At 41.6% G+C, this 102,947-nt stretch overlaps 4 protein-coding genes, 1 long non-coding RNA gene and 1 other non-coding gene across 9 annotated transcripts; 4 read left to right on the top strand and 2 right to left on the bottom strand.

Moving 5' to 3' along the window:
* Positions 1-11,486: 11,486 nt before the first annotated feature.
* Positions 11,487-38,744, top strand: RFX8 (regulatory factor X8). Its single transcript, XM_065677708.1, has 15 exons — positions 11,487-11,536; positions 14,911-15,034; positions 17,852-17,913; positions 19,408-19,494; positions 22,721-22,783; positions 24,312-24,369; positions 25,380-25,517; positions 25,596-25,673; positions 26,197-26,310; positions 26,945-27,095; positions 28,525-28,583; positions 31,972-32,128; positions 33,658-33,752; positions 34,926-35,040; positions 38,485-38,744. The coding sequence occupies exons 1-15, from the start codon at positions 11,487-11,489 to the stop codon at positions 38,742-38,744; spliced, it is 1,611 nt and encodes a 536-aa protein (XP_065533780.1).
* A 5,068-nt stretch (positions 38,745-43,812) lies between these two features.
* Positions 43,813-62,863, top strand: CREG2 (cellular repressor of E1A stimulated genes 2). Its single transcript, XM_065677710.1, has 4 exons — positions 43,813-44,289; positions 46,422-46,591; positions 57,573-57,686; positions 59,257-62,863. The coding sequence occupies exons 1-4, from the start codon at positions 43,882-43,884 to the stop codon at positions 59,402-59,404; spliced, it is 840 nt and encodes a 279-aa protein (XP_065533782.1). The 5' UTR covers positions 43,813-43,881; the 3' UTR covers positions 59,405-62,863.
* On the bottom strand, positions 58,853-65,277 carry LOC136013601 (uncharacterized). 3 transcript variants are annotated; one of them, XR_010612292.1, is made up of 4 exons: positions 65,019-65,277; positions 63,682-64,092; positions 60,941-61,002; positions 58,853-59,526 (listed from the first exon to the last, which is right to left on the bottom strand). It is a non-coding gene; the product is annotated as an uncharacterized LOC136013601 (long non-coding RNA). The 3 variants fall into 3 exon arrangements; XR_010612293.1 differs by having other exon boundaries at positions 63,682-64,003; XR_010612291.1 differs by lacking the exon at positions 63,682-64,092.
* Positions 65,278-65,356: 79 nt separating this feature from the next.
* Positions 65,357-88,940, top strand: RNF149 (ring finger protein 149). Its single transcript, XM_065677711.1, has 8 exons — positions 65,357-66,017; positions 72,970-73,220; positions 76,143-76,211; positions 79,048-79,130; positions 79,600-79,696; positions 82,383-82,578; positions 82,948-85,031; positions 88,321-88,940. The coding sequence occupies exons 1-7, from the start codon at positions 65,555-65,557 to the stop codon at positions 83,004-83,006; spliced, it is 1,218 nt and encodes a 405-aa protein (XP_065533783.1). The 5' UTR covers positions 65,357-65,554; the 3' UTR covers positions 83,007-85,031; positions 88,321-88,940.
* Positions 85,317-85,432, top strand: LOC136014213 (small nucleolar RNA SNORD89). The gene has a single exon (XR_010612556.1). It is a non-coding gene; the product is annotated as a small nucleolar RNA SNORD89 (small nucleolar RNA).
* Positions 88,941-89,682: 742 nt separating the features above from the next.
* CNOT11 (CCR4-NOT transcription complex subunit 11) lies at positions 89,683-102,559 on the bottom strand. 2 transcript variants are annotated; one of them, XM_065677706.1, is made up of 7 exons: positions 102,021-102,557; positions 101,532-101,696; positions 97,525-97,677; positions 96,364-96,566; positions 95,410-95,612; positions 92,658-92,754; positions 89,683-90,028 (listed from the first exon to the last, which is right to left on the bottom strand). In XM_065677706.1, exons 1-7 carry the CDS (start codon positions 102,445-102,447, stop codon positions 89,831-89,833), a joined length of 1,446 nt encoding a protein of 481 aa, XP_065533778.1. In that variant the 5' UTR covers positions 102,448-102,557; the 3' UTR covers positions 89,683-89,830. The 2 variants fall into 2 exon arrangements, with proteins under 2 accessions (XP_065533778.1, XP_065533779.1); XM_065677707.1 differs by lacking the exon at positions 89,683-90,028 and adding an exon at positions 91,107-91,572 and having other exon boundaries at positions 102,021-102,559.
* Positions 102,560-102,947: the final 388 nt, after the last annotated feature.

The following is a 102,947-nucleotide window of genomic DNA, read 5'->3' as shown; positions in this document are numbered from 1 at the left end:
TGGGCTTTCAATATGTAGCAAAGGAATAGAGCTCAGCATAATATTTGATCAAAGAAAAAATACTTTATGCTCCTTGATTTTGTATTTGTATTCTGTATTTTTCCTCCACAGTCTCAAAAGACAATCTGTGCTTCACAACATATTTCATGGCTGAGAGGGACTATATTTTATTCAAATCACTCCTGTACTTCCATTGAAAAGAGGTCTTGACAGACAGAAGTAAACATTATCCCATCACCAAAGCTCTTTAGTAAAGCTTAGATTCTGTTGATGAAGAAGGATTGTCAGGAAATATAGGACTCAAGTCTTCCAGTCTTAAGCCACCGCCACTGGATGGGCCCGGTCTCCTCCAGCACAGCAGGGGTTACCAGGCTTCTTCACTACTTAGCACAGATTAGGAAAACAACCTAAGACTAAAGAAACCAGTTGAGGAATGAATGCCCTGGCGGTAAGATACTGAAGGTCAAATTCTGAGCCTAGTCTATAGCTCCATTGTGCTTGGATATCAAAGCAGATAGCTGAAGTATGCATGAGTATGCATTCATTCATTAATAAAGGGTTACTGTAGTACATTTTCTCCTGATCCCTTTTTCTCCTCAGCTCAGTACTTTCACCCCTGATTGTGTCCCCAGAAAGGTTACCTGATGTAGAATGATAAAGCCACACGTAGATAATGATGGTGAGGCTTTCCAAAGAGCTCAGTTTTCATGTGGCTTATACACCAAACAAACCAAGTTTTGCTGAGACCTCACCCAGAACCCCTGGCTAAACCCAGCAGCTAAGGGTTACTGAGTTCTGTGTAAGAGCAAAAGGACAAGCGCCTGATTAAAAATACCAGGGCAAGTCCCAGTTGTTTCAGACTATCAGAAGTTAGTGTAAGCAGCTGTGACTAAAAGCTGCATTGTCTTTGCAGGATGACCAGTAGCACCACTGATGAGGCAAGTACTGAGACTGGCCACAGCATAGGCACTTTATCCTGTGCTTCAGTGGCATATGAACCATTGCTTTTGGGGAAATGCACAAATAGGTTGTTTTTCTCAGAGTGCAAAGCTTGTGGTCAAACCACACTGAGTTGAAAATGTAAAAATCTCACAAGCCTGAAAATACTTTTCACTGTCACATGTAGAATCAGCAACAGTATTTATGAAGGCTGAACAGTCAACGTCTGATGTTGTGTGTGCTAGTTATTTCTGCCCCTGAACAAAACCTCCCAGGTTTTGTTTGGTTCAGGCATCTCTGCTAAAGTTTAGAGCATGTCTTTTACATCTGTGCCAAGCTGCAGAAAAGTTTTTCTACTTTAAGAGCTCAAGCAGACTTTCCTGGTTTTAACCAAACCTGGATATTGCACCTAATACACAATGCCACCTCTCTATTTATCCAGATATTTTTAATTTATTGGAAACAGCCATCCACATTATTAGGTGTTTTGTAATTAAAACACAAAAGAACAGGATTAACTGGCAGAACATGAGTGGTTAGTGGCTACCTACCCAACAAAGACAGACAGGGCAAAATACCACCTTTAATAATGCTACTAATAATGAAAAATTACTTTAAAATTTAACCATGTACATAATCTGTCCCAACCTTTTATCAAAGGGCTAAGGATTTTTAGCTTGCACTAATTGTTAACAAATTTGGCTTCAGAAGACTGAAAAGCTTTGTCAAATGATCGTTCATTCTTTCAAACTAGCAGAGAGTGAATACGAGCCCCTCTGTCATTAACATGTTCATGCATCCCTTATTTGAAGTTCTTCCTAATTCCTTTGATTTCTCCCTGAAGGTGATAATCCACTCTAATTTAAGAGTCATGTCTTATTGCATTCATTTTTGCATGAGCAGGAAGAAAACTGAATTGATCCATCAAACCTGTGCAGAGCAACACTCAGCATGGTAAATCTTGATTAAATCTCATTTTCAAAGTAGAATTTGGCCCAAAGAAAGTTAGCATTACAATAATAATTAATCACAGCTTTAAAAAAAACAATTTGTCTTTTTACGTAGTTCTGAAGCTGTGCTAAATTGCTCACCTGAAGTAAGAGCTGCAGATGTGGCTTTGTTTTTTGCCTGTTAAAATACGACATAATTCCAGCCATTGCCTGTACACTTTTAACTCAGTTAAGGATATGAGGTACAAGGAATAACACTACAAGACTTTGCCAGTGGCTTCTGGTGTGTTTTAATGTGATGTTTCAGTGTCTCGATTGATCAGGGTAGCCCACTGTTGCTCAGGAGAACTCTTACTGGAGGCTCTTGGTTCTTGAGGCCCAGACAGGCTTCAGCAGTCTGGGAAAGTAGGCTTCATCTTGATATGGTTTTGTTGTATTACACTGCTTGTGGGCTAGGCACCGTTCATGATGGAGGGCAGCTGAAGGAAGCCTCAATAAGAGAAGGAGGGGGGAAGAAAACAAGGGGATGCTGATACATCCCTCCACATCTCGTTCCAGCAGAGTCAGGTTATGGCTGGAGGTCCTTCCCATGCATTTTACATGGGTAAGTATTAGCTGTATGGAAAACAGCGTCTGCATTTTAGGTATGAAATGGGTGTTGCATAGGTAAGTAATCCCACAGTAAGGTTGGCTTTGTGTATTATTTATGTATTTTTACTTGGTCAAGCTACATTTCTACATAGACTGTGGCCATAATTGTGACAGCAAACTGCCATTAAGATGCAAACTCTATAAAGAAGATGTTCCATAATTTCTAGAATTTGTTCAGAAATAGATGGTATTTGTGATCTATTTGTGCATCTTTGTGTGTAGATCAGTACAACACTTACTGCAGTTTGTGCAGAACTTTCTTAACTACTTGAATCCTTAAATACACTAATGCATATAAATGGTGTGAGTGATAAAATAACTCCAGGATAATTTCTACAAAGTGTTTGAAATCTGTTTTGTAGCTGAGAAATAAGAATATTAGAAAAAGACAAGATGACAGCTGCAGAAGCATTATAAAATATGCCATAAGATGATCTGAAGATTATTTAGGACCTGATGAGTTTCATCCAAGGGTCCTGAGGGAACTGGCAGATGAAATAGCTAAGCTACTATCCATCCTATTTCAGAAGCTGTGGCAGTCCAGTGAAGTTCCCACTGACTGGAAAAGGGGAAACATAAACCCCATTTTTAAAAAGGGGAAGGAAAAAAAAAGGCCTGGGAACTACAGGCCAGTCAGTCTCACTGGGTGCCTGGCAAGACTGTGGAGCAGATCCTCCTGGAAACTATGCTAAGATACATGGGAAATAGGAGGTGATTGGTGACAGCCAATATGGCTTCACTATGGGCAGATAGTGCCTGACAAATCTGGTGGCCTTCTATGATGGGGCTACAGCATAAGGGAAGACCAGCTGACACCATCTACCTGGACTTGTACAAAGCATTTGAAACTGTCCTGCATGACATCCTTGTCTCTAAACTGGAGAGGCACAGATTTGATAAATGGACCACTGGGAGGACAAGGAATTGGTTGGATGGTCACACTCACAGAGTTGCAGTCAGCAGCTCGATGTTCAAGTAGAGACCAGTGATGAGAGGTGTTCTTCAGGTGTACGCACTGTTCAACATCTTCATTGCTGACATGGACAGTGGGATTGAGTGCACCCTCAGCAAGTTTGCCAATGACACCAAGCTGTGTGGTCTGGTTGATATGCTGGAGGGAAGGAATGCCATGCAGAGGGACCTCGACACGCTTGTGAGGTGGGCTGATGACAACTTTATGAAGTTCAACAAAGGCCAAGTACAAGGTCCTACATCTGGGTACCTCTGTACCTTAAAAGTGAAAAAATCTTTAAATGTTCACTCAGTTTTCTTTTTTATACAGCACATTTGGAAAAAGAATTTTTTTTTTGTACATCAGGTTAGGATATAGTTGCAATTTTAAGCTTGTTAAAATTGACAAAGGATGACGAAGAGGCATGACTGTGCCCTAAAAGATTTTTATAATCAGTTCTAAAAGTTCCAAAATTTTAAAAGTTTTAAATTCAGAAACTAAATTATTTTGTATGGATAGAAGTTTACAACATTTCTTTCTTCTGGAAAAGGTAAATTACAGCAAGTAACGAGAGCAAATACTCGACCACAAGTATAGTTGTACAAAAACTTATTATGGCAAAACACAAAAAAAAAATCATCAGTGGTACGCTTTTGTTCTTGAACGTTTATCTCCACATTTTTATTTCCGCAAACATGTTATTTTCTCAGATGAGAAAAGCTACCTTTTGGGGAAACTGTAAGCATTACTGCAGGTCTGAAACACACTTCAAGGCTGACCCTCTGTCACGTGCATGAGCAATACAGTAGACCGAGACATTTTGAAGAGCCATCTCACATTTCCAGAAAGATTTTATCATCCTCATCGCATCCTCATATCCAAGCTTTTATCCATTTTTCACATCCTCTGGAAGTTACTAAGCCTGGTCTGAACTCAAATGCAGCAGTAGAAAGTATATTTTCTTTTATAAACAAATTCTGGTAAATTGCAGAAACTTTTTAAATACCATTTCTGTCAAGGCTGAGCTTCAAAGGAAAATTAACTTCAACTGCTGCAGGATAATAACTTTATAATTTTTCATTTTAAAAGTTAACAAATTTATTAAAAAAATAATCCAAGGATACATTGAACATACTAAACAACAAAGCACTGTGAATTGCCTGTCTGAGGGCAGTAGGAGTGCCTTCGCGAGAAAAAGATCAGGTACATTCTCTAAAACACCTCTTTAAATGAAGTTTTGTCTATTATTTTGCCCATGGTTCTATCTCCTGTGGTGGGAGGATGATCACAGTACCACTGGCTGCAGCTGCAATAAGGCTGCAAGAGCAGAGTGACTGTTCATTAAAGCCGCTTGGTTCCACGTTTCAGATTTTAACATTCGTCAGTAATGTCATTCAAAAGTAAAGAGCAAAACCCATCTCCATACTCTGAAGTGCAGAGGCACTGTGCTCTTCAGGTGGACTCCTGCTTAGTAACTAAGCAACCACATCCTGCATCCCTAACTCACGTGCACTGATCTTACCAGAGGACTTTCTTTGGCAGATTTTACCTCAAATCACCTGTAGACCTGCAGTGCATGTCTGAAATGTGCTTGTTATAAAACTGTAAATTAATTACTTCAGTGAATAATTGCAGGTCTGCAGATCATCTCATTTATGAATTTTGTAATCCAGATTGAATTTTTCAGCTGGGGATGTGTCTTCTGCAATAAGCCAAGTAATATTAACTGATGCCTCATACATATTTTGATCTATATTGGTAAAGTTTTTTAAACTGACAAATAGAATGTGAAAGTTAATTGTCCCACTGACTACAATATTGCCCAGTTTTGTTTTGCTTTATCCCCAAGGATCATAACATTTAATTTGAATAAGCAATCAAAACAAAGTCAATAGAAAATCCTTAACTGCCTTTTGGTGACCTGACATTTGAATTAAACATTTGCTTCCCATGAGTAAGTCACAAGGGAATTCTCACAGGCAAGTATTATGTTAGTAAAGCTCGCATGATCACATATTCATAGAAAATAAATATGAAAGGTTACAACCACAGTTAAATAGAAGTTACCTTTTGAATGCAAATGAATATTTAGAGTACCTATTCACCCAACTCTGGTCGTTACTCATGCAAAACTCCAACAGTACCAACCAGAGAGTCAGACCCATGTTACAAATAGCACACAGGTGAAATAAAATGTTCACAGTGGTGGTAATGTTTAATGTAAGCCATCTGAGGAACGCTTAGTAGTGAGGAATGTGTTTGTAAGTGTCAGGAATGATGGAGTGTGGTTCAAAATCAGGATCACAAACCAGGACCATAAGTCAAGGATGCTGACTGGTCCAGAAACCCATCATGGCTGCTCATACCCCAGCCTCTCCCGCCCAAGCACTTTCATGCCAATGCAAGGCCTTAGGGTCAGAGTATAAATGCACAAGCTGCTCAAAGAGGGATTTTGTTTCACAAACAAATGTTTCACAAAGGTCAATTTATTCCAGTGGAAAAAGAGAATAGAAGTTAATATAGAAGACATCTTCTCATCCCAATAAACCGTATCAGTATAATCTAATTTGCTAAATTGAGAAAAACACTCTCATTCTATCAGAGCAATTGTTCCCAACCTTTATTCAGATTCAAGTGTGCTCCTTGCTTCAGATCCAACACAATACCTATATCTACTCTAGCTTCATCAACTGGCCTAAGAAAAATGTACTATTTCTCCATATAAGTTTGTCATGGCTACATCTTTACACAGCAGTGCTACTGCTAGCAATGTAAATGAACATCCTGCTGTTTTAAGCAAAAGTCAAACATAGACAAGTCACAAGTGCTTCAGAGGCAATTAAAGAGACCGTGCAGCAGTCATGGAATAAACTAGGTTACCAGGGATATCTGGAGGTTGTCTAGTCCACCTCCCTCCTCAGAGTGGGGTCCTGGTGGATCTGAGCAACTTGGATTGGTCCTGGGACATTCAGGCTTCTTTGTTCCTACAGTGGTTATTTGACAATGCTTAAGTCTGTTAGGGTGCTTTTTCTCTTGAATTTATTGGCAGTCTCAGACACAAGCATTAAATATCAATTATGTAACTGTAAGCAAGGCATAAACCATGCTATATCCTGCTATATTTTCTAGTCTGAAGGATAAAATGAGAGTTGTAACAGAATAATAGGAATACAGGGCTTGCAAATATTAAATTTGCTAGCAGTTATACAGCTGTATACAGTTTTAACCATATCACCACTGACACCACATGCACACAATGTTTCTTTGATATGCCACTTTGGTCTAAGACATTCAAAAGGCAGGAAGATAAAACTACACCAGTCATGTAATCCATGCTTTGCCTTCAAAGAACTATTGAGGCAGGATTTTTATTTGTTATAATAAAAGTAATTCTCAGAGATTAACTGTTAACTCCATCGTCATTTATGTCAAACATATTATGCTGAGGCTTTCAACAAATACTTTCAGGAAAATTATTGCTTCATCTAACTAAGGGAAACACTTTTACCTGTTGTTTTCAACTGAAATACAAAAATCTCTTTTCACAGTAAAGTCTGTGTTTATTCTGGTGGAGGAGGGAGATGTTTTCTCTCTTTTCAAAACTCGTGTAGCTGCACTTGAACATATTTCAAAGCTACCCTTAATGCCATTCCTTCCTTCAAAACTAATTGATTCACTGAGTAAACATTCCTGATGCACAAACGCAGTCAAGGGCTGTCTGCATGTGTCTGCAAATCAGGCACAGGAGCTAATGGCAGAGCTCCTGTTTGAGCCAGTAGCCTCTGAGATAGATTGAGCTTTTTCTGTATGACTCACCACTGCTTTTATTGTAAAGAAAACAGTATTTTGTTTCTGTTCAAATTTTGTAACACACAAACCATCGTCACCATTTCAGAGTTTATAACACAACTGTTAATAATAGATTGCCCTATTCAATAGAGAGCTAACTCCAGTATACATCCATGATGCAGAAAACAGAACAAAAAGCACAAAAGGAATGAATGGGCGAAGCACAATAAAATGCTATTTAAACTTTGAGGAGCAAACACAGCATCTTCTGCCAAGCAGAAATGAAGCAGTTGCTTTCTCCTGCAAGCATTACCTCAGCCACTTCTGGACAGATAGGCTTTTATCTCTATCTCCAACTTCATGAGTCACCATATAAATTGTTTGGCTGCCCTGAGCAGGTCTAAAGAGGGAGAAATATAAAGAGCTGGTGTCATCAGCACATGGTGGAAACCGCAGTCCTCAGCTCCACAGTCATCCTTCCAGGGGCATTGCATATACAGGGAGCACAGAGGTCCACCAGTATAGCCCTGTGGGAAATATTCACACTTGTGGACCCTCAGGATAAGAGGGACAAAGCTCCTCAGATAGAACCTGCTAGCAGTAAAGGCAGGACCAAAAGCAGTCAAAGAGCAAGGAGACACCTGGAAATGCTGCCATGGTACCCTCATTCCTCATCCTGGTCAAAAGCAGATTAATAGCCAACACTGCCCTGGGCAACATCTAGGATTAATGTTGTACTGACTGAGTCTTACGTGTTTCAGTTACTGTACAGAAGAGATGTCCACCAGTCTACCCACCAGATACTCCAAAACCAGGCGATTTGAGAAGGTGTAAGTACTAGAGCCATTGTCAGTGATTGTCCCCCTATCTCAAGTCATCAGACCCTAAGACTTTCTAATGGCTTCACATCTTTCAAGAGATCTTAATCATGCAATGATTGCATTGTTTGAATCAGTTCATTCTAGTCCCAACACATCCCAATTTACATACTATTTTGCGTTTCCCAGCTCTGTCATTAATGTTTAATGCCTTAATTCAGTCATCAATCCCCACTCAGCAAAACAATTCAGCTAAGCACATATTTAAAGTTAAGCACGTTCTTAAATGCTTTGCTGAAATGAAGCAGTCACACACATGCTGACATGCTTTGCTGAACTGGGTTTTCATGCACTAAAGAGTTCACTTGCCATAGGCACATAGGAGAGGAGCCTTCCTCTTCTGTATGTGCATTCATGTTAAAGTGAGTGGCTTGTGAAGGACACAGAGTTTTCTATAATGTCAAAGCATTATATTCAAGAAGGTGGTTTCAGCCCTGTTTTGGTTTAGCTGCTGCTCAAGATGTCAGGACACAACCAGATACAATCTTTTGTATTTTCTGAATTCTGCCAAAGGATTTATTTTAAGCCCAAGTTCGAAAGATAGCTATGACTCTGAAGATCTCTGTTCACAGTAAACTGAGCAGTTCAAGGTAACGCCTGTTCAGTGGCATTATTCAGATCTCGAAGGAAGGAAAAATAAGTAAATCTTTGCACAGATGTCATTTCATCCCTGGTAGGTCAACCAGTAGACATAAACAACAAGCAAACAGAAAAAACACCCCAAACCCCAAAAACCCCAACAAAATGTACTGATTGATATCTCAAAGCAGGATATTTACCTTTGTCCACTGGGACTTTGACTACATATTGGAAATTTGATAGTACGTTGTTCCAGGGCCTTGGTTTGGTGGGTGGCAAGGAGGGATATGGGTTTTCTTTTTACTTTTTGACCTCTTTTACCCATTTCCTTCTACATGAGAATAAATGAAAGAAGTATCATAAGAGGCCTTTTTAACTCCAAGGGAGCATACAATTTATTACAGTCACATATTTTCATTGCTGCTGGAAGTGGTGGAAGCAGCAGTGGATTCCCTTGCTTTCATTACTGTTTTATGCATATTTTAGGGTAAGTGCTTAAAAATCTTATAAAGCATTTATTTTAAGTATTTTAAGTATCTGAGAGATGTTAGCACTTTACTGTTCCTTTACAAGACCTCAGTCACCAGCAAGAGCTCTTATGTGGTCTATTTACCTCACAAGGTATCCAAATCTTCTCTTGAGCATGGTGGAAGAGCAACGTGGGGTAGCGGGACACAGTAATCTGAAGAGTCAATTTTGTGCAAAACACACTAATTGCAACACTTTTAAGATGCCTGTTACCTCAACTTTGATTTAAATCTGTCCTAGTTATGGGTGAAAGTCAGAGGAAAGGAGGTTCTTTAGCACACCTTTTAATCAGTACAACCATACTTCTAATTTTAGGTCAAAATTTTGTTCAGCCAAGCTCATGTTCGTTAAATACTCTTTCATTTTATGCCAGGAGGAGATCCATGACAGCAATAAAGAGCTTTACAATTTTCAATTTCTGCAAGGGTAATGACTTTACTACAGCATACATCCACCCAGTCCTATCTGACTGGATTAATCTGAAGAAGCAGTTGTCAGGTTTTCAATCGGATTCTACTAGCAGCCTAGTATTTAAAATCAGGGCTGCCCTTCCCTCCCATCCCTTAAAAGTGTTAGATTTATTTGAAAGGATAAAGAGACATTTTCTGACAAACCCTAATCAAACAACAGTGGTGTCAAGAGTTGAACAGCACACAGGTCCATCTGTCTTGTTATTCGGAGCTGGAAACTGGGCACGAGAAATTCTGTGACCTACTTCAACCCATGGACAATAATTGGACAGTTTCTTTGAGCAGCATTTGCTTCTTCTCATAGAAACTTTTCTGACTCTTAGGAGCTGCACAGGGACTTTCTGATCTGCACAACCCCCCTTGCTTCAGACCGTCAGCAGAGAAGTAGTCCATTTATCATGTTTAAGTTTTAGGTAAGTTGTAGATGTAAACTTCTCTGGGCAGCCTGTGCCAGCCCCTCACCACCCTCACAGTGAAGAACTTCTTCCTTGTATCTGATCTAAATCTCCCCTCTGTCAGTTTAAAGCCATTCCCCCTTGTCCTGTTGCTACATGCCCTTGTAAAATGCCCCTTTCCAGATGCAGTGCTGAGACACTAGGAAAATTGACCGGCTGCAACAACCATGGCAAAAACACCCAAGTCTCGTGGTTGCTGCAGTATCACTGCTGCTGGTTCTTACAACAGCTAGTGTAAAGTAACCTGAGAAAGCTTTCACTCTCTAATATTTGCAGGAGTAGTTGCAGCGTAAGCTGAATATCTCACAGAGAAGGTCAGTAGGCTGTGGACATAGAAAATCCAGACCAAAAACTGAGGGAAGCTTCCACAGTAGGTTGTTAAGCACAGTTACTGATGACAGACTGTACTGGTTACAGTGTGCATACTAACCTGTGTTTTGGGCAGACAACATTTCCAAGGCTTTGGTTCAGGGGCCTGTGAGTGAACAGCATCTTCCCATGGGCCTCTCAACTCAGCATGATGCTTTACAGATTAAAAGCAACATGTATTATACATGATATCTGTGCTCACTGCTCCTCAGAAGCAAGCTACATTGAGGGAGTACAAAACCAGCATCCTCCCACCACCAATATCCCTTTCCTAGTTCCTTTCAAGACCCCTTTAATGTTGCTGTCTATTGACACGCTGGTCGTGCTGTCATAAGAGGGCAAGGAAGCCAGCCTGTGTCATACCTGGGCTTCCAGCAGCTAATTACCATGAGGAAGCCACGGGAGTTTCTGCGAAGCTGAGCTCTGATGTAACCCAATGCCATCCACTAGGAAGCTTTTAGACGCTCCAGCCATACATAATTTATTTCCACCAGTCACATGGCTGTAAAGCTCATTTTGCACAATGGGTACTTGCAATGGAAAAGTGCTTACAGGGTTTCAGCGGAGCAGACAGTCCTTTCATCTGCCTATATCAAAGAGAAATTAAACAATTATGGGAGTTCACAGCATTCTGGTAGAAAACTCTGAAAACAATGTTTTGAAGGCATGCAAGGTCTATTAAGACAGCACTCACACACGTTTAGGCCTCTTTCCAGCGTCTCTGCACCTCCTGGTTTACGTATAATTCATCTCCCACCTGCAGTTCCTATACAACTCATGTCCGGGTGCAGAGCACCCCGGGCCTGGGCCCCGGGCAGGCGGGGCAGCGGGTGGCGGCTGGGTGGGGAATGGGCCACCCACTGCCCCAACGGCCGGCTGGTACCCAACGGCCCTGCCCTGCCTGGCCCTGCGTGGCCACCACCATGATGTCCCAGGGCAGCCCCACTTCCCTCCTGCATCTCTCCATCATCCACTGGTGCGTGAGGCCACCTTGGTGCGGCTGGCGGAACTGGTGGGGAACCATGGACGGGACAGGAAGGGGAGCCCTGGGAGCTGGGGGAGCTCATGTGTGTCCCCACCATGCCCGGGGGCTCACAGGACCTGCCCGGTGGGCTTGCTACAGGAAGGGGAGGAGTCCCACTTCTAACCCCTATCACCATTTCATAGGACAAGTCTGGTTTGCTGCAAAGGCTCCATCATCACGGTGGTGCATGAACGGTGCCACAAAAGCAGGGAAAAGTCCCTGGAAGTCCATCTCCTAATACAAGTCTCATTGATGTGGAGGGAGGTTTACATGGGGCAAACGAGATTTTTGTCTCAGCCCACCCACTGATGTGCATCTGGCCCCTGAGCTGCCACCCACTTGATGTGATGCTGCAGTGCAGCTGGCTATGGCTGCCCCTACTGGACCACTGGTGGGACCACCCCTGGCTGGACCACTGCTGGCCGGTGTGCTTTGACAGTGCACCACAGGTCGCTGTGATGCTGCACAGCCAGAGGTATGCCGGCTTCCAGTGATGCTGTGTGTCTGATGTCCTCCAAGGTTATGTTTCCTTGAGGTGAAGGTAATGGTTGAACTCCTCAGTGGGTTACTTGCTGGGGTGGAGTAAGGTTATCACCATCGTTTTCTTGAGCTTTGAGATGTGTGTCATCTGACATGTGACAGCCGAAGGGAAACCAGGGTTACCTTCCTCCTTTCCCCAGGGAGGAGTGAGTCCAGCTAGTAAACAGTGTTGAAGCTTTGTGTGAAACAGTAACTAAACATACACATGAACTTTTAACTTGACAGCAAGAGATCTATCTTTTTATTCCCCCTCTCAGTAATATCTGGGCAAGTGGGAGTTAAGTCTGTGCTTTTGCTGGGATATAGATACCACTACTCCCATTTTGAAAGGACTAAAGGAAGAGACTCAGCCAAGGCCATCCAGTAAGTTTGAGACACTGCATAAAACTGAATTATATCAATCCTTGCAAGGACGAACTGATTTTTTTCTTTTATTTTCCTTCTTTTTTAATCACAACAACTTTCTGAATCACCTTTTCATGTTCTGAAAATTTCTGAATACTCAGTTTCATTTTAGGGTTGGTGCATTAACAGTAGCAGACCAGATTTTGGTCCAGGAATGGTTTTAACAGCAGATTTTCAAGTCTGGCTGCCAAGGGTTCAAACCCCAAAAACCTGGAGTCCATGTGAGGTCCTAGAACTGACCAGATAACAAACCTCACAGAGAGTGTAGATAGGAGGTAGTGGATAAATGGAGGAGGTCTCAAGGTAGTAGATAAATGGAGGAGGTCTTTCCCCATGTGCTTTTCTTAACCTCCGTCTTCCTCCCTTACCACTCTCTCCTTTTGATTTTGTTGTCTTTACTAACAGTTTTGTTTCGATGCATGCCATAAACAACTCAGGTTTTGAGAACCTCGGGGCTAATAAGCAAGAAGATGAGCACTGTGCTTCTTTCTGTGTGGATTTTTTTCCTGATAGACAGTATTTTTGTATCATTTGTCAGCACTAAGAATGTATTATTTGAAAAACAATGGCAGTTTAACAGGCAATATATCAATAAAATGAATTTCCCAAATATTTTGTCACTAAATAGTTAAGTGCTGAGGTTAAATTATTGGCAGAAACCAGTTACTGAAGCATGAATTAATTTCTTCTGCACTTCAAATGACTCTTGTGGTATTATATTAAGGATGACTTTGGACTTAGGTTTAATCTCCTCTGGGACTGCTCAATTACGGAGGGTTTCGAGATGGTTGCTGTAGAAGAAACAAGCATTTCTGCCTGCTGAGAGGCAGAGCTTAGTCAGGACTCTTATCTAGAGTAAATTTTATTTACACTCCAGCCGCGTGACGGGAAATACCCCATTAGGGCAGCTGATCCCCTCTCCTTAGTGCAGGTTCTTGCTCATGCCTACCTGTGGATCCTTTGCTGATGGCTGGTGGTGGTGAAGAGCTAGCAGGAGCCCAGCCCAGCTCAGCCCCAGCGCTTGGCAGCACCAGCCTCTTGGGCTGGTGGGTGAGAAGATGGGCTCTGAGGAGGTAAAAGTGAAGCATTTGGGGCCTTTTGCTGGGGGAGGCAGTCAGCCTTCCTCCCTGGAGAAAGGGAAGGAGGAGTGAATAAAAGGTGAGCTAGACATCATCAGGCTGCACAGTGACCGCCTTCTTTTTCAGTCTGTTCTAGCAAGCCAGTTTGCTGGAGACCTTATCCACTATCTATTGCCAATACAGCTAATAGAGAGATAAACACTGGGTCACGTGAAATCAGGCTACTAATAAAAGAGAGGATGCTGATTTAAAATCCAGCTGGCTTATCTCACCTGGTGATCATGAAAAGTCTGCTTTCCCAACCGACTCGATTGTCAGTAAAGACACAGTGAGTAACTGGCACTGTGCTGCACTAGCATTCAGCTGATCATTTAATGAAATAGGCATAAATCATTTGGTATAACAAAAGCAGAGTCAGAATAAGAAAACACTGTCAGACGATCAGCATGTCAAGCTTTGGAAATTAATCTCTCTGCGTCTTTGCTCCAGCTTTGCTCAGGTATTTGTACTGCAGAAGGCTATTATCTTCTGACATCGAAACCATTGGCATTATCTCATAATTAAAAGTCTTTTTTCTTTTTCCTGGTGAAGGTATTAACTCAGGCTAGTAAGTAACTAAGTTTACATCTTGCTCACCTTATTCACATAAGTAGTTGCATTTACTTGACTATGGCCATTCTAGTAAGTCGCATGAGTAAGGGATTTGGCCATAGGATGAGTATTTAAGCACCTAAACCAGTTTCAATCCTGGCAGTTCTGTTACACAGTAACTAAAATTAAATTTCTGTTCTCTTATTAAACTTGTGATAAAAGCAGTCAGGCTGTATGAGAACAGAATGTGGTCCTTCATAGTTTGTGCACTCTCAGTCCCAAAACACCATATTGCACATTTTAGATGGAAAAATGGTCGTATTATTAGCTTTGGTATAGTGGAGACCTTTCTGATTAGAAGATCAGAGTTACATCCTTTGATATAACAACAGTTATCATATGACGGATGCCGATACTTTCTGTTTTGGTGTTAATGTTATGATATTCGCTAAATTGGGATTTTTTATTAAATATTATGAGATATAGTTACTTCCTTAGCAGAGCATCACATGATCTCGCTTACACTTTGGAAACAAGGAAAGTAGAAATTAATAAGTAAAAGAAATTCCCCTTGCAATTATATACAAATATATATTCATATGTGATTAATTTAAGATATACTTTAATATGTGATTTAAATATGAGCTACTAAAATCTCAAGCCAATAATTCTTTCTTCTGACATAAACCAATTGCTGTTTTTATTTTAAAGGATAGCTGATAACTTCTATTTGTGTGAAGGAAGCACCATACCCCGTTGGCTACTATATGAATTGTATGTGGAAAGCTGCAGTCCGTATTTCAAGTGTCAAGTAAATTCAGCCACCTTTGGAAAGGTACAGAGTAGATAGGATGTATAAGATAAGAAGCAGAGATACCTAAACATGAAATCCTACTATTAAATATACACACTAGATAAGAAAAGATATTAAGTAGCAGAGAAGAATTAAGTATTATGTTTGTGTCTTTTCTAATGTATTTCTAGTAAGCCTTCATGTAGATGCAGTTATACTAAAGAGCATTACCTGTGATGGAGCTTATTTTCTTCAAGGGACTGGTGTATGTTACACTAGCAAAGCTTTCTTTTGCCAATATATTTTAGCAAGCTTTACCAGGGTAAACAGTGCAAAGATAATAAATTTGTCCTTAGGAACTGAATCTCCTGCCCTTAAAAGACCCCTTTAGTTGTTACATAATTTCATACTTTCCATTTTAAGCATACTTGGAGAGATTTTACTCAAACACACCCTAAAAAAGTCGTTATAGAATCATCCAAGCAAAGCAAATGCAGATATAAAACCCAATCTCCTTTAAACAGTTCCACTCTTCTAATACATGGAGGTTGATACAACCTACAGGGTAATTACTACTGAGAAATCCCAATTGCAATGAACCCTCATAGCTATTCAACTTTATTTAACAAATTAAGGAAGACAGAATGCCTTGTGATTATTTGTTGCTCAAGTCTTTTTGTTCAGAATTTCCTATTTTTACCACTATTAGCGCTCAATAGCATATAAATAATAGTACTAGGGATTGTTTTAATACAAACCCAAAATAATTTGAGCAAAACTTGAACCTGAAATGGATTTCATTTGTGTGGATAACCTCATTTTAGGAATCATTTCTCTCAGTTCAGTTGAATCTAATTTTTTAACTTAAGGTAAGTTAAATCACTCTTACTTAAGATTTGAGTGAGTGATCTAGTGTGATTAATTACCATAGCTTAATAGATGATCACCCACAAGCCAAGCCCATGAGTAGTATTTGCCTGGCTCGTTGTAGATATCTGCCATGAAGCTAGTTACCTTAAAATCTCTTGGTAGCCAGTGGAGAGAAATAAGTAGTTACATAAGATCCCTCTCATCCCTCTCAATCAGTCATCTCAGGCAGCTCAGATGCTGTACAGATGGACTCAATGATCTTAAAGGTCTTTTGCAATGTAAATGATTCTATGAGTCTAAATGTGCCTCAAACTGCCTGTTTTTCTCCATCGACTACGAAGTCTGCAATGACTAGCTTAGACATCTCTACCTCGTAGCTACGTAGGTAAAATTAATCCCATCCTGTGTGTACACTTTCAGGTGCTCCAGCATGATTGAGTTACCACCTATAAACTAAGCCTTCTTGTGGTTTAAGTGAATACATTTTACTTTAAAGTTGTGACAGGCATGGATGAAGCATGAGTCTGGTCACGCAGGAGAGCTTAGTTGATGAGCCATAGCTGCTATAGGTTGGTGCTTGAAACTGTTTGCTCACAGGTTTAACTGACCCAGTGCATTGCGGTAAAAGTTAACGCATACCAAGTGAGCAAGCTGGGGTGCAGCTCCCCAGTGGCTTGGAATGGTTTGTCCTTCCACAGCAGGAGGTGGGACTGTGCAGCAAGAGGCTGAGGAGGGCAGGAACTGCAGCAGCCCTGGTTTAAACTAAATAGACACATGTAATCGGTTACCACAGCCTAGCTAATGGTCTGAGCTATTAATAATTCATCAAGCTGTAGTAACATGACTGCATTACATGCGTGTGGACTGTAAGGACTTTTGCAGCCAAGTCCCATGTGAATCAAAGCATGGTGATTTAAGACACAAGTAATCTCATCCTAACTATCCCTGTGTCCAAATGCACCACTGTCTCTGTAGAAGAGGCAGTGGGAAGAAGTGTGTGTCTCATGCCACAGGAGCCCCGGTTTCATAGGCTGCCCTTTTAGGAAAATGGGATTATGCTAAAACAGTAGCTTGAGCAAGGGAGCAGCTGGGGCAGAGTGCCTGCAGAAATGTGCAGAGAACAGGACCGCTCCAACACTGTTAAAACTGGAGGTCCATGTTAGTGTGAGTTAGGGAAATGTGTCCTTTAGCAGGCCTTTGGACCAGCACAATGCATTTTGCACAGAGTACAAGCTTTGTGCTGCTGTGTGGAGACTATCCTCACTCCTTGCTATCATGGATTACTCAATCCACTGTCCCTGCTATATAGGGAATGTTAGCTCCAGCTGCACTGCATTAGTCTTTGTCTTCACAGGACAGTTCATGCAGAATAATCATAGTGAAGTGGATTATTACCCTGACAGTATCTTATTACTGTGTAGGACCTAACCTTGACAGATGCTGCTTGACCTCAGTTCACATTTACCACCACGGTGGTCAAAAGGTTGCTTTGCAGCTTGATGATTCAGGTCCTTTTCAAATAGATAAGTCAGGCCCTATCCTGCAGATACTCCTTGCAAGAGTGAGTGAGTGAGTAAGTGTCTGAGTCCCTTGTCTGAGTAAGTCCTGCTCAAATGAGTAAGGGTTGTAAAGTATTGGAGAATCACGGCACCTTCAAGTTCCCTTAAGTGATACATCCTATCTCACTGCGGGTGGTCTCCTGGTGTGTGCACTGACTGTATTTCAGTGCAAGGTAAACCAGACTAGTCTAAAAAAATTCCTACCTGAGGGAGGTAATCCCTTAAATTGCTTAGCTTTCAATCCACAAAAGCCTGATTGAGTTCAGTTCCACAGCTACCATTTGAGAGGTATGCAAGAACAGGTATCGGCCTGCAAATGATGGAAAGCAAAAGAAGTGATTAAGGAGAAAAAAAACATGTAGCAGATATGCTTTTGCAGTTTAGAATGAATTTACCAAGTCACCTCTAATTTTCTGTTTGGTTCTTTCAGCTTATTCGGTTAGTTTTCCCTGGGCTGGGGACAAGAAGGTTGGGCACAAGAGGGAGTACCAGGTATTGCTTTTGTATCCTTTGTTTAAGAATGTTATTTAGAACTGTTCTAATAAAAACTAAAAATAGCTGAATTTTCAGCTCCAGCACTAATATAGCAGCTGAACTGCTGATTGCAAGTCTGTAATATATTGCAGGATCCAGAGTGATTCCTGATGTCACCACGTACATTAAAATAGTTAATTCGATGAAAACCACCACTTTGGGGCTGCTGTGGTGGGGTATGGATTCCAAACCAGACTGGTTTTTAAAATACTAGTGCTCCAATTTGTACTGGCTATTGCAGCATGGCTTGCGTGAGGCATCTGCGAGACATCGCAACCTTACTCAGTGCTCTTGAGACACTGGGTCAGGAAAGCCTGGCTCTGGGATGCACGGTGGTGTCAGCCATGATTAATGTCTGTGTTGTGCTTTTCATCCTCGCACGTATCTGTGGAGTGACCCAGTGTGAACTGGTGGTCAGAGGACATGCTGTAAACAGTTTCAAAACGTTGGAATCAGACCACCTCAGATCTTCCTCCTAGATGCCCTTTCTCTTCCCTTCCCTCTTCTTCGAGAGCACAGAGAGTTCTATAGTCTTTCGTTGGTTCAATGTCCAAATTTACAATCACACTCTGAACACCCAGAGAGGAAAAAGGGATATTTCCAGAGCATTGAGACACAGTAATTTTACAAGCATTTTGAATAGCTGTCAAGCACTGGCTTTGAGAATGACATGCCCTTACTTGATCTGCGACTTTTCTCCACTAGTCTGGACTTGCTATCAGCTTGATCCAGCGAGATCCTTTATTTTGGGAGTGCCTCACCGCAGACACTCCCAGGCTTCTCCCTGTAGCTGGCAGGATTTGGGAGGGTGCGTGATAGCCCCCAGCCTCTTCCCATCAGCAGAAGGTTACCCTCTGCTGGCTGCTGATATTCCAAAAGCACTGCACCGCTCTCCTGCCTTCCCAGTGACCCAGCCTGGGAAGAGCCAGCTTGCAGCAGCACTTCAGTAGCAGGGGTGGTGATAAGGCTGCTTACTGAGGTTGGGATAAAGCTTAGAGAAGGTCTGGTGAGTTCCTTGGGTTTTAGTGTGCCATGACCACTGGTGGCCACCCAGTCCCTAAGGTACCACGAATGGCTGCGGAACAACTGCACTAAATCCTCTAACTTCCATGGGGATACAGGGACCTCTGTCAGCTGAGGCTCTGGTCCCTGACTTCACTACTTCTCCTGTACAAACCTGCTGCACCCTATTCACTGGCCTAAGTTTTTTTGATTAGAAAAAAGCTATCATTCCAGGGCAAATCCTATTAAAAAGAGTTTGTACAGAGTTTGTGCAATTATCTTCTGCTGGAGAAAATAACTTTCCAACAGAATTTAAAAAACAAATGTGGGGTTTTTTACTTGGTCTTTTGCTGTTTAAATAGAAATCTCGTTTGCTTTCAAAGGAGGAGTATGAATTATTTGCTGACTTGTTGAAAATCATATGGTTGCCAGTTCATTTTTTTTTTCCAGGTATCATTATGATGGAATAGCTATCAAGAAGGACTCTTCCTTTTATGCGAGTTATTGCACTCTTCTGTCTGAAAAAAGTTATCACAGGTTTGCCTTCTAAGATGTTTTAACATAAAATGTCACATGACAGTCTGTGTATTGTCTGTATATAAAGGTCTTTAAATCACCTCTTGTAAGGGAACAACAGTGAGAAAATCTGTAAGATGAGTATAAATTGATTGCAAAAATCAGAAGTCTAAAAATAACTGATGAATGTAAGATACTTTGGTGGACTAAAGTGTAGACGTGAGCGTGGTCCAGTTGTGGGCAGGCGACGAGGAGTTCTCATAGGCAAGCTCATGGTTGAGATAAGAAAACCACAGGCTCGCGTTTCTCCACAGAAAAATGGAAAGGAAATGCTGACATCCTGTAAAGTTTTACACTCCTTTTAAGTGCACAGGAGAATTAAAATAGGTGCGGCCTATGCCTTAAACTTTGGACACCCAGCTCATATCCTTACTCTCTTATAGACTTGCACATTAATATGTATATGGATAAATTCTGTGCTTTGTTTTCCATTCTTTAATATGGAGATATAGCACTTTTCTATAACATGAATTTTAGAGAGATACAAGTCAGCCTACTAAGCACCCAAACATTCTAGTGATAATGAAACCACTTCAGTGTCTGTGATATATTATAGTCAGTTAGTTGAATGCATGCTCTACAAGAGGATGGAAAAATTATACCAATAGGTTTATTGCCTTTCTCCATGGGTTTTACGGCAGATTAATGTTGCAGAAGCCCATAGAGTGACAATGGTAAAGAACGGGACAGGCAGAGGATCAGGTTCTGCAGATGATCAAGTGGCAGTCAGTTGTTGTGAGACCAAACAAATTATTCATAGGCAACTCAAGGCTGGTTCCCCATAAGACCTTTACTGAAGTGATATCCCTTGCAGCCCATGCACCCAGCAGAACCAAGACAGGCCTAAGATTTGACATCCGTAATGAAGAAAGTTCTTGGCCACTGTTCTAAGAACATTGCGGGTCCTTGGCTGTGTCTCTGCTGACCTTTCGTCTTTAGAGAAAGAAAGGTGTTTTCCTGCAGCGTCACTGGGAAACAGCAATCTTGCTTGTGAGTAGCAGGAAAGCTGCTAGTTGTGGTCATACATGAGATGAGAACAATTTCAAATTTTATTTTTCCTAGAAACATGAGGAAAAATTACAAAATTTAGGAGGAACCAAAGAAGCGATGTTGGCTAAATCCAGGCCACGTGGAGAAACAAGGACTTTACCCACTGCTGGGAGTCAGAAGCACTACATAATGCCAGCATAGCTTGTGTCCTTAGCATTCCTCATGGAATGGAGCCATGCTCTCTCATGGACAGGGGAACATGCTATGGTCCATGGTTAACTGTAGGGGAGCCACTGCTCGGGCTGCAGACCTCTCCCCTCCACCAGCTGCCAGAGGTGACTGCCCAGATGCCTAGTCCTAAAAAGCTAGATTTCATTTGGTCAAAACAAGGAAAAGGAGGTGTATTCCAGGGAAAGGGCTAACACTTATACAGCATCTAGTCAGCTTGACATAGTTTCTTGGGATAACTTTTCTGATTAAATGTATATATATATATATATATATATCATATTCAGACAAAGATAATTTTTCTAGTTGCAATAGAAAAGTCTCTGAACTACAAAATTATCTTGTGTGATGCTTCCTTCATTTAAAACAGTTATAAAAAGTCACTAAGCTGTTGTGTGAAGCTAGACAGCTGAAATTAGAACAGCTTCCACTTTAACTGCAGACACACTTCCCTGTCCCAAGCCAATCTGCAGGTCATCACAATAACTGCTTAGTGTCTGATAAAGAACAGTGGAAAAAAAACAGAGTAAGGAGTAAAAAAGCACAAAACAAGCCAGAGAAGCATGAGTAGCACAACCATGAAAGAAACAGTAAGTTCACATACAAAATAAGCAGCTTCAACCAAGTAAGTGAGTTTGTTTCCATCTGTATTGAGATTTGCATATCCTTTGCAAACGAATAGGAGCACACCATGGAAATACCTCATCTTTACTGTCCTCTTGATAGGGTTCAGTACTTTCTGACATCAGAATTGATTTCTCATGATCCAATGAAATCAATTGAACCAGCAATGGCAAATTCTATTTTTTTTTTTTTTTTATTAGAAAATGCAAATTCAGGAGAGTAATGAAAACTTGAAGACTTTTCTACCTGCAAGAATAAATGATCTCACAGAGATAACTGTGTAATTGCAGCAGGGGCATTTGACCCCCAGCATTTTTGGGGGGTATTTGACCCCCATCTCAATTTTTGAGAGTGCGTTGGTATGGAAATTTCCAAGTTATAGTGAAGAAAATTTTGGATATCTCATTTCAGTGCCGTGCAAATGCTGGTCTCCAGTTACTGAGAGGAATATTTCTTGACCATATTGAGATATCTGGCAATTGACATGGTGCTGGTAGGGAGGAACTAAGCCCATGTAGGATCTGGCAGGTTGAGAGCTGTGCTTGTTGGTGTCATAGAAACGGCAGTAAGATTATAATGGTTTGCCTTTGACTACAAAGAAGGCATTGGCTTTTTGATAGTCAGCAGGGCCTCGGACGTGTTGTGTTGGCTGAGGAAGGATGACAGTGCTCTTATACAGCACTTGTGAGTTTGTTCGTTTAGAAATCTTGGATTTTTTGAAGATACATGTACCACAGCTCTGACGATGATGTTGTGAAAGCAGTGTAAATAAACACAATTGTGATCAGTGAGGTCTACAGATGTATTATGGAGATTTAAGGGAATATGGTGTTTACTGATTTGGGCTACAATAGGGTGCCCTCTATAGGGAGAGGGAGAGGTAGCTTTGAGGACAACCTCTCCCTAAAATGGTACTTGCTCTGGCTCAGAGTACAGCCGCGTAAAAAATATGCCAAGGAATTCTGGTTTCTTAAGAGTTACTTAATGATTCTGGTCATAGGCAAGGCTTGGGCTTCTGACTTCCTAGTGAAGCAAACCCATGATTTTTTAATAAAGAAAGTCTGATATGATTCTAGCAAATTAGTTTTTCTAATCTCAGTGTAATCTGACAGTCAACAGCATGCACATTTACCACCCTCCCTCCTTTCATTTTCCCTTTCATTCGCCTCCTCTGTTAGTCTTTTTGTCATCCCCACCATTGTATTTCCCATTTTAGCTCCAGTCCCCACCCCATAGCATCATCCAAACTCTGCAAGACATACAGTGAAACTCCTTGTGATTTTGCTGTCACCCATTTTCTGCTCTCCCACCCACCTCCTCTTTTGTGTGTCCTCTCTTTACCCAGGTACCACTCTCCGTGCAAAGCAAGCAGCTCTGCCTGGCAGCCAAGCACCCCTGTGGGTACCAGGTGAGTCTGAACCCCCTTTTCTAACAGTGGGTGCACATAGGTATTAGCCTTCCATTGGTATTTGCACGTAATCATCAGTGAGCTCCCAGCTAGCTACCGGGGCACAGGAGCACCCATGCAGCTCCCGTTCTCCCAATTCACCATCCCCATGGCGGGGGTAGAGGCAAGCCAGCCTGCCGTGGGAGCCAGCCCATCAGAGGAGAGTGATGCTGGTACGTGTTGCCATAGTAGCAGCAGCAGAAGATACAGCTGGCCGCCTTCTCAGGGAAAGCAGGAGCTGGAAAATAGTCATTAATTTTTTTCACAGGCTTTAGGAATCTGCAGGAAGGCCCCATTTGAAAGAAGCGCTATGAAACATCTCTACCTACACATCCTGCCCTTTGTCCAGACACCAGCTCAGAAATGTTTGGGAAAAAGAGTCAATAGCTTTACCAAACGTACCCAACATCAATGTTATGCCCTGTCTTGGGCAGCCAGTTTGGTTGTTTCGCTGCAGCACCGCCTTCATGGCAGAAAGCAGTGGCAGAGGGAAAGGTAACTTTTTAGGTGCCAAGGGTCAGTCCTGTGGACAGCAGAGGAGCAAGAGGAGGCGTTTTCAGGTTCCAAGCAGATAAGCTGTTTCATTTTCTCCTCTGTCCCTCAGGACGCTTGGTAGTACCCTGGTTTGTAACACATCACGGCAGCGAAACCCAGCAGCCAGGATCTGATTAGATAGCCTGAGTGCTGGCAGTCACCAGTGGAAGCACATTTTCTACAAAGCCCCTGCCTGTCACCCTTCAAAATAGCCGAGTCCAGAAGGACCTTGGCGTTTGAAATGCCTTCACAGACAGTGAGCAGGTGTCCGCAGCAGATGGGGGCTTGACTGGAGGAATCCAACTCTCACAGCTCATCCCTTTTACTAGCAACATTGCCTCTCCCTCCTGTAGGATTAGCTTTAGCGAAACAGGCAGGGGGGAAAGTAGGAGATGGTAAAGCAAGAAAGCAGCCTATTGTGCCTGCAACCCTGGCTTTTCAGCCAAAAGCCAATGGTCAAGCCTTTGCAGGTCCAGGTGACTTCTGACCATGCAAAGTAAATGGAAGAAAGTCAGAAACAAAATGCCATCTAAACTGATATAGGGGGCAGAAAATGTAATTACTTTGAAATCAAAGCACACAGGTGATTATTCTTTCATTATTTGCATGTTTATGAATATTATTATCATTCTAAATTAACTGCAACTACAAACAAAACCCCACAGTTTTGGTTCAAGAGCTTGGAAGACATTGCACTGTTGAATGGCGAATACCTTGCTGTCTTTGTAATGAATGGTTCAGTTCCATATTAAAATGAAGAAGTCTGTTTTCAGACTTATTAGAAAACCATGCAGCTGCTGATTGACAGGAAGGAGAACAGGGTTTGTTTCCCAGACAATGCTCCAACCTAGTGCACTCTATCCGGTTTGAGCTCATTTTCTTTCTAAATACAGAATAAATTAGTGAGCTTTTTAAAAGTTTTTGGGTTTGTTTTGGTTTTTATATTTTACCACAGTGGAGACACCTGGAGTTATGGAGATGCACTTGGTTACATGAGCCAAAGAACAAGAACGGTGAGAGTCAGATACTTCAGACTTACAACAAAATGTCTAGCTGTGTGCTTAATTACAACTTCTATATAACATGTTCTGATAAAATACTGTTAACCCACCTTCTTCAAAATAATCTTTGATAATCTCCCTAAATGCTTACTTCCCCTTCCTGTTTCACCTGGTAGCAAAATATTTTTGTTGCCTTAACGTCAGCTCAAATCATTTTATCAGGGCTGAAAGTGGAAATTGTGGCTGACAGCCCAGGTTTTGAATATTAGGGGAGTTAGTGGAGCACAGCCTTCCTTGTCTGAGGCCCATGGTAACAGACCCTCATGCTGCTGAGGCAGTGTCTTTTCAATAGGCCCTAGACCTTATTGGCACCATAAGTATTTAAATACTGGGAAGTGATTAAGACAAAAAAGAGCAAACCCTGCTCACTAAAAGGGCAGATGCGAGGCTAGGTGGTGGCAGGTCTCCCGTAAGCGTGCTGTCACGGGATGGCTTGACACCAAGGTTCTTGGAAGTCATCCAGCAGAGCACGAGCAACAAACTTATGTGCACCAAAGCGAGGAAAAAAGGAGAGACTGGATGCCTGTCTTATTTTTATGGAGCACTCGAGTGCAGTAATGAATGTTCTGATGTGGATGTAACGACAGCTGAGGAGAAATGTGCTGTCACCCCGACAGCAGAGCCAACTATCTGCAGCCTTTTTTAGAAGGTTACAACTGTGACCTGAGTGCTATAGAACATATAAGTGGAAGATACGTAAAGCATTAAATATTCACTGGTTTTGAAAAGAAATTCATGTACTGCTTAGGATTTCAATATTCGGTCAGCCATGCTTGTTTCTTCTTTCAATCACCCTTACTTTCTGAAAAAAAAAGATAAGTATTTCTCTGAAGAAATACATCTTAAAAACTCATGTTATACAATTTCAATGAAGTACTTCATACTTTTAACAGAACTGACAAGATAATTGTGATCTATTTATTATTATTATTATTGTTCAAAATAAATTCTGATGCATTGAGAGCAAGAATTTGCACTGTTCTCCATCTGTCATTTATCTTAAGACTGAACAAGAGAGATTTCAGTACCTTTGGCCTGAATCCAGCAGATTCTGTCTTTGGGAGCAACAAGAGCTAGCGAAGAAATACCCCTATGAAATGGTATGTTTGTGTTTTCGATGATCAAGAGAGTTAGCCCTTGGCTTGTGAGATCTTCTTGTACTCTTTTTTTGGTCATAGGTTGTACTGCTTGCCAATGAGTACTACAGCCATTGTCAAGTCATTTTACATATGGTGAGAATGAGGGAGCTTGACAAGGTATGCCTTTGCCTTAATAACACTCTAATGACAGCAAACCACTGTAAGGATAAAATTGTTTCTGTGTAGCTTATTTACTCTATGGTTTGATCCAATAATCAAACCTCTGTGGTTTGATCCAATCTCAGAGAACAAATCCCTATGGTTTGATCCAATTGTAGATGGTAATTTAGAGACAAAAGGAGCATTCAGTTAAATTATTTGGGAATCCGGAGCACTCCTGGCACATCAACAGGTCTGAGCCCAGCACAAAACACAAGGCCATGGACACATCTTTCATTATGTTCACATAGCTGTGGCACAGCTCTTTGTTTCTCTCCTCTTTCTTCCTCTTTCTTGTGAGGTTCAGCCGCAGGATGCTTCCACTTATGCTAGAGCCTAGCCAGGATGGGGCCAGGCAAAGAGCTCAGTTCCCCGGCCATTCTTTTGCTCCTGTGCTTCTGTGTGTTTGCTTTATTGAATTACACTTCACGTTTCACAAGTGCAAAATGAGTGAGAATTCATAAAGGACTGTGTGTGACAGGTGGAAGGCTGTATCATGTCATTCTGGAAGTCTCTGCCGCCTGGAAAGATAGCACTGATGTCCTTGCCAGATGTATGCCAACTGTTGGAAAGCTATGACAGGCAGCTATTCAAGGTACTGTGGACACGCTTGTTGTAATTACGTTATTATGTGTTTCTGTCTTTTTGGTAGCTCTACCTGATGAAAAGGTACAGTTGTTTCTTGTGTGCTGTGCAATGGGATTTTCGCTTGTACCTCAAGTCTTGTTCTGGCTTCTTCTGAGGCAGCACAGTTTAGATTTTGAAAGGAACCAGTGGAATTTGTGATTACTGCCATTTTGCTGCTATATGTTCCTTTGAAAGGCCATAATACCAATGGAGTATGCTGTTATAAATGTGGTCTGTGGTTCTTGCCTGAGGTTATATGACTGAAATTTCAACTGATAACTGTTTTCCAAATTATGAGAGGTATTTTTCTTTTGAGAACACTACTGCATATTTTGATGACATTCCACGTTGAAATATGCAGTATTCTGATCATAATAATTTGCTACTTACTACGTAGTGTCTAGTAATTAATTTAGGAAACAACGTTTATTGTTAGGATCTTTTTCTTTATGCTAATAAACGTAGCTTAGCTATTGCTTAATTTGAAAAAAAAAAAGGCTTCTTTACATTAACATTTAAACTATCAACACAATTTTGTTTCATGCTGCTGTAAACATCTGTAGCCCAGCAGTCATATGCAGACCCATCAATGTGTGTTCTAGGAAATGGAGAACATCCTGCTGCACGATTTTCTGGAGGAGGTGCCTCTGCAACACATTAAGTCAATCAGATTGTTCAGTAAAAATGTTGAACTGTGGATGGTTAATGCTTTGGAATACTTTCCATTACAGCTCCAAACATCCAAATCTAAAGGTATGTTTGAGTAATAGAGATTTTCATAAAATAATCTTTGCTTAAACTGCAGAGAAGGCTGTGTTATGACACTCAGAGAAAGTATTTGTAAAACCTTTTTAGCTGAGGTAACTTGCATATTAGTGAGGACTACAATTAGTTGGAATATAGTTAAATAGTCTCAGATAATGTGTGAGAACAAATCTAAGCCAAAATTATTCCCAATTCATGGTAAATTGAAATGTGCCTGAATCTTTTCAAAGATCTGTCTCTCGGCTGTGTAGAAAACTGAATAATATGCAATCTGCCCTCTGAAATTTGGGTATTGTTCTGCCTCTTCACTTCGCAAGTGGTTTTATGCAAATAAATTAATGAATGGCTATAGCAAAATTCAGTATAAGGGGAAAAAAAGCCATAGTTCCATAAGGAAACCATGACTGTCATTAAAGGAGGATTTGAAAAAGTCTGTACTATACAAAGTTGTGTCTATATGTGTGTGTTTGTAAATATGTATTTACATATATACACATATTTATATATGATGCTGAAGATTCTGACTAAAATGAAATGTTGCTCAGTTGTTCAGTGGGTGAAGACCAACTCCTCAGTGGCAAAGCAGGGCTCCTGTGTAGACAACAGATTGCATTAGCATTCATACCCTCAAGGAGGACTTGCAGACATTCTTAATTCTGGCATTTCTTACATCTGAGTGCTTGACATAGCAAACTCAGTAATGTGTTTTTAAAATATAAATGGAAGTATATGTAATTAATCAGCTGCAACCCTTTGTATATACATTCTGGTCTTCCTAGTTTTTACAAACTTCAGAAAATGGACATTTTCACCTGAAACCCACTGCCTGTCTACAGAAGTTTGCAAATTGTGTTTTACTCAGTTTTCCTGTAATTATCAGTGACTTTATATTTTATTCTTAAAAGAGGATATTCTTGGGTGATGCTTGTCATAATTACAACACAATATAAACGGAAGAAAAACAGAACCAAAGAAACCAACTAATATTAACAGTGCTGCAGAATTATAGCTGCAAAGGTGCAAATGAAAACCCTCTAAACAAAATATAGGAGGTGTAGAATTAACGTTGCTTTGCTTTCATTCACCTTAAACCATACATGTAAAAGAGTACCAGTCTTGATTAAGAAGTATTTAATGTAAAAAGATATTGCCAGTACTTTTACTGTGTGTCAGGGGTTAACAGATCTGCAGTGAAGGAAGAGTGGTGACCTGGGCAGCTTCCACTGGCAAGCTTTAAACTGGGAGGGTCCCCAGCCCAGCCCATAATGTTGGCTGTGTGCCTCCGCTGTGCCCTCCCTTAGCCTCCGTAGCTCCCCATGGGATCTACTTTCTAGCTTAAAAACCCCTGTCTTCATTAATGTTGTTTAGACTGTGAAATATTAATTACATGAAACATCTGCCTCTTCTTCTTTAACAGAAGTTACAGTGTTTATAAAAAGACTCAGGAGAAAGACAGACCTTGCTAACATGATTAAGGTATGTTCCAGAATCTGTGGAATAAAAAAGCTGTGCATCTCATTCACTCAAGCTGTTTGGACTATTTATGAGATGTTCCCTTGCTCCAGAGCAAGTGACACCTCAGTCCTCATCCATTGTACTCTCCTGGCTTCCAGCAATCTGAGATGAAGGCTATATCCACATTTTGGTACTTAATAGCTTGATTTTGGCACTTAATAGCTTGATTTTGGCATCCCCAATGTCTTTGGGTAGTGAGTTCCAGGGTTTGATTATTTGTTGCATAACTTTCTTTTACTACTTTAAAATTTCTGCCTTTCTTCATGCAATTCTCTCTGCAAACCTCCATCACATCCTTCCTCAGTTATTTCTGTCCAAAGCTGAGGTTTATCTCATCTTCTCACATAGGAGTCATTTGATATTTCTAATCATCCTTCTCAGTTTTCTCTGTCTAAAACACACCTGGAATTTCAACTGCAGACTGATGGTCAAAGCAGGTGAGAGTGCTCCTAAGGAGAAGTACTACAGAGGAGCTGTGCAGCTGTAGCCTCTGAACGGTGTAACCAAACCACCCCTTGTAGACTACTTTGCAATAATTTAGCCATCTGGTAAGAAAATGGGAACAATTTTGGCAGGCTCAGCATTCAAAAGAAAAAAAAGGTAACTTTCCCATCATGTGTAGATAAAGCAGGCTGACAGCTGCTGCTACCTGGACATGCACAAGTAATTAGAGCATAAAAAGGTGCAGATTCCCTGCAAGAAAGGAATGTGAATATGGTGCTTGTCATTTCCTGGGGCTGATTCCTGCTGCCTCTGGTAAGCTGTATTTAAGTGTTGTCAGAGCTGGCGCTCAGTCACCTAGAGAATTATAGTTAGTATAGTGAAGAGCATTGGCTGAAGGGACCAGTCTAAAATACTGGAGCATGGAGCTGGGTGCTAGCAGCACACTGATGATATTGCCCCTGGTAGTTCCCAGCCTTTGGGTTGTGTGGTCTTGTTACAAGCAGCAGCAATCCTGACACTGGAAACTCCAAGTAAAATAAGAAAACAGACTTTGTCTTTAATTTAGCTGAAGGGGATTATGGAGTGAGAATCGGAGTGCTTTTGCTATTTCAGTAAAGCTAGCAGAATGACGAAGAGTTGCTAGATTGGGAATTCTGTTTGCAAGCAAATGGTCAGCTACATTCACTGCTGATTTGGGGGTCATGGCAAGCACATGGTGAATGGGATTTATTAAAATGTTTATGAATCCCGAAGTTTTTCTGAATTTTACAAAAAATATTTTTCATCTGGACATGGATTATTCATATAAAAGCACAAAGTTCAGCAAAGGCTTTAGGATCTTATTGATTTCCATATGGAATTAAGAGATTAAATGTATAGATTAACAAATTTTAACAGATTCAGGTTTAATTTCCTTCCTGTTTTCATCATTTCATCAAGAATCTGAAGGAATACTGTGTGATATTAGCAATTACTAAGAAAAAAGAGTGAAAGATTAGGATCAAATTTTAGGCTGAAAATTGTTTTCACTATCAGTGTGAGTAATACATTTGGGGACAAATATGAAGCCGGATTCATTCGCAAATGACTCATAGAATCATAGAATAGTTAGGGTAGGAAAGGACCTTAAGATCATCAAGTTCCAACTCCCCTGCCATGGGCCGGGACACCTCACACTAAACCATGTCACCCAAGGCTCTGTCTAACCTGGCCTTAAGCACTGCCAGGGATGGAGCATTCACAACCCAATGCTCCATTCACAATGGAGCATTCACAACCCATTCCAGTGCCTCACCACCCTTACAGTAAAGAACTTCCTCCTTATATCCAATCTAAACTTCCCCTGTTTAAGTTTTAACCCATTACCCCTTGTTCTGTCACTACAGTCCCTAATGAAGAGTCCCTCCCCAGCATCCCTATAGGCCCCCTTCAGGTACTGGAAGGCTGCTATGAGGTCTCCACGCAGCCTTCTCTTCTCCAGGCTGAACAGCCCCAACTTTCTCAGCCTGTCTTCATACGGGAGGTGCTCCAGTCCCCTGACCATCCTTGTGGTGCTCCTCTGGACTTGTTCCAACAGTTCCATGTCCTTTTTATGTTGAGGACACCAGAACTGCACACAATAGAATCATAGAATCATAGAATAGTTAGGGCTGGAAAGGACCTCAAGATCATCTAGTTCCACCCCTCCTGCCATGGGCCGGGGCACCTCACACTAAACCATCCCACCCAAGGCTTCATCCAACCTGGCCTTGAACACCGCCAGGGATGGAGCACTCACAACCTCCCTGGGCAACCGATTCCAGTGCCTCACCACCCTAACAGGAAAGAATTTCCTCCTTATATCCAATCTAAACTACCCCTGTTTAAGGTGAGGTCTCACGAGAGCAGAGTAGAGGGGCAGGCTCACCTCCTTAGACCTGCTGGTCACACTCCTTTTGATGCAGCCCAGGATACGGTTGGCTTTCTGGGCTGCGAGCGCACACTGAAGCTGGCTCATGCTAAGTTTCTCATCGACCAGCACCCCAAGTCCTTCTCCGCAGGGCTGCTCTGAATCTCTTCTTAGCCCAACCTGTAGCTGTGCCCGGGATTGCTCTGACCCAGGTGTAGGACCTTGCACTTGGCATGGTTGAACTTCATAAGGTTGGCATTAGCCCACCTCACAAGCGTGTCAAGGTCCCTCTGGATGGCATCCCTTCCCTCCAGCATTTCAACCGGACCACACAGCTTGGTGTCATCGGCAAACTTGCTGAGGGCGCACTCAATCCCACTGTCCATGTCAGCGACAAAGATGTTGAACAAAACTGGTACCAACACCGGTCCCTGAGGGACACCACTCATTACTGGTCTCCAGCTGCACATTGAGCCATTGACCACAACTCTCTGCGTGCGGCCATCCAGCTCATAAGCAGATAAATGTGATAAAACCCCAACTAATATTATTTTAACTAATACCATATTTCTAATGTTAGTTTTACTTTCTCAAAGGTTTGAGCAACTTGAGAAAACCTGCCTTTGAATTTAATTGAAACATGTACTAAGGACAGATAACATCAACGGGAAAGTCGGCCTTGAAACGCCATTCAGTGTTTTAGACAAAATGCCATTATTTGGCATTACTATAATAACTGTAGGAAGAACCAATTGCCCAGGCAATTGCCCAGACACTTCAATTATGTTGTCTTGTCTGCTTCATCACAGACAACACCGCAGAGTGCCATTGAAAAGAATATCTCCCAGAACAAAAAACTCTTGAAGACAACTTAAGATTCATCTCCTTTGATTTTTTTTCCTCCCCCCAGTTTGGAGACTGGTTATGTAAAGTCTGGTATTGAACAAAGGAAGTTTTTTGACTGACTTAAGGGCTTGAGAAAATGAAAGCCATTAACTGTTTTCCTATTCTCTATAGACAATGAGAACAGTCTTCAACAGCCACAGCAAAGTCGCTGTTTTGCGATCAGACTTGCATGCTGTCATCGAACAGGGATTTCTGGATATTCCTGGAAACCTCGTTCAAAAGGCGTTTAGGAGTCCAGAGGAGCCGCAGAATGACATAGAACTCAAATGTAATACTTTTTTGCTACATTTTGTGTATTCACTTAAGCCCTTGCTTGCCACTGTTAAAGCTCCAGCATTTCCTCTTGTTTTCCCATTATGTCTGCCCTAATGGGAATTACAGACTTGCTGTTAACCTGAAGTGCTGGAAAAGAACAAATAGAACTGAGAATGGAGCACATAACATTACCCTTCTAACTTTAAAGGTTAAGAATGAAAGGGTTTCCATCCTGACTCTCTCTTAAAGCTTTTCCTGTGGCAGCAGCAGTGGGGTTTGTGTTTCTTCTAAGAGAATGCTGACAATCAGCGATATTATTTTTTATTCTTTGACAAAAAAAAAAAAAAAAGTTTTTAAGCATTGCATTTCACATTTTCCTCTGTTACTAATTCAAGTGCACTGAGTAATTTCTTGTGGCCAGATTTTAAAATACTTTATGCTTAACTGGACGAAGCCCTTCCACTTCCGTGTCCTTTTGCTGTATTGCAGCCTGTAAACAATAAATACGGTTTGTATGCAGCCATGCCATGATGCCTGTGCCAGCTTAATGAAAAGAGAAAGGAACAGAATGGCAAGTTAATTTTTAGGTTAGTGGGCTGCCATTTAAATTATTAGCAAGAGACCGGCAAGTTGAACTAGGCTGTGCACAGAACTGCTGTGGGGAAACCTCAGCTCTTTATTTCTGCTCTGACACCAACTTTCTTGCTGACAAGGGATGTGCCACAGCCTTACTATCACTTCTTTCAGTAGGAATAATGATTTTCTTTCTTCACAGAACCATCAGAAGAACCATTTTAAAAACATTTATTTATATCTTGAAATCAAGTGCAATGCTCTTATTAAATTTGCTCATTATATTAATGATGATCTTACTCTCTCCAAGGCAGATATATTGCATTCTTTGTCTTCTTTGCTTTTCCAAACTGTTATTTATAATAAGCAAGGTTTCCCAGACCCTATCCATATGTCTTCCTGAAGTAAGATATCTCATTAGATGGGCATAAATTTAGAGAGGAGCCACAGTAATTTACCTTTTGGCACTGGGTGGTAGGTTCCAGTCTTTCAGGGGAACAGCTGCCTGATATGTAGCAGTATTATCTGTATTTCTGTTGGTCTACAGAATACTCTGCATTTTCTGTTATTGTTGTGAAACCATTTTCTCCCCCTCAACAGATAAACCAATATTTTCTTTTCTCAACCATGTAAAATCTCAGATAAGTAAGTAAGTTGGCATTGCGTATAACCAAATCCCAGCTTTCACATTGGAAGTGTTTATTCTTGCCACTTCTGCCATGATGCACTAGGTCAGTGCAGATATAGTAGAAATGGACATAAACGTGAATTCTGATTGATTTCAAAGTAGGGTACAATTCCTTAGTAAATGAACAGTATAATTATATTAACCAAAATGATACAAACAGATGTCTTAATATGTTTCAAGCTGAAGATACAAGAAAGAAAAAATGAAGCCCAAAACTGCAGAAACAAACCAAAAAGCAAACCAATCACTTGAAGTAATGATCTCCCTTCTATATTTCATAGGTTTGAATGACTTAGTGTCTTTGCTGGCACCTTCCACAGATATCCGGGTCCTCTTGAACTGCGTGTCTTCGAATCTTCATGCTTTTGTCATTCAGGTATAAAATTAATAATTTCAGAAAAGAAATTACCCAGCTACACGCTGACTGTCACTACTCTGTGGGAGCTACATTGTGCACTAGCAACCTGACCAGACTGCAGATTTGCATAAATACAATTTATGCATGCTGCAGAAGAAGGGAGAATTAATTGGCATACAAAAATTCCATCTGTGCAAACAACTACGAGCAGATTTCTGTGCATATATCCACTTGGGCAGTTTCAGTATCTGCTCTCATTTCATAGCCACATATCCTAACAGTTCCTAATAAACCAAAATTTAGAAGAAAAATGTTAGTAAAAATGAAGAGAACACTTCATGATTCTTAAAAACGTTGATTCATAAAACTGTTGACCTTTAGCAGGTGGTAGGAGAGTGATAATTTCTAGTACAATGTCTACAGCTCCTGTGAAAGGTTTAAATATGACCATCCTCACATATGCACCTTTCCATATGTTACTAATTCTACCACCCCTGTTCCGTCACTGATTCCGAATTAGTGGTAGCTTAAGGGTACTGCTGGATTCTGCTGCTTGCCAGCCCCATTAACTTGGGTCTGGGGGGTGGTTAAAGGTTTGTTTGGGTCTGGGATTTTTTTCTCTTTCTGAAGAAGTAGGGTAAATTTACTTCTTCAGCTTGATTATTTCCTAGCTTTTTATTCTTAATTAAGACTAATACTTTGCAGTCCTGTGGTGCCTTCAAATCACAGAACCCTCAGCTACCTCAAAGGATGGTCTAGAGAAGATGGAACAGAGCTTTTCCTGGGGGTTCACAGTCATAGGGCATAAGGCAATGGACGCAAGTTTCAGCAAAGAAAATTCCCAATAGATAGAAACAAAAAAACCCAAACCAAACCACAACTGCCATGACAGTAGTTAAGCATTTGAAGAGGCAACCTGGAAAGTCTTTGGAACCTCCATCCCATAGCTATTCAGAACCTGGGTGGACAAGGCCTGAATTAAGTTGGCCATGCTTTAGACAAGAGATTGGATTACATGTTCAAAAATCCCTTTCAACTTAAGTTGTTTTAGGATTCTGACAAAGAAACAAACCAGAAAAAAACACCTTTTTGTTCCACCTTTGTATGCAGTCTGTATAGGGAAATGGTCTGCAACACAATAACGAATTCTTTTAACTTTGTCATAAAGCAATTATTTTGCTCTATATGCAGCCAAGCAGGAATAAAGAGGAGTTTAGAGAACTGGCATCAGATTTCCATTTGAGATGGAATTTCCTACTGAGAACAATAAGCAAGGCTATGACCCTCAGTGACACAGACAGTTTTGGTAAGTAGGATCTTTGTGACTTGACTGATATGCCCCTTTCTGACCTGACATGGCAGCTGCACCAGATCATATTAACTGACATAAATTTATGCTACAGTCAATCGGGCATCACTTCTTCCTTACTCCCTTCCTCGCATCAAGAACCATTTGCCTGGTGATGTGGCTAGACAGGTCAGGGACATGAAGTTATTCCTTCTTTTACCAGATTAGTTCTCTGAGCCAAACCCTAGGATAAGCAGCAGGGAGGAGAATAGAAGCATGCAGCTGGAGATGGCAGGAAGGGCAGGACTCCCTCTCTCTTTCAGCAGAAGCCATTATGTGTCTGTGGTGAAATGAGGAACAGTAGCCTGAGGTGTGAGCCTTTACTCTCCCTCCCTACAAGAGCTGCACACCCCAGCAGAAGGGTGTGATGGAGAGCTAGAGCCACTAATATCCAAACCCATAAACATTACAAATATATCAAGTGGTAGGTCCAAGTCCTTTGGGTTCTTTCTGTACAATACAGCCAGAGTAGAGCCACTGCAATAACAACTTGCCAGAAAGGCAGTCAGTACCTTTGACAACAGCTATACGCTCCTTTTCCATATGCCTTCCACTGACTTAGGTGCTCGCCTAGCCAGAAGCAAGCCTGTTTAAACTGTTAAACTGACTAAAAACTGGTCACTCCTTTAGCTGGGTTAGTTTTGCCTCTGATTTAGGGTTCTGAGCTGTCAAGCATCAAATCCATCATACACCAGTGCAAGGCAGGAAAAGTGAAAGGGCTTGAACTGGTGCAACCATATCTTGAATAAGTTCAGTCTCTTCCATTTCCGTATTGCATCAACCCTACCTATTCTCTCTTTTCAATTGTAAAACTTCCCAGAGTCTCTCTCTCTCTGTATTATTCATTCTGCAGAGAGGTATAATCTCCTATGAAGTGCATCTGATAAACTGTATGAACCTCTTTTTCCATTTTCAGTGGAGTACCTTCTTATTTTTTTGTCTGTTGTTCGATGGGGCTTCACACAAACAGCCAAAGAAAACCTCATTATCTTCTTTGAAATTCCCCTTCAAAACTGAACTTTCATGTATTTCCTACAAAGACATAACAAATGGGTACATTAAGGTTGTTGTCTTTTGTATTTTTCAGTATTCTTCCCCCATTAATACCTGTGTTTGTGCATGTATGTGCAGACTCCTCTTCTGCATATAGCTGCTACCTTTTGCCTTATATTTAGGCTGCAAACTGGCTGGACCAGGATCTGTGAGCAGGGAACACAGCACAGTAGGGTCCCTTGTCCATCAGTTGTTGCATTACAGTAATAATAAAATAATTAGTCTTTCCTCCCCCTCCACAGGAGTTCTGTACAATACTCTCCAGTGCTGCATGCAATATTTTGGGCAATGAGGGAATTTGGAATGAATTCCAAGAGCAGCACTGGAAGCATAATGTTTATTGAAATTCCCCACAATGATGAAATCCTCTTCCTTCTTTCCATCACAAGAAGGGTTTAATGAACTGCTTCCCTGTTCTGCAGCTGTCGGTGGCTAGGGACATAAATGATGGAGATCATCCCTTCCTCTGCTAAGCCTTCCTTAAACTAGTTATAAATAATATTTTCATCCCACTTATGACAGTCTTCCTACTATACTTCACTAATATTGAATTTATTCTCACATATGAGAGTTAAAAATATTTTTTAATCTTCTGCCGTGATGCCCCAATTGATTTGGCCATTATTATCTCCTTGGTTCTTCAAGACTTTGGGTTATATCATCTAACAATGTTCCTTCTTTTCCATGTTTCTGTTCTGGTAGGATATTGAGTTTTAATGGACAAGGCTGACACTGTGCTGTTAACAAGCCATCTGGTGTAGAAGTTCTGTACTCAGGGTCACTGCTTTTCAGGAAATCTCTTAAATCTCAGTATTTCTTGCAGGAATGGTGGGCATCCTGCAAGTCAAAGTATGTAACATCCACACTGAGGATACACAATTACTAAGGGAAATGTGTGACCATCATGTTAATAGAGTGTTAATGCAAAACTACACCTCATATTGGTAACCGAAATCAAACTCACTTCTGTCTGGAGCTCTTGCCTTGGAGCTTGGCACATCTGGCACACATAATATACTGTCATACTCACGCCTCTGAATTCAGAATTGACTTTTAGGATTTACTTTTACCCTTTTCCAGCCCAGCCTCCACATGGGTGATGCCCAAGTGTGATCAGAGGAAGTGTTCAGCTACCCCCGCTGCAAGGCAGCAAGGAGCAAGAGTGCTACAGCAGTCAGGGCTAAGGGGACCTCTAAAGCTCTTTCAGCTCCACCTCCTCCCCGACAAACATGCCTTTACATATCTCTATCACAAAGCTTTGTGTCAGCTGGTAAACCTCCCTTTCCATACCAGCCTGCCTTCCAGGGCATTCAGGAGTGTATTGCTGAGCCACACTGGCTGGACAGTGACCCATACATTCCTTTTTTGTATGCAAGCTTTTTCAATCTACTCCCTCTTCAAAACTGTGTCCCTCTGTATCATCCCAAGGGACAACTGGAGTGGTAGCTTTTGTTTCATGCTTAGTCTTCTTGAATACACTGAAAACATCTGTAAGACTGTTAGAAGCACTTGGAGACTACTAGTGCCAGGTCTGCATAGTCTGAACTCCAAGTATAATAGCCCTTTTCCTTGTCCCATAGATGAACAAGCACTTCCACTTAGCTATTATTTAAAGATGCACAAAAGGACAAACAGGAGAAACAGTAGCTTCTCAGACACGTATAGCATAAAAAGAGGCAGCATTTTTCATTTTTCAAGCTCTGTAAACCTTAGTTTTTCATATAAATTTTGGTATCTCCTTGTTGACGTCCATATAAACAGGTTTGTGGGATGCAGAGGTTACAAATTGCTAGATGAATTCCTGTGCAGGTTTATGGCATGGAAGAAGACTTACTATTTACTGTAAGGGCTTTCAACCAAGGTAAGATTCAAAAGTCAATGGCCTCAGTGAGTCTGTCTTGGCTTTTAGCAGTTATGCCCCAAGCTGCAAGGTAGGCCATTTAATGTCATAGGTACAAGACATATAGATGTATGTAGGAGGGTTTACTTGGCAAGATTTATCCATCTGAGGGGAGAACTGGGGGTGATATGTGGTTGATGATAAGCCTTGTAGCAGTAGTGAATGTGGGGGAAGAACTTGAGCAGGAAAGCATATAAACAGGAGTACGCTTTCCTCTCTAGCTAAAATAAGAGGGGGAAAGGCTTTTGCTTACATTTCAAATCTGCTGTTGGTGCCCATTTTGCTGTCATATTTGGAAGTACATAATCTTGTAAGTACTACCTGATGAGTGCCAGTCTGATACTTTGTCTAGCCCATTACTATAATGAAGCCCTTCAAAGAAGAACACATCACGAAGATAAGGAAATGAGGAGGTTGTTAAAATTATTTTTGCTTTTCTTTAAACCTAGGATCCTGGCATTTGCTTAACTTGCTACTCATGGATTTTGTGGCTCACATTTTCCTGTCCTATATAGAGGAGAAGGAAGATGAAAGTTTCTGGGTTGCAAAGCAAAATGAGTTCCCTGTTCTGTGGTATTACGAGCCCAGCTATCTCTGGGGCTGTTTTGCAGAGGAGCAACGTCAAGCCAATACTCTACAGCCAGCTTTCACAACTTCGATGCAGAGCCAGAATAACTTTGGAAAGAGCCATGTTTTTCCAGAGTTCTGAGATGTTCGGTGGACACAGCCACTGGCAGCAAGGTGAAATAAACACTAACTTTAAAGAAAACCACAAAAAAAAAAAAAAAAAAAAAGGAAAAAGAAAAAAAAGGTCAACTGGGAGGGATCTCAGGAAATCTGTGATTGTTTGGGGGATTTTGGGTGTGTAAAGTGTAAAAATTAAATCTTTACATCCCACCGCCATCCCATGATCCCATCAAGGGACTGTAATCTCCACGCCACCCACCACATCACCACAGTTCCCTGATTTTTGCCTTGGGTTTCCAGAAGACCTTTGGCACTCCTCCGGATTCGCTGAGCATTGTCTAAGCAAGAGCAGTGCTGTTCTGGAGGGTTGGAAGCAGCTTGTGGGCTAGCTGACGAACAGGCTGCATGCACTCACTGTGCATGATGTTGCCTTTTCTCACTACTAGAAGCACTGAGAAGCTCTTTTCCCTCCACCTACCTGTTAGTTTTATCAAAAGACGTATGAAATCCTTGAGATCTTTCTGCTCCACTGGACATTCTTGCAGTCAGTCTGCTGTTTCAAACTTACTAGCATAAGGGATGACATACAGGTAGAAAACAAGAAAGACTCTAAGTCTTCCTAGGACACAGGGCTAAATATAAAGACATATGGGAACATGGATCAAGCCTCTGTGCTTAATACAACTGATGAATTAGACATTCATCTGTTTCCAGATATCTCTTCCATGCAGTAACAGCCCTTGTCTTAAATCTCAGAGAACATTGTGTTTTCCAGAAAATGGTGCTGGACAAATGTTAATGGCATCAAGACCCCTGAGGAAAATTACATTCTTAAGGTGATGCTGCCAAAGTTGTTTTACTCTCAAAATGTATTCAGCTTCCACAAACTAGGACCAGGACTGGAAATGGACTGCTTTAAAAAATCTTTATTAGTTATACAGACCTGTCGTGGACCCTTGCCAAAAGTAGCTCAGCAATGAAAATGGGAAGGGAGAAAGAAGGTACAAAGGGGACAAACCGAGAAAGGTTTATATGTGTGATGGGCATGTTTGACTGCTCTTGCTGTTTTTCCAATGTAACGCAATGAACCATCCTGCCATAACCCCTTAATGTCAAACATCAAACTGAGCTGCGTGCAGGCTAAGAGCAAGGACTCACTAAACCACTGGTGGTCAGAAATCAGGAGATAAACCAGTAGAAATCTTATCCAGTGTCTGCCCTCCTTCCTGTGCTCTTTCACTGTGCTGCCCATATGCGCTTTTGTATGTCTCACTACGCCCATTGCAATGCAGGTGTCAGCAGACAAGGGTTTGTCTGCATAAGCGATGTGACTATAAATATGTCTATCAGTTTTGCATACTTCATACATGATCTCAAGAACAGAGAGAGGCTGATCAGAGTGAGGGATGAGGGGCGTCAGAGAGGAAGGGTATAAAACATGAAATGGGGTGTATGAGGACTTGAGAGAAGGTATGGAGATAGTGAAGGATTGGGAAAGCATAGAAAGAGCTTAGAGTTAAAAGATCCCAAAGGCTGATGGATCCTATCAGTCCACATGCAAGATGCTGATAACGGTAGGGTGAAAAGGAGATCTGCTGATGGTTCAAGTGTTTGCAGTTTGTGAGGGAGCTGAAAAATTGGAACCTGCAGCTCAAAAGGATTTTAGGAGCTGCGACAGAGTGAGTGAGCACTTCTGCCTACTTGTGTCTTCAAACGGGCGGTAGCTCCCACCTCAGCTGTTGCGGGCTCCTTCTTTTTGGGTGTCCATACTAACTCCACAGGTGGCTGAAAAACACAGGATGCTGAAAAACTCATCTTCATCACCCACCACTTTGTATCATCGTCTCTGCAGATCCTTTGAATAGATTTCCATTGCATGAGGGTTTGTGTTCTCTGACTTTTATCACTAAAAATCATCATCATCATCATGCTCCCAAGCAACCATCTGTCCCTGCTCCTGACTAATCCCTGTTCGGCCACAACCCATTCTGTGGGGTATCTAAAGCCTCAGCAGCCTTAGTGGCACCCACCAGTCACAATCCTGTTTCCTGGACCACATCTCTGCTGCCTGGCATCTCTCTCTCTGCATCACGGGTACATTTCATCATTTTTCCTTTTAACTCCTTTACCTCCTGCAGCCCCCACAGCTCTCTGCGACCCAGTGCCTTTTGTCAGTTCCCATCCTCCACTCTGTTCACTGCCAACAACAGCAACCTCCATACCTTTTTAATCTTGTCCCACAAGGCACTTCTGTGCCTTCTCTACAGCCTGTTAGGCTTAGGAAAAAAGTCTGTTCGTCGCACCTCCACCCTCATCTCATTGAAATTAGTGCTAAACACTCTGTTCTGCAGTGAAACCCTGGAAAAAAGAGAGGGAGGACTGCTAACAGAAATCAGAAAAGAATCTCTTAATCTTGCCCTGATATCAGCAGCATCAGTGTGTGTCTGTGCCTTAGCGGATCCCTTCATGATCTTCTAGTTGTCACCTTCATTCTTCCTCTTCCTTTCCCATCTGTTTTTGGTCCTCCATTCCTAGTTCATGCTGAATATAAATTACACTCCTCAGCAGAGAGACCATTTTATTCCCATTTATACTGAACAGCACAGCACGTTTCTGAATCATTTTTTTTTAATATACATATAATTTGAAGCATGGAAGTAATTGCTAATAATCTTGAAAACAGAATACATTCCTATTTAGTGCCATCTCCTGAGGAAAACGTTAGTTTTACATGAAAAAATGTAGAGGGTGGGGAGTGAGACAATACAAGATTTGAACACACTGGCTTAACAGGGAGCGTGGCAGATGAAATGATATACAGCCAACAGCATGTAGTATGAACTAAGAATTGCTGAAACTGGTGGCAGTAACGAAGATGCTCTGAGTGAGCCATAATCTATAAAAGTGCAGCTCAGAGAGCATTGGCCTGATCTTTATTAGTTATCACAGAGCTTGCAGTTGCTTTCTCTCAGCACGAATAGCATTTTTTCATCTAGAAAATCCCATTCTAGGCTTCCTCTCTTTGTTCACTTGTTACCAAATTAAAATCCTATTAAACTGCACACCTGCAGTGGGTTTATCTGCAGAGCACCATGCTGTAGCTTTTAATCCAATTCCACACCTTCATAACATACAATATACTGCAAATCAGGGTGTGGAGAGACAGAGGGTACACTGTTCATAGCTTTGTTGGCAGAGAACACTTCAATTTGTTAAAAAGGGAGAAAAAATAAGGACATAGTTAATTACTTAAAGGAATGATAAGTGTTCATATGAGTGGTCTGTATAATCCAGGATACGGAGAACAAGTGAAATTATTAATCAAAATGATCAAAAAATGAGAGCAAAATCTTGACCCTGCTTAAATTCAGTGGCAAAACTTCTGCTGATTTTAAGAAAGCATGGATTTCGGCATGAAAAGGCAGTACCCATCAGGGGAGAGACAGGCTGAGACTATTTGTTTTGAAAAAGAATTGAACGGCTTATAGCAGAGATAGATATAAAGTGTGAATGATGTATTGAAAAGTGGATGTGGTCTCCTATCACACCTTTGCTGCCCTATGAGGAAACCCAATGTGTATCTCCTATTGCTGGGTTAATTGATGTAAAATAAGCTTGGGTATCTGTAAAATACCTTGGGTTCAACAGCAAAGAACAGAGAAGATTTTTTTTTATTCAAGGAAGGGAGAAACAAATGATTTACAGTTCCCATGGTCAAAATATTTCCATTTTTCTTTTCTAATTTTCAGCTCATGCAGGTCATTTTGAAAGAGAGAACTGCTAAAACTTGCACTATGTTGGATCTTCAAGTCAGAAGGGAAGCACTTCTTACTCAAAAAGAGACACTGGTGATTCTTGACTTCAATGAACACCAAACTGTCAGAGAAAACCGGCCTGCCTTGAAAATTCTGTATGCTTGACCATTATTACCTTCTGATAGAACTTCAAGAAAATACTGTTTTCATTCTCTTAAATTTAATACATTTTTTCTGGAAATACTAAATGCAAAACTCTACTAGCAACACTGGTTTGTGGTTTTTTTTCAGATGTCATGCTATTTTGTTGCTTATTTGAATAAATCTTTGGAAGAAAAAGGTAAGATATTTCTGGTTTGCTTTTCATAGAATGGTTTGGGTTGGAAGGGACCTTAAAGCTCATCCAGTTCCAACCCCCTGCCATGGGCAGGGACACCTTCCACTAGACCAGGTTGCTCCAAGCCCCGTCGAGCCTGGCCTTGAACACTGTCAGGGATGGGGCAGCCACAGCTTCTCTGGGCAACCTGTGCCAGTGCCTCAGCACCCTCATAGCAAATAATTTCTTCCTAATATCTAATCTAAATCGCCCCTCTGTCAGTTCAAAGCCATCTCCCCTTCTCCTGTCACCACCTGCCCTTGTAAAAAGTGCCTCTCCAGATTTCTTGCAGGCCCCATTTAGGGCTCCCTTTAGGTTTATCTATTTCTTGTGGTTTTGTCATCAGTAAAGCTGAAGGCCTACATGAAGTCATGCTGGTAAACTTATCTGGAAGCTACAGAACAGACGAGTGATGCAACAGCAGTTTACAAGCATGTATTTTACAGAATCTGCAGTTTGCACTGCCATTCTGAAGGGGTCTGCTGCAAGAACAGAAAAGGAGCAGGATGCAAAGCGCCTTTAGTAAATAGGGCCGTGGACATAAACTCAACTACACACTCAGATCTTTGCCTAATTAAAGCCTTGCTGGGGGAACATATTTAACAGCAGTGCCGCATACTTAGATGTCACAACGAATCCCATGAGCACCAGAACTGATTGATGATGTCTGTCTTCTAGGACTTGGAGTCTTGCTGTTGCTTGACCCTGGTGTCCAAACGAGTCTTTCCCTGCAACGTGGTCGTGCTCCCTCGTGGATTCTCCCTTTTGCGGTACCTGAAGGCATCCCATCACCTCTGTCCAGGCGGCTGGTTTCACTTTCATGTGCCACTTTCTGCAGCACATGAACGGGAAACTCCAGTGCGAGGTGCCCCTGCCCGCGGCAGGAGGGCCGGAACGAGATGTGCTTGAGGTCCTCTCCAACCCAAACCTCCCTGCGCCTGGGACCACGCGAGGGGAGCGGGCTGCTGCGGGCCGGCGGCCGCACGAGGGTGCTGCGGGAGCGGCGCGCTGAGGCGCTGCCGCAGAAGATGTCGGCGGGGCGGCGGTGGCGGTGCTGGTGCTGGTGGCTGCCGGCGCTGCTGTGGGGCGGCGCGGCGGGGTACGTGGTGGTCAGCTCGGTGTCCTGGCCGCTGCCCGAGGGTGGGGAGGCGGCGGCGGACGAGCTGCACAGCTCCTCCACCGAGGAGGCGCTCCCCGCGCTGCTGGAGGAGCCGGGCGGCCTCTGGAAGCAGAGCTACCCGGCTTCGGCTTACCGGGAGGATGCGGCGCTGGGCTCCGGGCCGGCGGGCCGGCGGCCGGGGCAGGGCGCCGTCCCCTCCAGGATGTTCTCCTACCGCCGGGAGGGCGGCGGGCCGGCGGGCCGCGCCGGGACCGCCCGCTTCCTCGCCCGTCACAACACCTGGGGCTTCGTGGCGACGCGGGCCGCGCAAGGAAAGGTACGGGGCCCCCCGGTGCCCGGCCCGGGCAGCCGCGGACACGCGGGACCGGCCACCGAGCGCCTCGGTCCGTTGCGGCGCGGGCAGCGCCCGTGCGGCGGGCGCCGAGTGTTCGGCGGAGGTAGTAAAAACTTCCTGGTAATGGGAATCGTGCTTGGAGGAGCACAGCGAGGGGGGGCACGGGGAAAGCCAGAGCCTTAGGCCAGAACCAGAGCTACAAGGTTGGGTTCGGAGAGAGGGTATTTCATGCCTTGCAGCATCCTCCAGCCTACTCCTGCCCCTGCTTCTGCCCCTGAACCGGCTTCTGCCCCTGCTTCTGCCCCAGCTCCTGCTCCTGTCATCCCAGAGCAGGGTGGAAAAGAGGGAACAAGGAGGAGGAGGAGAAGACCCTGCTGGGCTACCACAAAATCTGTCTGTCCCACGGCTATCCAAGCTATACCAGGTTAAAGGATGATAACTCTGTCAGGAGCATGAAGCAAAATAGCTGGGCTGCACTGGAGACTCAGTCATTGTTTTTTCCAGCTTTAAAGTATTTCTGTTTCTGAAAGGAAAGCTTGGCTGATGTAGTGGAAGTTTACGTTATTGGGAAATACAAAGTATCAGGTTAAAAATCGATGTCGTTAAATAAATATATACGTACACACAAGAGGCCTGTAATTCTACATCACACTGTCAGGAATCCTGTTAAATCATATGATCTTACCTCTTCTGGTTTATGCTCTGGCCAGAAACCCTCAGTGGAATTACAGCCATAGTATAGTCTGTAGTTAGCTGTCTCTAGTTACAACTCATCAGTGATACAGAAAAATCTGATTCATAATAAAATTGGGAATTGATGGGAGGTGTTGCTGCTCTGAATGCTGCCTGTGATCGCAATTCTTCATGAGAATGCACTGTGACACTAACCATGGGTGACAGACTGAGGATTCCAGGCAATGGGAACCTGTCCTGCAATATTACTGACAGCTGCTATATTTATTTTCATTGTAACTCGTAATAACAAACAGGTATTTTTAGTTCCTAAGTTATGTAGCTTCATTAAAGCTTGATCCCTGAGGTCCCTTCCAACCTGGTATTCTATGATTAAAGCATTCCTTCTTAGGTATGCTAACAAGGACCACTTATAAGCAATGTAATCATTAAAATTTTTAAGGCTTATGACCATTAAAAATCAGAAAGCATGCAATCCAGGTAGTGACATCATCCAGGGTGTTCTTATTAACTGTTCCTGCTTAATTTGATTTTGCTACAAAGGATTTACCAGTTACACTGAATTAATGTATTAACTGGTAATTTTACTGTTTAATGTCTAATTGACCATGAGGAAAGAAATATCTGAAGACATGAAAAAGTAACAATTCATTAAGTATCTGTCATTGCAATTTATAAGGGGATGAAAAGCATAGTAGGAAGTTAAATCATTATGGAGAATGCTAATGCGTGTCACTACTGGGCAGAGACATTTTTGCAGGTGTTATATCCAGTGTGTTCATGCAGGCCAGCGTATGGGAGAAAACTTGGAAAACCCGGCTCCTCGGTGTCCCTCCTCTGACATGGGAGGAGGGTTTGCTCTGGCTTGGTGGTCAAGACCCCCTCAGGGCTGAGGTTCTTGCCCAGGCAGCTGAGCTGATGTCCAGCTTGGCTTTAGACACAGCTCTGGCTAACATGCCTTCCTCTTGGCAAATTGACGGCAATCGCATTGCAAATCAAGGCCAAAAGGGGAGGCCGAATTGGCGTAAAAAGCACGCTGAGTCAAGGCTAAATTAGGCTCTGTATGCTTCTGAGTTTCTGAAAAGGCATCAGCACTGTTTTAGAGTAAACATTTCTTGACACTGATGGCATTGATTTTAATGCACTGTAAACATTTTTAATTTGATAGTTCTTTTAAGACCAGCGGAAGAGAAAATGTTCTCTATAGTGTCATGGACAGGAATGGAAGTAATAAATAGAGGACAGATCTCTTTTCGTAGAAGCATGATAGATCTAATTTAGAAAGAGCTCTGTCTCATGATGACAGCAGAAAGTGCGAGCAATTGGGGGTTGCTGTCCTCTCTGCTAGAGCCTTTGAAGGACTCCCCAGCACTGTAAACGATGTGCAAAGATATAACCAGCAGCTTATTTGGATTTTGCAGATCCAAGGTATGCCCTATGGGAACTGTTTGCTTCTCAGCGATGGTCCCGTCAACAACAGCACTGGAATCCCTTTCTTCTACATGACGCCAAAGGATAACACTGTGGTGGATCTCCTAAAGAATCCTGTGGCTTCTCTGACCCTGCCAGAGGTTGATGGAAATTTCTGCAGGTAACAGAGTTGATCTATCTGCCTGGTACCACTTTCGGTGAGAACAGAGTCCTCACATCATAATGCTCAGTCCCCACCTTCAGTATCCTGCTTTTATTTTTGGCTCTCACCACCAGTCACAGGCTCCTCCTAAGGTTTGTTTTGCCCCAGTAAAGCATGGTAAAGAAAAGCAGATGTGTCATAGAATCATAGGATGGTTTGGATTGGGAGGGACCTTAAAGATCATCTTAATTCCAACCTCCCTGCAACAAGCAGAGATACCATCCACTAGACCAGGTTGCTCCAAGCCCTGTCCAACCTGGCCTTGAACACTGCCAGGGATGGGGCAGCCACAACCTCTCTGGGTAACATGTTCCAGTGTCTCCCCATCCTCACAGAGATAGCAGTGAGTCAACTTCTCCCTAATCATATGTACAGTGAATAAATCCAGATCACTGAGGCTTTATGTGTGTAAGATGTATGGATGTAAACTCAAAGATGATTCAATTTTCCCCTCTATTCTTGTCTCCTTGAAAAAGACGTGTCTCTGCCATATGTTTGTGTTGTGCTTTGTACAGTTTCTTTACAGTCAAGCGTGTGGCAAACTTGCCTGGGTCAGCCTTGTGCGAAGTGTTATTTCCAAAGGCCTTAATGTGAGGGGGTGCATGACACCGAAATTGTGTCAGACAGGACTCCGTTACCAAAGCAGATCTTAGCTGATATTCCAAGGAGAGAGAGAGAGAAGAACTAGAAATCACGGGCTGCTTCAGAAAAGAATGTCATTGAAGGTTTTTACCCCAAATTAAGGTTCCTTTTGAGGGAGGAGAAGTATATCTTAAGAACTGGATCACAGATTTCCCCAGCTGGGGGTTTCCTTGGACATCATTCCGCCTCTCAAGCCCGCTAGTTGAGAACAACAATGGAAAAAGCAGTGAATGGCAAATATAAAGCACATTGATGTTACACTTGCCTGTATTTGTCTCCAGAATATACTGTTTTCCTGAAGATTATATGATGGCAAAATGAAAGGTTTCTTAGTCCTAAGCAGTACAGGTGATTTCAGGCTGACATCCCATTCCCAAGGAACAGAAACCATGGCTTCCCCTTGCAATGTCAAACACCAAATACGAACCTTCTATGGTAACATTCGTTAAGGTAATTCAGCTTTGAATGCTTAAGAAGGTCAACAGACTGATGAAGTTAACACTGGTATGGTTCTGCTTGTTCCTTCAAATTATTTCATCAAATATTTTGAATTAATCTTTTAATAAATAAATTTATCAGTTCTTTCATAACAGGCTAATGGAGCCTATTCCTGCTTGCTAAGCTTTTTCATTCATTCAGATAGTGAGCTTAATATCTAGACCAAGTGCTTAAAAATGTACGTTAAATCCTATGTCCTAGCACCTACCCAATGTCCTGGTTTTGGAGGCTCAAGACTCAGAGCAGCTTCCGTTGATGGTAACTGCTGGTGTTAAGCACTTCTGAAAACTACACACCCATCTCAGCACTTAAGTGTGGCCTTTCATCCCTGACTTTAAACAGCCACTCTTGAAAATCTTTGCCTTTTATGTTTCAGCAATGTCACTGCCTGATTTACCTGTTTGGGAAGTGCCAACTCACCAAAGAAAGAGAAATGCTGCATGATTTATCGAAATTCATATGCATCACAACCCTTCAAGAATATTTATTCTCTGGCTTTCTATTAAGTAACTATTAACTTCCAAACCAAACCACTACTCTTTTGTTCCGTGTGCCAGATATTTGGTGCTGTTTGTCTTGCAACCAGGGCAACCTGGATACTGCCACCTAACTTGCTCGTCCCCAACGCAGCCTGAGACCATGCTCTCTGGTGAGAAGAGCTCTCTGGGCATGGAGCTAAACCTGGATTTCCAAGACAGCTTAAGCCAAGCTAATTACCAGTTGTACATCCTTACTCTCCCTCCCTCCCACCAGTCACATGGTGGTGCCCCCCCATCGGCTCTGGGCTTTGCCTGACCCTGAGCTGAAACATACGTCTGAAGAAAATTAACCTGACAACGAGAATAAGGTTTTCTGCCAGTCCTCCTTCCTTTCTTCCTGTGCCTGCTCCTGGCCACATAATCCCACCCCCTCCCTTCAGCTGACCATATGGTGGGCCTATTTTAGCTCTGTAACCCAGCGGAAACCTCTTCCCATTTTATTTTTCCTGGATGAGATTTCTGCTGCATTTGTAAATTGAATCAGCTCCCCAGGAGCCATAGGAGTGCAAAAGAGAGGGGAAAGGAGAAGGTAGAGGAAAATAGGGCCTCATTTTAGCATGTAACCGTACTCTAAATATTAAGCTTAATAAGAAATTGAGTACACAGATTCAGAGTCCGATCAGTGCTCCTTGCATTATTTATTTTGTTCTTACACCAAGTTTGTTTTTCATTATTTCTGGAATTCTCATCTGGAACAGATGTTGGCTGGCATTAGGGCAAAGAACAAGCAATACAGAGAATGAAAAGCTGGGACATTTGTTGAGCTGCAGTATGTGTTTTTGATGATAGCTAGGAAAATGTGAGCAAGCTTTGGGGCTGTCTTACAGCCAGGAAGCATGTGGCCATCGGGACTTTAACCTTCTTCTTTCCCTTCCCCCTGTGACCAGGGTCAGAAATGAAATTAACTTTTAAGCTAGAAACATCTTAAACAGTTCTACTGTTACCCCACACAAAAGGCTTCGTAACAAGTGTGTCTGGGCCCCACTGGCAGTGCTTGGGGTGACCTATCCCCAGCACTGCCTGCAGCACTGGATCCACCACTGCTGGCACAGTTTGCTGCCTCTGCTGCCAGTACCCAAAGCCTCCCTTTGGGGGTGCACTCTACCTGCCAGAATAGCCAGGCTGTGCCATGCAAACAGCACATAGCATCCCCAGTGCAGAGCTTTGTTTGATGGCGCAGGTTCTCTATAGCAGGTTTCTTCCTCTTTACTTACACTATGTGAGAGGCAGACCTTTTGTGCTGAGAGACCTCAGGTCCTGCTAATATTAAAATAGTATCAGTGAGATTTTATTGCAAAGGAAATTGTGATTTACAATGGTTTTAATAGCAGAAGTTCTCTTGGTCAAGAGCATTGTTAATTGTTTTGGCTTCAAAATAATTATACAAAATAGCTAAATGAGTAATGTTCTTCGTGAGAAAGTTCATGTCCTTATACGCCAACAATGTGTTTGTAGCTTGTTTTCATGTGGAATTTTATTAGAATTTCATTATTAACCTGATTTAGAATTTAATTATTAACATGAGTTATGAAGATAGGCTGAGAAAGTCGGGGCTGTTCAGCCTGGAGAAGAGGAGGCTGCGTGGAGACCTCATAGCAGCCTTCCAGTACCTGAAGGGGGCCTATAGGGATGCTGGGGAGGGTCTCTTCGTCAGGGACTGTAGTGACAGGACGAGGGGTAACGGGTTCAAACTCAAACAGGGGAAGTTTAGATCGATATAAGGAGGAAATTCTTTCCTGTTAGGGTGGTGAGGCACTGGAATGGGCTGCCCAGGGAGGCTGTGAGTGCTCCATCCCTGGCGGTGTTCAAGGCCAGGTTGGATGAAGCCTTGGGTGGGATGATTTAGTGTGAAGTGTCCCTGCCCATGGCAGGGGGGTTGGAACTTAATGATCTTGAGGTCCTTTCCAACCCTAACTATTCTATGATTCTATGAGTTGCAAGTATTACAATAAATGTGGAAGCTGGTCGATGCCTGCAGTCACTGCTCCTGCGAGTATTTGGCACTCTCCTGAAAAATGCTTCTGACCTATTGCACACGAAAGAAATCTCTGGCCTTTAGAAAGAAAACATAACTGACATTTCAATAGTCTTCTTGTATCTAATGAGTTTCAAGTGACTTGTGTGTGTACATCAATTTGATATTAAATTTATTTAGTAATGGATTTCATTTGTTTTGTTTCAGAACAGATCATGCTCCAAACCTTGACAATAAATATTTTCACTTTCAAGGATGTGAGGAATAGAGAGTGGCCTTTTTGGTGCTCCAGGCTTAATATTTAATCAGCTGGAGAGAAAAATTGAAAAGCCTAAACCAGTAAGAGAAATAACATTAAATAATGAAAGAAAGAGAGCTGTTATGCATCTGAATAGGCACTAATTGCAAGACATTATAATGTTGCAGCTACAGTCTGGATTCCTCATCTCTGACCTAAAGACTGCCATTTCCCAGAGGGAGAGGGCTGCACTTCGCTCAGAAGGCTCTCTGATGGCCGGGCTAGAGAAAGCGTTTGTTAGCAATGACACTGCACCCTATCTGAAGGCTGGTAAATGGATAATAGAGGCAAGAAAAATTAAATGGTTCAGGGCTATAAATAGACTAAGCTGGCATGTCTGTGCCATAGGCAAGCTGAAAAGATTAAGTCCCATTCTTAGAGCTTTCAGAGGGAGCGAGCCCGAGCTCGAATAGAGCAGCTATTGTTCTAAGCGCATTTCCCAACACACAGCCTGCTCAGAGGATCCCTCTTTCCTGGGAGGCTCCTGGGCCTGCCTCATTACAGCTGCAGTCTGGAAAACAGGCAATTAATTTTAAACGTGTGTCACCTCCTTGACATCAGGTTCAGCACATTTGCAGGGACCAACTGCAGCCTTCTTGGAGATGGAGCAGTTACACGGCTGCCGTGACCCGGTTTTCACACAAGGGAAAAAGAAAAGCGAGCTTGGGGTCAGTCCACCGCTTGTTTTCCTTTGTTGTTAGTTTGGAGGATGGTATTTCAAATCCACACTGCAGACTGCGAGTGATTCTGCAGGACTTGAGTTCCTCTCCTGGTTTGTGACCTGCATCATAAAGCAGGGTGGCTCCATCAGAGCCATTTTACCCTCCATGCTCATGTACTGCTTGAAGTAACAGATTAGCACAACCAGGCAGATGTCTTCAGTGTATATAAGCTGGCTCCATAGGTTTCCTAAACTCTGCATTGAAAAGGCTGCCAGGAAGTGCTGACCATCTCCAGTGCTTCTGGATACCACCAGGCCATGGGCAGAGGAGAGTAATTAGGTGGGTTAGGGTCCCTGCTGCGTGGTGGATCAGCAGCATGCATAAAACTGCCCATTGCATTCCTGGGCAATCCTGAGAGGTGATAAGCCTGCCATATGGGAGGCAGGCACACCCTTGGAGATGTCAGTTGTCCCTCCAACATACAGCTACCCCTGGGTTTGTAGAGTCACTGTCTGTTAATAGAAGGATGTAACAAAGCAATTTGGTACTGCACCTTCACACAAAGAAAAGTGACACACACAGAAGATGAAGGTTGAATTCAGACATCCCTCAATGTTTGAGGTCCACCTCCTGGTTCTGTGGCACAGACACATTTCTAGTTCTGGTATTTATATTGGCCGTTTTTTAAGTCATGTACAAATAATGATGTCAGTACTGTTCCTCAAAAATCTATATTTTAAAAAAATCAGGAAGATACCAAATTAGAAAGTCAAATATGAAACCTGCTATCATCACAAACCAATGCACACAATATAGCTCTAAATTACTATTTTTTTTTCCTCTATTCTCAAATAACCAACTTCCCAAAGTCCCTTTCTAGTGAAGAGGTATGTGTTTCTCTGACTCTATTTACAAAAATTGTTGTTGCTGTGATTCCTTTTTTCTCCCCCATGAATTGTTTATGGTTAACTATATAAAAGTTTCCTGTCTGAAACATAGAGTTCAGCCAAAGGAATGAGTTGTTATTGTCAATGAAGACAGACAAACAGACTGACTTCACTTAACAAATTCTAATTAAAACACTTTAGGAAGGATTGCCTTTTAGAAAGAGTGAAGTTATTTAAAACATGAAAACAAGTATACTGCATACAGGCTCACTTAGGTGCAGAATAGCCATTGTATCGCTACTATGCAGCTCCCAAGTCTGAGTTTAGATTCAGAACAGAAGACTCTTCTTCCGAAAGCAAAAGCAAAGATGCCTTGTAACTATTTTTGCTGGCTCTCAAAGATGGCTGATAAAGAAATTCTTGACAAAATCAGAGCAGGGTAGGGCAAAACTGCCCAGCCATATCCAGCGGAAGGCCAGCAACAGCTTTTGAGATTATGAAATTGCTTTCAGCAGAGATTTTGTTTGACGTTCATGCCACGCAGATTAGCAGTACCAATACATTCGTTCTGCTTCAGAGACTGTGGTAGTTAGTGGTGAGCAAATGAAATGTATGAGGAGGATAACTTGCTTTTCAAAATTAATCACATTTATGAATCAAAATTATAAGCACTTTACAATAAATCTCTGAGGACACAGCATTTCATCCCTCCCTGTCTGTAGATTTTAGTGGACAAGAAATCCTATGATGTATTTTGTGTACTAGAAAATAACTCTTAAGACTTCAGTTTGGGGCTAGGCAAAGAGGAGCCCTGTGCGCGGTGACAGGGTTCTTACCTTGCATCTGTGGGAGGTGACAGGGACGAGTTGTTCCAGCAGCCAGTCCCCACCTCCCTAATTGCATGGTTTTGCATGGCAGCTGCTGCTGCTGCTATAGGAGAGGTGAGGATGTGTGGAGACAGTCATTGTCCTTATGCCACACATGAGCTGAATGTGCTAAAGTAGGAAAAAATGTAGGAAGACTCTTTTCTTGGGCTTTTTTCTTGGTGCTCTGACTCCCCTTTTCTGCATTAGGAGAAAGCTCTTCTCCAACTTCTCTTCTATTTTGCTCACTAAGTAGAGGGGTAAAAGCAATGCTTTCTTACAGGGCAGGAAGAACTGTATTCAGAGGAGATGGGGAGGATTAATGGATCCTGACAGGAAGGATAGAAGCTCCTGCTTTTTCTTCAGATGGGTGGAAGAGGATGGTACCTCCTCTGTGGGAAAAGGAGGCTGGGGAATCACAGAATCATGGAATGAGGGATAGGGCATCCGCAACTTCTGTGGGCAACCTGTTCCAGTGTCTCACTGCCCTCACAGTAAAGAATTACTTGCTAATATCCAATCTAAATCTCCCCTCTGTCAGTTTAAAGCCATTCCCCCTTGTCCTGTCACTACATGCTCCTGTAGAAATCCCCTTTCCAGATTTCTTGTAGGCCCCCTTTAGGTAGTGGAAGCTGCTCTAAGGTCTCCCAGAGCCTTCTTTTCTCCAGGCTAAACAACCCCAACTCTCTCAGCCTGCTTTCAAAGCAGAGCTGCTCCAGGCCTCTGATCTTCGTGGCCCTCCTCTGGATTCGCTCCAGCAGGTCCTCATCCTTATTATGTTGGGACCTCAGAGCTGAATGCAGTAGTGCAGGTGGGATCTTACAAGAGCAGAGTAGAGAGGTAGAATCACCTCACTCGAACTGCTGGTCACGCTTCTTTTGATGCAGCCCAGTAAGAAGAAAAAGAGACTCCTCTCCATAGAACCGTGCTTCCTTCCCCAATACCTCAAGCATTACTGAACCCTCCTGCCTGCCTCCTACTGGTTCCTTCTTGGGGACAACCTGGCTTTCCTTCCTAAACGCCTCCCAAAATCCTGTTTTGTCTTTACTGCTCATCTGTGCCTGATCTGTTTCACCTCACTAATGGACTGCGGAGGCTGAAAATGAACCTAATACTCAGGAATACTTTTGGTCAGAAACCAGGAGACAGAGCGTTGTCAGTCAAAGCAGAGATCTCAGCTGTGAAATGGAATCCTAACAAAGTCCCAACGTAATCACCTTCTGTGCCAATATAATCACATCAGCCTTCATGAACTATGGGTTCATCAGATCTGGACTTCGCTAGTTGTTGTATAGGGACCTTCTAATTAAAATCCAAGAGACGGCTGGTGTAGTAAACAGTTTAATGAGTAGGTGGCACTCTACTCTGAACCACTCTTGAACCATGACCCAGAAAGTGTGGAAGTGGTACGCGGTAAAACAAGTGGGATGTGTTGATCAGCAGTGAGCTCCGCAGCATTGCATCTCTGTTGGGAAACATATTTCACTTGGACAGAGATTTCTGCTCAAGTTCAGTAAAGCTGCCACCTTTGTAAGTGAATGTAGCTCATGATCTCATCTCACATGCTTGGAAGAGACAACTGCCTGTACTGTGTCAAACTCTGCCTATCTAGTTTGCTCACTGTAATCAGGGGAACAGAGACAATATATTCTTCTGTCTTCACAAATCGGATGAATGATTTAGATGATCCCTCTTAATGCACTGTGTTCTTATAAAATTTATAAACTGAATCTTCTTCCATTTTAGTTTGGCTTCCCCCAGTTTCTGCAACAAGGTGTATGTATTTTAAACAAGCAAAAAAAAAAAAAAGTATTTCCTATGACTTGGTGTCCTCTCAGAGTTCCCTGCTTTCCCTTCTCCTCGGTTAATACTTTATCATAGCCCCATGTTTCCTAGAGAGAGAGACAGTGTCAGCGGCATGCTGTCTGTCCCCCAGCTCTTATCCCCAGTCAGCAGCACACAGATGTTACATAAAGTCACTCCTCCACACCTATTTGTTCTTGTGCCAGCAAAGATAAAAGGAACCCAAGGACTGAGAGCTGAATATGTGTTTGTTTATACAGAAGGCACGAAGCGACTAGTGAATGCATGGTTAGGCCTCTACACGATAGGAGGGAGGAATATTTTAGTAAATATACCTATTTATCCCTAGTATCCCCTTATTATCATTGGTAAAAATATGAAATGTATCCCTGGATGTATCCATTTACTCCTAGGAAGCAAAGCCTGCATTTATATTAGTTGCAGTGGCAATACAACTGAGAATTTCAGAACTGTTCACAATGGAGTCAGAAGTGATAGCTGTAAGTTTAGGGATTTTTGATGGCTTAAAACGTATAAAAGTTACCACACATTATTAGGGAAGTACTATGCCAAAACCGATGCAGAAACAGATTTACTTCAGAATATGAAGGGCTCCTTTGATAGAAAAAAAAATACTAACACTAATGGAAGATTAGAAAACCAGTTTCCTATTCCGAAACAGAAAAACCTGTGATAAGAGGCAGCACTAAAAGCAAAGCCAACAAAGTAATACCTCAGCATACTAAACTCAAATGTATCATTCTCCTGTTCAACTCTTCCAAAACTTTATCTAACAAGATTTCAACAAATAATTTGTTTGCCTCATGTCCCAGAAGAACAAACTGACCCTCCAGGATATTATTCCAATGTGCAAAATTCAGCGTAAATAAGTTTTGCTGGGAAGATAGTATTGTGTGTGTCGTTCTGTGTAACACCCTGACTCACGAGAACATACAGAAAACTGGAAACAGAAGAAGGAGACAGGGTGAAAAACAGAAATAAACCCATTCCAGATATGGATGTACAGTGCGTGGTTTTTGCTGTCAGCCAGATATGTGCAGAGCGGTTTTTCTGTAAATTGGAGAAGTCATACCTGACACTAGTCCTATCTGGCGAAACAGTCTCAGCAAAGGCAGGCACGATTCACTGCTTAATGACAACAGGAGCTATACCCAAGTCAGGCATTTGCAAATACTCCTGCTTTTCCCTGCTCTTCAGTTGTTTCACATTACTGTTAGGCTGCAGAGGAAATGGTGTATGAATAAACCAAACCCAGTGCCAGAGCAGGGAATGCAGATTTTCAGGTACTCAGAACACCATTCATTCACTACTTCACTTTAAAAAAATAAAAAATGTACTACAGAAAATCGCACCCTTATTAATTGAACAGAAAGTTTGAACTTGATGTTTGGCAGCTGCCCTTCCTCTCATGCAGAAAGTGTGGCAGAGGAAAAAAGAGTATGAGTGGAGTTTGTCCAGAGAACTGAACACCCTCTTCAGATAACTGCTGTTCCAGACTGAACAGGATGCTGAAAAATCATCCCAGAGATGATGTGACTGCAAATGGCTCTTTGGAGTTCAGGCTACAGATGGTGCCAAGTGCTTACTGGGCATAGCTGAGTATCAATCAGCCTGCTATACTTCCTTGCGTACCTCTGTTCATAGCCCTATCCATAAAAGCAGGTTCTTTATCCAGTGAGCTACACTCTTTCATAACCATCTGTGGGGACTCTGCAGGTGTTAAATTGCTGCAGGATGATGTCCATATGTTTCCTGCAATAGACATACACTGGGAATTATATCCACACACACCCCCCCCCCAAAACAAAAAAAGCCACTGCAGATTGCACGCGTTAAGGCTAAAGGGCTCAAGCCAAGATCTTTAAGTAAACTTGCACACAGATAAGATGTAATTTACTGTGATTTGCTGCTTCCGATTAAAACACAGAGAAGAAAAAATGCAGTCGTCGTTTTCTAATGTAGTTTTTCGGGCTTATGTTCTTACATGAGGAGACAGTCCTGTGAGATGCTGAACAGGCTCAGAATGCTAGCAATGGGACTTGGGGCTGTCGCCAAGATCAGGCCTTTGCAGTCATTTCATAAAACTTTTTTTTGTGACTGGTCAATTTACTTATGATTTATATCCTTGTATTGTATATGTTAGAGTCAGCAATTGCCTGGCAGCTACTAATGGGAATTATTTATTGTTACTGTTTAGAAAGCCAAAAATCAACAAGTACCTTCCCGGTCTTGGTCTGAAGGATGAAGGCAGTTGGAGAATTTTTTTAAATAGATCCTACTTGTCTCTTTGGTGTAAAGCAATTGAAAAATGGGTAAAAATGGACAAGGATTAAGTTTATAGGATAGGCACAAGGAAAAGACCATATCTTTTTATGCATAAATACAGGTATGAACACTTACTTTGTACGCATAGGCACAGACTAACCATCTCACTAGTTCTTTTTAGAATCCTGAATTCAGGCTTGTATATGTCTGGGAAAACTGCCATTTTCACATTTTTTACTATCTAGCATATATTAATCCAGTTTTTGCGAATACAAATTAAGATTAAGCAAATATCTACACAGAGAGCTGTTTCAGGTGAGTATTCCTTAAAGACCCTCCTCAAATGTTACAGCTGGGTATAGAAAAGACCTGCAAGGCTTGACAAAATATTCCATCTTTTTTGTATGTGAGCAGGAGTTTGTGTTTCTCAAAAACAACCTTAACAAAGAAACCAAGCATTACACGAGCATTTTTCTCTGTGCACAGAAAAAATGTAATTGATCCAGAGGATCCAAGGTGCGCCAGGCTGACTCTCATGGGACAGATGGTCACGGTGCCTCCTGAGGAAGTGGAATTTGCCAAGCAAGCAATGTTTTCCAGGTCTGTATGTAACAGGCATATAGTAGAGTGCAACCTGCAGGTTTGAGACAAATATATGGATGCGGCCATTTGGTATAGAAAATCTGAGCAGTAACAAGCCAAATCTTTACTTTGGGCCACAAAGCATGTTGGCTTCTGTATGGTTTGGAATGACAGGCAGAGCTGTGCGACTTCCTTGTACCTCTAGAGGTAATGAAATATGAACATGCAATTAATCAGTGTTGGACTCCAGTAAGGCACGTGGTTTATAATCTGGTGATTATGAAAATACTTCACCTGGCTCCAAGGAAAGTCCGTAAGTCCAGGGTTTATTTGTTACCTTTAATGATTCTTCCCTACATCAGGACAGGTAGTGCTCTTCAGCTATAGCCCCCTACTGAGAGACAGAGCAGAGCTCTGTTGCCTCTGGGCTTACACCTATTGTAGGGTAGAGCTCACAGGTTTTATTACCTCTCCTGAGGTACCATGATAACTGCTACCAAAGCCATAGCACTTACCAAACACCTTTCTTTAAACAGATGCAAGCCCAGCCCAGACACATACACACGCACACAGGGTGTGCCCCTGTGCTCTCCAGTGGGTCTTCAGAGTAACAGGCCTGAAAAGCCAGAACCTTAGCTTACACACACTTCCCACATTGACTGCCAGGGATGGTCCTCCAGGCACACCCTGCCTGGTCAATCAAATACTGCCAGGAAACTGGGATGAGCAAAAGCCAGAATGACACAGAGAAGGCTACCAGGGCTTACGCCATCCAACACTGGCAGCAGCTGGAGCCACTTCCCAATGCCCAGTTGTGCATGCTCAAAGGGACAACTCAGAAAAGGGTGTGAAAGCCCAGCTAACCCAAGAGGTTGCCAAACCAACCATCTTCTCTGCAGGGGCAGAGGGGCACTGGGCCAGCCCTGCCTGGATTGGCACCGCTTTCGCCTGTGCTTCCATGAACACTGCAACTTGAGCTGGTTTATCTGCTCTGTGCACTGCTGCTGAGCATCCCACAGCATCCTCTGCAGATGCACTTGCTGGGACTTGGGGACCAGATGTCTGCACCCAGTACTGATGGTGGGGAGGGTCTCTTTGAGCTAGCTGTAAGGGCAAGCCCAAGAAATAAGACAGAATTATAGGGTGAGAAGGTTCTAGCAGGCAACAGATTGAGGAGGCTGTGCTCTGTGCTAGCCAGTTTTATTACCTCTCCTGACATACCACAACTGCTACCAAAGATGCTGTATTTTCACAGCACTGTTTCCTTTGAACAAACACAAGCTTAACACAAATTCAAAGAATCTCCTCTTGTTTTTCACTTACTTATGAGACCAAACAACGTCTCCTTTTAGAGATGTGGTTCTGCAACAGGGGAAGGCTGGCTGCCTTCATTGCAGTTGTCGCCAGACCAGGGTGGGGAAGACTGTAAAACTTACTGCAAGGGAGGGCAAAAAAGATGAATGGTGGTGGTTCTCAGATCTCAGGTTTCACTGGCTGAGCACAGTAGGCTGAAGAAAAAAGCAGACTATGCATGTGCCTTGGCACATCTTTCAAGGCTTTTGGTTTTTCCTTTTCTTTGTCCTTCCAGGCACCCTGTGGTAAGAAAGTGGCCTCGTAGCTATGAGTGGTTCTTCATGAAAATGAACATAGAACACATCTGGCTTCAAAGCTGGTATGGAGAGGTTTCTGCCATTGCAGTAGAAGAGTATTTAAAAGCAGCTCCAAGTAAAGGATGATTGAATGGGCTTTGAGATAGAGCTCTCCTGAGTTTCCTTTCCAAACACATTTAAAGTCTTTTGCTGGATGGTTACTTCACAGTGATTATTTTTTTCTTTCCCCAGAAGTCTTCAAAATAGCCCTGTGTTACACAGCACAGAGTGAAAAATAAACCAACTCAGACTTTCAAATTATAAAGGAGAAATGGATACTAGCCCTACCCTGCAATGTACAAACTTGTCATTTCAAACAGGCAGTGCATCATCTTAAATGCTGCTTAAAAATGCTTTGTATCTGTTTTGACTCCTATTGCTGTGCACCCACAGGGAAACTACAGTATGTGCTAAATATAATGTTCTGATTTACAGAAAAAGCAAACTGCCTACTCAGAACTCTCTATGCATTGTGGAGGTATTAACTGCTGCTTGATCTCCCATTATTTGTAAGTACTCTTCAGAGAAACTAAATCGCTGAAAATTTAGATATTTAAGCTAAAACTTTGCTAAAGCTGTCCTCATTTCCTAACTTGTATTTTCTACATGTGCTTTTCCCTAACTAGATAATTTGATACTTCACTTGGAAATTGAGTAGAAATTCTTTTAGCAGAAAAAAATGCAAGCAGCTCAAACAACATGGCTCCAATATAACTTGTCTCTCACTGACACAAAGCTGGTTGAACACATTAAGGGCCGAAACCAAATCAGCCCCACAAGGACTATCCTCTTACAAGTATAAACATTCTCATAAGAAGAATTTAAGTAAATGTTCTCAGCTAGCCTGTTCCTGCTATGAGACAGGAAAAGTATTTTTGATGGCCTGTAGTCCTGATTTTTTTTTCCATCCTTCTTCCAGCCACCACTTTATTTTTAATCTATTTGTGCAACTGATTTTTGCAAACCATCACTAACTCATCTAGGGATGGAGCCAGTCCCGTAACACTGTTTCCTCACCAAGTTTTAAAGGGCTTGTTCCTGAATTTATTTTTTAAATATTATTTTTTATATCTCAGGCCATGAAAAGCTAATTTTCCTCGTGTGGAAAGTGCAAACTTTGTTGCAAATACATTATGAATGGGCGCCTCATGAGATAGTACCAGAAGAGTTTAAAGGTGTTTCATTCGTCTACAGCCCTTTCTCTAGATGTGCTGATAAACTGCAGTTCCTAAGTGTATCACAGTAAGAAAGTTCCCATGGCTAACGAGCCAAGTCATTACACTGTTTGAAAATGATATAACTGTTCTCCCTGTTATATTAAGAAAGAGACAGATTGAGATGGGGTTTCTGTGCCCGTGGGGAAGGAAGGTTCTCCAGCATCCCTGGAAGAGCATCTGAGCTTTGGACACCAGCCCACACCATGGCAGGTCTGAGGAAGAGCCTGAGTCCCTGGGCAAGTGACCTGAGCTTGTACAGGTTAATCCCTGGGTAAAGCTCAGAGGCAGCTGCACGAGCTATGACCAGCTGGAAACCAATTAAGTGTAGCTGATCTTATTTTTTTCAGGCATGGATAAAGGGAGTAATTCCCAGAGCACAGCTAGGCACTATGCTGGTTTAACTTACCAGGGGCCACTTAGCACTTGGACGGGCTCAAGGCTCTGGGCATCATGACCATTCCTGATATTCTGTAAGACATGAAGACAAATATTGGGGGGAAAACTTTGTTTAGACACTCGTTAAGCCCTTTTTTTTCTTGTCTCATTACCATAGACTCTGGTAGCAGTGCAGATATTTGCAGAGGTATATGCAAAAGGAGGAAATACCCTGTCTGCTTCTATTTCCCTTTTTTTTTCCTTCTTGACAGATGAACAGCATTTTCCCATTTAAGTTTGCCCCAAATCTTTCACTGTGTAGTACTGAAGCAAAATAGCCCATCCTGTAAGATTTATGGAATACCATCAAGTGAAATCCTCCTTGATTCACATAATTTTGCCTTGGAGATCTTTGTCAACTATGGATCTGATACTTTGCCCATTAGGATTAATGGGACTTTTAAGTTCGACATCAACAGGCAAAGTACTAGACCCTGTAAGGGAATCTCCAGAGTCCAATGTTTCAGTGCAACTCTAATTACATGTTTCACTATCCCAGTTCATTACTATTCCTAGAGAAACCTGACCTGCCTATTCTGTCCCCTGCCCCTAAACACACACAGGCACACACAGATTAAACAAATCCAGTGTACAAGCTTAATGTTTAAACAAACTGAAGAAGAGAGGAAGAATTTTACAAATGCTGTTGTTACTATACTCTCAATTTCACTTATATCCGTAGACGGCCTGGTAACAGTGACATGGTCCTATGTTCTGCCCATTAACTTATTAATGCTCTTGCCTTAAAGCAGTAAGGGATTCTATCAATGATGTTCAGTAGAGCTTTAACTGTTTGAAAAGTCTTGACTTTACAATACCCTACCTGCTGTGGTCTTGCTCCCTCCACACCTCAATTACTTAGATTCTCCTGTATTGTAAATTGACGCATTTATCAAGAAGCTTTTCTATATGGACCTGCCATGAGGCTCTTGACAGAACCTCAAAACATAAAATGGTGACAGCATATAAAGTGACAAAAGGGGCTTCAAGAATAAATATTTATATCACCTATTCTCATTTCATGCTTCCTTCTCCCAAAGAATAGCTACCATAAAAGTCCTTGAAAGTCTGTAGAAATTCATCAAAAATATGATCTGTAGGTTTTGAATGGCATTTTCTGGACTAAAAAAGGGAGGAGATGGCAGTTTGTCTTAACTGGGCTTTGCATTAGTAATTATATACTAGCTCCATTTTTTCTTTAAAGTGACAGATGTCTCAAGTGATATTGGTCGTCATATGGTAGGTGATCTTTGTTAAAGCTTTTAACCCAAAGAATGTTACTGAGATATAATAAAATTCTAGTCCTTTGCAACTGTAAAGGGTCTGATCTTGCTTCAGTTCAAGTCAACAGAAAAAATCCTATTTATTTTCTGTGCTTTAATTATTAGATAAGCATTTTAATAAAAGGTCTTGATAAGCCCTTATGAATTTATTAAACATTTCAACTACCTGATGTGTAATTTCTTTCCATGTGTTCTGCATTTTAGTTATTTCTGTAGCTTCCCCGAAAAGTTTGTTGTGCAATATGTATTATTTAAAACATTAACTGTGGTTTTGCAATATTTAAGAGATGCATTTAGTCATGTCTGTATACTTGCTGAAAGAAAAGGAAGACAAAGTTCTAAACTTGGGTTCTCACTTTTTGCTAATTTGTGCAAAGGCATTGCATGAACAGGATTTAAGCACAGACAGTTTGAACCGCTGTTCTTATTTAACCAAAGAATGCTCCATTTCTGATAAAATTTTCAGCACACCAGTGAATGAAATACAACATGTCTCATTTCTGGATGTTTACTGCAATTTGCAATGTATTTTGACCTCTAAAGATACTGAATGTTGTTAACAAAATGTCTATTGAGAAGAAATGCAAATAAAATACATTTCAAAGTAGAAACCACAGCTGGAATATTCTTCAGTCTGCTGTACAGCATTAGCCAGAGTAAATGACCTTTTGCTGACAGTGATTATAATTTCTATCTGATCTGAACATCTGTCTTGGTACAGCCTCACTTTTATCTGAGGAGAACAGTCTAGTCAAGCACCTTTATCTTTCCTTTGTCTTCTCATTACTGTCAGCTTTGCTTTCTGCTTTCACTGTGGCAATTAAATGTCACTCTTAACAACGTTTGCTCTTCTTTTCTGCAGGTGGGGACTGAGCACTCATCTCTCAGGTGTGCATTAATGGTGTTTTGGAAGTTTCCTCAGTGCTATTTTTTGCCTTACTCTTACAAATTCATGTTACAGTTTGTTCTCTGCTGTCTGCTCTCCCCTGGCACGTTTCCTTAAGCCGAAGCTGATAATTTACCTTTTCACCTCGCTTTCCCACACCACCTCCTTTCAACAGAATTCAGGCTCTCCCATTAAAATTCCCACTTCATATCTGATAAAGGTTATAGGAAACAGCCTGTGTTTCCTATTTACGCCTTAGTCTTTGTCTTGCCACTGGTTGGACTGCATTCACTGTGAGGACCATGACAGTGTTTCCTAACCTGTATCAACCACAGCCACCATCAGTTTCCTATTTCTAGTGACCCTATATTCTTAAAAGAACATTTCCTGCAGCTGTGTTTTCCCTTGTACTAACCTTTTTTACCTTTACCCCATTTCCAGAGTAATATCTATTCTGATTACACTGTCTTCCATTTTTTACCAAAAAATTCTCATTTGGACAACATTTTTGGACTCACTGAAGTACTGTCACTTTTTTCTTACCTGCTTTTTGCCAGATGCTGAATTCATGCTCCTTCTGAATTGTCACTTGTGTCCTTCAAACAGATCACCTTTACCTGCCTCCACTCCACCACTACTCCACACACGCTCTCCCAACTCTCTTCTGCTCCTCTGTTGCCTTAGTCTCTTTTTCCTGATTTTTTCTTCATTAATTCTAGTTTTATTGTGTTCTTCCCTCAACTTCCAATTCCTTCTCTGCAGCCCCTTCCACATTACTTTGCTCAGTCTTGGTGGTCTTCTTGATTTTGCTACTTTAATCTTGTTCTCACTATGCTCAGCATCTTTGGAGAGAGTCCTAACATTGCTAAGTGTTTTGGAAGAATACAGAAGAGTTACTTGAAAGAGTACTTCAGGTCTAAATTATTTTCTTGTTTCCTTGTTTAAACACCAACTCTGGAACAGAAATCATAGAATGTTTGGGTTGTAAGGGACCTTAAAGATCATCTAGTTCCAGCCCCCCTGCTATCGGCAGGCACACCTTCCACTAGACCAGGTTGCTCAAAGCCCTGTCCAACCTGGCCTTGAAAACTGCAATGGGGCAGTTACAACTTCTTAGAGCAACATATTCGTGCCAAATGAGAACATCTGCCTTGGTGCTGATGCAGAATAGGGCAGTTCACTGAGCTCACAGCTTTTGTCTGATGACACCTTCTTGTACAAACTATTCCAGGCTCTACTAGATTCCACCTGCATCAGCAGGCACAATATATAATCATGATTAGAATGGTCATTACCTGCGTTTGACAACATTGTTTGGCAACATAGGCAGCAATGTATTATCACATCACATGAAGGTGTGTAAGGTGTACGAGACCATTAAAATAAGACCAGTAGCTGGTAAAAACAAGAGATCCATTTTGTAAGTTGGAAGAAAGTAGAGATGTCTTGCATGAGAACATAGGTAAGACTTTAAATGTGTTTAAGAAGAGATATGTATCAGATCTTTAATGGAAAACAAATCCAAAAAACAATCATGATTATTAAGTTCCTTCACCTCTTACTTCAATACACTTTTTCTCCTGCTTTTTACATGATACTGAGCCCCTTACCATTTTTCAGCCTTCTGAAGTGAGCTCCCCTCAGCCCAACAGCAGCACAGGTACCTTCTCTATGTCAGCTTGAGCTGCTGATAACCTTCCCCAGGTGCCACTGTGCCCCTTCCCCACCCCTAGCCAGCCTCTAGCCACCCCTACTCCCCACAGCCGCCACACACACTGCACCCTTGAAGGCGGGTGAGGCGTGCCCGGCGGATGGAGCATTAAATCCATTAACTCGAATCCACGCGTGTGTCACTGCCCGAGCGGACAGACCGGACTTACAGCAGCAGCCCACGGCGGAGGTGAAAGGCTGCACAACCTCCGAGGCCTGCTCTGCACAGGGAGGCCGGCGCGCGGAGGCGGTTTCGGTTAACCGTCGGCACCGGCAGTGCGCCGAGGGCCAGCCTCCTCGGCTCACATGTGAGCCCGACCCGCAGCCATGGCGGGCCGGGCCCCCGCACGCCGCCAGAGGAGCGCACCCCAACCTCCCAACAGCCACCGCCTGCACACAGCCAGGCCGAGCGGCTAGGCTGCGGGGCGGAGCTGCGCATGCGCGGCCGGTAGCGCAGGGCACGGCGGCCCGGCCTCCTGCTCGCTATTAGCCGCGCTGGCGGCCGGGCTCCGCCCGGGGCGGGCAACGGCGGTTACCTGCGTGTGCACGGGGCGGTCGTGGGCCAGAGCAGAGCGAAGCAGAGCCGAGGCTGCGGCGGTGCGGAGCGGTGCGGTGCGGTGCGGTGCGGTGCGGTGCGGTGCGGTGCGGTGCGGTGCGGTGCGGGCTCCTTCCCTCCCGCTCGCTGGTGCCTGGCGGCGGCCGCGCCATGCTTTGCCGCCCCTGGCTGGCGCTGGTGGCCGCGGCGGCGCTGGCGGCGCTGCTGGCGCCGGTGGTCCATGGCGCGCGGGCCCTGGAGTGGTACACGGCGTGGGTGAGCACGGCCTACGTGGAGCCGCTCAGCAACCGCACGGTGCGGGGCAACACGGAGAGCGGCCGCTATGGCGACAGCTCGCCCAAGGAGAGCGCCCAGGGCCTGGTGGGCATCCCCCGAGGCGCCTCGCCCCGGCACATGGAGGGCTGCGCCACCGACACCGACTACGACGTGCCGCTGCCTCCCGGCGGCCGAGGTCCCCCCGAGGGCGACCCGCCGCCCTGGATCGCCTTGGTGGCCCGCGGCGGCTGCACTTTCAAGGACAAGGTCACCAACGCGGCGAGGAAGCGGGCAGCCGCCGTGGTCATCTATAACGAGGCCCGCTTCGGCAACAGCACCGTCTCCATGTCCCACCTGGGTGAGCGAGGAACGGGGCTGGGCGCTCCCCGCCCTTTGGAGGGAGGCTGGGGAGGGGGTGGCTTTGTCTAACGCCGGTGGGTCTGCGCGGGGAGGGATGGAGCTGCAGGGAGGCATAGGTCCCCTTAAAAATGGCACAGAGACCTGGGGTTTTGTTTTCTCTTCCTTTAAACCGCCCTGGGGAAACGCCGGGACTGTCTTCTGTCTTCCAAGTTGCATCTCGGGTATCCTGGAGGTGGTGAGTTGAAGCCATCGAAGCCGGTTGCCGTGTGACAGACCACGGGGGGTGTGGGCAGGGGTTCATTCATAGCTACCTTTTTGGCTTTGTACTCTCTGACAGAACAGCTGCAGCAATTGCAGGTAGGCCCCGTTCTGCAGGCTGCGCAGAAACACATCAGGTATCCTGGAGATGCCTGCTGGTGCCGTTGGAAGGCATCAGCCTTCAAAAGCTGTTTGAGGGTAGCTTTTGGTACAGGCTTCATTGCAATAGCTTCATCGTTCTCTCCTGCGCAGGTCTGTAAAGGATGGGAGAGAGAGCTGTAAGCATCAGGTAATTCTGAAACGCTTGTGGATGCCGTAGGAAACCTGAAGTATAGGGAAGGATGCTGGCTTCCCTTGTCTGAGTGTGCTGATCATCTGTGGCCTACAGAAGGGATGTTTGATTTTTGCTAAGAACCCAGATGTTCTGTCACTGCAGTCTCTGCTTGGGCTATGACACTAAAGTCTTTCTGGATTTTTTTGAGCATGACAACATCAAATGCTTAAAGGGGAAAAAAGCCCCTCAAAACTCTCATATAAGATCTGTTTGCATTTTAAGATTTCTGTGAGGAACTGGAAGGGCCTCAGAGGAGGATGCAGAGCAAACTAATAAAAAATGCTGCAAATGCCTGTTTCAAATGGTCCTGGTACAACGAGTTTGTTAATGCCCAGACTGTTCCCGCCTCCTGAGCAAGGGGAAAGGGACTTGGTCGAAGTAGAACCACAGTGCGTTTCTAAAGACAAAGAAACTTACTTACTTTAACGAGCTGAAAAATCTCAAAGAGCTCTTGCTTCATAGCATGTATATATTGGACGGAAAACAAGTCCCTCTTCTTGGAATACCAAGTGGCACCGTTGTGGGGGTTGGAAGTGTGATTACCGTTCCTCTTAGCCTGCTGCTTGCTTGGATAGATCAGCCTGGCCAGTCTATTGTGTTCTTTATCTGCTGTGAAAGTGGAGGTGGGATGCTGGGTAAGGTGTACCTTTGATTTTGAACCGGCGTGGCATTTAAGGTACTTTGTTGGGTAATAATTCTTCTTTCTTTACTAGCTGTTAGTTTCTTTTCTTGCTGTCACTCTGTATTGGCCAGCGACTATGACATTTTCTTTTATCCCTGTGGGAATTTTCCCACATTCCTCTCCGTGCCCCATCATAGCCTCTCGTTAATTCTATTTGCTCTTTTGTGGAATCTCTTTCTTTTCCCAACAAGCTTATTTTATCATTTTTTTATAATTTTGAGTGGGGGTTTGGGGGGTTTTGGTTGGTTGGGTTTTTGTGTGTGTGGTTTTTTTTTAATTCTTTCATCTCTGCAGCACAGAGCTGACAGCAGCACATAAAAACCTTCTTGGGCTTATGCTTAGGTTTGGATTTGCTAGTGTAGTTGCATCTATCAGTGGTATGAAGAGAACTGATCCCTTACTGTTGGTTGGTTGTTTTTTTTTTCTTAAACTGGCAGAATGTTGCTCATAAAAGCTCTACCTGTGTAAGATCTGAGATTTTAGTGTAGTATGTATACAAGAAGACACTGTTACTTATTTATACTGACTGCAAGTGCAGGTTGCACCCCAGGATGGTTTGGATGGGGCAGGAATACAATAATGTAATATAATTACTAGCTGTGGAGTCACGAGTCTTTGTTTCATGGTTGAAAATTTCAAACATGTAAATGTTCAATTTTTTTTCATTGCACTTTGAATTTGAAATACAGGGAAGAATTACTGTTGGTTTAAATCTTGGATTTTTTTAAAGGGGGAAGGGGAGTCTGTAGAAGAAAGGCAAGGAAGAATGTGGAAGGTAAATTGCATTTTACAGGAGTCAAGTTTGCCCTTCCTGTGAAGGGATTTGTGAACTGACACATGAGGAACAGAACCGACTTCAGGGAGGAATGCTGAGAATAAGTGCTCTGGGAAATCTGCAGTGCTGTAACTAAGGAGTGGAGTTACATGCATGAAGAACATTCTCTTAATGGATTTGCAATTAGTGGTGCTGAAAATGGTGTGAGATGGAACAATGGTTATGGCTGATAAAGGTGCAGGCTAAATTATGTAAGGATGATAAATGGGTAACTTTTCTGATCTTAATGTTTCATTTTTATATTCTTACGAAAAAAAGCTGACCTTTGAGCTTCCCCCCCCCAAGGGAAGTCATAGTGAAACAACTTCACATGTGGCTGAGGAGGCTTTTTCCAGTGGAACGTACTCATTTTGCCCTAATGACTCAAAGAGGTTAGTAAAGTTACTGAATGTGAATAGTATAAACTCAGACTTCACTTTTACAGCGATACAGGCTTTGCAGGCAGTTTTAACTCTGTTCATTTTTGGTGGCAGTGAGCTTAATACAGTACAGAGGCTTCAAATTCCTTTCTGAAACCAAGTATTGAGTGTAAATATTAGCTGAGAGTGAGTTGGAGAGGAGCCTGGAGAGGCAAGGTGTGGAGTGTTATGGAGAGCAGGCTAAGGAGAGTGAGGTTCAGTGCTGGTTAGGAGATTAGGGGGAGGCAGAGGTATATTCGTAGTGGTAATTAAAAAGGGGTTTACTGGTTCTGTATTTTTCCTGTTACACTTCATGCTGGGCATCCAGCCATTTCCGAATTTTCTCTCAAGCTCTGACTTCAGATCATGTTCAGAACATAAGTGTCAAGATACCTTGAGGACTACAAAATAAATTATGATTGTGCTTGACATGGGGACCGAAGAAAGCAGACTGGCTACAGCAGTTTCAGATGGGTCTGAAGTGGAGCTCTGTTGCATGGCTTGTGTATTTAAGGGAAGCTTGGGACTTAACTTGAGTGCATTACTTGAGCTGTGTTAAGAAAACGGTCTTTGATTTGCTGCAGCTTTGCCAAAATACACCCAACTAGTTCTTTCCTTCATTGTTGTAATTTCTTTTATGCAGGTAATTGAACAAAACAAATGTAAACAACTTTGTACTTGAGGCTCTATAAGCTCTTTGCCAGCTCCAAAGTGGCCGAGTTAAGGTAATCTTGGCACGTTCAACTCCTTGCTACATTGCTTTCATCACCACCTGGGATTCTGAAGTGGTGCATAACTTCTATATTACTGAAGTTTTCTACAGAAAGCCTCTGGTACTGTACTAGAAGGGTAGAAATGAAATCAATTCTACCTGCTTACCGTGGACAGTGACTGCATGATGCTGATCTGCTATGTTGTTCTGAAGCAGATGCTTACACCTATTTTATAGGTAAGAGTGCATATCTGTTGGAAACCTATACAGAAAGAGGAACGTGTACCAGTGGTGACTGCTTGACTACTTGACTCTTCTGCTTACCTGTTCTCCTTCAGGTGAAAACACAATGTGCACCAGGGATTTGGTGGGAATACCTGGTTGAGACAAAGCTTGTCAATGGATTGTTAGTGTACTGTTAACTGTTTGGTAAAGGTCAGAGACATTTGTTTGGACCAGGAGCAAAATAGAACATTCAGTGTTAATTGTGGCAGTATTAGCAGGATGCCTATGCTTAAATAGATCTAAGGACTAATCTCAAGCATTTTTACCAAGGTGCTCAAACTCTGGGAGCTTTCTGGTGTTTCTCACAAGGATAAAAGCTAGAGAATATCTGTGATGATAGTGTTATGATAATGTTAACAAAAAAAAAAAAGGCACATACCAGATTTCAAGTTTACATCGTTGCACTGAAGTGTTAATTAAATCAAGGAAAGAAAACAAGTTTACTCTAGCAGAGTTAGTTATTGCAAAATTAGAAGGTTATAGAAGGGTAAAGCGGACCAAACACGCTGTCAGTAGATGCGTGTATGTGACACTTGAGGTTCTTTTATAAATGGGATTTGAGGTCTCTGAGTTGTGTTGCAGTTGAAGCTGATTGAATGACTCAACAGTATTTCAGTCTTTGAATAATGTGTTTCAGAACAGAGGTCTAAAATTAGTGAGGAATGAGTTAAAGCCCTTGGTCTTACAGGCTGCTCAGGGCAACTGCTTCTCTGAGACTGCTCTTGTTCCCTTTGTAATAGTGGATGCAAATTTTTTATGCCTTCTGTCTTGTGACCTTCAAGGCCACCATGTTTAGTTGCACGTATTTTTAATGGCAGGTTCATCACCAGGTCTTTAAAACTGTTAAAATGCTTTTAACGGACACTTTTTTAAAAATGCATGGCATACGTGTGTTCTAAAACTAGGTGTCACAGTGTGCAGCAGCCATTGCACAAAAGTAGCCTGACTTCCATTTCAAGGAAGTAACTAGACGATAGCGGGACTTGCTAGTGACAAAACAGAGAAAGGCATTACTGATTGTTGTGGGTTTTTTTGAATACTTCTTTGTTAGAAATCATGCAGAGAACTAGATGGCAGAATTAAACTGACTCAGGATTGAGGAAGAAACCTTTATTGATTGAAAAATCCAGGCTGCCTCAAATCTTGAAGTTTTCTTCCTCAAGCCTGAGTGAAACCATGTAAATCTTTCCAGAGCTCCTGTACTGTTCACTAGGCATCCTTAGTCACCAGTCCTGTTATTTGTAACTCTTGCAGTCGATTAAGGACATAGGACCTAATCTCCTGATTTAGGTATGTGGATAACAGTTCTCAGCAATGTGAGATCACTTTTCCCCTTGGTAAGTTGCTTTTCTTGTTAACTCCCTGTGGCATTGTGCAGGGTCAGACAGCAAGGGGTGTTTCACACTCTTCTAAGATTCATGAGTCTGGTAATGCTTTCATGCTGGTTCAGGGAGGAGAATAATACTAATTAACAGTCTCTTAGTATGCTTGGACTTGTGGTATCATGTGGATGAGTAGAACTAATTAGTGGAGCCTAGTTGTTTGTGTCCTGTTCATCTTCACCCTCGCTGCTTTGTGACTCCTAATGTACCACCAGAGCAAAGCAATGCAGGCTGCCTGGTGAGCTGAGTTAGGTGCCTGAGAGGAGGCACAAGTTGGGCCTTGTCCCAGTAGCATCTTCTTACTTGTCTCTCCACACCATCCTCAAAATTTACATAAATGTAGTCTTACTTGGAAAATCTGCTCTTCTGTTGGGTCTGTGTCTGACAGCTGGGTATAATGTTTTGTACAATAGGTTAGCAAAAGTGGGATGGCTGTGTAAGATGAAGCTGAAAAGGAGCAACTGGCATTGAGATGGGTTATTCAGCTAATACTTGGAACCTTTGTTTCATCCACAACAAATAGTCTGCACTTCACTGTGCTATATACGGAAGTGAAACTCCCATAAATTCCTCTTGGCATGAAGTGGTCAGGTTGGTAGGGTGTCACAGTCAGAACCATCTGAACTAAAGGAGTTTGTTTTAAATATTTCAGGCAAATAATTTTTTTTCTTAGTAGGAAGGGAGGTGGGTGAGGCGGGAATGCTGCACAGTTTTGAAAATACTCACTTTATGTAATGCTATTAATTAGACAACCATTTCTTTTGACATAGCTTCTTGGTAGTGAATCTAATGCAGCCAGGAGGGAAAAAAGCTTCATGTTTTCAGTGGGAGGTCTTGTTACAGGTAGGTAATCTTGTGGATCTTAAAAAGGTAGCTGTGACATTACAGGTTTAGCGTTCTGGTTAGGAAAACCCCTTTCTTCTCTCTACTTTCTCTCTGAATCAAACTTAGTCTCCCTTTTTCTTAGCGGTAGGAGTGCAAGTAAGCTACAAAGGCATGACTTGCTAAGGGTGTATAGCAGTGTTGGTATGCACAAAGTGAGAACTATTCAAATAAAACCAGCACAGACCAGTGAAAAGGTGAAAATTTTTTGTGAAGGGTGTGTTTTGCCTTCTTTTTTTTTTTTTTTGTGTATGTGTGGTTTGTTTGGTTTTTATTTTATTTTGCTTTTATCTTTCCTCTCCTGGTATTGGGTGCTTTATCGTTTAGATTGAGTGCTTTTGAGTTCTAATGTAATAGAAAAATCCTTTGGTTCCATGCTTCCGAGAGAGTCCTAAAGTATTTCTTGATAAGTCTTTGTCATGAAGTTTCATTATATTTTGAATATTTATTATTGAAGAATCTTTGCGTATTTCAATCATAAAATCATAGAATGGTTTGGGTTGGAAAAGACCTTAAAGATCAAATGGTTCCAACCCTCCCTGCCATGGGCAGGGACACCTTCTGCTAGACCAAGTTTCTCCAAGCCGCATCCAACCTGGCCATGAGCACTGGCCAGAGATGGGGCATCTACAGCCTCTATTCCATTGTCTCACCAATGTTCAATATAATTTCGTATTACATACCTGAATCTTTATTTTGTTCACATATCCAGAGTAATTGTGCTATGGATTAAGTTTCAAACATAACTGAATGTGTGTCTTCATGGTATTCACATACTGTCTCCATCTGCAGCTAAGATCTCCCCACTGACAAATAGGGACCAGCTGTTCCTGAGCTGCATGTTAGAACTTCGGCAGCTTCAAGATGAGATGTGTATAACCTGTCTGGGTTTTTTTTGCATGGCATCCCTATCCCACCTCACTGTGTGCAGTGAGTATAGGGCCTTAAACTTCAACAGATGTATCTTTGCTATTTATCTTGTGTTTGAGAGTTCCATAAAGTAAATAAAGCTTACTAGTAAAAAAACATTGTATCAGGTGTGATATTCCTGTGAGAAAACTCAGAGGTTTTCCTATAAATTTGCTAGCTGATCTTAACCGAAGAGGCCCAAATTGCCATCAAGCCAGAATGCCTAAATTTTTACTGTATTGACTTTCCTTTTTTTTTTTTCTCCTCCAACAGGAACAGGAAATACAGTGGTGATAATGGTTGGCTACCCAAAAGGAATAGAGATATTGGAGCCAGTACGAAGAGGGATTCCAGTAAAAATGACTATTGTTGTTGGCACACGACATGTGCAGGAATATATTAGTGGTCAGTCGGTTGTGTTTGTAGCCATTGCCTTCATCACCATGATGATTATATCGCTTGCTTGGCTCATATTTTACTATATACAGCGTTTCCTGTATACAGGATCACAGTTTGGAAACCAGGTAATTAGAGATGATAATGCTTCAGAGTATTTACAGTCTTCTCATGTCAAATCAGTTGCCTAACTTTGCTTATTTATTGAAGCATCCTTGAAGATCTGCTTTTTTGCTCCTTTAGTATCCGTGAATAATGGTTAGTGAGGCTAATAAGCAGTGTGCTAATTGCCATTGGGAGTTTGGCTTGTTACAATTATTAGATATTCGTAAATACTCAGAAATATATTTAGCCACTCGTCCACACCTGAGTAAAAGCAGTTTCTTGTGTGATTAGTCGCCCAGCTTAACTTCCTTCCGTTTGACATTAAAAATCATTTTCTTTCTTTGGTAACTTTCGTGATGAAAAGTACTAACTTCCCGAACTAGACTCTTTAATGGTAAGAAACCACGGTAAATTTTTTAAGACCCACAAATAAAGGGTAAGTTTTTTTTGTTCTGAAGCTTTATATAAACTGCTTTTGATACTTGTAATCCTACTGCTCCACTGTAGAGTACGGAATTGCAGCAGCACGTGTGGTGAGATTCAGCTCTCTTGGACTACATGGAGCACTGAGCACTGTGGGGAGTACTGGGGAGATCAGGAAAGGAGTAACTTTTCTCTGTATTTGCCCTTTCCACATTCCTGTTGTTTGATAGGTTAAAAAATGTCAGCTTTACTTTCTCCCCCGCTGGGGGTAATACGTCATCATAGAATAACTTTGGTTGGATAGGACCTCCGGAAGCTATCTGGTTCAAACTCCTGTGCTCAAGAAAGAAACTTAGATGGAGTTTTTGAGGACCTAGTCTAGCCGAGTTTTGAAAATACCTTAGGATAGCACTTCCCTGTGCCTTTCAACCCTTGCAAACAGGTTAGGTTCCTTCCATGGTCATCAGCAGTTCTACCATCTTTTTCTGCTAAAGTTGCACTTGTTTCTCTGCAAGCAGTTCTCTCTTTTTTTTTTTTCTTTTTCATCCTCAGGTCAGAACAAAAAGAAAGTAATTTCAAATGACTGGTTGTCATGTGGACTTCCCCTGCTTTCTGCTTGAACATTCAGATTCTAGCTTTGGGGAGGAAGGAATGGAATCTTTGTTTGCCTTCAGGACTCTAAGCTTTGATTTAGACTTAAAGGACTCTTCTAGGACAAAGCCTAATTTCTCTTTTGAGTAACTGAAGATAACACATGGGACTTCTGTATTGGTTAAACTTGCAATCTACTTGAAATCTTGGTTCCCTTGAGTCTTTTTTAGTAGGCTTTAGGTCTTAAAACTTACATTCTGAGGATGCTTTCAAGAAAACAAAATTTTTTGAGAAGTGTTTATAGAGAAAGGGGGTGTGGGTTTATGTCGTAATAGTTGTTTGAAGAAAGTTGCTTCTTCCTGTTGGCTTCAGGATAATTCATGCTAAGGGAAGTTCACGTGCTTTATGAGCAGTAACACTTCTAAGAGCATTTTTTTGTTTATGAATGTGATGTTTCCCAGAAATATGTGCCACAGATTCTTAATAAATTTTGCCATTAGGCTTGTCATGTAAGTGCTTCTTAATTAAATGAAATAGCCTACCATTAGGAGGTTAGGCCACTTTCTCACTTCTCCCTCCTCAAATGGCCATTGAAAACAAAAGCTTACAAAACCATGCATAAAGTTTGAACACGTTGTTAAAATTTTGGACAAGATAGGAGTCACGGATTTTGGTCAAGGCTGTTTTAGGAGTCCTAAAAGACTTTTGGAAACAAAATAACCCACTTCTCTAATCCAATCTTATTTTGCTTGTCTTACTGACTCCAGTATAATTTAAACTTGGGAGTTTTAAAGCTATGCTTTATAGAAAGCTATTGTGCAGTTGCTGAGTGAAGGTGAAAATGGGTGTCTTAAGATTTATTCTAACATTGGTTTAGCAGTAAAACTTTGGAGGACCTCCTTGCTACTGAAGATAAAACAGGACTGTACAAAAAACCCTGAGCTGACAGAGAAGGTGGAATAGACTGCTGCTGCTTGTCCATTTCTGAGAGAACTTTAAGGCTCTTATTAACACCATAAAAAAAAAAAAAATCCCAATTTTCAATACTGTAAGTTTGTAAAATGGTGTAAGACATTGTAATTATAATTATAGAGTAAAGCTGCCATAATGTTTTTTTTAATTCCTTTATGGTATTTCATCAGTGAGAATTGCTGCTTAGACAGATCAACAGCTGTTAATTGGGAGTGTTTAGTTTCTCAATTTCTAGGAGCAGCTAGCACTTTGTCTTGGAATACAGTACTGCTTTCTTGTCTTGCTTCCTCTCAAAGCATAATTAGGACTGTTACTGTATAGAGTCCAGTATGGTATCTTATGTCTATTAAGCCTTTCTTGTCATCTCCTTTGCATAATGTGTTCTTTCAGTGCAGAGCTTTGTACAATGTGTGAGACAGTGTTTTACTGAAGGGAAGTATTAATAGCTATGAGCAGCTTTTTGACCTGGTGGCCAGCTGTAGGCTGTCCAGCAGGATTCCACCTTCTCTTAAGCTGGTGCAAAACTTACCATGTGCTCATGGGCTTGACTAACTAGAAGGTCTGGTTATATGGCTGTTGTTTTGGCTCTGTTTGTCTCCAAAGCCTACACTGATTTCAGTTTTCCTGTGCTGGAAAGCCCTTAACGCAGGCAGTCACAATATAAGGCCACGTATCTCAGCTTGGTCTGTGTAGTTCTACGCTGGTTGAGTCCATTGTAAGAGCAGTATGCTGACAGATGGTGTTTGCTGCTGTAGCCCATGAATGCAAGGCTTGCAGTTCTTCAACATCTGTGGGGTGGAAATATTTTGAAAACAAAGTAGTTAGGCAGAGATTATTTTCGATTTTTTTTTTTAGATGCATTCAGAAGACTTAGTAATCTGCATGGAAGGTATTTAAAAGCTTTGAAATCTAACTCTTAAAACTAACTTGTGTACTAATACTTAAAATCTTTATTCAAGGGACATAGGAAAGAAACCAAGAAAGCAATCAGCCAGCTTCAGCTGCATACTGTGAAACGTGGAGAAAAGGTAATTCAGTGGCTCTGATTATTGCTGTATGATTTAAAAACTGGTTTAATGTCTTTATAGAATTCTCATGACATAATTGAAGTACGACTTACAGTTTCAGGCTTATTTTATGGCCTTTGCTTAGAAGGCAGAATTTAAAATTGGCAAGTCAAATTTGAATTACTTATGAAATGTAAGGCTGTTTTATTGCAAATAATATCTGGTTATACAGAATGTTGCAGGAGACTGGAGGGCTGATACAGTAAAGATGAGGAAATGAATCTTTTCAGCACTTGTAAACATCAACAGGTGGATTGCAAAATACTTCCCAGGACCTATTGATTGCACAGTTGTTACAGCTCATGTAATCTTTTTCTTCTTCAAAAAAAAAATCCATCTTTTTATTGATCAGAAGGCCTCAGAAGTCTAAAAAGCTTTGGAAAATGAAAAACTTGTTTCATCTTTTGACATATAGATACATTAAGGAGCTGTATAGGCTTAAAGCATAAAGTTTATAGAAAATTTCTTAGAAGTATATTTCTGTGTGTTGAAATAAAGCTGTTCTAAAAAAAATTAAACCAGCTTTCAAAAAGTTAGCTTTGTTACCATATGGCCTAAACTTATAGCTGTGTTAGAATAACTGAAGTTGAAAAAGCCAAGGTTTTGAAAGAAGATGTAACTTTAGTTAGAGTTTTCAGGCAGCTCTGATCCTAGATGCTAAATTAGCTTCTGCCATTATAGGCATTTTTTCCCCAAATCTTTGTCTTGTTTGGTTAGTTTTTACTTAAAGATGTTTTTTACCTAAGGACTGATTTGCTCAGGTGAAAAACAAGCATTACTTGGTTTTTTTTTTTAATCCATGAGTAAAATTGAAATAGAAAGTACACTTTAGTGTAAGAACCTGAGAAGCTGTGGTTGAGCAGAAGCTGCTCAGCTCAGGTCACATGCTACAGAGAGTATGTCCTTCGTTTAGGAAACTGCCTTTGAACTTGCCTTTTTGCCTCTTGCGTGTTCAGCATGTTTAGCACTTGACAAGTATTTGTTACTTTTAATTACATTCTGAATTCCATCAAAAAGTAATCTATTTCAGGCTGTGCACAGAGGCATATTCATACTTCTGTTCATACAATGGTGAGATCAAGAAAGATGGAGTCGAATCAAAACTTCTGTAAAGCAGTATCAAAGCACAACATCAGTGTTGGAAGAAATGGATGTAATGTAGGAGGAAATGGATATAATGTAGGAAGAAATGAGTGTAAAAGGGCCATGATGAAACCTATGGTGACAACTGCAAGGAGGATGTTAACTGCTTTTAAGCAGCTGTTCAGTAAACCTCTGAAAAGGATTTATATTATGAGATTTTTTTTTTTTTGCAGTGTACCAGGTAGTTTCTTCACATCGATATACCCTTAACTAAAATAAAGAAAATGGGGGAATTTAAGTTGTTATACAGTATGCTGGTTGTAGCTATGAATGCATGTTAAATATTAATATCGTTCTGCTTGGTAAATCATGTCTTCTAATTTGATTTGACTGCCTACCATCAGCAAATTTGTGTAACTTACTGATGCAGAGGTACTCTCATTAACTAATGTAAATTTATCAGGAAATAAGTCGTGTCTACTTTGTAAATGTGCATTTCTTTAAGTATTTCCTTTCAGCCATTTAATAGGGTATATTTCTTTTATTATGACCTAGTACAGTCTTTCATTATCACTTCACTTGGGGTTGAAGTATTTAACTAAAAATAGGTCAATATTATAAAAGTGTATTTGCTGTTATGTAGATCTTTCCTGAGAAGCTTATGGGATTATTGGAAAATGGACACTCATTTGAATACATGGTACATATGGTGTGCTTGGATTTTGCCTCTTGTACAGACTAAAAAAAGTATTTGGTATAGAACAAGTACTTGTCTTAACTTTGCTTGTGTAAAAAAAAAAAAAAGTCTAAATTTGATTTACTGGGGAATTTAAGATGTTAATTATGTAAATTGATAGCATTCAAAGGAGGGGAAAACTTGCCTTGAACTTGAAAGGCTGCTTGCAGTACTAATTCATTTGAGCATTTGTGGTAATCAAAGCGAAGTGCTTCAGTAAGCAGTAAACAAAAATACTTTGTGGGGGATGAAAGGGAAGAAGCTTGCCCTCTGTCTGTTTTTCTAATATTTAAGTTTTATACAACCCAAAGGCTTGCATCTGAAGATAATCATCATATTTGCACTGCAACTATAAGCGTGTCTTCAAGATGACAGCAAGACCTGTTAGGAAAGATATTAAACCCTTAGCAAGAAACAAATTGAGGTGGGGAAATAGGGCATTTTAATCGTCTCTCTGATATTAACTTCAAGAGTTCCCCAAAATGCATACTTCAGTTGTCTTCTAGCTAGCATGTGGTAGAAAAAGGGGGGTGGGGGATAAAAGTGGGGAAGGGGTTTGCAGTATTTACCCCGGGAACATCTTCCTACTTGAGCACCTGGAAGTCTTTGGGACCATCAGTCAAGAGCTGGGTTGTGTGCTTTTGTCTGTTCTGGCCTCTTAATGTTTTTATTTTATAGGTATTTTAAACTGAAATTTTACTGAGCTCCCATAAGCAAAGTTGATGTTTGAGGCTTAGCAAATTACCTAAGGTACCCTGTACAGCTATTTGAATTAGAAAATCTGTGTTTGGTTGCTTTTAGTATTTGATACCACTTGATCAAATCACCTCTTGATTGAATCTTGAATTAAATGAGGGAGGTACTTTAATTTGCTAAACCACTTTATGCGTTTTACATTATGTGAAGCTAGCTATTGCACAAAGCTTGTTTTGTAATGAAATATGGATGTAATGGATTTAAATGTGTTGTCATATTCAGGGTTTAGATGTTGATGTGGAAAACTGTGCTGTGTGCATTGAGAACTATAAACTGAAAGACACCGTCCGAATTCTGCCTTGCAAGTAAGTTGCCGTAACTGTTCTTTCCCCTTTAACATGTTTTCCTTAAGAAACAGGTAATGAGCTTTCTGGAAAGGCTTCTGAAACTCTGATGTCAGGCCTGAAGCTGTGCCATCTGTATGGCCTGTACATGTTGAAAGGCACTTGGGAGACCATGTAGCACTTCATGTTTATGCAGAGAAAAAGAGCAATTAGAAGTATAGGGGTGAATTAGAGCTTTCTTAGGGTAGAGCTCTACACTGTTGAACTGGTAACTCTGTGGTGTCCTTGTAGTTAGTATCTCTTATTTCAGAAAGCTAGCATGGAAGATGATATTTCCAGAGCCATGTCTGTCCTAGTAAATTAAGCAGTAACTAATTGTAATTGTAATTAAAGGAATAAGTTTCTTTTTTAATGTAGTGACTTGCACCTTGTTTGAAGGAATACTATGTGGCTTTCATGGTAAGTTCTAAAGGGCGTTTCTTTTCTTTAGGCACATCTTCCATAGAACATGCATTGACCCTTGGCTTTTGGACCACCGAACTTGTCCAATGTGCAAATTAGACGTTATCAAAGCTCTGGGATACTGGGTATGTTGCACACTTGCTTTAATCTTCAAGGTAGAAGTACAGTGCAGGAGGCAAGAAAGACTTCATGTAACTGTTAAGAGTGAGAACAGTTGTTACTTGATGAGACTGAAGAAGTTGGGCGAAGCTGCAAGAATAATTGAGAGAACCAGAAAAATAAGGGAAATGGGTAAGAGCTTAAACAGTGTATCAAGCAGCTTTTGAATCCTCTGTCTAATATTCTGTGATAATGAAATTTTTTTTGTCTCCAGCTGATGATAGTAAGGAAGTTGAAGCAAAGGTGAGGCAATTAGCCCAAACTGTGAAAATTGAACTTAATTCAATTTGATCTTGAGAACTGCAATTCAAAGGAATAAAATAAGTTTTTTTTATCTTGAGTGTTTTTGTACTTCCACATACACCCAGTGTGTTATCCCTATAAATGAACCATTACTTACAACCTTCCTAAAGACATTCACCAGACATTGGTGATGTAGAGAAAAAGATGTTCTCTCATTACTTTCTGACCCCAGAAAAGAGAGATGAAGACACATGCGGTAGGTTACTCAGTTACTGTTCATAAATAGTCTTGAGTTCCACTAAAATGCCATAAGCATGTATCTCACTTCTCTTCTGCTTTTCTCCAGAGACCTTTAGAAAATAGGGGTATTCCTTGGTTTTCAGGGACCTTCCGTTCATAGACTAGGTCTGTGTTTTGACTAGCTTTTCTCTTTATTGCAGAGGCTTTGCAGATCTGTGGAAGACATACATGAATTACTTTTTTGTCAAAGGTGACAATACTTGTGCTATGTAATATATATATATATATACACACCAGATTGTGGCACTTCTGTGTGTTGAGTCAGACTATACCTAAGAGTTGCAATCTTTTTGACATGTGAAATAGCTATTATTACTCTAATATTATGTTAGCAGCTTATTTTTTGCTCACTTTGAATTCTTGGATTGATGTAACTTGTATTACATGCAAAAGGATATATCCGCTTGTATACATGCTGGAAACTGAAATACTAGAACCTTCAGAACAATTTTATTCCCTAAATTCATGCTGTGGCAGAGGATACTGATGCCAGACCTAACTGGGAAGAGTAATTCTTCCTCTATTTGTAAGACAGAATGAACGTTGGGAAGCAGGTTAAGTGGGATTACATTAAATACAGAAGCCTAGTCCTTTTTTCTTACGGAATAGAGGAAAATGTGTCCTGCTTATGCATCAGTCATTCATGTTCCACTGAAGCTAATGTGGGAAATCATTCAGGGTTGTTTTTTTTTTCCTGGCTTAGTTTGCAGCCTGATCTAGGTTGCCCAATGTAGTTTGTAGAGCGATTGTGTGAATTTTTTACTGATGTGAAAGGGGAAAAAGTGAGAAGAGCAAGGCAGCTTGTCAGCAGTGTGCTCGCTGAGTGACATAACTGCAGACAAGAATGTGCAGCCTTAGAGAAATCTGCTAAACCTTCTAAACCTTCTGCAAAGAGGCTGAAGGCTCAGTTCAGTTTTATGGAGAAAAATACTTCAGCTCCTTCAAAAATTTTAAAAGGCTTAAAGTAGGAAGAAGGCACCAAGTCCTGTTACCTGGCTTTTGTTTTGTAAAGACTGGACATCAGTGGTCTACTTCTGCATTACGCTATTTCTTATGAGAGAAAGAACTGCAGTCAGCGTGTCTGTGTGATTTGGTAGAGCGCTATTGAATCCTGTGTTTTTGATGCTTATTTAAATGCCTAAGTTTTGGAAACTAAAGTTATTAATGCCCCCTGCCTACATATAGGGATTAGAGATTCACATGTGTCTTAACTTATGTTCAATTGTAGCAGTTCTATAGCTTATTAAAATTCAGTACATCTTAAAATGTGCTGCTTTGGTGCTAAAGAAAGAATCAGCCTAGAATTTCTTAAATCTTAAGATGGGCCTTTGTTAATTGTTTGAGGAGGAGAAAAATCCTCATTATGAAGCCCACAGAATAGCCACTTGTACTGCAGTATACTTTCTTATGTATGAATAATGTTTGTATATCAAATGGCAATGGCTTAGTGAAGGTGGTCTGTTTAATTTTAAGTAAAGAATTGTGTGTGTAGGACATTGAATTAACTTTCAGAATGGATCAGAAATAGCTCATGCTATACAATAGGTGAAATAAATTAATGTGGCTGTGCTGCAGATGTTGTGTTCCTGCAGAGTGAGAAGCCAGCATATTTGCATTTTTGGAACAAAGTTAGGCTGGAGGTAGAGGAGGAGGGAAGTTTGTTCTGATGTCAAATGTTTGCTCACCCCGGTAAAAAAAAAAAAGAACAAGTCCAAGTTTGCCCAACTACAGTAATGAAAACCTTCCACAAACTCGTAAGGGATCAGTAGGTTTACTGAATGAATACTTAATATGTGCTGCGCCTGTTTCTGTCCAGACTGCAGCAGTACTGTTGCTAGTGTTGAAATATTCCATCCAAAGTGCTGGCTGGATTGATGACTCCTGTTGCTGCTCTTGGCTTTGGGGTGGTTTTGGAAAAGTGGCTTTTCTTTTGCTCAGCTTTTTTCTTTGCAGTCAGCCAATAACAGTGAAAGCAAAAACTGCCCAACACTATACCCAGAGCACGTAGATATTTTTTTCAATAAGGTGAGGTTACTAAGTGGTGATGTGGAGGAATGTTGATGCCTAATGGTAGACAAAAGTGTCAGCTAAATATATTTAATTTTGAAGGGGGACCCTGAAGATGTACTTGAAGTTCCGATACCTGAATCAATAAGTGGCAGTGTTTCAGTCGGAAGTCTGAGTATTGCTTTACAAGATGATGACAGAAATGAAGTAAGCGAGTTGTCAGCTTCCTCCACTAATGAATCTGTATTGCAGTGTACCAGTTTAAAAGAGGATGCAGGTGAAACTACAGCATTACTTGGTGAGTAATAATTTAGTTTACCACTTGACAATCCTTAATGCCATTCACCGCATTAGAAGAAACCATTCTCTATCTGATGTTAATAGTGTTAGTATTGCGGTGTGGACCAGACTGTGATTTTACTACTGATCAAAAAGCACAAAGAGGTAAATTTTGAGAGAATTCCATTAAGCTGGAGAAAACTGGTCGTGAGGGAGTGAGGAGGGGGAAGGATATAAACAGTGCTATAGGAGGATGGCTTACCCAGAGAATCTTGAGAACCTTAGATACATATGAAGTTTGTTGCCAGAGTTTGGATTAGTGTAACAGATAAAACATATTAAAATGGTAAATCCACAAACTATTTTTCCTCTAATTCCTGACTTTTAGATGTGGATGTCAGTAATAACCGGCATGGAGAACATCTATCTAATGGAAATTCCCACTGAACTGCTTTGTGGAAGATACCTTGAATAGACTGTTGAAGAACTATTTTTTTTTTTTTATTTAATTAGTATGGACTTTTGTCTAGTTAATGGAAAAAATAACAATGTAAATTATTTTACCTTTCAAACTTTTCTAGCTGGTGTTCCAAAAGGGCTAATAACTAAGAATTTTGTACGTAGGAGGATTTTATAAGATCTCCTCTGGATGTCTCATCCTAAAAAAAGATGCAATAACCCTTTTTCTGTAAGCATTGTTACAATGTCATTGTGTTCCAGAGGGTTTAACAAAGATGAAGACTAGGCAGTGAAAATGATGTAGAATGTCTAACTGGTAAATATTTTGGATGCACTATTTACATTCAGTATGTACACATGGAGAACACTTACAAGACTACAACCATTAAAACATTCTGAAAGTTCTGATCTATTGTAATCAGAGTTGAATATTCTTAGAAAAGACGTAATATGACTTTGAAGGAATGAAATAACTTCATGGATATGTTGCATATCCTTTTTTGTTATGAAAAGTTGCTAGTTGCAACTTCCTGTACATGTAATAAATACTAATTTAATCTTGTAATGTGTTCTACTCTGAGTGGATGCTGAGAACAAAGGAGACTTTCTCCACCTTGCCAGCTTTTTGTACTGAATATGGCAGTAATAGGTTGTTCTAGGTGGTCTTCACGTGCTGAGCATGTAGACTTATTTAGGTATATGCACACTGGTTACCTCTTTCATTCTTAAACTCAGTAGAACAGAGGTAAAGGGCTAATTATGGCTAAAATATATTTATTAGTCTATTTATAAGAATTTACTTAATTCCTTCTTCTTGTTCCCATTCTGTCCCACTTTGTTATGTACCAATCGAAACTGTTTCTTAGGATCTACAAAGTTTGGTTTTGTTTTTTTCTTTGTTTTCTTTTCCTTTGCGTAAGGATGCTGGAATTCTTCTCTTGGATATTCCACATTAGGAGTTTTGACTGGGTTTGCCATTAGCTTTTATTCCTTTCTTTTAGATTAGCAGTATTGTGCCTTATAGTAAAACACTTAAGAAACCTGAAGCATCTGAGAGTAAATATAAACCCTGGCATCTCCCACTATGACCTCTTATTCAAATATTTATATACTGTAAGTGGTATAAGGAATTGCTAAGCTGTTTTGTAAAGAAACATGTATATTTAAAACACCACTTAGTAAGAGTGTTAAGTGAATTGTTTAGGATTTTAGCATTGTCATGTTAAATAATATGCTACATTCCTCAGTTTTCTTTTGTAAAGCTGTTACTACAGGTTGCTTAACATGGTGTCTTTTACTAGACATTTGGTTTAGAGTGCATTTTGTTTTTAAAATGTGTATTTGGAATGTTTTTAAGAAAATATGCAATTCTTTTTCTAACTTATATTGAGCTTCAGTAGAAGCAATAACTTTTTTAATTTTAGAATGAATGTTCCAGAAATGTCAGAGGTTTCAGCTGGGGAAATACAATCTGAACTTCTGCTTTGCAGAGCAGATGTTTCGTCCTAAATTTCCTTCCAAAAGATTCCTGTTAATGCCTGTTTTAAAGAAAGACAAATCTGCCTCTTCCCTGTAGGAGTGTAACTTTTAGGTTTCCTGGAAAATTGTCAGGTTATAGTTCTGATGTCACCAGCAGGTGCAAGTTTTTGTGATGCCTTTATCTTACAAAGAAGCACATGAGAATGGAATATGACTGAACAACCATCTCCAAAACTGAACAAATAAACAACCCACAACTAAACCAAACAACGCGTAGGGACACTTATGTCTCCAAAAGAAGCTTATCAACATTTCCAGAACTGCCTTTTTAACTGTCTCTTCAATATTAAGAAACTAAGTCTTCTCCCTCTTCCTTAACACAAAACTGAACATTGGTGTAGTAAACGTTGAGGGGGTTTAAACTCTAGCTCAAGGAGGAACCAAAAGGCGTCACCAAGAGAAGTCTTGTCAGTCTGTGGATTGTGTCTTGCTGATACCTGCAGCACAGTATTCATGCTGGAGAGGAGAAATGTGGTAAGTACTTCAGCTTTTCTGTAATACCTGTGAAACCAGCAGCTTTTCTCAAGAATCAAAGCTGGGATCTGTCAGAAAGCTGGGACCTGCAAACCAAAAAGTGTGGTTACAGATCTGAAGTGTACTAACAGAAAAATACCTGACTATGAAGATTGACAGTGTGTGTTTGTAATGGTGGTGCTGTACCTGTTTGATTTCGATTTTGACAAGAGTAGTTACAGTTTTTTTCAGTCACATTGGTTTGTGCGTAGTTTGCCTTTGCTATAGTTGGATCTCATAAGGTCAGCTGAGGAATGATGACAATAAAAGGCCGAATTGCAGTGCCTCCAGCAAGCAGTTTGCTCTCCTTGGAAGCACGATGACAAAAGTCTTCCGAAGCGAATCATTAGTCTGACCTCAGTCAAAAAGCTGACATGCATTAGCAAGAAAAGCGGTAGGACAAAAAGTACAGGACAAGAAAAAGACAACCTAGGAAGCTTGAAACAACAGCAAGAGAGGATTAAAACCGTGAAGCTCATGACCTGCTGGTACAGCTCATCTAATACGTAACTTTAGAGTAAACAGGTGTAGGCAGATGTAGGTAAATACAGGTTCCCAGACTTTGTTGATCTGGACCTCCTACTATGTCAGATCAAACTGGTATTTCTAGTTTCTTGCACTTCACCTACAAAAAGCTTATGTGAAGGCCAGAACTTAAGAGTCTTTCTTTTCCCCTGCTATGAATGTTTTTGCAGGGTAGGTACCTTGTGGCTCCCTTCCCTGTCCTTTGGAGAATCTCTAATCTGGCTCTTCTGCTCAGGCTGTGGCCTGTTTCCTGTGGGAGCTGATGCCCTATGCGTTCTGGGTTCCGTGTTGTCTGTCTACCCTATACACATGCACCCTCCCTCCCCACTATGCCCTGATCTGTTTTCTCTTCATAAAACATGCAGGGACTTGTCTCTGAGACCTCTGTCCCTTCGTCACATCTTGCTGTGATCAGGCAGAGGGTTTCTCACTTACAGGCATTAACATGGTATGATGATACAAAGCTTAAAGCCCACGTGAACTGAACAGCACCTTGTGATGGTGAATACATCGGCTGGGAAATATCCCTAACAGGACTAGGGGATGTTACTGTTACAGAATAAGTTGTGTTCACTGGCGTGGCTTTGTTAGTTCTGATGTGTACTTTTAGGGGAGAAAACTTGTGAAGTCTGAGTTATTTTTAAACAGGAGGAATGAGTATTACAATGGGCTGATTAAAGACTGGAGGTGCCTCTTTGTTCAGAAATTTTACTTTATGAGTAGTCTACAAATGCCAAATTGGAAAAGGAATTTGATAGTAAATGCTTAAACTAGCAAGAAAAAATGAACTGTAGACATTTTGGATGTAAATGCACATTAACAGTGAGCTTAATGAGCTGCAGTATCAGTTTAACTAGAACATTAGAATTTTCTTTAATGACCACTAGAGTGGATTCTTTGGCTCTAAGCAATGCTTGGAGGAGATTCTGTGCATGTACTAGAGAAATTATATTAGATAGCAGTAACTCCTTCCCCCTGCCCTTAACACCCTCCGTGCCCCCCGAGTATGTGAACGTAGCCCAGTAACCTGTTGCCAGTATGCAGTGCTAGATTCTGGAGGTATGCCAGAGGAGTTGTAGGATAATTTAACTACATTGAGAATGCTTTTCATCTATTCTGACTTAATAAAATAGCACCAGCATATTCCTGCCACAGCTGGCTTGTTATACCTCGGGAATTCCTGTTCTGTGCCAGGGTGTAACCGGCACTGAGAAATACTGCTGCAACAACTTTGTCAAACACATAAAAGCTTTATCACTTCCTGAATCAGGATTGGTCTTCCAGGCTTCCTGCCTAGCCTGCTAAGCTTTCCCTAAGACTAGGCAGTAGTAGTTGTGCAGAGAGGAGCCCAGCAATCTATAATGATGGTTACTTGGTGTTCTATAGGATCATAGAATGGTTTGGGTTGGAAGGGACCTTAAAGCTCATCCAGTTCCAACCCGCCTGCCATGGGCAGGGACACCTCACACTAGACCAGGTTGCTGCAAGCCCCATGCAACCTGGCCTTGAACACTGCCAGGGATGGGGCAGCCACAGCTTGTCTAGGCTGAGGATGTCTGAGGCAGAGGCAGTGTCTACACTTGCAGGTTGTGATGAGCTTGATCAGGGGCAACAGATAGGATGCAACAGGTTGGGCTGATTATTTAGCTACCCCGTAAAACAGACTTGTCCTGCCTAGGCACAAGTCTAGACACGCAGCTACTGTCAGCAATACCAACTGTACCTTGAAGTATGCAACAATAGGTTTAGAACAGCTTTCTGAATTTGTGGAGCATTTTTCAATTGTTGCCACAACTTGTAATAAAAACATGTTTCTGTTACACCTTGATATCCCAAGTGCTGGGAAAACTGGGAACTCTTCCTCAACAGAGCCTTGAGCGCCCTGAATCAGGACAGTAATGATGATATTGGGGCAATAGTTAGGTGAGTTGTGGGAGGGGTTGTTTGCTTTCTGGGTTTTATTTCTTGGTGGGTTTTTTTGAGTGGAGACGCTCTGTGTGTGTGTGTAGTTTTCATTGGTTTGGTTCTAAGCACTTGGCCCTGAACACTGGTTTTGTGCAGGACAAAGATACTGAGATCAATAAAAATGTACTGACACAGCAGCTCTAGAAAGAGGCAGAACTGAAATCTAGTAGAGGAGTCAACTGGCAGTATCTCATCATCTTAACCTGGAGGGAATGGAGTTGGTGTGGGCTGCTGGGTGAATCAAGTGTGTTGGCAGCTTGACAAGGGACTGTTGTGTTTTATGTCTCCCTTCAGCCACCAGGCTGGGTGAGACTGCACAATGGCTTAGACTGATTTAATAGCTTGCTGTTACAAGAAGAGATAAACTGGTTCTGTTTTTTTCTTTTCTGCTCTATTTACTTTGCTCTTTCTTGCATTCAGTTTAAGAGTGTGAGATGAGCTAATTCAGCTGAAGTGACAGAAAGTTCAATCTGTTTAAGCTGTATTTTGACAAGCTAGGTAAACTGAGTATCCTCACTGGGCAATTAACTGAGTTTAAGAGCTGGGCTAAGGGGATGGGGAGTTGGGGTGAAGGAGGGAAGAGCAAGACTCTCCCCTTGAGCAAACTGATGAAGAAATGCAGTTTTATCATAAGACCATGGCGATTTAGGATTTCTAACATGGAAGATGGCAGTGTTTTTATTTTCAAACCAGAATGGCTGTAAAAATTACTTCTGTCCTGGAGACTGATCTTTACTAGATGTGTCCTTTTCTCTCCTAGGTGATGCGTGAAGATTTGGGAATTGGAACTGTAGATTAACCATGCACAAGTCAACCTGAAGCCTTTCAGGTTTTGTTCAGTGTGGGTCCTGATCTCTCTCCTCAGCTATCCTGCTGTATTGCAAAACTTAATTTGAGAAAGTTTTAAAAGTAGAATGTCTCTATAATTGCATGTGTTTGTGTGAAGAATACATTGCCTGGAAACTGTCCATTATACTTCCTTTGAATCTGGAGCTACTTTTCACCATCTGAAACATGGTAATGATACTGCATTTTTAAATGGCATATCCTTAATTCAGAAGAGCAAAGTAATTTTGAGTTTACATCATTTTGTTAGTCTGAAGCTTAAGTCCAAAACTTTGAAGCCAGTTATTTCTACTATAAACATAACTGCAGAGAACCATTTGAATTTGCTGGTCTGTCAACAGCTATTCACGATCGACTGTCTTTTATGATAACCTTGTACTTAACTTGGTTGCATTGTTTGGATTAAGCACTGGGCTATGTCTTTTCCATTGTGTATGTACAACTGTAAGAATGTCAAGTTATGCATTGTTGTTGTAACTTAATGGCTAAAAGCTCAAATTCCATAATAAATTATACAGACCTTTTAAAAAGCAATGTCTGAGAATCCTGAGGGGTTTGTTTTCTTTGCTGTACTTACGTAAATGGATCTAAGAGACTCATCACTAGCTCAAAATAAGCTTAACTTCATGCGGGGCAGTCTGGGGCAAATCCCTTGTATGCTCTGGAGTTTTCCCCATGTAACCAGTGCCTGGAGGTGGTAGGTCAACCATGGCTGGCTGCTAGATGCCCACTCAGCTGTTCTTCCCCTGTCCTCTTGAGGAAGGGAAAATATGATGGAAAAACTCGTGGGTCAAGGTAAGAAACAGACTTGACTTGAAGATTAATTTTAAATGGCAATAAATAGGTTTAGAGTAGGACAGTAAGAAACAAAGATAAAACTACCCTTCTTCTTAGGCTCAGCTTTACTCTTCTACCTGTCCCTTCTCTGAGTGGTGGCAGAGGAAAGAAGGGTGGTTGCCACTGTTCCTTAGTCACTCCTTAAAACATTAAGGTGTAAGTTTATCCTGCTTCTAGAAGGTCTTGTACAGTAAAGAAAGGGCAAAAGGGAAGTGAAGTTACTTACTTTGATAGAAGTTGACTTCAGAGAGTCACAATTTTGGGACACAAAGCAATTGCCACATAAAATACTTCAACTTGCTGTGAAATGGCAAGTATCATTTACATTCTCTCTGGAATTGGAGCCTGTAGTTCAGGATATGCATTAGGACATACAAGTTTAACCCATAGTAAAAAATAAGCGTAAGGCCTAACATGTTTCATAAACTTCAAGCATGTATATCAGAAAAAGCATTATTTATTGCTTAAATGCATAAAACACTATTTATAACGTATCACATCATTAATCCAGTGATTTAATATTTAAATATACAATTGACTGGTATAGAACACTGGGAGGGTGTTTTTCTGCCAGTGACCCAGTGGTTTTATTTTGATGTCTTTGTCTCTGATGGATTTTCCCCTGTATCTAGTGTCTTCAGCAATCTGAAGAGGCCAGCTGCTTCTCGTATCCGACTGAACTCGATGCAGAATGCTTGCACTTCTATAAACAAGTCCTGTACATTAATAATTTTGTTCCTGATTAAAGACTGAAGAAAGACACAAACCAGACGTACCAGGCGGTTCTGAAACAGAAGAGATACAGTCTTGTAAGCTAAAAAATGTTAGCAACCAAGTAAGGTAAAGGACTCTTGGCCCTCAGCAGTGCAACCGAGGCATTTCAGCAGCAATTTAGCTTCAGCAGTAATCTTGTTCCCAAGCTTTATAGGTGCTGCCCCTACTCTTCCATCTCCCACGCTACTACTGCATGCAAAAAAATGGACTCCTCTACTTTATAGTAGGGTGCTTCTGGATACTGGAGCTTTCTCAAGACTAATCCCATGCACAAATGAAGCACCAGATGTACCTATACGTTTAATTTCCTTATTATGTAACCTCTGAATAAAGTCAGAAGGAAGGGATCATATCTTAAGATGTCATCTCTAGGGTCTTGCTTAGTCTTTATTTTCTACAATACTACCATAAGGAAAAATGAACAAGCTTCCCATCTCAAAATTCCCCAGTCACCACATGATTATGGCACTCCAGAGGGGAAGTGACAGCAACAGGACTGATCCCAGACTTGTTTTATAGGAAATGCTCTACTGTGGAATTAGCACATGCTTCTCTTGCTCCATCTTTGAAGGAAAGACAGTACCAGGGACACCTAAACCAAGAACCGGCCTCACAGCTCATGGTTCATTTCCTGCCTGATGCAGTGAAAAGATGTGATCTCTGAAGTGTTCTTCCTTCCTAAGCACTGTTTAGGTCAACACTTGAAAGAGCACACTGGGAAGTGGAGATCTAGGAACTGGCACACACGATTTGTCATACGCAGATCCAATCACTTTATATGAGGTACATTTTTCCTCAAGGCCAAAACCAGATCTTACTTTACCACTAAGGTGGTCACATACTTCACACTGGGAGAAAGAGCTGAAGCTAAACCTCTGTCTAAAAGCAACATGAACACGGTTCATCAGACAGAACTGAAGGGACTTGATACATTAAATGTCCAAAGCATTTTAGATTATTTGACACTAAAAATAAGCTATCAACTGTTTTTACAGGACCTGTGCTTACTACTTCAGAACTTGCTACCCATTCCAAGACAGTTCAGAAACCGAACAAGTTATTTCCTCACTGCAATCAAAAGGCATCACGTTTTCTCTGCAACACAAATTACAAGAGTAACTTTAATAATTGAGGAACATGAAACTAAGAACAAAAGTACAAATGCAAGATAGTGGCTGACTAACAACCTCTGAGAACTGTGCCTCTTTCACTTCCAATAGGATTGGTTTTATATTGTGCTTTTCCAACATCTTGTGTCTTGGTTGCTGTGGGGCCTCAAACACAGTACTAACAAATGTTAGACCTCACAAGCTTTGCATTCTGCTTTGTGATCAGTATGTGCTCCTTGATCCTCTGTTCCTTTTTGTCCCCTGTGTGCCTGAAGTACAGCTGCTATATCCTCTCAGCAGCTCTTTTGAGCACAGTGTCCCACTCTGGGCGTACTCTCAGCTGCATCTCAGGTCTGCTGCTATTTTCCTATTCTGCTACCAAATGCAATTGGCACAGCTATTCAGCAGGTCACAGATCAAGCCACCCATGTGTATCTGTCTGAGTCCTAAAGCAGAGAAGCATCAGCAGCCACCAAAAGATAATAAATGGTTATTCATCATCTGGAAGGGTACACAGAACAAGATACAGGGTTTTTTCCTGCTATCTAAAACCGTATTTGCACCCCGTACTGCATCCCACATACTGCATGCAATTTATATCTTTGCAGCTTAAGAATATAGTACAGCTAGAGAAGGCACTAGAAAATGACACCAAAAAAGCTAAAGGGAAAGGAACAGCTGCCTTGATGCAAGAGACTTAAGAGGTTGCAGCCCTTCAGTATTGAGAGGAAAAAGCTGAGGCACAACTTGGTCAACATTCACAAAGCCTTGGGTAAACTGATCACGCAGCTAGTTTTCACTAATGAGGTATCCAAGAAAAAGTTCTGCTAGGCACCCAGTGAAACCAACAGATCAGTTTAGGATAGAAGGAAGTACCTTGCACAGCATGCAGTAAACCTTTTATGCTAAAGGTGTGGAAACCTCCACAGGGGGTAGAGATCCTTAAAATGACTACAACTTGCATGCTGGTGCTGAGGAGGTATGACAGGCTTCACAAGCAAAGAGTATGGTGTTAGGAAGACAGAACAAAAGGGTTTAGGTCTTTGAGGAGATCTGCAAGCTTTTATAGATTATGACTGAAGGGCAAGACTTCCATGAGATTTTGTAACATCACCTCAAAGGTCTGGAATTGGTAGGCACACTTGTAAAGAAAGAATCCTGAAGCGTAAAACTGAGTAAAAGGCAAACAACTCATATAGGGGGTGAAAAGACCCACCAAGTGACAGATAAACCTTTTGCATGCAAGGACCCAAGTGACACAAAACTGCAGTTTTGCCAGGGGGAGCTGTAATATGTCTACAGAAAAACAGGGAACCATAATTCCTCACAAAGTCATGTGAAGAGGTGAAGAAACATCTCTTAAACACTGTAAAGAACTGCATAGTGTGTTAGGAAAAAAGAAAGTGACTTTGAAATAAAGAAGCAGCAAGACAGAATAACTTAATGCTATCAGCCTTGTAAAATCTCAGCACATACTACACAGAGCATCATATGGGACCCTTTTTCCTAACCAAATTATTGAAGTACTCACCTGCATGTATTTGTCTTTAATCTGTTCACAGGTGGAGATGCAATTGGAGATATAAAGATGAATAAATTCAGGTGGGAGATCAACTGCAGTAGTAAGTCTGTTCAAATTAAAAATACCCAGTACTTTATGAAATCATCAATCTAGTGATTCCATTGCCAAACAGATGAGATAGACCTGTGCTATTTGTTTATTCCCAGGCGTGTCATACAAAGCTGATTTCTGACAACATCCACAAACACATTTAATGAAGGCATTTAAATGATTAGAAGAGTCCAAACCTTTTCTGTTTTTAAAACTCTGATACAATACAGAAGCAAAGTTAGATTGATTGTTTCTAGTATATCTGACACACCTACAAACATTTGTTATGTATTACACAAATGAGTCTATGATGCCAGTTTCCAACTTACAATGAAGCCCCAAGTTATCTAAATACCAAAACTCTTTTGCAGTAAGCACTGCAATACAATTTTGCTTATTCATATTTGAATTCCAAGAACTGAATTTAAATGCTGAACTCCTTCCTTAAAGGAATTATTCAAGTCGTATCCTTACTACGGACAAAAATTAGCTTCCTTAGTTGCTTCAGATACTAATTTTAGCCCTAGGAACTGAAACAATATGAATACCTACAGCTCCAGTAGGAGATCCTGACTAGATGGAAATCTTAACTAGAGATTAATGATGCACAATAATCTCAAAAGCATCTTACTACAGAAGAACTGGAGAACTATTGCATCAAAGAATGGTATTACTGTGTTTTTAAGGGTTAGCAGCAAAGCACACCTATTTCTGGTTTAATGATACCAGCTACTGAAGTATTTGAGCTGACACTGTTTCTTAACTGAAAAAGCAATACAGCTCTCAAGATAACATTAACACTAAATGTAGAACCACTGTAACATTACAACAGAACTTAATCAAAACAACCCTAAACCAGTCCTATCTCTAGTAGTGAAAGGAAAAACTACATGGTGTAGACATTTCAGTTTCAAGTTTTTGCCTTATTTCCCTTAGAAATCAGTGTCTACCTGTTTGCACTGACAGACATACTGCAGTTTGAGAAAAGTTGTTCCTATGGTACCTATACTGTTGGAATACCTATATGCCCGACTGGTGGTGTAGTTATCCTGGAAAGGGATAAAAGCTCTTTTCTTGCCACTATTGCCACATGTCATTAGTCCAACTTCAGGGCAGTAACTATAGCCAGTAAGGAGGGATTTATTTCAGCAATGTTTCTTTCCTCAAATGATATTTAAGGTGCCATTCAGCTCTGCTGCAGAGACTGCTGAACAAGGTTGATTCAGTAGTTCACATTCAGCAATTGCCAAGAAATGGAAGAAAGTTAAGTGGAAGAGATGTACTTTTGTAGCTTGTGGAGAACAGCTGTCTGAAGTTTTCCCTTTGAAGGGGCTAGCATTCTGTTAAGAAAATGGGTTGTCTGTATATGCAGAAGTTATTCTTAGTGAAGACAGGGCAGGAACATAAAGCAGGACGGCTGTTCAACAATAGCACCTTTTGTCACTTAAGCTGCATCAAAACTGCAAGTTGTGTTTAAGCAGATTAGCTGTGTGGCATTAACTTTTTTTGTGGAGGATTCCTCACAATACACTGAATGTGTAGAGTGAGTAACAGAATTTGCACCTTCCTAGGACACAGCATATGAACTTGCTAGTGAAATTCATCTACTAACCAGGAACCTGATGTCTGAAGAAAAGTTTAGACATTACAGATTCCAGTGACAGACTCCCATAAGTGACAACCATTTTAAATACTGTTTTGAGCTGAATATACCAGTTTGATAAAATTATTTTCTAGTAATTATCAACTCCAGTTGAAGCTATCCAAAACACAATATGTATTTCCCTATTCTTTTCAAAGTAGAGACACTTTGATAACATTAATAATATACTATTAATAATATAAGAGTAACAGAGTGGGTTTTTTGAATAAACCTCTTCATATTTGGAACAGGGACTGAAAGATTAACTAGCATAGCACCTGTGCAAGAAATGTGCTTTTTACCATACTTAACATGGTGAAATATGGTATGTTATAAATAAAAATATATTTTAATGTTAATCAACCAAAACATAATTAATTAAAATGCAGGGAAATTGTGGGTGTTTTTTCCTGTCAAATTGCAGTTTTGCTACTGCTAAATAGGAAGCTGTTACCATTACAGTAATATTTTAAAATAGCACTGCTGTAAAAAGGAACTAAAAATATGGCAGCGTTCTCAGAACTTAGCAGTGAAGATTTCAGAGAAGTTCAATTCTTTACTACCAACCCACAGCTACTTTTGCAAACTTAGTCTGGAGTAAAATAAGAGGGTTTTTTTTTCTTTAACTACAAGCACCACCAATAAGGAACTACACGAAAAGCAAGTAAAGCATTTATGGAAGAAAGAGGCAGTCCAGTAGTCATAGAAAGCAATGACCTTACTATGGCCAAAAATTGGCTTCCTTAGTTCTAAAAAGGAAGTACTACACTAAAAAGTCTTACTATTAAAATAGTATTAAAAAACCCTAAATAACACAAACAGGATAGAGAAACTGAAAAGGGAATGACAGTTTGATACTATTCTTCCTTCACTGTAATGTGACTAGTCATTTCTTCAATTCCTGTTATTTTTGTAGTCTTTGGAACATATCCAAATACAGCCCTGTGGCCAGCCTCACAATCACTTAGCAAATGTTCAGTTATTTCTTTTACATACTTAAGGAAACCTTCTATTTGAGATAGTACTCACCGATTTACAACTTCCATTGAATGTAAGGACATGTCCATATTGACCAAGACAGAAAAATACTCTGTAATCTGACTAGACTGCATCAGTTTCAGCAACATTTCTATAGCTACTAAAGGATTGTTTTCAACCAGATCTGGCAATTTGGCAGGAGTGAGACCAATGTGGTAAACAAGCTTGGGGTCCTTCTCCAGTTCTCCAAGGAGCTGTAAAGAAGAAAAAAGAAAGAAAAAAACTCATTTTTTATTAGCTATTCACGTTACTGCTTGAAGAAACTGCTATAATATATCTAAGCTACAGGAGAATGCTAACCCTTTAGATTTAGGCATCTCTACTTAAAAGACACTGGAGGTATACTTGAACATTTCTACGTAAAGGCAACTGTGTCTATAAAACCTTTAATAAAGCATTTAGCAGTCTTTCATCAGTGGGTGGCAAGGATGGGAGGAAGAAACTCATGAAAAGTTTCAGTTTTCTTCAGTTTCCTGTCCAGCAGACAGTGTTTCGAGTTCACTGCTGTCAGGAAAACTTCTGCAAGTAAACGATATTTTATAGTGCATAATGATTAGCGAAAAAGCCCACTGAAATCAGGGGTAATACCATGAAATTTAAGAAAAAAGAAATCCTGTGTTGGCGTTTCTGAAATAATCACTTATCAGAAGCTTCCACAGAAGCATGAACAACTTTGTTACAAGAAGATTTTTCCATGCAGAAAAATACTGGTGTCACTTATACAGAAAAATACTTGGTGTCAAGTCAATACTATGAAGTTTAAAGATTTCTTCCTTATTCATACAAACCCAATTCAAAACTCTTGGGTTTTTACAACTTGAAAGTCCTTGGAATTTCCTGAATCCAACACAGATCAATTAAAGTGATTCAAGTTTTCTAAAAGACAGTAGTTAATAGACAGCTTGTTAGAACATCATTTTTGGCAGAAAAGTGCATGATACTTACCTGTGTCTGCTGTGGGGAAGTCAAGGGGCTTTTAAATGCTTTTGCCATAATTCTTTTTATCTCAACTCCAGTGCTGTTCTTAACACACATTGACTTATCCCACTGAATTGTGTGATCTGGCTCTATTGGATTTAACCATGCCAGCTCATCCTCACATATATGGAGTGGAGGTGGTGGTCGAATAAACTCTGGTCGAAAGTGACCTAAAATGACAAAAAAGTGAGATGGTTTTTAAGCTTCAGGTATTCAGTTTTACATCAGTACAAAAAACAGGCCCCCAAAACTGACATTTCTTTAAGCTATTATAACAACATTACAATATTATTTGCCTCCCAGATACACATTTATTTGATTTTTAGTGATCGGCCTGATTCAGATTACTAAGTTACTGATTTCTTGGTCTTTTTTTCCTTCCACAGTAACTGGTTCTTGGAAGGTGTTAACAGTCAATGCAGATCTCAGTGTAGGGGACTAAGATCTGAAGGGCATTAGACCCAGTGTTTTAGCCAACAGATGACACGGGTAACAGCTTGAAGACAGGCTCCAGATTTTTAAATGTCTGGAAATGGAGTCTGATCTGGAGATAACCCTGACAGTTTTGCACTGTTTTATTCATATTCATTCCCAGCTCATACCCTGAACATAATTCTGAATTACATTACATTTCATCTGGAGAAATATAGTAACATAGCATGTCATGACAGGCTGAGAAAGTTGGAGCTGTTCAGCCTGGACAAGAGAAGGCTGCGTGGAGACCTTCATAGCAGCCTTCCAGTATCTGAAGGGGGCCTACAAGAATGCTGGAGAGGGGCTCTTCATCAGGGACTGTTGACAGTCCCTGACAGGACAGGGTAAGGACAGGACAAGGGGTAATGGGTTTCAACTGAAACAGGGAAAGTTCAGGTTGGATATAAGGAAGAAAATTCTTTACTGTGAAGGTGGTGAGGCACTGGAATAGGCTGCCCAAGGGTGTCACAAATGCTCCATTCCTGGCAGTGTTCAAGGCCAGGGTGGACAGAGTCTTGGGCAACATGGTCTAGTACAAGGCCTCCCTGCCCATGGCAGGGGGGGTTGTAACTAGATTATCTTAAGGTCCTTTCCAACCTTAACTATTTTATGATTCTATGACTTACAGAACCAAAGATGTGAAAATTCACATACTTTCTATAGGAGGTTTTGGTCCACTCACTAAGGCTTCCGTGATCTGCGAGGCAACGGAGCTGTCAAAACCGGAGTTGGAAGAATCTGGGTCAGGATCGCTGAGGATGCTGGGAAAGCTGGCTTTGCTCTGTGTTGGCAACTCAGACTGACGTTCTGAAAGAAGGGCCATCCTTAATATTAAAGCATAAAATCGAAACAGAAATGCCTGGAATACTAAGAGTAGTGAGAAACAAACAGCTAGCTCAAAAAAACCACAGACAAGATCAACAAGAAATTTAGTACTGTGTCAGGCAGCTAGTACTCAAGAGTGCCAGCTGACAGACAAAGGACAGAGGTATGCAGCAACGATAGAAGAAATCAATCTGAAATACAGTCTTGGCTTTAGAAAAGGTAACTAACTGATGTAACCTTCATCTAAAAGCACATTAGTAGGTTCACTTGCTACTCCTGAATTAAGTTCACATGCTATGTCTAGTTTTGCAATCACTTCTTCTCAAGGCAGGGAATAGAAACATCTACACAGATACATTTACAGATTCAATGATACTGGTCATACTAGACCTGAAGTCAGCTATTCAGATTTATCCAATGCATTTCAGTGGCATTGTGTAAGATACTTTTTGCATTCACTGTCAAGCTACAGTAAGTGCTTGTGTGGGAAAAATTGAATTGTTATGTGATTCTACATATATCATCTTTAAAGCAAAGCTGAGAGGAGCTGAAAGTGTCCTTTTAAAAGCCAAATTACAGAACATAAAAAAGTTGTATCAAAATAATATTAGCTTAGTATATACAGCTAAAGATTTGAAGAAACTGGCCAAAAAGAAACTACAGGACTCAATACTTGCATTGTCAGATATTTAGGTGGTGTTCTGTTGCAATCTATCACTCTCCTGTATCTGAAGAATTAATGGCTGACCTTCTCTGTACTATTTTGAGAGCTCATGTTTTCCATTGTTTCAGCAAAAAAGCTTCTCTGTCCCTATCTCTTCTAAGCGAAGTGTGCTTGCTCCTTTTCATGCAACCACACTGACCCTTCCCAGCTTCTCATGCATGAGCTATTTCATATGCCTCCAACCAAAACCATGAGACGCTGAAACTGCGATCATCAAAACACCACTACTGCCAATTTCTTTTTTGCCTTTCTGTCCAACTTTATGCAATGATTTCAGATCATGCAAACATTTGCATATATGCTCACTGAAGCAGCACAACAGGGTATGGCTTTCTTTTAAACTCAACAACTAACATACTCTGCAGCTATTTAAAAAAAAAAACTGATTTTAAAGCCAAAGTCCAAATGAACCATTTTATAAAACGTTTTCTACTTTATAAACTGTTTCAAGCTCCATCTTGGAAGCACCCTCATTTAGCTACTGAACATAAGAGTTGATTTAACACATGAAGTTCCATGGGGAAGGTGCAGGGAGGTATATTGGGTGTCTTTTTTCTGTCTTCTCATTTTTAGTCTAGAACTTAAATCCATCAGTTGGTCACCAATTTGTTTGTATCCTCATAAGCTTAAATGATTAATGATGCTTAATTAGAAATATAGAAGTTTAAGATATAATCCTTGTGCTCCATCCCTGGCGGTGTTCAAGGCCAGGTTGGATGAAGCCTTGTGTGGGATGGTTTAGTGTGAGGTGTCCCTGTCCATGGCAGGGGGGTTGGAACTAGATGATCTTGAGGTCCTTTCCAACCCTAACTATTCTATGATTCTATGATTCCTTCAATTCACCAATTTTAGAAGCCTGCAAGAGCCCTTAGTTATATACACTGAAGTTCAAAAACTCTCCTTCACTGCTTCAAGAATTAGGGCTGGATCAAAAATTTCAGGTAAGCAGAAGCAAGAATTAGAACGTGGTGTTCTAACAGGAAAGAATACAGCATCTTGAACTAAGTCATTTAAGTTTAAAAAAAAAAGAAAACTATCACTTAAGTTCCCTTATGGAGCTATTTTTCTTTAGGATTTTTTTGTTTTGTTGTTGTTGTTGGATTTTTTTTTTTTTTGGTTTTTTATGTATAGAAAAAAAAACCAACAAAAAACTTTCTTTGATTCTTAATGTATTACAAACTTTACTGCAGGTCAACTACTCTTAGACCAAATTAGGGTTAGCAGACAAACAGGAGCACTTTGCCAGAAGACCCATCCCTGCAACTAGGAGAAAAGGGTATCTTTGATACGGTACCACACTGGATCAACACAAGTTACAGGGAGAAACCAAGGTTTGAAAGAACTTTCTGTAGACCAAAGGGAGAAGAGGTCAAGTTTCAATACTCATTCCTAAGATGATCTATTCCTACATTCTACTTTTTTTTTTTTTTTTTTTGGGGGGGGGGGGACACGACGACAGGGGACGATCCTACAAATGAAAACAAAAACCAAAACTAGAAAAAAAACCCAACCAACCAACATAGAGCTGCAAGCAAATTATCACAATGAGTTCAAGTTCGGAAGAAAGCCAAGTACTTTCTTCCTGCCTTTACAAAAAAAAGGATTGGGATAGACACACTGATTGAAAAATAAATAAATAATGCTTTATAAGTTATTGTGGTTGATTTTGCATGTATATTCTAAAATCACCCTGTTCTATATAGCCCTGAATTTGTCCCAGGGACCACAGTTTTGAAGGGCCACCAAGTGTTCTGTTACATAACTCCTACAACTGTTTGTAAGCAATTAGTGGTGCATGTTTACTGGATTATATAAGTAATAATACAAGCATATTAATTTTGCAAAGCACCATTAATGGCTTTGTACTGTATTTTAAGCCATTAGTATCTTTCATTTTAAAAAAGGACAAATCAAAATGCGTGGTCTGGAGTATCCATCCACACAGCTACAGTTTTGAGGTTCTTTACATGTTTCATTTTTGATGAGAACTGCTCAGAAGGCAAACACAGCACCAAAGGGAAAACAAGTAACAAAAAAAACCTCCAGGCTTCTGTAAGACATCACATATTCCTTATGCTAAAAATGACAAGTTACCTGAAGTTTCACAAAATCTGAATTCACTAAAGTATTCCATAAAACATAAACAGGATGAACAGGAGAGAAACCAGAAGGGTTTGTCTCGCCTGTGAAGGTATGTTAGGTTATTCAATCTAACTCTTCAAAAGATCCCAGAGTCTGGAAACAGTAGCTAAGGGGGACACCAAGGGACATATGTACACATTTTTACACCACAGCACCACAAGTCAGTGTCAGGTTCTACAGAAAAAATAACAATACTAAGATACAACTGCAGGACAGAGAAAGCCTAGACCTCGGAGCAATAAACCACGTCATACAAGTACAGAAGTAGGATGGTCAGTTTTCAAGCAAGAAAGTCCATTTGCACGTACTTAGGAAAACCCCCCACTATTTTTGGTGTTCAAACTGGCTCCTTGTTCCAAACAATATTTTCTCTTTCAGTTTTAGCTCCAGACATGGCTCACCAATTAACATGATCACAGCAATCACGTTCCTGCTGCTTTTCTCCTGTCAGAGGATAAGCGTCACATTGCTTTTCTTTTCAGTGAAGTGAACCACCTTTCCACTCTAAAGCTAATGCTGTAAGATCTGACTCTGTTGTATAGAGCTGAAGATGTAATAGCCAATTTGCCAGGTACAGCTGAAGTACTGGTACATGACAGCATGACACTTATGCTTGTTTTCTCATACTAGAAATACTGCAAAGAGTGAAAAGGGATAAAAATGAAAAGCCACACAAAACCCCCACCCACAAAACTTTAGATGAAAGGCTTCCTATACTTGCAAAACGTTCTCATGTTTAAGGCAATGACATACATGTTAAAAAGCTGCTTGATAACTAGGATAAAAGAGTTAAGACATGATCTCTACTTGAAGTTTCTCTATGTTTTTGAACACAGGCTTGAAGACCCTAAAGCACAGTTGAGCCTTTTTCATATTAAGGACAGAAAGGAGTGTTTCTCAGGTAACTCACAGCCACATGGCAAGTGGCATTTCCATTCACAAGTGAAGCACATCCACAAATCTTCCTTACCTGCTAATGCCAGCTGAAGCCCACTTATGTCCACTGACTGGGCCATGTTCCCCACATCCATTGAAGCAATCTGCCGAGGGGTCTTCTTAAACAGTTCTCTAGGAGGGGCTAACATCAGCTGAGAAAGAAAGAATTTTTCTGGAGGAGTTATAGGAGGTAAGAAGCCTGTGAAGACACAATGAAAAACAAACCCCGATTTTTGAGGCAGTAGCATTAATAGTTTCAATATGCTTCATGCAGAACAAGCCTGACTAAAACACAAACTACTGTGTTATTTATGACAAGATCAGTGCAGCTGAAGAGTCTTTGTGAGTACATACAAAACTATGATCTACTCGGCTCCTACAATGATGTAAAATACGGCGATATACCGATGGATACCTAAACGAGGTCTATGAGAAAGCTGCAGAGGTACTTTTGACAAGCAAGCCACGCCGCCGAGCGGTGCCGCTCTGCCCCCTCCCTCTTTCCTTCGGCCCCGGGACGCACCAGAGAGCGGGGTGCGCTCCGCCTCGTCACCGCCGCGCTCGGGCGCGGGGTTCAGGAGGTGAGCGAAGACGGCGGCGAAGGGGTTGGCGGCGAGGGGCTCGGTGCGGTACATCTCCCAGAGGAGGTATAGCGCGGTGAGGCGCTGCGCGGGGCTGGGCAGCAGGTCGGGCTGCTGCAGCAGGAGGACGAGGACGGAGCCCAGGCGGAAGTGCTCGGCCTTGCCGAAGTAGTGGTGGAAGGCGCTGGAGAGGCCCTCGAAGGTGCTGCCGCCCGCCTCCTCAGACACGATGCTCAGCAGGCTCGACAGCTCCTTCGGCGACAGGCTCATCCTGCCGCCCGCCGCGCCGCCGCCCGCCGCGCCGCCCGCTTCGCCGGCCTCCGCTCCGCTGTGAGTACCGGGCGCCGGGCTGCCTCCGCCACCGGGCATCCGCCCGCTCCGGCAGGGCCCCGCAGCTCCCCGCCTCCCTAACGCCACCAGACCGCTGTCGCACCGGCCTCGCTTTACGGCCGCGCCGTAAAGCGACGGTACCGACCGAGCGTTCGCCGGCCCGGCAAACCGGGGCGACGACGAGGCGCACACGCGATTGGCCGCGCTTGCGGCCCCGCCTCTCCTGAACGCGATTGGTCCTAGCCCCCCGCCGGGGGCGGGGCCGGCAGGCGGGATTGGCTGCCGGCCCGCGGGTCCTGCGGAGCTGGGTAGGGGTGGCGCGGCTGTGGGGGCCGGTAGGGGGAGCGCCGCGGCAGCGGGGTGCGGCTGTGGCGGCGGCGCGGGGGCTTCCCCCCTGCTCCTCGCCGGGAGGGCGCGGTGGCCTCCAGCGGGACAGCGGGGGGTGGTGGCCCTGTGTGGGGCTGGGAAGGAGAGGTTTTCTCTCGAGGGACGGTGAGGGTCCGCCTCCGGGCCCTGCAACCCTGCCCCTCGCGACTCCT

This window comes from Lathamus discolor, chromosome 4 (genome assembly GCF_037157495.1).
Source record: "Lathamus discolor isolate bLatDis1 chromosome 4, bLatDis1.hap1, whole genome shotgun sequence".
NCBI lineage: Eukaryota > Metazoa > Chordata > Aves > Psittaciformes > Psittacidae > Lathamus > Lathamus discolor.
Note: the sequence above shows the minus strand (reverse complement) of the source record. Positions and strands in the feature narration are given on the sequence as shown.

Excerpts from the sequence above, each read along its gene's own strand:
- CREG2 (XM_065677710.1), top strand. The coding sequence starts at position 43,882 with ATGTCGGCGGGGCGGCGGTGGCGGTGCTGGTGCTGGTGGCTGCCGGCG. Across the intron at positions 46,592-57,572 it reads GTTGATGGAAATTTCTGCAG|AAAAAATGTAATTGATCCAG; the intron begins GTAACAGAGTTG and ends CTCTGTGCACAG. Across the intron at positions 57,687-59,256 it reads AAGCAAGCAATGTTTTCCAG|GCACCCTGTGGTAAGAAAGT; the intron begins GTCTGTATGTAA and ends TTGTCCTTCCAG.
- RNF149 (XM_065677711.1), top strand. The coding sequence starts at position 65,555 with ATGCTTTGCCGCCCCTGGCTGGCGCTGGTGGCCGCGGCGGCGCTGGCG. Across the intron at positions 79,697-82,382 it reads TCAAAGCTCTGGGATACTGG|GGGGACCCTGAAGATGTACT; the intron begins GTATGTTGCACA and ends TTAATTTTGAAG. Across the intron at positions 82,579-82,947 it reads TGAAACTACAGCATTACTTG|ATGTGGATGTCAGTAATAAC; the intron begins GTGAGTAATAAT and ends CCTGACTTTTAG.
- RFX8 (XM_065677708.1), top strand. The coding sequence starts at position 11,487 with ATGTCCCAGGGCAGCCCCACTTCCCTCCTGCATCTCTCCATCATCCAC. Across the intron at positions 15,035-17,851 it reads ATTCAGCCACCTTTGGAAAG|CTTATTCGGTTAGTTTTCCC; the intron begins GTACAGAGTAGA and ends TGGTTCTTTCAG. Across the intron at positions 33,753-34,925 it reads TTCATGCTTTTGTCATTCAG|CCAAGCAGGAATAAAGAGGA; the intron begins GTATAAAATTAA and ends CTCTATATGCAG.
- CNOT11 (XM_065677706.1), bottom strand. The coding sequence starts at position 102,447 with ATGCCCGGTGGCGGAGGCAGCCCGGCGCCCGGTACTCACAGCGGAGCG. Across the intron at positions 96,567-97,524 it reads ACCAAAACCTCCTATAGAAA|GTCACTTTCGACCAGAGTTT; the intron begins GTATGTGAATTT and ends TTGTCATTTTAG. Across the intron at positions 92,755-95,409 it reads TCAATGGAAGTTGTAAATCG|ACTTACTACTGCAGTTGATC; the intron begins GTGAGTACTATC and ends TAATTTGAACAG.